Source organism: Mustela lutreola, chromosome 6, assembly GCF_030435805.1.
Source record: "Mustela lutreola isolate mMusLut2 chromosome 6, mMusLut2.pri, whole genome shotgun sequence".
In the NCBI taxonomy this organism is placed as follows: Eukaryota; Metazoa; Chordata; class Mammalia; order Carnivora; family Mustelidae; genus Mustela; species Mustela lutreola.
The window spans coordinates 75773734-75877563 of NC_081295.1; the positions used below are offsets into that span (position 1 = coordinate 75773734).

A 103830-nucleotide genomic window follows, 5' to 3' on the forward strand; every position below is an offset into this window, starting at 1 on the left:
TAAATAGACCTTGATTTATAGGAAAATTGATCACCAGGTAAGAAATCTGTAATCAGAAGAGTCGCTGGGGTCGCTGCCCCTCATGTAGGGAACATTGGCCTGGTTTCCTCCCCTCATTTCCTTTCTTTGGTTGAGTAACCTACCCTACTGGCCTTTAAATGAAGACAACCCATGCGAATCCGCCCAGTATCTCGGTGTGAAGCGATGATGTCTGTCCCTTTAATTCAAATGTCAGTTTCCATGTGAAGGCCTGTGAGTCTGGTGTGGCGAGAATATTCTAGGCGGCGTTTCTTTGGAAACTCTTTGCAGTATCCATGGATACCCAATCTGCCAGAAGCAAAGTGCATGATCTTTTCAGAAGCAACACACATGTACATAGAGCTACTCTGCATTGAAAAGAGCCATGCTGCTTAGTTTCAACATACCGTTGCATCATATCAGAACTTTGGAGTTTTTTTTTTCTCCTGGCATGAACATATATCCATAAAATAATCACAGATAAAATTTCAAATATTTATAACCAGATATTCTGGGGCTCTGAAGCTTTACTTGGGATGTTTTGCCTGCTGTAATTTTCATAAATTCAGAGTAGGAAGCCTCTACTGGGTCAGACTTAATACGGCTGGCCACTGGTCATCATTATCTCCATTTTCCATCGACCTACCAAGTTTATACTTAGTTCTAAATCTTCCTTACTGGGGCGATAGGTTTAAGAAGAGAAAATGTAATGGTGCTATCAATACCATTTAATAACACAATGAAGAGCAATAGAAAAAGATAGCTATTGAATTCACTAGCCAAATCGTTAAATTATCACTTAAAAAAAATTTTTTTTCCTCTTGGGAGATACATGCTACTTGCCTGGAATTGATCTGAATGACAAATCCTTAAATTAGGATATGGTACAGAAAATTATTATTGGGTTGAACTCAACAAAAAAGAATGTGTTACCTCCTTGCAGCGAGGAAGAGAGACTACTCCACTCAAAAGGAGAGTGTGGAAAGGCAGGGCCGCAGGGGAAGATGCAGGGGGCACAGTTCAGGCGGGGAAGATGACGGGTGGGACGGGGTGTTCTTTGTTAAAACAGTTCCTTGTTTCTCCCTCGTAGACTGGCATTTCACCAGCTGTTACATAAGTCTCAGTGCCCTTCTATTTGAAAAATGTCAATTCTAACAGAATGTCCAACCTGCTCCTCTCAAGTCGGGTGGTGATAATGCACTCTGTGATGAATGACTGATGAGGTTGTGCGGAAAAGCAGCCTCTGTACCCCACAGTTTTACTTAGGTTTGCCAGTCTTCATATTCTAAGTGAGACTGGGATGATTCCCACAGGGGATTTAGGATTATCTTATTTTTACTGCCTTGATACATATACGTCATGGTATGAACTAAAAAGTCAGACGTGTAGAATAAAGAATTTTACCATTCTTAGAGATTATCGAATAACCATAAGACGTCACCAAATATTAGTTTGAAATTGTATCCAACTACCAGGTTTGAAGTCATTTTTGTACATTTCGTGTGAAAATCCCTTCTTCACCCGCCTGCAGCGTCCTCTTCCCTGCACCTGCCCCCACTTGGATTCGATAATAAGCAAGAGGGGGTGTTGCAGTTCAAGTTCACAACCACCTTATGCACCATTCTGCAGTAAAGTGCAGCTGCCTTCCGGGCCCGACGGGTAACTCTGGAACAGGGAACACCGACTGAGCAGCAGCTTAGACTTCCCGTGTTTCCTCTTCGTGTTGGCCACCGTGAATGGCATGGTTTGTCAAGACGTTCTGTGATAAAGCATGCAGTTTGTTTTGTTCTCTGTGGCTCAAGAGCAACTTTGTAAGAAGATGTGTAATTCAGAGTAAGAGGCAGATTGCTTTGCTGCCATGACCTACCAGAGTCATAGTCCTCATGAGAAGGAAGTTGTCAGATAAAGTTGAAGCATAAATTTATGAGTATTTACCATCAAGCAACACTATTTAAAAAGTGGCAAATGGTTACATTACAGAAATGCTTACTTTTTTTTTTTTAAGCCCGTTTATTTTGTAATCACAATTCATATTGGAATTCTAGGTTATTGGGGTTGTGATATAATTTTGGGAGGTTGTGATAAAATTTTGTATACATGTTGTTGACCTGAAGTCCTTGTGATTTTTTGTAAATGGTTAAGCCCATGGTGTGCAAATACCTTTAGCACTTGTGGGAACACTTTAAATTACTGCATGTGAACTGAGCCCAGCGGGACACAATAGGAGAACCTGGGGAAAGTCAAGTCAGGAGGAGCTCACACAGGCAAAGTAAGGGAGAAACAAGCAGCTCTGGGGATTAGACAGTGAGGAACTGAAATGTCTATGCTAAGACCACCCACCTACTGACGACTGGAGTGATGGACTGCTTCACACACTGTATGACGAAAGAGTACTCATGTCACGGTCCCTTATCTCCCAGATTAGAGTGAATAATAATAATAATAAAACCCCTTTCAATTAATAGAGCTGACACAAATACAGTTTTTATAAAACTGATGCAATTCAAAGTTTTGAAGACTGGTTTAAAATGAGAGGCTAAAACGTATTTGAAGCTTTGAGACACGAACACGAATTATCTTGATTCTCTGTCCATTGTTAATACTATGTTTTCAGGTGAGACTTCTCTCAGCAGAAATTGGTTGGTGAATGAAGATACTTGTGTAGAGCAACGTAACTGCTTTTTCTAATCCAGTGCAGTCAAAAAGAACATGGCCAAGAAGCAAGTTTCTACAAGGTGACCATTTTAAACACACTAGGCAAAGCCAAACTAAGCACAGAGCTTGACAGCCACATGCAGCAGTGGGTGAGCAAATTACAAACCTGCTGGACAGGGTTTGGCTTCAAGCAACATGCTGGAAGGTTAAATTAGGGAGAATGCCAGTGATCCCACTGGCAAGACTTTGTTGTCCACTCTGGTTCAAGATTATAGCCCCATACCTGTCTCTGTTAAGATTACAAGCCTCAGAGATTATGTGGCTTTGAACTAGCTTGATTTTCTGTTAGATGTGCGGATTGTCCTGCTCCATTAATCTGAATAGAATTTTTCAGACTGGCTTTATTAAACCATGAATAAAAGCTAGCATATTATATTATATATGCTATATAATATACATATATCAAACTGCTATTTTAAGTTAATGGGTCAATTCTGTGTTCATTTAAAAATTGCATCTATAGGATGTGTGTCTGCTACCTAGTAACAAATGTATGGCGCCATTGAGAAGAAAAGAGAAGCGAATGTTGTGGAAGGTAAAAATTCCTGCAGAAATCTGATTGTATTAATATGAGACTTTTCTCCTTCATGGTGAGCAATTTGAAAAATGGAAGGGGAAGCAGAACTCGGTTTCTCCTATTTTCTGACCATCCCCTTTCAGATCTCCCTAACCCAAGTTTACTACTCTAGGTAGATAGAATTTTAGAATCGGTAGGGTCGCTGAGGTTGTAATTACTTAACACATTTTAATGTTCACCAAGTTAGCAGTAGACGTTGATTTAAAATAGCACTACAGAGGGGCAGGACCCCAGCTTGGATTCTGGCTCCCTGTTCAGCGAGGAATCTGCTTTTCCCTCTCCTTCTGCCCCTCCTCCTGCTCGTGCTCTCTCTCAAATAAAATCTTAAAATTATAAAATAAGATAGCATCTGCAGATTCATAGCTACCATCCTAAAGTCATTACCAGCCCTTAAGATATAAAGAAATTAAGAATTCAAAGTCTTGGGGCGCCTGGGTAGCTCAGTGGGTTGAGCCTCTACCTTCGGCTCAGGTCATGATCTCAGGGTCCTGGAATCGAGCCCCGCGTCGGGCTCTCTGCTCAGCGGGGAGCCTGCTTTCTCCTCTCTCTCTCTGCCTGCTTGTGATCTCTCTCTGTCAAATAAATAAATAAAATCTTAAAAAAAAAAAAGAATTCAAAGTCTTCATTAAAACAGATCATTTTAATTGCTTAAACAAACATACATAATTGATGCCAGTGAGGGCGATCACAAGCAGTTTGATGAAATTTGCAGTGAGCCCACCGGCTTGCTTTGGAAGGTCAGAAAAAACTCCATCCCACCCACCTGACCGAACTGGAAGGGTTCACTCTAAGCCTTCAAAGACATGCACAACATAAAAGAATCCAAGCGAAAACCAAAACCGATCATTAATAGCTACAAGATTGGAAAATATACGCCGAATCATTACACAAAGACAAGGGTAATAACCAATTGTTGTCCCCACCTGCTCGAGTGGGGACATTTTAAATTATGACAATCTACGGATACGGACTGTGATGGTCACGTGGTCTATCATTAACACAAATACAAAATGGAAATCATTTTATTAAACTCCGTGGAGGGGCCATTTGAAGAACATCAAGGCGCGGGCTTTTCCGGGCGGGATTTTGGTCGGCCCAGCCGCCTGCACGCTGGGTGGGGCCGGGGCTCCGCGGCGGCCGCAGGGGGCGGACCTAGCACTGCAGCTCCTCCTCCTCGGCCCGCCGGGGCCCGCCCCCCGAGCTCTGCGCGCTCGCGTGCGCTGTGGAGCTGAGCACCTCCTCGAAGCTGCCTCCGCCGTGGTTCGCCCCGCCTACTTTCGTCTGAAAGGGCAGAGGTGCAAACATAGTTAGTTCATCAGGTCTGCAATGTTTGTGTGAGACCGAGCACTCTTAAGTTCAGGGATAATTTTTTTCTTGAAAGGGAACGTAAAGGGGTGTAGAGAAGTTGGTTTCCTTTAGCAGAGTGTTAGCATGCCATTCATACTGGGATCTGGGATGAGACCCAAAACTTCAATGCGGTACAATTTTAGCGGTGCTCTCTTCATTCCTCCTAACATCTAAAAATCTCAGTTCCTTCAGAAGCATATCCGGATCTGTGCATTCGTCTACACATGACCCTGAGAACAGATGTAATCAAAACAGAACCGGATTTTAGATAAATTCTCTCAACTTAAAAAGTATGGGGGGGGGGCGCCTGGGTGGCTCCACCGGTTAAAGCCTCTGCCTTAGGCTCAGGTTGTGATCGCAGAATCCTGGGATCGAGCCCCCTATCGGGCTCTCTGCACAGCAGAGCCTGCTTCCTCCCCTCTCTTTGCCTGCCTCTCTCTCTATCCCACTTGTGATCTCTGTCAAATAAATAAATAAAATCTTAAAAAAAAAAAAAGTGTATAGGGCACCTGGGTGGCCTCAGTCGTTAAGGGTCTGCCTTTGGCTGATGTCATGATCCCAGGTTCCTGTGATCAAACCCCACATCTGGCTTACCGCTGGGAGGAAACCTGCTTCTCTCTCTCCCCCCACTCCCCTTGCTTGTGTTCCTCTCTCGCTCTGTCTCTGTCAAATGGATAAAATCTTTTTTAAAAAAGGGTATAAACATCTTTAAGTGACTCCAATTTAGGCTTCCTACTGGGACTTAGAAAGGCTATCTGGATCCCTGACAAATGGCTTTTGAAAAGACTGAGCAGCTCCACTGAATATGCTTTCTGGTCTCTGTTCTGAGAGGTAGACAGGACTCAAATCTTAAGCACTAGCTACTTCACATCTTTTTAGGCAGCTGCCCCTAAAAGATTATCCTGACTTGAAATGCAAAGTTATGATGCTTGAGGGGGCTCCCTTTATGTCAGCTTTTTATTGGTAATAAGAATAAAATCAGGAAGAAATCAATTTATAAGAAATATATTAAGAAACATTGTTAAAATGTTTTGGAAAATTCCTTATTCAAAAAGTCCTTCAACAGAATATCTAATGCAAGTCTTATTAACGTGACATTGGTTTTCCTTTAGCCATTACCAATATGGAAAAACATGTTGAGGAAAAGAAAGGTACAAAATAGAAAGTGCTGCTATTCTCAAAGTGCTGTCTACTCCTTGGTGCCACCAAAGTGATCACTCACAGAACTATTCATGCTAGGGGATATAACCACTTACTGCCTGGTCTGCCCTTTAAAAAACCTAACCAGGTTTTAAAAGCAGTTAAATCATTCCAAAACAAGCATATGCTTTTCTCCAATTGTCACTAAAACCCCTCTCTGCCTCTTTAAATTCAATTCCTAACTCGAATTTTCTACTCTGCTTGGGGTCAGGAAACTTATTCTGGAAAGTGACAGATAATACATATTTTAAGCTTAGGATTCACATAGTCTCTGTCACGAATACTCAAATCAACCATTGTGCAAAGCAACCAAAAATAACCCTTAAGTGAATGAGCATGGCTGTGTTTCCAGAAGACTGTATGTATGGACACTGAATTTCACGTAGTTTAATTTTAACATGTCACAAAATAGCATTCTTCCTTTGATTTTTTTTCAACCATTAAAAAATATAAAAACCGGGGTGCCTGGATGGCTCAGTTGGTTAAACCTCTGCCTTCGTCCCAAGTCATGGTCTCATGGTCCTGGGATCGAGCCCCACATCGGGGAGCCTGCTTCCTCCTCTCTCTCTGCCTGCTGCTCTGCCTACTTGTGATCACTCCTTCTCTGCCACATAAATAAAATCTTTAAAAAATATATATAAAAACCACTCTTAGTTTACAGGCCATTCAAGAATAGCCAGCTAGCTGGATTTGGCCCACCGGCCTTGATTTGCAGACCTCGGGCACTGAGCACTGACTGATTTCTCCTCTACTCTGTAATCCCAGCACTGGGAAGCAGGGGTTGTTTTTAACTATGTGACTTTTGACTATGTATATTTCTTTCTAGAGAGAAACAAGATCAATTCAATGTAATCTACTCTATTAAGAGATCCCATTCTCCTCTTTGTTGTACTTGCACTCTGTTTTGCAGCAGAAGTCACACACAGTTTTGAATCAAGTGAATACCAATCACTGATGTTTTCTTTCGGGCTTTGTTGTTTTCTCTTCTCCTAGTTCTTGATTTTTCTCAAATCAAAATAGAAAAATAAAAGAGGAAATCATTTTAAAATAAAGCAATTTGGCAAAAAAAGGGAGCACAATGAAGGGGTTTTCTAACCGAGAGGGTTGAGTGGAATAAAGGGGTTTTCTAATGACGTGAGTTGAATGACTATCCACAGCAATTACTGAGGTCAGGAGTTGCTTCAGGAAAGATGTGAACAATAAACCTTTTCTGGACCCTTCCCTTCATTATGGCTCTTCATTCAGGCATTTGTCACTTTATCTCCAAAACTATGATTGTTGGTTGCATAGAATTCTATTTGAATTATTGAGTTGGGCTGCCTAATCTCTCATAATAATATGGCTCGTTGAGAAGACACAAAAAAGTAATAAATATATCTTATCTTTTTCTTAAGATTTTAAGTCAGGCCCTGCAAAGAATTCTTCAAAAATAGGTGCACTAGAACTACGGTCTGCTTGACATGGTTCAGAGAATGGCTGGAAGGCTGACTGACCAGAACGGCTGGAAGGGATGTAGTTGTTCCTGATTCACTGGAACATGGTGAAGCACAACAAATTATGGTTTCATAGGAGCTGGTTCTTGCTATGCTTGTTTATTTTAGAGGCAACAGAAAGTGTGCTCATTGAGCGCAGAGGTGAAACCAGCTGAGAGTCCTCAGGTGAGAGAGTGATGCATTACGAGGACCAAGGCAAACAGGACTAAATTTTATATAATGGTGATGAAATGGAAAATTTTTCCTGGAAAACCAAGTTGTCTACAGAACTGGAAAACCAAGTTGTCTAAAGGAAGAACTATCAGTTGGGTATAAATCCCACAACGTGTGTGACAGACTGTGTGAGGAGATGGCAAGAATGAACTTCCCTTCCCAGCAGAACATTATTTCTAATAGAATACCAATATGAATGTGATTCCTTTTGAGCGATGTTTTTAAAAACTGGGCTTAAAACGTGTGATAGAACCGCAGCACAAGACCTGTGAGGCATTTCCTTACTGATTCATCCTGACTGACTTGTGAGTCAGCCGGAAACAGCCTGGGGCCCAAAATTGAAGAACGTTATAGAAATTTTGAAGAAAATTTAGAACAAAAAACTATGCGGCAAATAAACTATATAAAGAAGGGTTAAACATCTATTATTTAGCCTGGAGAAAGAAAAAGAATGAGGAATTTGCAGTGACTGAGTGAGTGGGAAGTTTTATACAAAGCACAATTATTAGCTATTTATTCTCCATTGCCTGGGTGGGCAGAAGAAGAGGAAGTAGGCATCGGCTGTGACATAGGAGGTGGGTGGGATGTGAGTCTTGTTAAACCGCGGGGATAATCATGCAGACACTGAATCCATGTTCAGGAAGTCTTGACACAGGCTAGGATCTGGTCGGCTGAGTTCGTTTTGTTCATGTCTGAAGGCGGAGGCGGGCTCTACACCTTCCGTCCCAGTGAAGAGAGAAAAGGGAGAAGCGCAGAGTGCTGGATCAAAGGCTAAAACGACACGTGAGCTGTGAGCTTACCAGCGCTTCCTAAAAGCAAAGCGAAATAGGTTGTTCTTTATTCTTCTTTTGCTTCTTCGTATCTCCTTTTTCTAAAGAAAACCTAAAAAGTACAACTTCCCCTATGTCGGAACTGGTCTAATAAGCAGCAAAATCTATCTTCCCTCCACTCTCTAAGGCTGAGAACTAAATGCTGAGAAATTAACTCCCAGGATTTTCTGAACCCTTTCTTTTGAAACTGGATACTCTAGCAAGAGAAATGTTCAAGGCGCTGCGCATCCCTCCTTATGAAAGGTTTTCCCTCTACGTGGGGGCAATTCAATGGCTCCTAAGGGTCCTCAGATACTCAATAAGCAATGATGTTGGTAAATGAAAGCAAGGCCTGGGAAATGCTGAGTCATCATCTCATTCTTGCACCTTAAACATCACATCCCAGGCCCGATAAAGCAGAAGTAGGAGACTGTATGAACGAACCGCCCCTAAGAGGAAAGACTCTCCAAGTCACAATCAGAGCACGCGGGAGCCCTAGCGAGGGATACCCGACATCCTCGCGGGCTCATGAATGCGCACGGGGGCGAGCCTTCAGCAGCAGCGGGGTGATCGGCACCTGCACACACCCGCTTTTGCTCTGCTTCAAGATCATCTGCGTTCTTCATTTTACCAGATAAGGAAATACGGAAACGGACTGTCTACAAAATAGCGCTAAGAATATCAAGACTCTGTAAGTCACCATTTAACTGCTCTCTTTAAAAAAAATAATCTTAGTCATTTCAAAGACTTTTCCTGCATTAGAAGTTCTGTGCATTTTGGGACTAGACTGATTTTATTTGTACTTTCTTTCTTTGTGGATGAACTCAACTACACTCAAACGACAAATCCAATATGAAGTTCTTTTTTTTTTAACACCTCCCATGACACAGGCATATTTTCATTTGAAAACCTGGGATTGAATGTGTTATTGCAAAAGAATGCTCGTTGTGACTCAGTTTGATTTTCCCTCCTTGATCACCATGCTGTGCTGCGCTCAGTCTGGGAATGGAGTAAATGGGTTGGGGTAGCTGACGGGAGGAGGGAAGCAGCGCAATGCAGGGGCCAAGTTCGTTTTTGCTAGTCCATGTGCAAACCAGAGGGTCTATGAGCTGTGGGCGACCCTCCACTTATCTTCTAAATTCAGAATTCACATACCCTCAATCCTAACCACAATCCTCTCTCACATACCAGTTTTGGAGAGGACAGCCCGAGAGAGTTCAAGCCTGCAAAGATGTGAACACACATCCCAGTTCATGTTCACAAGTCATCACCCCGGAATGGTTTACGGGAACAACTCTGTGAGGGTCCATCAACGTTCTCCAATACCAGTTTGACTGACGGATAGATTCAGATGTGAAGAAAAAGACAGACTCTGGGCAGACTGCCTTCCCGGCTGCCCCGAATGCTGGCGGTCCCACCTTCAGAATTAACCACCACAGTGACTAAGCTGTCCTGATTCACAGGACCCCATGACACAAAATTCACTTCATCTGTACCTTAAGGCTTGTGACAGTTGTCTCAACCCTCTCCTCAAATGATTTGAAAGTAGGAGAATTCCTAAAATAACAAAAAAAGAGAGGTCAGCTCCAAAGACCCAGCTGTCTTAGCAACCGAGCTGCCTGGCTTTCTGCTCTCAACTGTAAACATCATCTCTGCACCAGAGCCAGCTGTCGGTTCTCCACCTACGACAAGCATGCTTTTAAAGTATGTTTTCCTTTTTGCTAGGTCAGAGCCACAAACCATAACCTGACATGGAAATTTTCTAAGTAAAAGATTCCTATAATAAACAGGACAGCATTTGCTAATGACACCGCCGTAATAATTCCAAGGTGCCCTGGAAATCATTCCCAATGAGTCAAAGGAGTGATAGCTTAATTTGTCACTTGCTAGTTAACTGTTTCTATTGTAGCACTCCTTTTCCCAACCCATTTTTTGTTTTGTTTTTTGTTTGTTTGTTTTTGGTGAGCAATGGAAAGTCTGTCTGAAGAATGTCATGTTAGAATTTTCCCACTTGGAATTTTGAAGTTATTTATTTCAGAAATAACTCAAGGGGGAAACAAAAAAGGTTCATGAATTTTTCTCTTCCATGCCTTAAAAAGTAATCACTTGGAAAAAAAAAAAAAGTAATCATTTGGTCAATTTCCATGAAGTAGTGTTTCTGGGAGTCAATGCTTTCAATATTTTAAGTTGAAATATACCTATTACTTGTCTAACGCTTGGTCAAAATGGTGTTATGAGCATGTTATTCTTCCTCCTGGAGAGGATACACCTTTGCTCTCTTACCTACAAAATCTTTTCAGTCTATCGACAATTTATTGGTGACTCATTCATTATGTGAAACACTCTATATACATCATCTTGTTACCTTAAGAATGAGATGCTTCATTTTAGTACGTTTTGGTTTCCTGGACTGGATTTGGCCACATGACATGATTTCATGACATCATCACCATTAAAAAGAATATCCCCAGATCCAGCTAATGAAACAGGAGCCAAGAAGGAACTAAAACTGTATCTTAAATCTTGTATCAATGTCAGCTTTCAGCAACAATGATTGCCATCAATTTCAGGTCAAATAATTCAACTGAATGTTACTTATTTGATAAGCCACCTGTTATTCACTCTTGAGTGCAGGTGAAATGAAATAGGACGAATGGCCTAGAGGAATTTTGTTAAGGGAGAACTGTTCTAATAGATGGGTATTTGTATGGTGTGGAATGAAGCAGGCTCTAATACTATCAAGAGGAAACTAACGTCTGTAATATGTTTTGGACTGAATTTGGCTTTGTTAGAGACTACCTCCAGAGACTCTGACACTCCAGATGGTCAGAAAGGTATCTGCATCTCTGCTGTAGGGATTCACCGTGGTGAGTTCAGAGAGCCCATGGGTGACCCCACACCTTGTAAACAACTCAAGCAGAAGTCAAATTTCTATGAGTAATCCTCCTTCCTATTGCTGTTTCATAATGAAATATTAGTGAATTTTTACCGCAATGACTCAAGTTTATGTATTTATTGGCCCCTTACTTCCACTGCAGGTTTTATATAGGCAAGCCTGCTCACGTGCCTGCCTGTCATTGATTAGTGACACAAGCCCTGGCCAGACAGTTCAGCTGAAGGGTTCATGGGTATATGTTAGATGAGTAAGAAAAAAAAAATTTTTTTTTAAGTTAGTTTCAGGCAAGATTATGAGGACTACATTTGACCCATAAGCCACTAAATGGATTCACAAAGCAAAGCTGTGTTAATTTTTTGCAAGAACTTCTTTGGACACCCAGACTTAAAAGCTAACAGACAGTTGGTTAAACGTCTGCCTTTGGTTCAGGCTGTGATCCCATGTCCTGGGATCGAATCCCACATTAGGCTACTTGCTCAGTGGGGATCCTGCTTTTCCCTCTGCTTGTGTTCTCTCTCTCTCTGACAAAATAAATAAATAAATAGAATCTTTAAAAAACTAGTTAATAAAAAAAAGATGACATATAAAGAAGCTCAGAGCTGTAGGTTGCACTATTCAATCTGAGTGTTTTTATGCTAAGGGGTGCAAGTCATTCAAAGATGGACTAAGTAATCTTGAATCTGTGCTCCCTATTTAGCACCAAATTAGGGAAATCAAATACTGTGGCTAAAATTTCCAAAGTAACCATATAACCTCAGTGTGGAAGAAACATCCTCAGGATAATAAAACAGACATTCCTCTAATTCAGTTACACTAGACAGTGTACTGGAGAACAGGGAGAAACTGTTCACTCAGATTTAATCAGATCACTACAGCTACAAATGACCCTGGAAAGAATTTGGCTGTGGTGGTCTCAAACCATTTAGAGCAACCGAACCCCCTCTCTAACACATCACACCACAATACATACTATAAAGCAGGTAGAAGAGGCACAGTTTGGACTGAAGCAGGGAAGGGTCTTGGAAGGCTCATGGGCCCCCCTCCCCCACTCCATATCCCCCACAACGGAAGTCCAGGGCAAGAGCAATGGGAAGAGCAGTAAATCTGGTTTTAGCTTCTTATTTTAAACATGAAGATACTGATACCAGTAAGATGTCTTTCCCAAGGCTGCAAAGCTCATCCTTGGCAGAGCTGGTCTACAATCTGCATCTCCGGATCCCCCCCCACCGCCAGGCCCCTGCAATCTGACATTCATTCTTCCATACCTTGTTACTATTTGTGTGCTTTTATCTGATTGCCTCACTAAGCTACACAAACCGGAAGTGGGAAATGTCTTTCTCAGAAGTTTTCATCCAGCTAGTGATTTTAATAACATTTTCATTGCCTAACAGACACCTCACCTTAACATCTACCTTAAAAAATCGTGGTGGTATCCTTTCTACAGCTGTAGTCTGCTGTTCCCTTCAGTGTAACCCTTCTCCCGGGCTTGCATTTAATTCTGCTGAAATAAGGCACATATTTCTGCCTTTGGAGGTGTGGTGGGCTCCAGGCCCTAAGCTAAGAATGTGCGTCACACAGGTTACTTTGTGTCACACAACAGGTAAGAGAATGGAGATTGAGCTAGGTAAGTAACATGTCTCAGGTCACACAAATCAGGAGACACTGGACTTAAGAAGCTGAAGCCCATTACACCCTACTTCCACAGAACTGTCTAGCTTTTCTCCTGAAGGCTGTCGGGAAAGACAGTAAGGTCTTTGGGTCAGTAAGGTCAATGCATTTCCTTTCCTATTGGGGGGGGGGGGGAGCTCCGCAAAGTAACTATCAATAAAAAGTAATACTTCATACATACACATTCTGCATTGATATTATATAAAGTAATTTATACACACATTACCTCATAGCAGGCATACTTATGGAATGGCGAATGGAGTAGCTTCAGGGCAAAAGCAGATTAAAAGAAAAAAAAAAGAAAGAAAAAAAGAAGATAGCACAACATAAGTACATGAGAAACTCCCTATTCCCAGTTCTAAAACAGCAATTTCAACTGTCGGAAGTATTCCTTGCCCGCCCCACCAAGATGACATTTGTTTTCGCTGGGTAGGAATGGGCCAGCCCATCCAGCTTTCAAGATTATAAAGGAAGAGTACACTGTCCAAGTTGGGTGTTATTTTACTTCCTGTGGGTTCCCGGTAGGCCAGGAAATCTGAGGAGAATGTCTAGTTTTTCCAGGTGTGCCCAGCAGCCCGTGGACATCCTCCCCAGGTTCAACTCCCACTCCCTTCCCTTCTTTCTTCTTTCAGGGAGAGAGGAAGAGCTGTACCTAGGAAGGCACAAAGGCAGGTAAAAGCTAATCATTCTGTTGTAGAGAAACTCTCCAGAGGAATATAGGTAGTTCACTTAAGATATTCAAGGAAACACATAGCAGGCTACTGTAATCCACACAGTCCCACCGGCAGCAGGGACCTCCGCATCCATTCTAGGACATCTGTACATTTCTGAGAATTGTAAGAGTTCCAGCCTCCTCACTCTACTGATCCTATGGCTGGCTCATCTTCCCTCTGATGGATCAACTGTGACTCCTTTGTGAGTTCCACTCAGAAACCAGGCTGGGCTGAGGGAGGAAGCCCTACGTAAGGGTCCATGTCCTGCGACAGCGCTCCCCCATCACACCTTCCAACACCATCCCTGCGTCTCTCCTCCCAAGAAGCTAACAGGAAGGGATCACACGCCTCACCCTTCCCCAACAACATCACTGAGGTCACCAGTATTGGCAGTACTTTACTAGAACTCAGAAAGAAAAGGACAAAGAAATTCAGGGAGTACTTATGGTCTTACTTAGACACCACTCCGCTTTGAAAATATAGGCAAATATTTCCCCAGAAATTATATTTAAAAAGGAAATTACTAAAAGAAATCCATCAGCATTATCAATCTATTCATCCCTTTAAATACAGGCAGTATTCTTAAGAAAAAAATCCACCACCTCTCCCCAAAGTATATAGTAAGATTCCAGCTAAAGGAGGGTTTAACTGGAAATTGCACACTTTCGAATGTGTGTGGTGCTCTGGTAACCTTTTCCCTCTTCAACTTCAGAAGGTACAGAAAGTTGAAGGTGAACCATCCCCATAACCGTTACAAGACGTTCAGAAAAACACAACAATCTAGAGAAAATAATTTCCTGTTTCTCGATTGTACCTTTACAAGTCTCATAAAAGCATCTATCTCTCAACTTCTGCTTTTCCTTTTTTCGCCTTTCAGTTCTGAGGACCTCTGCCAACGCGGGAAGAACTGAGAATGTAGGAAGGTATTCCTAAGAGACTGCTCAGCAAGTGAAAGCTGGTATAAATGATTCAGAAGTGAGATAACGATATGCTTAAATAAATTCAAACACATTAGATGCCCTACGCTCTGTGACTCCCTGGGCACGAACACACTCAGGAAAAGAGACCCAGTGTTTTGGCTGAGAAACACCCACGGTGTGAAGAAAGCAGTGGGTTCTGGGAAGGAAGGGAGCCACAAGGGGCCGGTAGGGCCCTAGAGGCATTGCTTACCCGATCGAGTGAGACCTGCAGCCCGGGCAGCATAGGAGAGAGCAGGACCAGAGTTAGCATATCAGCACTGCAGTACCCTTGTGCCCCCTCTCAAGAACCCAGGAGCAAAGATGACATTGACTCCATTAATTACTCTCTAGGAGTATATTTTTAATGTGTCTTAACAATCACTGTACCAACCTGTTATAAGCCGCACTTCTAACTATTGTTCTCATGACTACAGAGAGAGGGTTGGACTCTAACAGAAGTTCCATGCTTCCTCCAAAGAGCCTCATCTCCTTGTTCACACGTGGTTTGAACAAATGATTGACTGAGAAGTTCCTAAAAGATGCTGGCATTCTTACAAAAACGATTCCAAGAGCTTTCATCACTTCAGAGTACTTTCATACATGTGTCCCCATTTTAACTTTGCAGGAAGCGTTTTAGTTAGGTAGCTGTGAACAATGTTATCTTACAGGTAGAGAAAGAGAGGGGGCAGTTCCCTGACGGGGTGATGGGGACGCAGTCAACGGCAATTGGGATAAAATGAGAATCTTAGCTTGAAAAATATGACTTGTTTTTATAAAACACATCAATTTAAATCCTCACAGAGTGCTTTTTATTAACATATTAAAAGGCCCAAGTTCTAAGTTTTTAAAATTTGTAAGTTTTAACTTGTAATAATTAAAAAAAAAAAAATGACTGGTACAAGTTCTAAGTTTTTAAAATCTGTAAGTTTTAACTTGTAATAATTAAAAAAAAAAATGACTGGTATCCGAACTTTGCTGGCAATCTTTTTTAACAAGTTCAGAAATTTTTTCCCAGAATGCACAAAGGAATTTTATAGTATAAATAACAGGAATACAGGATAATATGATATTTTATACTAAAAAAGGGGTTCAAAGTAAAATGTGATACAACTCTTAAATTTCTCTATTGTTTTATAAATTGGCAAATCAATTTAAATGAAAAATTAAAAACTTACTTTTTCTCAGTTAAGAATCTTTACTAATCAAAATTCAAGTAATTTTCAAATATGAGTTTCCCATATGTTACTTTTTCTAGCGTAATTGAAAACTAAAAATTTTTTGTAATACTCGTTGCTTTCATAGTGACTGATCCTCAGTTATATATGTTAGATGTTTTAGTTTGAGAAAAATACAGGTCTGAATTTTGCAAACTCTACAACATATTACAGGACCCTCATTGAGTCTCCAGTATTTTTAGCCACAGTTTATAATGAAAGTACGGTATCCTCTATATAGAGAAACAATTAATGGAAAGTTTGAAACTTCTGGAAAACATCATTCATTACCCTAAATAAAGCCACATTGAAACAGAAGAAAAAGAAGTTAACACAATTTTGATGTTACAACCAGTGCGTGTATGAACAGGAATGTGTTAACATATTGAGTTAATGAACGGTCTTCATTTTCGTCCTCTTAGCAAAATGAACAAAATCTTTGTGAAATACCACAGTGCCCTCGTGCTGATGTACACTCCCTCATTTCCACACGTGGGAGTCACCTTGTGAATGAGATGGTCACTTAGGATAAAAACTAGCATTTATTGAGTGCTTAATCAATGGCAAGCTCTCTTCTACAACTTTCATAATAACCTGATGATCATGTTACTCTTACCTGGTTTCGTAACTGAGAACACCTAGGTACAGGTGAGCTAAGTTACATGGGTCCTCCTCATTACCTGACCGCCTGACACCAAATCACTTAAGAGCTTGTTACAAATGCAGATTCCTTGATCCAGGACCCACTGAGGCATGATCTCCAAGAGGTGGAGTCTGGAATATGTATTTGTAAACAGGCTTCAGAGGTGTTTATAAAGCCTCCTGAATTTGGAGAAATAACACTCTAGTACAATGCTGTGGTTCTAGAGTTCCAGTGAAGGTTTCAACTAAGTACGTGGAGGACAAATTTTATAAATATGGCAAAATATATTTTCTTGGAGACAGCAGGTAAGAAGGGATTTTCTGTTCTGAGAAATTATTTAATTAGTTTAGATAAATGTTTTAATGCCATTGACATGACAGCAAATTTTATTTGTAATAAAATGAGGGTTAATTAATAATCCAGAAGGTTTACCTATTCATTACATGCAACCTCTGAAAAATTTCAGTTGCTTTTCTTATCACATTATCAACAACTATGAAGATAAAACAATGTATTCAGACTCATGCATATGGAGTTACTTAACTCTAGCTGTACAAATGCCAACTTGTTAAGGTAGTAGGGGCACAATCCAGTAGTGTATGAAACCAAAAATAACTTAAACAGAACGATATAAATATTTGCCTCTAGGTATCAAGTTTGTAGGGTAATTAAGAAATGGTTTCAGAATCCAATGAAAATTTATATGCAGTTTTTAAAAAAAAGACATTTGAAATGTATACATCAAAAGTTTTTAAAAAAAATGAAAGTAACAACTCTCTATGAGATAACTTACTAAAAATACTATAGAAAATAAAAATGGTCAAAACTGCACTAGTTCCTCTGGTGCCTATAGGGAGGACACTTGGTTCTCAGTTCAAAATCCTGATGTTCACCCTAATGGGATATAAAATGTAATATTGAAAATAACCCAAATGTGCAAGGACTATATACCATGGCCCCTTTTTGGAATAAAAGAATAAATAGGTATGTATTCAGCATAGAAAAAAAGCCTAGATGCATGAATACGAAAATGTAACCTGGAATGGTTTATCAGAGCCTAGTCCACTGAATGCATTTTTTAACTTACTGTTTAAATTTTAATGAAGAAAAATCAGTATGTGCTGCCTTCGTTTGAAATCCCCCCTTATTACCAGTAATTAAAGGAGTCCTGGATCTTCTATTTTTACTAGGTAATGTCCTCGTAGAAAGGGCATGTTCGGGACCAGGCTCACTAAGCAGACCAACAAGCAGAAAACTCCTCATTATAAAAACTGATCTCAGTCACCAATCATTATCAGCCACAAAACATGTTAATCCAATTTAAAAAGAATGTGTTAGGAAGAGGAGTCCATAGAGAAAGCTCCCCTTCCCTCAGAAGGCCCAGGGCTTAGCAGCATCCCCATGGTTCTGCCCCACACTACCTCATATCTCCAAACTTCTTGCTGATGGCCGTCCCCACGTTGCTGAAAGCTGCAGTTGCCTTCTGCCCTGCGTGACTCAGCGTTTCGTGTGTTTTCTTGTAGCTGGAAGTAAACAGAACCGTAGAAACACAGCTTATACGTGATGATCGCCCACAGAACATTCCCCATCCTTCTCCCTCCTTACTTTGAAAATTCCTTTTCTAAACAGCTTTATGAAGACAATGATCCACAGAAGTTAGTGGTTCTATTCATTGTCTGGGGATGAGGGATGGATGGCTGCCCATCGGTGGGAAAGTCAGACTGCTCAATCTGAATTCAGGGAAAATATCCATAGGCAAGTGTAACATGCCGATCAGTCGTGTAACCGCAAACAGACATGCTCTCAGACTACAGTTGTTCTTGAAGTGTGCGTTCAAACTCTTTGAAGAGACATTCTCCAGAAAACAGCCAATGAAGGTAACACAGAAACGAGATAGTGTGTATTTCAAGGAGAAGAATCAACTTTTATTGTTCAGGGGTCAAATTAACCAGAAAGGGGCAAAATATAACTAGTATTTCGCTTATTTTTCTAGCATTTATGCCTGGGAATAGGCTAGAAGGGCACATGATCTTAAGAAAACATAGTGACCTTTTTTCAAAGAGTTTTAGGAAGATAATTCAGCAATGGTCTGTTCATTGGCCAATGTTCCCACTAGACTGACTCCTTGAGGACTTGGAGTAAAAGCCAAAGTCCATACAACGGCCTCACGATGATTGTACACAAGCTTGTCCTCTTGGCCCCCCTGCTCCAGGCCCCAGACCTTCTCACCGGTCCATGGACCTACTAGGCCCCATCCTGCCTTAAAGCTTTTGATCTGGCTGCTCTGTCACATGATCCCATCATATCTGGCAGGAAAAAAAAGGAGGGGAGGGTTTTGTTGTCTTGTAAATGTCCCACTTTGAAAAATTAAAAAGAGCAAAGCGGGCAGCCTTAGTCAGATTGTGAAAGTCACCTTTTGCTGTGGATCAGGGCCAGAGACCCCTGGGGCCCTGGCCACGTGGGTGTCAGCAGCATAGAGCATACAGCTGGGTTCTGGGGGTTGGGGAAAGGGAAGCAAGGGAAGAAGGAGCACCAAGCCCCCACCTAGCACTGACTCTGTACAGCCTAAAAGGGGGCTCAAGGGCAAAGTAAAGAAAGACCCTGCAGCATCTATGACCTCTGTGTGAAGCTGGGACCGGAGACTAGCTAGGGAATTCCTGCTTCCGTTGCTCTTGCATTTCTAAAGGAATTTCTTGCAATTAGAGCAAATATTTAACTTCCGCTTGTACCTGTTCCTTGTAAACTGTTCCCTGTAGTTTATATACTGGAGAACGCTTTGCATTTTGAGATGAGGTGACTTTTGGACACGTGTGTATATATCGCATTCTGAATTTGACGGCTTAATTTCAAAATAGCCAGAGGGAAGCACATCTAGTCAGCAGTAAGTTAGGGTTCGGGTTAGCTAGCTACATTATGTTTTAAACACACTCGTCTAGAACAAAGTGTGGTGGGTATACACAGGCTTCCAACTACTTTAGTGAAGTATTAGTGACATTAAGTCCTCACCATGAAAAGTGCAACTCCATACTTAGGTGAAATTTCAAAGTTTAAAACCAACCATATGGAGAACTCAAAGGCCTGTTGAAGAGAGACTTTTAGGACTGTTCAATATTTTTTTTTTTTTAAGATTTTATTTATTTGTCAGAGAGAAAAAGCCTACAAACAGGGGGTGTGGTAGTCAGAGGGAGAAGCAAGCTCCCTGCTGAGCGAGGAGCCTGATTTGGGACTTGATCCCAGGACCCTGGGATCATGACCTCAGCCAAAGGCAGACGCTTAAACCAAAGGAGCCACCCAGGCATTCCAGAATTGTTAAAGTCTTTATTTCTAAGGATTACATAATGTTAAATCTGAAAGGCACTAGAATGCAATTTCTTCAGACTACAGATGACGGGACTGAGGCCCGGAAGAACTGTGTGACCTTTTAGAGACAGAGACAGGCCTAGGACTAGTGCACCTGCCTTCTGGCCGGATGTCTTCTCACCTTGGAGATGACAGACTTTGGAAGGTAGGTTAGGTCAGCTGTCTATAGCTCAAGTATTTGTGGAGAAAAGTAGTAATAGTGCATCTGAAGACTTCTAAGATGCACCTCTTTCCCCACATTTTTACACCTCTCCTCCCTAAACTAATGACCGCATTTCTTAAAAACAATCACTAGACATCCTACATACATTAGAGACCGATAATAGAGGGACAGAGATTGGGGGGGTGGGAGGCAATGAGACAGGGTGGTATGGGAAGAAGTGGCTTCCTGAACAAAGTAACCAGGGATCCCGTGAGAAATAGGCCAGTGGGCTCAGAGCACTTAAAAGCTCTAAGAAGCACTACTCACAGCACAGCGTAAGCCAAGGGTCCCCCTGGAGCTGTGTACCACACAGACCCTGTACGCTTACACTGCGTTCTAATTGGGCTCGATCCTAAAACTGAATGAAGTCATACACATCCCTACCAGAGGCGAGGCGCTCACATCTTGAAAAAAGACCCTCCTGGCAGGCCACTGAAAACCTTGAAGGATGTCATTCCATTTATATCTTACTCCCTTAATTGTGCCATGGAATTTGGCGCACAGTCCGGACTCCTAATGCTTAAAACAAGCTCTCAACCTTATCACATCAAATTACATTCAGTAATATTCAAATAATGAAAAACAACTTAAACACCAACCTTCTGGTTCACCTGACGACCTTGTAATTTAAATGGAAATGGTATTTAGCATTTTAGATGATGTCTCTTATTTTAAGCTAAATATAGAGTTACACCATTGCTGAGTCACATATGTGATGCAAAGAGAACGAATACATTCTCCTGAAACAAACGTCAGAATGTTACGGGATGCTCAGCTTGCTGTCCGTTGTGCATGGGGAGGCAGAAAGAGGGGAGCAGATGCTCCCAGCGATCTGTGTTATGTGCCTATCCTCTGTGTGCCTGTGATGCACTTTGCACATTGTGACGCTCTTTCCTAACACATTTTTTACTTTGTTCCAATTATGGTTTTTGAGTCTGCCTCCATGACCTGCGTGTACTTCCTGAGGGCAAGGGCTGCATCTCGTTCATCCACCCCGTGTCCCCTGAGGCCTGGATAAGCCGGAGCGAGGGCCACAGGAGGCCCGGGGAAGGAAAGAGAGTCCAGGCGGAATGCCAGACTTCAGCTCCAGAAGACAGTCAGGACTTGGCAGCGTGCGGCTCCTGGCTCTGGAGGAAGGCCACGGAAGCCTGCCGGGGAGGGAAGGGCAATTTGTCCTCGTGGGCTTCGGAGCGATTCCAGCCAACAGCAGCTATGTGGGAACCTGTGTCCCAACAAGGCTGGCATCTGGTCCAGGCCTGAACCTTTTTTAGGTAGAAGTGTAACCGTGCTAGCAAACAGTAGCTCACACTTACCGCGTATCTCTATGCGTTAACTCACTGAAGACTTCTGACTGGGAGATTTTTTTAAATTAAGGGTATAAGTAAACCTTCTACTTTTCACTGAAAGTCAATGGGAACACAGGCTTTACTTTTCAGAGATCATCTGGCTGGAACGGATAGTCCTTTTTTTTTTTTTTCAGCTTTACTGAGGTATGAATGGCAAAATTGTAAGATATTTAAAATGTACATCGTGATGATTTGATAGACACACACATTGCGAGAACTCCTCCCACCTAGTTAATACACATCCATCACCTCGCATGTTTTTATATCTATTTTGGTGAGAACATTTAAGACCTACTCCCTTTGCAAATTTCGATTACACAATGCAGGTACCAACCAGAGTCACCGTTACAGGTCAGAGCCTCAGACTTTTATTCATCTTATAAAGGGAAGTTTGCATTTGCCAAAATTTCCCTATGTCCCCCACTCCACTGCCCCTAGCAGTCACCCTTCTACTCTCTGCCTCTAAGAATTTGACTTCTTTTTAAATTTTTTTTAGATTCCACATATGAGTGATGCCACACAGTATCTGTCATTCTCTGACTTATTTCACTTAGCCTAATGCCCTTGAGATTTGTCCTTGTTGTCCAAAGGCAAGATTTCCTTCTTTGTCATGGCTGAATGATATTCCACGGCGTATATATATGCCACATCTTTTTCTTTTCTTTTTTTAAGATTTATTTATTTATTTTGAGAGAGAGAGAACACAAGCAGCGGTGAAGGCAGAGGGAAAAGGAGAAAGATTCTCAAGCAGACTCCCTGCTGAGCACAGTGCCCAGTGTGGGGCTCGATCTGATGATGCCTCTGAGTTCAGGGGCTGAGCCAAGACCAAGAGTTGGGCGCTTAACTGACTGAGCCACCACGCACCCCTACACCACATCTTCTTTAAGGAATGGATAACATTTACTGGCCAGAACAGGCTGGCCAGCACACTGACAAGGGGATCTTCAGCAGGGAGAGGTACAACTCTCTGCAAACCAAATAAAAGACATTCTATTATTCTACTGATTTTTCATGCAGTTCCCCTTGTCATGCCTTACGGATTTGAAAGTAGTATTCATAATCAAAAGGAGAAAGCATGTCTTCTAAAATGTTTTGACTTAAAGCATTTTTTTTTAACACTCCAATAGAAGAATTAAAAACCCAGAGTCCTTTTACAAGAAGATATTTTATAGCATAGATACATCTTCTGTTACGGGATTTTAAGAAGATTATCATTTTAACAGTTGCCCAGGCAGCATCTCACCAGAGATGCAGAAGTGTTTAGGCTTATTTTCTTCAGGAGGTTCCCTAAACATGTAACCAAAAAAGATTTACCACTTGAACCTGGAAGAGAAGAGTCTATCTCCTGCTTTGTGTGGTAAGATGAAAGGCAAAAGGTAAGCAGAATAAACAGCTGTCTGAGAGATTGACTGTGTGTGTCTTTTGAAATGAGGTCTTTAATCTTCACTGGCACTTCCCAACTCAACGGTATTACGACAGGCTTCTCATAAAAGAAGAGGTAACAATCATTACCGACTATAATGGTTTGGAAGTCTTAGAAGCACAAAATCAAAGAGTAAATAAATCATAAACTAAACTTCAATTTTCAAGGACTGCACATTTTTTTTTAAGGCTGCATCTTCCTGCTCTTTATAAGGATGAAGTTATTAATTGTTCCAAAGGGAGGGAATTGTCCCAAAACCTTCTCCCCTTGGCAGACCTACTGTCTGGTCTGCAGTAGAGCTCATAGGGGCTTACTAGTGGAGAAAGGGTTAGCAGAGGCTGCAGACTTATTAAAATGAAGCCTATCAGTTTGAATAGCCCACAAGAATGTCAGATTTCTGAATTCCTACTCCTTCTACCTACAGAAGAGGTTCAGTTTCTTCTCCTGTAGCCTCCCTACCTCTAATACTTCAAAGTCTCCCACCTCCCCGCTGCCTCTTTAAAGCCTAAAATGACAACACAAAAAAGCAGCAGAGAACAAACAATAACAAAAACCCTTAAGACTATAATAAAAAAGGGAGGTGATAGGAATTCTGGTGTGTGTTCTTAAAGTCTCTCAAATCAAAGCAAGACAGAACTATGACAGAAACAACAGCAACAACAAACCCCGAATACAGATGATCTTTTGACCTGCTACTGTACCGTTATCTTTCCATAAAGGAGATAATTTCAGTATGCTGTGTAATTATTTCTACTCATTCCATCCTATTCCTACTTGAATCCTACCACAGGCTAAAATATGCCAAGATCCTTCTTCATTAACATATCATAGATTTTCTTTTCAGTATAAATCAAACTAAATAGGTCATGATTGCTTAATCAGTATGCAAAGTATTGCCTCTGGGAATCACCTTCAATCCTCTGACAGCTAGAATTTTTTTAGTGCTTTGAAATTTAATTCGACCCAACCTAACCCTACCCAGCTCCTCATTTCCTCCCATCAACATTTTCATCCTATGCGGTATAGATCTTGTTCTAGAATGGGTATCATGGCACTAACAGCAGGGATTTAATTAATTCAAGGGTGAAAACAGATTCTGTAACCAAGCCCCCCCCCACCCATGTCATTAGGACCTTTCCCCCTCCCTCGGCAGCCAAGAAGAGAGGGTGGGAGAAAGGAGCGCTCCTGAAATTATGTTACTGATATACTTATGCCTCCTTCTTAAGAAAAGGATTGATTCTTCCTTACAAAGGGAGGCTCACATCATTCCTAAAAGAGTGAGGAGTCCATGATCATCCACACTGATTAAACAATCTCTGAGGAACTTTCGCGTAGTCCTGTAGCTTGCGATGAGATCAATATGCAGACGACTCCCCCTGTTTATTTCCATCCCTGCCCCGTCCCCTGAGTGGACCTCTCGACAGAGAGAAACTTGTGTGTCACCAAAACCAATTCTTGAGTCTCCCTGCTAGACTTGTTTTCTAGAACAGCAAACAGGCCTACGAAGTATGACACCATTCTGCCTGCTTTACGATTGGCTCACTGAATCCTCACTACCTATGACATAGGTACTAATATGATCTCATCTCACCGATGCTGGGGACCTAGAGTTCAATCCACGCAAATGGAGTCCATAGCCCACGGGCTTAGCCTGATGCAAGGAATGCCCGCTGCTGTAAACCGTCCCAGTGCTCAACAGGCTGCCGCCGTCAAAGACCAAACAGTCACATTTGATCCTTGCATTTCCCTCCTCTCCCACCCCCAAACCTTTGGGAACCCCCCCTGGCCTGGCCTCTAAATCCCGTCCCCTCTCTGTCCCTCACTATCCTCACCAAAGTGGACTACGACAGTCGTCTCAGAAATGATTTTCCAGTCTCCACTACTGCCTCTCTCCATTCTGTAGAACACAAAGAAACCAGAGTGATTTTTTTTTTTTTTTAAGGTGAATCGGAACAGATTACTTCCTGCTTCAAACCTTACAGTGGCCTCCAGAGCCCTTGGAATAAGAGTCCCAGTTCTCCCCTTGGTCTGGGAGGCCCCCGAGGACCTAACCTCTACCCCCATCTCTCCATTTCAAAACGGCTTCCGGCCTCGGGATCTTTGCAGCAACTTTTGCCTCAACCCCAAAGGTCTCTCTTACATCATCACAAGACGGGATCCTTCTGGTCATTCAGATGTCAGCTCAGAGTAACCTCCCAGGACAACACTAGGACAGGACTCCCCTGCCTGGGACTCTGTCACAGCGGCTTCTGCCCTGTCCTCTAGCCCGTCAGCCTCTGCTTTCTTATCACAGGACTTCTGACAGCTCCTCCCATCGTGGCTTTGTCACGGGTTTCGTGCTCTTTTCAACACTCTACGAAGCTAAGAACTTTGTTCATCTTGTTGAACCCCATATCCTGAGGGCTTAGATTAGCTCCTGGATAATAACAACACTTAAGACATGGTGGGCAAATGAAATGTCATGACCCTTTTAATGGCTTTCTAGTGCCAGTGGAGTAAGAGTAACTCTATTAACAGGAACCACAAGGCCCTGTGTAACCCCTGGCCACTTTTCCCTGCTGTCTCCGAAACATTAATGAACTGGACTGCTTTCCCCGGGGGGTGGCGGGGAGAGGGAGCCTTCTCTCCTTCTGGCCATCAGCAGGCTGCGCCTCCCTCAGGAGGCTCCCCCTGCCCCTCCAGGCCTGAAGAAGTTCCCACTCATCCGTCAGAGCTCTGCTGAAGCATCCATCTCCTGCCTTGAAAAGCCTTCCCTGAGGCCCTAGGCAAGGTTCAGTCTCCTGCTTCACACACAACACTATTTTCCTTCACGTCACTCCTCATATTTACTCTTTAACTACTTATTGGGAATATCTTATAAAATACACAAAAACAAAAACCAAACTCTGTTGTCCTGACTAGTCTTTCAGCTCTGTAACCCTAGGGAATAGAATCTATTCATTTAACTGAAAGACCCCTCCCCTAGAAAGACCCCTCCCTTAGTAGACAGATAGGATAACTAACCGCTTGTTTGCTTTTCTGTAAACCGCTGGCTTTTAGGTATAGACCAGGTTATTAATTAGGTTATTAATTGCTTATTAATCGCTCTTTTGCCCTTCTGTAACCGCTTGGCTTATAGAAATAATAGAGACGCCATGAAGGCATTCCTACTTTCCCCCTTCTTGTTCCCCTTTCCCGCCTCTCTCCTCCCGCGAGCGAGCGGGCCCTCAGAACCAATCAGCTTGTTCCCCCTTCCCGCCTCTCTTCGGCGCGCGCGGGTCCTTAGAGCCCATCAGCAAACTCCAAGTATGCCTTTTTCAAAGTTCAAACTGTCAACCAATCAGTTGCGCCCCACCCAAAACTTGTTTGTACCTTCCTATAAAAGACCCTGCTTCTCTCCGGTTGGGGTGCTCGGTTAGCCAGAGCTACCGACCACCCGCCGGTACCTGCGTGACAATAAACCTCTTGCTGTTTGCATCCAGTGGCAGTGTTGGATTCTTGGGTAAGGGGATCCGCGGGTCTTTCAAACAAAAGGCTTGCTACTAACTAGACTGCCTGACTACAGAACCAACTTGTTTTTCAAGCACGAGGAAACCGGAGACTATATATTTTCCCGAGTGGGAGGAGGCTACCCACCCTCCTTGAACTTGCTCCCTCTAATTCCGTGTCTCCCATGACTGTGAATCTCTCCCCACCCAGCCCCCTCAGACCAGGGCAAACCTGACATAGCCTCTGCCCAGACTTGGGCTGCTCCGTCCCTCCCTTCAGCAACAGGAGCGCCGGAGTCATCCTGCCCTCTGTTGGGTTAGCCCACTCCTGCAGTGTGCTTAGGGAGGCCAAGCAGCAAGATCCTGCCTGGGTCTTACACCCTCAAAGGAGGTTCAGATCAGCATGACAGGAGGCGCCCAGGACCAGGATGCTGGAGCTTGCTCCTCCTCACTCTGTCAGGGCCATTAAGTGGTTTAAGCCACCAAAGTGCAAAGACGGAAGCCCAAACTACTGACAGAGAAGCTCACTTAGTAGTGTTGCCATATATAATTTACATTGATAAACACCACCATGCGTTCTCTTAAGGTCTTCCATAATTGTCACCATTGGGTCGGGGAAGGTTAATTTGCCCCCGGAGATAACTCCATGAGCTCCCTGGCTCCATCCTGCCCTACTCTGGGCTGTGCTCTGATGCTGCTGGGATGAGCCCTTGGGGGACACCAGCATAGGAGCGGATAAGACTAAGAGGCTGTGGCAGGGGAAGAGAACATTCTTCTGAACATGGAACCTAGGGGAAGCAGAGTGGGGAGACGCCAAGTTCCTTTAGATGGAACTCTTCGTACAAAGGGCCCCTTCACTGGGTCTTAGGGCTTAGTTTTCTGCAGCCAGCAGGCAGAGCTGGCCACTGGCAAAACTGAAGTGCTTGCTGTCCACTGGTACTTGTTCCTACTGCCAGGCCTATCTAAGTTGGGAGAAAAGTACCTGCAAAGAGAAAAATTGATTTCCACTAAAATATCAGGAATGCAATTTTTATCATCCAGTGGATAATGCCAGGGAAGAAAATGCATAATACAAAGACAAAAACTGGGGGCTAATGTTAGGATCAGGGATAGGAACTTTCTCTATCGGCCCTTACCCCCCAACTGAAAGAAGAAGAAAAATTACATCATGAGGTGGGCACCTTCTTCCCTTTGATACAAGAACACCTGGCAAGCAAAAGATTTTAAATCATTAGAAAAGCACCACCGTAGTTGAGTAACTCATGTAATTTAAAGAGTAATCCAATGAAAGTATGATTGTTCAATATCCAAAGTTATTTTGTATCTTGCCTAATATCAGACAAAAAGATAATGGGGGAGCCTAAACCATTTCTGGTGGTGTGAGCAGGAAAAACTCACTTTTCCTGTGTGTCTCCTTTGCTGTTGGGCCGACCCCCACACTCACAACACATTGGACACTGGACACATAGTTTTTCCCTCACCAAGCAAATCTGGGACACCAGCTGGGTGTCCTAAAATTTAAGGCACTGCATACTGGGTGACAGTGTCAGCTCCCAAAGGGTCAATCCTACAACACCGCCGCCCTCACCCCCCTTCAGATACCAATGGCAAGTGCAGGTTATCGCCCGTGTGCTTCTGGCCAATGGGCCATAAATTGGAGGTGCCTATAACCTCCTCCTCAAGTTTGTTTAATTTGCCAGAGTGGTTTCAGAACTCCGGAAAATGGTTTCCTTACTAGATGACTGGTTTATATAAAAGGATATGACAAAGGGTACAGACAGGGCAAGGTGTATAGGGAGGGCTGTGGGGCTTCCATGCTCTCTCTTGGTGTGCCCCTCCCCCAGCATTGTCCTGTGTCCATCAACCCAGAAGCTCTCTGGAGACCATGTTTTGGGGATGTTAGGTACGACCCGTCATTAACTCCATTTCCAGCCCCCTCTTCTCTCTCTGGAGGAAAGGGCACGGTATTCCAAGTCCAAGCTACTAATCATGGCTTGGTCTTTCCTGTGACCGGCTCCCCCATCCCAGAGTCACTGAGAATTACCTCATTAGAACAAAGAATACTACCACTACTCTGGAAATTCCAAGAGATTTAGGGAGTCTGTGTCAGGATCCAGGGACAGAGAGCACACGAGCGCGTGCGTGCGTGCGTACACACACACACACACACACACACACACTTCTATGATCTCACATGGCCTTACCGCAGCTCTAAATACTCCCTAGAGTAGATGAAAAGCATACCCCCAAAGTATAAGCATTCCTTTTTAAATCAGTGGGCAACAAGTCTGTACTAAACCTGCCAACCATTTGGTATAGAAACTGAAAATCTGTAGTGAATGCTGAGTATTTGAGGAAAAAGCACCTGTCCGTTTAGAACTGTATGAGAAAACATAAAGAGAGAAATATCTACTTCAGGAATGTTTAGAAGTATCTAATCCAGAGAAAAAATACAAACCCATAAAAGTCATCTGGTGGACAGTTTAATTTCATGAAGTTACTTTTCAGAGTCTACACCAGACAGTGTATTTAATGATTATTCATATTTATTTTATTTCTAGAGAAAATATTTTTCCTAGCCACAAGTTCCAAATCAGTCTCATAGAAAAAACACAAAACCCAAAACAGAAGAAGTGAGAGACAGCAAGAAGTGATTTTTTAGAAATTCCGTGGCTAGACTTACGCAGTCGAGGTCTGCATGTCGTGCCAGCTTCTGCTGAAATTCTGCTTCAATTCGTTCATCAGGTTCATGCCGAGTTTTTGCTTTATCTCAACCAGATGCCTTTCTTTAGCCGATAAAACTTGCCGTAATGTTGTGATTTCGTCTTCGAGCTATAGGTAGGAGGGAAAGCGATGCGGAAAGATGTGAGGGCAATTGAAACACACACCTGCAAAGCGCTCGGTGCTCTAAAGCTGCCCGGCGCACCACTGTATTCCAGGCCCATGTTTACTTCTAGCCAACACATCCCACAGCGATGACGGTCTGATATTTTGAAGTAGAAGCAGATTTCTTTAGTTTTAATGATTATAAAAGCAATCATTGCTCCTTATAAAAAATTCAGACAGCAAAATATAAACAAAAATGATTACCTCTAATCCACTAGAAAATAGCCGCTACTTAACTTTTTGGCTTCTCATCTTCCAATTCCCCCCACCCCCCCCAAAAAACGACGGGCTTGAACTCACAGCCCTGAGATCAAGAGTGAGCTGAGATCAAGAGTTGGACACTTAATCAACTGAGCCACCCAGGTGCCCACCTCGCAAAATGTTTTCTTTTCTTCTTCTTTTTTTTTTTAACATTTAATTTGCTCCTAAGAGCAACTTCATGTGTCACTGGTCAGTACTGTGTGTTTATTTTTATTATTATTTTTTTGTTTGTTTATCTTATTTTTATTTTTTTTAACATCTTAATTTAATTTAATTTAATTTTTTCAGTGTTCCAAGATTCATTGTTTATGCACCACACCCGGTGCTCCATGCAACACGTGCCCTCCGTAATACCCACCACCGGGCTCACCCAGCCCCCCACCCCTGTGTGTGTATTTTTTGCCCATCACACATCACTGCATTGATGCGGACACTGACTGGGCAGACACTGGTTTTGCCAAGCTAGTGCCTCAGGAGGGGAGAACAAGGGGGGAGAGGATGTATGCAAGAATGTGATTCGTGGGTCTTTTTCTTTTTAACAATGTACTGACAAATAATTGATGTATAATAAACCACCCATATTTAAAGTGTATAGCCTGTAAGTTTTGACATATGTGTTACTCTGGTGAAGGCATCACTGCTACCGAGAAAGGGAACATGCCCATCACCTCCAAAAATCTTCTAGGTCTTCGTTGTCGTTCCTCTCTCTTCCTTCCCCCACCCCGCCTCCCGGGTAGCCGCTCGCTGGTCTTTCTTTCACTCCACAGCACATACTCATTTTGTGTGCCTTTGTTTACTCGGTCTCATTACTTGAGGTTTTGGGGACTTATCCATGTTGCTGCATTATCACAGGTTCTACTCGTTTTATTGAAGAGCAGTATTCCTTGTATGGACAGTTTGTTACCTATTCACCTGGTGAAGGACATTTGGGTTTGGCCAATGCAAATAAAGCTGCCATGACCACTCATGTACAAGGGTATAGCGAGGATATATTTCTTCTTTCCACTGAATAAGAAGAAAAGCAAATCTCATAAAACTGCTCTTGTTCACTATGTAAAACAGTATGGAGATCCCTCAAAAGATTAAAAATAGAACTACCATACCACCCAGCAATTTTCCTTCTGGGTATTTATTCAAAGAAAATGAAAACATTAACTCAAAAAGGTGCATACACCCCCGTGTTCACTGCAGCATTATTTACAATAGCCAAAATATGGAAACAAGCTAAGCGTCCACTGATGGAAGAATGGAGAAAGAAAATGTGACACACACACACACACACACACACGCGCACACACACACACACACACACAGAGAGAGAGAAATATTATTCAGCCATAAAAAAGATGGAAATGTTGCTATTTATGACATGGATGGAACTTGAGGGTATTATGCTAAGTGAAATGTTATCAGACAGAGAAAAACAAATACCATAAGATGTCATTTATATGTGGAATCTAAAAAACAAAGCAAACGAAAACAAGCTCATAGATACAGAGAAGAGATTGGTGATTGCCAGCGGGAGGGGTGCGGGGGGGGGGCGTGGATGAAATGGGTGAAGAAGGTGAAAATGTACAAACTTACAGTTATAAAATAGGCAAGTCACACACACAAAAACCCCCCCTGCAAATGTAATTTCTAACAAAGCAGCTCTTGTAAAATGCTCAGATTTTCGAGAGTGGTGCTATAACCTGTGAAAATCAATTTGAAACTCCATGAAATCTTTGATTCTGATTATCGTATTTTATTCTGTTGTCATGTTTTATATTGCCCTGGTAATATTGCTTAAATGTACAAAATGATCCTGACTTCCTTTGTGAAGCCAGAAGAGAACTATCAGTACTCCCTTAGCCTCCCACATGCACAGGGGTCATAAAAAGCCTGACATTTTCACCAGATTTCTTATTTTTACAAATGTGGCCGCCGTGTCTCATTTACAGTCAGAATATCTAGCTCTACTTCTGACCACAAACCACATTTACACTAACACCATCAGTCATGAGGAGCAGAAGTGCTCCTCAGGTTACTGGAGATACAGCTGCTAAAAATGCCTCTCAAGAAAGACAGGCACCTTGGCACAGATTAGACTTTTTACTAGTGCAAGGAAGATTTTACCCCAATGGTGGACAGATCGGAATAGTGTAAAGCTTCACGGACATAAATAATCACTTCTGTAAAATAGGCAAAATTCTAAGTTGGAAGCATCTTAAATACTATGGTGGGGAAAAAAAAAAAAACCCAATCTCTTGGAGTTTTTAATATCAGCAAATATCCTAGTAATCTCACATTAGTCATTTCTTATGTTTATGGGACAGTTTTCCAGTGTTCACAGGAATCTTTCTAACATGATTACCCATTCCACAAACATGTTCTAGTCAGTAGCACAGTCTTGAGGAGCAGGTCTTCAGTATGCAGACATATACTCACTGCTGCAAAAGGAGTCCACTTCAGGACCACCAAAGGGGGTCATGCTTTTGGTCTCCCCATTAAATGAGAACACATGGTTATTTTAAAATTAAACCCTCTATTCTTTCGCTATCCCGTCACATTCCACTTTTTCATATTTGTCAATGTGTCTCTTGCGTTTAATCTGTGGTCTACTATTTCTCAAGGTTGTATCTCTAGCTGTCTTTCCGTAGCAGCCTTTTATTCTGTAAAAAAGACATTTTCTGCTTTCTTTTGCATCAATAATATGTTCTGAGTGACTGAAATTATTGGGAATCTTGGGTTTTTTTATCCATTGGGTAAGACTGCGGTTTTCACTCTGTAATAAAAATAAGGGGACAATTTTTAACTGGCAGTAAGAACTTACAGATGTAGAGAAGAGGAAGGAGGCTCAAACATCTTGATATTCTCAACCTCCTATCTATGGGACCCTAGAAATGTATTCAATATTGGGGGGCAATAAGAGATTCATTAGTTATTTGAGGGAGGCAAGGGATTCGTAGTTTTCTTTTCTTTTTTTTTTTTTAAGATTTTATTTTATTTATTTGTCATAGAGAGAGAAATGAGAGCAAGCACAGGCAGACAGAGTGGCAGGCAGAGGCAGAGGGAGAAGCAGGCTCCCTGCCAAGCAAGGAGCCCGATGTGGGACTCAATCCCAGGACGCTGGGATCATGACCTGAGCCGAAGGCAGCTGCTTAACCAACTGAGCCACCCAGGCGTCCCGGGATTCATAGTTTTCTAATGAAATCCTTAATCCCCCAGAAGTGAAGAGAAACACTGAAGTGATCAATTTACCAAACACCAACCTAAAGAAAGAACAATGAAGTCCCACACCTAATATTCTAGACATGGAAGCACACATTAAAAAGTATTTGTAAGGGGGCGCCTGGGTGGCTCGGTGGGTTAAAGCCTCTGCCTTCTGCTCAGGTCATGATCCCAGCGTCCTGGGATCTGGGATCGAGCCCCACAAGGGGCTCTGGGATCGAGCCCCACATGGGGCTCTCTGCTTCCTCCTCTCTCTACCTGCCTCTCTGCCTGCTTGTGATCTCTGTCAAATTTAAAAAAAAAAAAAAAAGTATTTGTAAGGAACAGACTTTTAATGATAGAAACATGAACTTGGTTTACTCAGTTTGGTCTGTTCTCCAATTCTTTAATGAAATTCTCATCATTTCAATGAAACATTGAGCCTCACATTTCTTCAAGCTTTCAGTATATTTATCAGTGATCTAAATATATGCCAAAAAATCTATGAGCAAATTCAGAAATTGAAAAAAAAACACGTAATCTTCAATTATATTAGCTTGCAAGAATGAAAATGAGAACCCCGTCTCTTTCCACAGAACAGAGAGTTCTGCCTCACAGCAGAGCCTTTAATCACAAATATTTTAAATGATGCTCATGACGAGAATCCACCCCTCATTTGACTAATGAGATTTTTTTGGTCTGGTTACACCAGTGGTTTTCAATTTCAGTTCGCATAAGAGTTACTCACTGGGCATATTTAAGATGCAGATTTTAATGTCCTAAGACTCTGATATCTTCAACTTGGTAGGGCCAGGCTACATACATTATTTAACCCGTGCTCCCAGATACTCTGAGGCTGGTGGTATGAAAACCCGATACCGTGAGTACCTCTCTGAGCCACAGCAAATTCCTTCTGGGATGAGGTGGAGTGCAGGTAAGTCATTAACGGAAGTGTTTAAGATATCCTTTCTGCTTTAACTTTAATCATTTCTTTATTATAAACTAATAGTCTGGTTCTTTGGTTTTCTGACTCCCTAGACGATCTCTTGGACGACCCATATTCATGATTAAGATTAGATACTGAAACTTGATTACTTAAATATGAATTAACAGGTGCATATTGGTGAGGATGTAGCAAAACTGGAAGCCTTGTACATGGCTGGGTAGGAATGGTAGGAATGGAAAATGGCCCCTGTGGAAAAGAGTCTGGTAGTTTCTTAAAAAGTTAAACATAAAATTACCATATGACCAACAATTCCACTCCCAGGTATATTCCCCAAAGAATATGAACAAATACCTGCATACACATGTTCATAATAGCACCATTCACAATAGCCAGATGGGAAAACAGCTGACATAGCCATCAATGGATGAACAGATACACAACTGCACTAGTCACAAAAATGGAGTATTATTCAGCCATAAAAAAAGAATGGAGTATTGAGATATGCTACAACGTGGATGAACCTCAAAAACATCTGGCCCAGTGAAAGATGCCAGACACAAAAGGTCATCTCTTCTATGAAATATACAGGATAGTAAATCCATAGAGGCAGAATGCAGAAGGGGAAAAAGAAAGCAACTGCATAACGAATATGGGGTTTCTTTTTGGGGTACTAAAAATAGTTTGGAACTAGAGGTGGTAGTTACACAACATTGTAAGTATACTAAATGCTACTGAACTGTTCACTTTAAAATAGCTAATTTTATATCTCAATTAAAAATATAAAAAAACATAAATTAACCTGGAGTAGCTAATTAATTACCTTCAAAATGGAATTTGTGTTAGAAGATAGAAAATTTACTTTCCTATTTTATCTGCCACATTACATAAAATATCTAATTTATATCCAGGTGAAAATCTTTCATAAACTATTAAAGCATCATTATGATGCTTAGGAGTAAGAGAATTTGGTCTCTTGCATATACTACTTCAAGACCAGACTCCTCTCCTAGCTAATCATGCCTTTGGCTAAGACTCCTAGGAAGTAAGATCAAAATCCAGATACTACTTGAGAGAGTGCAATGGTTATTTTTATACGTCAACTTGGCTGGGCCATGGGATGCCCAGCCATTTGGTCAAATATCATGCTGCATGTACCCGGGAGGTATTTATTTATTTATTTATTGCATAGGATTAACAACTGAATTGGTAGACTGAGTAGAGCAGATTGCCTTCCCAAGGTGGTGGGCTTCATCAAATCAGTTGAAGGTCAAAATAGAACAAAAGGGCTGACCTTCCTTCAGTTAATAAGGACTCTTCTTGCCTGGCTGCTTCTGAGTTGGGACATTGTTGTTCTTCTTCGTTCAGACTTAAACTGTAACATCCGCTGTTCTTAGGCCTCAAGCCTGCTGGCCTTCAGACGAGAGCTATATCATCAGCTACCCCGGGTCTCCAGCTTACTGACCGTAGATCCTGTGATTGTCAGCGTCGATAATCACATCAGCCAATTCCTTGTAAAATTTCTTTTTATAGATACATACATATATATTACTGGTTCTGTGTCTCTGAAGGACTCTAATACAGAAGGGTATTATAATAAGATATTACTGATTATGAACACTTCAGTTGTTCACTACTGAGTCCAGAAAGAATAAAGAAGGCCTTGAAGGAAGTAACTAAGAAAGACCCAGAGCCTAAGGCACTTCTTTGTAAGTCTATAAGACACGTGGCATGAGGGTACTGTGTTCTTCCTGGGGAACCACACACAAAAGGAAGGAAGAAGAGCCCAAAGGGAGATGAAGGGAGCCTGAAAATTGGCTTTGCCTACTGGATCATGCTGCCTGTTGTTTTTCCTACTCCTATTAATGCCTATTTTTCTTGAGTCATTTTATCTAGAGGACACTGGCAGTATTTGATGGTTATATAATCATAAATTTATAGTACTAATGACAACATTTCATCCTTCTCAAAAGCCTAGGCACATTATGGAATACAAAGTGTAACATGCAGCTTAGGGACGTAAGAGTGGAATAGGATGGAAGCAGCACAGAAATAGTGAGCAAGTTTATTCAAAGACGGGGAAAGAGAGGGACTCCTGGGCAGCTCAGTGGGTTAAGCCTCTGCCTTCAGCTCAGGTCAGGATCTCAGGGTCCTGGAATAGAGCCCCGCATGGCGGCCCTCTGCTCAGCAGGGAGTTTGCTTCTCCCTCTGCCCCTCCCCCCGCTTGTGTTTTCTCCCTCTCTTTCTCTTTCTCTCAAACAAATAAAATCTTAAAAAAAAAAAAAAAAAAAGGAGAGAAAGAAAAGAAAAACCCCAAAGAACATGTATGTAAAATCTCAAAAAAGATGACAGGACCTAAAGGGAACAAATAACTGAAATAAAATAATATGTCTTTGTATACTGGTAAGGTTTGTAAGAAAGCATATTCAAACACTGTTATTTAAAAATGCAAATATTATAAAGCGTCTGCCTTCGGCTCTAGTCATGATCCCTGGATCCTGGGATCGAGCCCCACATCGGGCTCCCTGCTCAGCGGGTAGCCTGCTTCCCCTCTCCCACTCCCCCTGCTCGTGTTCCCTCTCTCCCTGTGTCTCTCTCTGTCAAATAAATGCAATCTTAAAAAAAAAATGCAAATATCTTGGGGCACCTGGCTGGCTCAGATGGCAGAACACGTGACTCTTGGGGTCATGGGTTCGAGCCCCATGTTAGGTGCGGAGGTTCCAAAAAAAAAAAACCTTAAGAAAAGTAAATATTTCTTTAAGCTATAAAATAATTCAAGATCATGACAAGTCTTAATTGCATACCTTCTATACAAAGACCACTGCACCAGTGTTGTGTTGGCCTCACAATGAAGAAACTTAAAAACACACATACTGCATGATCACAGTAATAAACGAAAGACTAAACTGTTCATATCAGGTTCCTCTTTTCAAGTGCAAACTTCATCTGAGATGTAGCCTTTTGGACACTATTGGCTTATGTTAGGTCTCCTGACACAAGGACAGATCTTCCATTGCCTGCACTCGGCAGCACACAACATGCTGGCTGTGTGGATGAGTGGAGTTATGAGTTTGTCCGAAGTGTAAGGGCATCTTCAGGGCCATATGAACAACAGCAGCTGGTGGGGGGCATCCGGCAGAGTCACAAAACTGTGGGAGAACCTAAGTCCCGCAGGGAGAGGAGCACACTGAAGAGGAACCTGGATGCCTGGCACATTCCAAGACCCCTTGTAAGCAAGGAAGACAGAGATGAGAAGTCCTCATCCACAAAGCTCTTCCTTTGTGTCATGGCCCCCAATGACCGTCTGACTCAAAGGCAACCTATTAGGCTGGCCTGCGAGGCATCCTGTTATCCAGGTGGTGAACGGATCTGATAGGACCTTCCCTCAGGCACAGAGAGGGGTGGCTTGTGACAGGGGCCCAGGAAGAACGTCTGTGGAGAGCTGAGGAAGCTCTAAAAGCTGTCTCTGGTCTTGGAAGGGCCACTTGGGGGATTGCTGAGATTGCTCTCCGTGTGTCCTTGTTGCAATAAGACCCCAGCATCTGAGTTGATTTGAATGCCTATGTGATCGGAAAGAACCTGGTTTGGGGTGGGCGTGTGAGCATGAGTGTGCATGCGTGTGTGTGGGAGCAAGTGTCGGCAGGTGCACACACACAGCCGCAGGCATTCACGGAAGGGCGAGCAAAGCAGATTTAAGAAAAGGTTGAGCATTAAGCAGAGGTGGCCTGAGGTGGATGAAGAAATGGAAATGTAAAGAGAAAAAACAGCAAGAGAAAAAACAAAACCATTTCCTTGCTTTTCACGTGGCCCGGGGCACGCAGCAGCACCCGTGTGCCTCTGGGAGTCACGATGCCTCTCTGGCAACGTGTGGTACTTCTTCATTCCTGGAGACTCCAGAAATAAGAGACAGGAAGCACTCCAGCACATCCAGAAGATGAGAACACGAATCCTGGTCACTTGAACAGGGTAACGGGGTCTGGCGTTATTTGCAGAAGGCAGGCTCACGAGTCTTAGTAATGAGATGTGTTGGAAGCTTAGTAATGTGGCAAGTGAGACAGAAATTTCTGGAAACACCACTGGGTTTTGTAGTACAGGGGCATCCACTTAGAACCAAGGCTCACTTTTTCTTGAACATTTAGAAAGTAAAGAACACACTCAAAAAACACACTGTTCTATGCGTGCATGTATACTCCAGCAGTCCTAGAACCCCCAAAACTCAAGGCACTCTCTAAAGGTGGTCAGCTACAGAGGTTTTGTCTGAACTTAGACTTGGACCATAACAGTGCAGGAATTAAATTTCAGCTCAGAATCAGCTGACACAGTCTGCAGAATATAACTTTTGGATACCACAATTGACATGAACAAGTTGGTCATGAACCAGAGTTCTGGGCTGTAAGGAAACACGGAGCTAGGACATTTTCTTCCCCGGCTGACTTTGGTCCGGCCTGCTGGCGTGTGTGGCCAACCAGAAGTCGGCTGGGTGGTTGGAGATCAGTGGCCGCAGATAGACTCCGCTCAAGAGCCAGGCTATTTGATTTGAGGCTGTGCTTGCTGAAATAATTTCTGTTGTGCCAGAAGAACAAACTGCTCTGTCCATTTTATAATGAAGTTATTTTTGGGTGTGTTTTGTGAAAGCACCTAAAAAGTCTTTAATATTATTATAAGCTGTCTGAAACAAATGCCGCAGCATTCGGGCTTGAGGCCTGGAGCGGACAGAGCAGGGTGAGGGCGAGGTGCCGCCCCAAGCCGTGTCCTCTGCCTGCGACTGAGCCCAGAGCCTTGCTTCTGGATTGACCAGGAGCTTCCTGCCCTGGGATCCAGGGACGTAGAATGGGGAGGAATATGGGTCTCATTCCTCTGGCCCTAACTGCTTCTTCTACTTGAAAAGCTCCCTTTCTCCAGCGCTTTCCTCTTACAATGTAACCGCTTGGTAGCAAAGTCTGAAAGGGCTGGCTTTAACAGAAGTTGTATTCCGGACCAGCCAGGCGTCATCCCTGCCTCCAAGTCTAGAGGCCTGCAGCGACTACACCAGTTTTAAGGCAACCAAAATTCACCATAGCTTTCCTCTTTGCCCCCAGAACTTTACTCCTCTGCAAACAAGTACACGACTTAACGCAGTCCAGTTGCTTCCGTGACCTCTCATTACAGAAAGAAATCACTTCGAAGTATTGCTTGAGCTAAGCTGCTGACCTAAAGCAGGAATTGCTCTTACAAAGGAGCCTGTACCTGTACCTATACCAAGGTCTTGGAGGAATTCATCAGGTCCGTAAGTGATTACTGTTCCCGTAATATTGTGAAATTAAAAAGAGTAAGAGGCGCATATTTATAGCTACTTGTTACTGTTGCTTCAGAAACATTAACTATGCCTTTTTCTACTATAACCAGTGGATAATGGACCACTAGCATTTACAAAAAACACCCTAGAAAAAAATGAATTCTGTTACAATATCATTTATTAAATTTTATTAAATGAAAGACAATAGGGGTGCCTGGGTAGCCCAGTCGGTTAAGCCTCCAACTCTTGATTTCATCTCAAGTCATGATCTCAGGGTCATGAGATCCAGCCCCACGTAAAACTCCGTGTCGGGTGTGGAACCTGCTTAAGATTCTCTGCTTCCCCCAATGCCCCGTCCTCCACCCTTGCTGGTGCTCTCTCAATAAATAAATAAATACATGAAAGACAACATAACTAAAACATGGGACTTATACAAAACTAACAATAACTCCTAAGATCCTGAGGCAGACAGAAGGACAATAAAATGGCGAAACATACCTGAACTAATTCTGCCTTTAACTCTTCTCTTTCCTCCTCAGACAGCATGCTAGAGAAGTCAGCACTTGCTACCGTGTCTTCATCTCGTCCTTGCAATGGTTCAGTCTCCAACAAACCTTTAGGCAAGATAGATAAAACATAATGCAATTAAAAAAAAAAAAGAATTTGGCCAACTTCTGTTTCCACAGTCTGGAGAATTAGATATCCTGACAGACCCTCCTGCTAAAACAACAACAACAAAAAAAAAAACAATTAAAAATTCCTGGGGCATCAGTCGGTTAGGCATCTGCCTTCGGCTTGGGTCATGATCTTGGGGTCCTGGGATCAAGCCTCATGTTGGGACTTCTTGCTCAGTGGGATGCCTGCTTCTCCCTCTGCCTCTGCCCTTCACCCCTGCCCTTGCTCGTGAGCACTCTCTCTCTCTCAAATAATTGAATGGGATCTTTAAAAAATATATAAATGAAATAAAAAACAACCAAAACTTCCAGAAAAAAAAAATCTCTCTAAATGTGTGATGAGCTGCTAAGATAGTAAAGAACACTAAGAAGCCAAAGATCTAAGTCAAAGTGGGAAGCCAGAGGTGTAAACAGAAGAAGTTTTCATTAGTTCCACATTGGCCACCAAGATGAATTCCGGCTTCGGTGTTCACGGTCTCCTGGGGTGCAGAGGACAGAGGACAAAGCCTAGGGCCACCCAAGGAGAGGGGATCTGCATCCCCACAGGGCTGCACCCTGAGAGGAAGGTGAACTGGAAACCAATGCCATCGCTGCCCACAAGGATCTGGGAGGCAAGCAGCCTTGACCCTCAGCACTGAGTGGGCAACAAAACACGCCTGCCTGAGGCTCCTCACCCTGGAGGGACTGTGTGTGAGCTGAATGCACACTACATGGGTGGTCCAAAAGAAGCTGTAGAGAAGACAGCACTGTAACTTTTTTAAACTTCCACTTGGCACGTGGAAATCGTGTGGAAAAGGAACTTGGACCAGCAGCAGCTGTGAGGGGACATCACAAGCTGATGCTGGTAGAGGGACACAGGGAAGCACCTGGCTTCCTGAGGACATCACTGGGCCACACAATGACCCCGAACAGTACCACTTCTAACTTGTTATGTGAGAAAAATGCCTTCTTGTAAGGCCACCACATAAATGGAAGCTTCCTTTAGGACACGAGCTATGACGGAGCTAGCGTTTATATACATCTGTGGGGGAAAGGAAGCCCTTTTAGTAAACTGTCCCAGAACAACTTGTTATCCGTGTAGAAAAAATAAAATTGGACACCTTCACATAATTCTCAGAGATTAAATTATAAGCATTTTAGAAGAGAGTAGGGTTTATGAAACTCTAGGTAGGAAGGGACTTCTTAAACAAGATGCAGAAAAGGCAAATCATGAAAAAAGGTGAATAAAAGGACAAATGTCTCTTCATCACACACACTAAATGGAAAGTTAAAAGATATCTCCCATATGTATAACTAGCAAAAGATGAGGTCCCAGAATAAAGAGAATTCTTACAAACTAGGCAAAAAAAAAAAAAAAAAAAAAAAAAAAAAGGAAAAAGGAAATAACCCACCAGAAACACAGCCCAAAAGACCCAAAACAGATTTGCTATAGGAAGAAATCACAAATGGCTACCCAAGAAAACATACTGAATGTCACTAATGTTCAGGGAAATACAAATTAAATCACTTCACAACCATTGGATTAGTAAAAAGTTCAAAGTCTGACATTACCAAATGTTGATGACTACATGGAGGACAGAAAACTCTCATACTCTCCCGGCAAGAATATAAAGAGAGACAAATAACTTGGAAAATAATCTAACATGATCGAGTAAGTTCATTTCTACACCGATGGATATACCTGAGACACTCATACATGAACGCCCAAGGCCATCAATAAGAACTTTCATGGTTCAAAAACTGTGGATCATGCCAAAGTCCATCAACAGGACAATACACAAGTGTACCACGATGCATTTATGCCCGCACGATTGACGACAGTAAAGTGAGTGAGCTGCGGCCACTCCACATGGAGGAAACTCCAGAAAAAGATACTGAGTGAAACGCACAAGTTGCAGAAGAAGAATAAAGTATAACCTCACCCGTACAAAGACCAAAAATATGCAAAACTAAATAAAACATTGTTTAGAAATAAAATTATAAAGAAAAGCAAGACAGTGATAAAAATAATTCAGGTCCAATGTTTTCTCTGAGGCAGAGTGGGTGTAGATGGGAACAGCGAACTTACAAAGGATCTCTACAGGGCTAATGGGAATGCTCCATTTCTGGGACACCGGATTTCCATGTAGGAGTGTTTTCTACACTTTAAGCTTATTTTGTCCATATTCTTTTGTCTAGATATTATTATTTGAGAAAGAAATTAAAAACCGACTTTATCTAAAGTCAAAAGGAAAGGTAAATAATTATCCTTCACTATCAGGACATTCTAGGTAAAGAAAATAAAAATATGAACCAATCTGCAAAGGTCTTCTCAAGCTGGCCCCACTCCTGAGTCCCTTGTACCCACATCCTTTTGTGTGAGTCAACAGTTGTGTCACTGATGATAAAGAGACACGCATCAGTGAAAGTGGCCTCTTGCCGATCCAAGTTCATCAGATTCTTGTCCCACCTACCTACTCCAGATGCCAGTTTCAAAGCTAAGTAATTTTCTTTTTCACGAGTAATACCTGTTCATTGTAGAAGAAAGAAAAATAAAAGTATCCCTTATTGATTAAAATGACTGTTGATCACACTACCCATTAATAACTCTCAGTTTGGTCCATTCTTTCTGATCAGTTCTTCTATGTATATGTATAAATTTTCTTGTTATATTTGTATGCACTTACTGTTGTGAACTTAATTTATTCCACAGAATATCATGAATATCCTTTATGTCTAAAAACACAGCCATATTCACATATTTTTGATGGTTACACGGTGTATTACCTCATGTATGATAGACAACTTACCCTGTTTACTGGGAAGCTACAGTGAACATCTAGTAAAATCATTAGGCAAAATCTGGATGACTTCTTATACACTGGATTACAGAATCAAAGGACATGAACATTTTGAACACTACTAATGATCCCTCAGAAAGACTGTGTCAGCTCTATGCAGACACCTGCAACCTGAGACTATCTGTAGACTCAGTACAATAATGTTAAGCAGGTTACTGAAAGGGAGGAAATACTGTCATTTATTTCTGCTAGTCAATATTTATGCTTACATGCAGCTGTTGTATTTTCAGTCAAAGTCCTAGAACAACTATGTACATTGAGAAATAACAAGGGAGGGAGGAGGAGGCACCTGGGTGGCATAGTTGGTTAAGTGACTGACTCTTGTCTCAGCTCAGGTTGTGATCTCCGGGTGGTGAGATTGAGCCCGACCTCCGGCTCCACACTCAGCAAAAAAAATGCTTCAATTCCAAACACGATTTAAGAGATGGGCGCAGAAGGTCGGCTGCCCCCTGCCCTACTGGTTAGGGAGCAAGAAGAGCCATGGTAGGTACCTCTAAATTCCCCTGGCTCCCTCACTCAGCCAGACCCAGGAATCGAACAAGTACTGCTTAAACTTAGCTAATGCGCAAATTCTCCATCTTCCCCTCTCTTGGCAGTGTGAGAGGACATGTACCGGGAACAGACCTTTCTTAGACCTTTCAAGACAACAGATATCTTTAGTATCTTCCTATATTCTAGAGAAAGCAGTAATGCAAAACCCATTTTAGTTGATAATAGGTTGAGATGTGAAGCTCTATTGAATTTAGGGAAATGCAAGGCCTCGTGTCCAGGAAATAAGTTGTTTCCAAGGAAAAGAACATAGACCTCATTAAGTGAGACCAGACCAGCATATTGATGAAATTTGGAGTACTCATTTTAAAAAATATTAACATGTTGGGACCCATGGGTGGTACAGTCAGTTAAGTGGCCTACTCTTGGTTTCCACTCAGGTCGTGATCTTGGGTCCGGAGATCGAGCCCTGCATTGAGTTCCGTGCTCAGCATGGAGTCTGCTTGGGACTCTCTCTCCCTCTCCCTATGCCCCCCCCCCAACCTGTTCTCTGTCTCTCTAAAAGAAATAAATAAATCTTTAAAAAATGTTAATGTGCTATATTTTCTTTTACTGGGGCACCTGGGCTGCTCAGTTGTTAAGCATCGGCCTTGGCCCAGGTCATGATCCCAGGGTCCTGGGAGCCCTGCATCAGGATGCCTGCTTGGTGGGAGGCCTGCTTCTCCCTCTCCCACTCCTCCTGCTTGTGTTCCCTCTCTGTGTCTCTGTCAAATAAATAATCAAAGTAAAATATTTATATTCTCTTTTGCCTCTCCAAGAATATAGTATTTTCCTAGCAAGGAAATCCTAATCAAGGCATCCACCTATCTGAAGTGAGGCAGAAGAGCAAGAGAAACACACAAAAAAGACTCACATTTAAACTGTTGGCATTTGAAACTAGATTTGCCAGAAAGACAAAAGTTTTGCAAAATAGGCAATTTTCTAAGAAGGGGATGTTCTTTATATTTTTATTTCCCTCTTCATATATCAGAAGCCAAGCCCAGGACATGCGGGCCAGGGAGTTCCTCTAATACACAGTGTATTAGGTTTTATTAAGGATGCATGTGTCTCTTGTTCTATCCCTGGGGGATGGTGGGAAGAGGGAGGGGAGGAGAGAGATGCTGTGAGATGTGTATGTTCAATCTTTCTTGCTGGGCTTTGGCCCAGAACGATGGAGATTCTGTTGGCCCCCTGCAAACCCATTCTTTCCTCTTCTCCACTCTGTTCTGCACCCTGGGAGACTGACCTACGGATGACATCAATATGATTCCCTTACCCTATAGTGACCAGTGGGGAGCCCCAGAGGGACATTGGAGAGCAGAAGACAGGGGTAGGCACTGCCACCCTCCCTGCCAGGCTGCTCTGCCCCTTTCAGCTTTTTCACTACCAAAGCCCACAGTCCTATTAGATCGTCCTCTTCTACAGCTCGCCCTTGTCAAGCTCCTAGAACCTGAGCCCCTCCTCCAGCCTATGGCTTGTAGGGCCTTCCTGCTGCTGTCCTTCTGAGGTACTTCAACGCCCCCTCCTGGCTTCCCTTAACTCTTCCTCTCTTTCCAACAGTCCCTTAACTGAACTCCCTTGAATGAGGCACCCCTTTTGAGCATGCCATTCATGGGCCTCTTTCTGGTCTCTGACTGGCACAGGAAGCCTGTCCCAATCTCCTTTTTGGGCTCTGGAAAAAATCTCTTTCAGGCCATCCCGCACGTAGCCACATCCCTGTAAAAGAACAGAGGCTGGGAGGCTGGGCCCCAGCCCCTGGTGTTTACTTTCCCGATTCACACTTCTGCAGTCAGTTAACCATGCATGGGGTCTAGAACACCCCACTCTGGGAAGCTGTCATCTTGATAAGGGGTTGGTTCCCCTGCAGCTGGGGCTGGAGTTGCTGGCCTTGGCTAGAGGTCTGGAGGGAGGAGGTGGAGAGAATCTGCCACCAACGAGAAGCAAACTGAGGCTGAATCAGCTTGTGAGAGCTACTGGGCCCAAACCCCATGGAGGAAGACAAGCTCCTGAATAATATCCACAGAAAATGTCAGCATCAGAGGACATCAGGGTCCCAGTTGATGGGACAGCAGAGAATACAAAACCCTACATGGATCCTTCCTGTTTCCACATACTGGCTACCTCCTTAGTCAGGACAAGGGAAAGAGGGGGCTGAAAAAGGAGAAATCTGAGCTAGAGGGCAATTTAACTGAGGAAACAAATATTATTTAAAGGGTTTTTTTAAATTATTCCATTGGAATGGACTAAACCTATTTTTCTTTTCTACCACCCAAAACTGAAGGGCTCCTACCCAGATCAGGTTAACAAAAAAAAAAAAAAAAAAAAAAAAAAAGGAGCTACACATATGTACACCAAGATAGAGTATGGGGGCACCTGGGTGGCTCAGCTGGTTAAGGGTCCAACTCTTGATTTTGATTTTGGTGCAGCTCATGACCTCAGGGTCATGAGATGCAGCCCCATGTCAGGCTCTGTGCTGAGCATGAAGCTTGGTTGAAATTCTGTCTCTCCCTCTGCCCCCCCCCCACCCCCTGTCCTGCTCAAGCTCACTCACCAAAGAAAAAAAGAACATAGTGTGAATACATTTTGTGATCCTGTGATAGGATCTAACCTAAAGACAGACATTTTTCTTTCATTTACACACAATAAAATATACAAATATTTTAATAAGGGTAAACAAATATCCACAGGTCTGACTGTCAAGCAGGAATTGTGCTTTTCCATTGGCCAGGCACAGAATTTGGAAGCAGGCAGGTCCCAAGGTAGCTGTCAAATGCTACCTCATGCCTGCTTTCACCACTCCTACAACTGGCCACAATGACTCATTCAGGTCCCACTTGTAGGGCTGAATGACACAACCCACTGAAGCAGACCCAGCAGAGAAGGGACTGTGGGCTGGTCCCAGCCTTCTTGAGGCAGACCCCCGCTTAAGATCCTGGGTTCAAGGTTTGACTCATTTGAAAATCTTCGCTTCTAAGGCAGACTAGTCTGACCCCAGGGCCTATGTCCTTCCCTGTCCTACAACTATGTGAAGTAAAGTAGACAAATGTTGGCAAGTACAAATCAAGAAAAGAGCTTTGAATTAAAATGCCTTCTTCAACCTTGAGGAGAGATCGCCCACTGGCATCAATATACTTTCTTTCTTTTTAAGATTTATTTATTCACTTGGGAAAGAAAGAGAGAGGAAGAAAGAGAGAGAGCAGGTGGAGAAGCAGAGGGAGAAGGAGAGAGAGTCCCAAGCAGATGCCAAGAGAACAGAGCCTATGGGGGTTCGAACTGTGCCACCCAGACGCCCCAGTATCGATATATTTTTAAAGCATCCTGTAGAGCTCTCCAGTGGAGTAGGTCATGGCTGCAAGCACGTGATTAAAACAGTACAGACGGCTAGGAGTTAAAATAATTACAAACCATAATTTCGAACGAATGACCCTATCCTGTGTAGTTGGCAAATATATAAAAGTTGCCGAATTTCTTTTAAATGGTAAGATAATTTTGCACGTATGTGTGTATGCACCCATACTAAGGAATGAAGGAGTAAATATGGCTGTGGAACCAAACAAAGGAAGAAAAGTGTGTATTTTCAAAAAGAATATAAAATTATTTCAGGACTTAATAAAAAGAAAGAATGCAATAAAATAAATGAAAATTCACTCTGGTTTAAATAATAAATCTAAGACTGTAGTGTTTATTACTTACTTATATTTTCATCATGATGTTTGGCGAAAATAACTCCAGGCATTCTTTTCACATAAAACTTCAAAATATCTCCATTTATTCTCTCTGGGAAAAACTATTGAGCTACTCTCACTGTTGGATTTATGGTTATCTTCAAGAGCACAAAAAACTAACATATTAATTCAAGGAGGGGTGGAAATTAAAGATATAAATAAAACAAGTTTATTTATTGGAATCCTTTCTGCACACTTATTAAACTCACCACCAAAATCTAAATATGATTTCTTATGCACCTCCATCTTTGAACGCCTTCCGTTCATTTACTAGCAACGTGGATCTAGCCTATTACTGAATCACATATCTCGTATATAAGGCTTTAAATGTGTTTTTTCCTGTTGCCCTGCAGTTTTGGCAGTGGCTTCAAATGCTAAGAAGAATAATGGGAGCTTTACACCCCCACATCATAAAACCAAGGCTTGAACCCTGGTGCATGACATGCCAATAGATTTTATAACTGGTTCTGCCAAGGGTGAGATCACCTTCCTGGCCCTTGAGTGGGGGTGAAGGATGGAGCAGGGAAGGCGTGGCATGTAGGAAATTTGCATACAAAGACAAGCCATGATTAAAGACAATACTTTTGTCTCCCAGAGATCACCACTATAAAATCTTCATGTACATCTTTTTTTTTTTTTAAGATTTTATTTATTTATTTGACAGACAGAGATCACAAGTAGGCAGAGAGGCAGGCAGAGAGAGAGGGGGAAGCAGGTTCACTGCTGAGCAGAGAGCCCAATGTGGGACTCGATCCCAGGACCCTGAGATCATGAATTGAGCTGAAGGCAGAGGCTTAACCCACTGAACCACCCAGGCACCCCTAAAATTTTCATGTACATCTTTGCAGATTTCTTCCTGTATCTATAGCACATTTCCCCCACATGTTAACATCTTTGAAACTGGGATGCCTCTTACAATCAATGGTGTCTTATCGTTAATTAGAAGCATTTTTTCCTGTAGTGATATAAAACAATAGGTATCTTAAAATCTTTGACATCTTAGATTTTAAGAATCTGACATATGAATATATACATATAAAATTGAATATATCTCATATATACATATAATTAGATATATCTATACAATTAAAAATGAGATCGGGGTGCCTAGCTGGCTCTTAGTTGGAAGAGCATACTGTTCTTCATCTTTGGGCCGTGAGTTTAAGTCCCATGTTGTGTGTAGAGATTATTTAAATAAATATGTATTTTTAAAAAATGAGATCACACTATTTTGCAACTTGATTTTTTCCCCAGACTTTTTAAAAAATTTTTATTTTTAAGTAATCCCTATATTCAATGTGGGGGCTCGAACCCACAACCCCAGGATCAAGGTCCACCAACTGAGCCAGGCAGGTGCCCCAGAAAACTTTCTCGTGTTTTTAAAATCCCAACTGAAACCCGACCATATCAAAGGTCCCCAACTGATCCTATGATGTGTCTGGAACTGGTTTGTCCAAACCCCTATCTGATCCACAGGAGCATACGCAAATACATGCTATGCTCCTTCAGCCTCTTTTCCTCTAGCTGACTATTTAATGGCTTGTGGAAGGGCCTAGACTTTGTCCTGGCAAATTCATCCCAATAGTTTGATTAATGATTCATCAGGTGATTGCAAGAATATAGTCTATTGGGAAGAGACCCCTTTGGGGAAAACTAATCTTAGGAAGAACCCAGCTCCACCCCTTTCAATTCTAACCATGATTGTCTGAAACCTGGTCTTTTCAGATGTAAGACAGGGATAATAATGTCTGCCCACAAGAGCTGGTTGTCAGGAGTTACAGTTTTGCAAAATACTAGCACAATGGCTGGTAAATAATAATCGGTTAACACTGGTTAGCCCTCAGTCCAGTCAGACTTGACTGAATTCTTCCTTGATCAGATTTAGAAAATTCAGTGCCGAGAGAGAGAGAGAGAGAGAGAGAGAGAGAGAGAGAGAGAGAAGAGAGAGAGAGAGAGAGAAAGAGAGAGAGAGAGAGAGAGAGAAAAGAAGCTACTACTCTGTCCTCAAGATGTGAGAAAATTTTCACCGCAGAGACTAGTCACTCACATAAGTACCTTAAGTAATACCAGTATAGCTAGTGTGCAAACACAAAGTGAATGTTTGGATTTTGAAGGCAGATCTGGTCCTTAAGGTTTGGCTTTTCCACAGCTTATCTGAAAACATCTTCATGCAGGCCCAGAGAAAAGCAAAGGAGTCTGGGCTAAACCAAAGAGCTAGAGACACTTCTGGGACTACAGTGAGTGTACTGTACAGGATAACCAAGTGTCTCCTGGAGTTGAGGGTCTAAGACTGGATTCCCAGAGTGTCCTGAGTAGTCTACCCTACAACTTCCGGCTTGCCTTTAGAAGTGTGTTCTTTTTTCCTGCCCTGAGAAATGAGAGGTGAGTGTTTTCTGCTCCAGTGTTTGGGGCCAGGCTCACCATGCCTGGGTCTTCACAGCTGGTGCCTCCTGATAGCACAGGCCAAGTCAGGACCACAGTTCCATGCTGTTCTGTAGCCATGGGTGGTGGTGGGCTTGCCAGAGATAAGCCTAAAGGAAAGTGTCTAAAACAAGTTGGGCTGTTTTCCAATTAATCTGACACAGGTAAAGTCCATATCACAGTTTACGTTTGTGTCTGGAAAATAAGAAAAGCTGGGTCAGAGATGAGGGACATATTCTGAGAGCCTGGAGGAAGTTCTCAACAGTGTCCTACAGCAGCTCTGTGGAGGTTTCTACTGGCTTTGGGCCACAGTCAAGGACCTGCCTGCTCCTTCATGCCCTCTGGATGTAAAAGCTTCCTGCACTACATGTTGCCATCTTTGGTCAGACTGAGGGGCCTGGAGTGAGGGGTTAGAGTGGACTCTGAAGACTACAAGGGCTCTGGCCCCACTCTCTCCCTTGGCAATGCTGTCAGCACTGGTCTCATCATCACACTGTACCACTCTTAGGCACTCACTATTGTCCCCTTTGTGTTGAGTTGATTCCACTCCATGTCTTATCTCCTGTATCAGAATGTAAGCTAGTGAATGACATAAAGCCAGTTTTGTTCACCTTTCCAGCCCTGCATTCCTAAGGGCGGACCACAGCTAAGAGCAGAGTGTACGAGCTATGCCTAGAGCTGCCCATGAGAGGATGTCTCTCAAAAAGCGACTTAGGATCAATCACCTGAATGTCACACTCACGTATGCAGAAGTCACTAGAGAAACTCAAATGACTGCAAGGGTGATACTCTCTCCTCTGTCAGTCCTTGTTGGGAACAATCAATTCTTCTCACAGGGCCAATTTATCCCATCTTCTCCTTCGGATTCTCTGAGAGACAGTAGTTTCTCTCCTTCTTCCCCATGCCCCACCCTTTTTCCTTCCTCAGAGATGACCATCTTAGATGTACCATACTGACCTCTGCTTGTCCCAGCTCAGTCCTAATAAACTATACATAGAATTGCTATCAGGCTGTTCCTGCTGTTCCCTGTGTCACCTCTTGGCCTTGAGAGAAGTTGGTGAAGAACATTGGACTGTCAACTGCAACCAGGCAGCAGACTCATCTTCTGTTCTCAAACATTTTTGGGGTCCCCCTCACAGAATCACGTCAAAATATGTCCCAATACTACACAAAGGGTGTGCCCTGACCTGGAAACCGTATTTAAAAGGGACTAAATGCTGCTGTCACAGTGAGAACCTTTTGTCAGCAGCTGGTCAATTACTCTCTTAAGGGAAGAAGGAGAATAAATGCTTTCTTTCTAACCACATGGTATATGGCAGGTGTGACACAGTTTATCTTGTCACATCCTCCCCAGAAACACATTAGGCAGATAGCACTGGGATAGAAGGTCTCAGATTTTATCCAACTCATAACCTAAAGACTTAGGTTGCTAGTCTCCTAGACGCTGGCAGAAGACCCAAGGCTCCTGATCAGAAGCTTATAGCACAGTAGGCAGCATGAACACATGAACATCACCTTCTGGTTTGTGCCACTTGCCATAAGTCCCATGGGGGTGACATGGAGGTGCCTGGATGGAAAATGCTCACACAGTGGGTTTGAATCACAGCTAAACGACATTGGGAATTTCTCAGGGAATTCAAATCTTATAATGGGCAGTTAGCAAACCTGCCCAATATTTGCCGTGGAGGGAGACACTATCTTTATTCCATGGGACAGTACCCAAACCTGTCTTCTGCTCTGGGGAGACACGATTTCTATTTTCTAAGGCTATCTGGTACAAATATTCTTGAAAAGATTGTCCAGAAAAAAAGGCAATCAGCATCTCTGTTTGCAAGACAGGCAGAATGCAAGATATATAGGGAGTCATCTTCTACAGGTGGTATTTTATCATTTTTCAAATTAAGAAATATTATTCAGAAAGTCAAATAGTTAACCCAATCTCACATGGTTGATGAGTGAGGGACTTACGATCTGAAGGTTAATCTATCAGGTTACAGAGTTCACACTTTCTCAACTTGACCATAACACCTCATGCACAAGTCAGACAGGAACTAAAATGTTTCTCTATCCCAACTCAGAAAAACTGCCATAAAACCTGCTCAGCAAGTCTGAGGTTTACTAAAGGCCAAGGTCTGTAACTTTAAAATATGCAGCCTTCCTACTACCAAGCACTGGGAAGAATCCAGGGTGGGCTTTCGTCTCTCCAAATCTCTCATACAGGCATTGCTCAACTAATGCTTCTTGAATCAATCCCTTGGAATAGAAAGTCAAACTATTAAGTCCTCTTGATGCTCTTTCCATATCTTTTCATTATGTGTCCTATTTGTCTAACCTTTTAAAAAACTCTCATTGTCATGACAGTGATTTAGGCTTTTATCACTACACACTTAAGAGTACTACAGTCTTAGCTAAATTTTATCACCTTGCTTGCACTCTTTCAACACAACCCAATCTACACAACACTCAAATTAATATTTTGAACACATTACTTTCATCTTGTCAAAATTCAGTTCAAAAAATATTCAATGGATGGAACTGCTTCCAGCCTAAATTTGAAAATTCTTACGCGAGCATCCAAAACCTCCTGCGGCTGGCTGAAAGTAAGGATGCTAGCTAGCCTGACTATGATTTTCCCAGGAAGGTCTTGTAACCAGCCAGGCTGCCATATGCCATGTCCCCGGTTATGTTCTATTCAGTCCTATGCTTTTGTGCCATTCTTTCACCCTCAAAAGCCTCTTCCCCCTTCATCTTCAGTTTCCCTTCTAAGAATCCTGCAAAGTTGCCAACGACACTAGGAGAATAAGTAACATGTTGTGTGCCTTAAACTGATCTAAAATTTTGACTTTTTTGCATTCTATATATGTCATTATATACATTCCTATATATAAATTACTACTAAATATTGTACAGAGTATAATCTATATTACAACTTGCATTATGAGTTGCTTGAAGACACATGATACTATATACTACCATAATTATAGTTAAACAATTTTGTGAAGAAAATCTTTCAGACTCTGTCCTCTAAAGTTTACTGTCCTTCTTAAAATATGAAGAACATATGAGTCACCACTATTAATAGCATTGTTTTCTAAAGCTTTGGTTTCATTTAATAATGTAGCTAAAAAAAGAAGTCTTATTTGTAATGCTCAGTTTGAGACTATACTAAACATAAAGAAAGATTTTATGCTTTTTTACTAAGTATTTTGTTTGAAGATGCTTCTGAGGTTGTAGTAGCTTAAATTAAATTCTTATACTTCATCCGTTCACTTTTTTTTTTTTTCAAATATGTTACTTAGGTAACAATCCACATAGTTAGATGCTGATTAAAATTGACTCTAATCCCCTAAACAAAAACCTGTGACTGGCCAAAACCTAACTTCTGCTAAAGATGGAAGTGATGTGACATTACAGATAGAGATCTACAAAGACATTTTCATCCATTTTTCATTCATCCATATATGCAAGGTGAATGTCTTCTGACTACAAGGGGAAAGATACCATTGATAAAAGATTTTCAGGTTCATTGTGTATTGATGAGGTCACCAAAATCCTAAAGATGGCATAAAGCTTAAGAACATGGCCCCAGAAGGCAAGCTATCTTCAAGAAACTCAAACAAATTAGGTTTGCATATAAACTTGAATTATTGCCTAAGGTCTGACAAGGACTTCTACTCATGTCAGAGAGCCTGAACTGGACCCATCTATCCAAGACTTTATGGGTCTTATGCGCCACTCATGCCTTTAGGTGTTCCTGAAGGCACTGAGAACTGTGGTAATTTGGGGCAATGGACAGAATTTCCTTGTCCTATGGCCACGGTGGCACTGTCCAGGGCCCTGGGAGTGGCTTGTTTCATGGCATCATTTTACTGGGCTAACTACAGAAAATGTCATTGCATTAGGACACACACAGCTTCAATTATTGTGTAAGATCAGCTGGTCATTTAGGCTGGAATTCCCAGTTTGGTTGTATAGCTGAGAGATGTCATATTCTAAACTGTCACCTGTGGGGTGTTAGGTCCAGAAATTTTATTTCACCAGTTCACATAGTGGTGGTCAGCCTCTTAGATGAGTTTCTACTAACAGATCTCCTGGGAGACTGACTTGCCAAGTAGACCAAATGTCTTATGGCAAATTCAGTGCTCTTTACTTACTAAGAACAAAACCTACTTCAGAAACAAAATGAACAGCAAAGGATTATTTAGTGGACATTGGGAAGAATAAAGACTTAGACGACTTCAAGTATTGTAGCATTTACACTATATTTTAGTTGTATGATTCACTGTCTTTCTTTTCTCTGGATTATGAAGTACTGTATGCACTGTTAATTCTAGATGCTCAATAAACATCTGTGGAATAATTTAACAAGCCATCATGACCTTCCATATGTACTACTCAAATGTCTACAAATTAAATCTAATACCCAGCCAGGGGAGCATCTCTCTTTTCGTAGTGCTGAAGTTAAAATGACCAAAACTTACAATCAATGTAATGGCCATTGACAGGAGTAGCAAATGACACATGACAGAGAATTAACAATCAGCACACATCAAGCTGTACTGGTACTATTGTTCCATTTTGTTACTGCATCTAGTCCCTTCAAGGAATACATTAAGCCAAAAGCTAGCCTTTGCTTTGTCAATGTTCTACTAGAGTTTAGACCTTTATATTCCCAGATAAAGCAAATTCTAAGGCCTTGGAAAGTCTACATCTCAGTCTACTTCCCTGTAAAAGCTACAATAAGTTAAGTGAGAAAGATTAAGATGAATTAGGCTCTTCAATACATGATGGGTGATGCCAGAATGTGTCTTGCGTTTGGTAATAGACACTGAGAGCAGAAACTTACCCAACATACTGGCAAGTTGAAAACTGATATATATCTGGGACTGTTTGTGCTAGAAAGATGTCTCTTCATGTCACCAAGATATAATTGTGTTATACTTTCCAATCTCCATGTTAACTTACACTGTTTAGAATATATCAGTAAAAGAAAACTTAATTAACGTGAATACTGTAGAAAAAATGTAAAAACTATTTTATAAGTAGATTAAGTAAACAAATATAGAAGATATCCGGATTTCTGAAATAAAAGCCAGAAATAAAGAAGCTTAAATTTCTTACAGAAGATGGGGTAGATGTGTTCCTCCAGGGGCTGCTTCTGAATTTCACTCCAAGTGGAGCCAACCTGAAGCACAATCAAAGAGCAGGCTGCTCAGACCTGACCTTTTATTCTTCACATGAGGTCACATGGCCTTATCTACACCAATGGCTTCTCCTAGTTATGAGCATTTCAGTAACCACACTCAAAACCATGGAGAAAAACACTAAGCCAATTTTCGATTAAAAGATGTAAACTACTTATCACAAATCTCAGCTCCTCTAATCATCTAATTTCAAGTATAAGATTAAGGAACCTGAGATATTCTTCCCATTTCAAACCTTTATTTGCTACTCTTTAAAGGCACAGTTTGACCCACAGAAAATAGAGGCACATTGGATAAATCTGGAACTCCAACCTAAACAATCCAAAAATAAAGTCACAGCAGCCACAAATCTGTGAATAAAAAACTAAACAAACAGTTGTGAAAAAACAAAACACACCTAAGTTTATGATGGATAGACTCTAGGAACTTCCTTCTTTGCATAAACACCTACGTAACATGAGGAAAAATAAAACTGCAGCAATGTGTATAGACAGACCAAAAATTGGCAGACCATCTTAACCTTTAAATCATCTTTTTCTCTGTATCCACACCCTCACTTCACCCTCTGTCACCCCATGTACACATATTCAAATCTATCCCTCAGGGAATGTGGAAAAGGGAAGCCAATCTGGACAGAAGATAAACCTCTGAATTTTACACCCAGCCTTAGATTTTTGCCTTGAGCAAGGGAGAAAGTCTCCCTTATTATTATTATAAGAAAACTCTAGGGTAATAAATTATTCTGAATGCAAACTCATCAACAGAAAGTAGCACTCCTGTGCAAAAAAAAAAGAAAGAAATGTCTTCTCTCCCCCCCCCCCCCTCACACCATCAGAAATAATCATTTACTTGGTGAGTTGTCCTAAGATACTCAAGATACAGTCAGCAGTCTGGGACCAGTTTCTCAACTCCTCCAGTCCCTGAGCGGGGCAAGACAGACACAAGGTGTACATGCAGACAGCTTTGCTAGACAAACTACAGTCTCATCCTCAGTCATTCCTTGATTGCCCACTGGTCTTCGTTAAGTGCTAGGTTATCTTTTAGGATGAGTTTGGGAAGAATAGTAAAACCATTACTTTGCAATGGAAGACATCTGCTGTGAACATGAAGCACAGCAAAATGTAACTTTCATTCCCAAAGCATATTTAAAGAAAGGGATGGTAAGAAAGTCCTCCTAAGATGGATCTTAGCTTTTTAGAGTTCTCTAGTCCTTACACAACATGAAGACTACTGTGAGGGTTAAGAGGCTGAGGTGGGGGTGTAGCTTGGACCCCTGTCAGTTGATACCTTGGCCATTCTCAGCACTCTGTTCATTTATTTTTATTCATCTGGGTTTTATTCATTATTTTTAATCAAGTATAGTTGACATGTAGTGTTATATTAGTTTCAGGTGTACAACCTAGTAATTCAACAATTATATACATTAAGTTATGCTTACCACTCTAAGTGTAGAATAGAAAACCCAGAAATGAACCCACAACTCTGTGGTCTATTCATCTTCAACAAAGCAGGAAAGAATATCCAGTGGAAAAATGACAGTCTCTTCAACAAATGGTGTTGGGAAAACTGGACAGCAACATGCAGAAGAATGAAATTGGACTATTCTCTTACACCACACACAAAAATAAATTCAAAATGAATGGAAGGGCTAAAAATGAGGCAGGAAACTATCAAAATCCTAGAGGAGAATGCAGGCAGCAACCTCTTTGACCTCAGCCACAGAAACCTCTTGCTAGACCCATCCCTGGAAGGAAGTCTGTACCTCTTAATCCCTTTCACCTATTTCACCGATCCCCTTCCCTCCCTTCGGGCAACCACCAGTGTGTTCTCTGTATTTATGATTCTGCTTCCATTTGTTCATTTGTTTTTTAGATTCCACTTAAGTGAAATCATATGATATTTGTCTTTCTCTATCTGATTTATTTCACTCAGCATAATACTTTCTAGGTCCATCCATGTCGTTGCAATTGGCAAAATCTTGTTCTTTTTTATGAATACACCCACACACACACACATACACACCTCGCATCCTCTTTACCCATTCAACTATTGGTAGATACTTGAGTGGTTTCCATATCTTGGCTATTGTAAATAATATTGCAATGACTATCTTTTCAAATTAGTGTTTTCATTTTCTTTGGGTAAATACCCAGCAGTGGAATTACTAGATCATATGGTATTTCTATTTTTAATTTTTTGAGGAAACTCCATACTGTTTTCACAGTGGCTGCACCAACTTACATTCCCACCAATAGAGCACAAGGGGTCCCTTTTCTCCACATTCTTGCCAATACTTGTTATTTCTTGTCTTTTTGATATTAGCTATTTGGACAGGTGTGAGGTCATATGTCAGTGTGGTTTTGATTTACATTTTCCTGATGATTAGTGATGTTGAGCATTTTTTTCATGTGTCTGTTTGCCATCTGTATGTCTGGAAAAATACCTCTTCAGGTCCTCTGCTCATTTTTTAATCAGATTTTTGGAGGGCTTATTTTTGTTACTGAGTTGTATAAGTGCTTTATAGATTTGAATATTAATCCCTTATCAGCTATATCATTTGCAAGTATCTTCTTCCATTCATCATGTTGCCTTTTTGTTTTGTTGATGGTTTCCTTTGTTGTGCAAATGTTTTTTTTTTTTTTTTTGGTGTAGTCCCAGTAGTTTATTTTTGCTTTCATTTCCCTTGCCTGAGGAGACATGTCTAGAAAAATGTTGGTAAGGCTGATGTCCAAAATATTATTGCTTATGTCTTCTTTAGGGAAATTTATGGTTTCGGGTCTCACATTTAGGTCTTTAATCCATTTTGTGCTTATATGTGTGTGTGTGTGTGTGTGTGTGTGTGTGTGTGTGTGTGTATGCTATAAGAAAGCAGTTTCATTCTTTTGCATGTGGCTGTCCAGCCTTCCCAGCATTTATTGAAGAGACTGTCCTTTCCCATTGTACATTCTTGTCAGAAGCCTGGCCATTTAAAAAGCACTGGCCAAATAAATAAATAAATAAATAAAAAGCACTGGCCAGAGTTCTGTGCATGCAGTTTCCCCTTTAAGCAATCAGTTCAGTAACCTCCACATTTCTCCGGGTTTGCTTATCAAATGTTTAATATTTCAAACAGGTGCTACTGACAATGCCCTGGAGGAAAATCTCTTTTTCTCCTGAAATCTGGGTAGAAAAATAAATGCTAAAGGAGATAGAAATATGCATTTCTGAATCACGAAATGTTCAGCAAAAATAAAATGTGCAAGAATTAGAAAAATTTAAGGCAAGTCACATACAAGAAAATGCAATGGCTAAATAAAATATGAAAAGACAACCTTATCAGAAATAAGGAGAATGCAAAATGAAATCGCAAAGGTGTGCCATTTTTCATCTGAGAGACTGGCAAAAATGCAAAAGTTGGAGAACAGCCTGTGTTGGCAAGGTTGCAGAGAAATAGGTCCTCTAATTCATCTTCAGCTTCTGGAATGTGCTGCTGATTGGAAGAGCCTTTGACCTTGCCTTCCCATTCTTGAGAAACAGTCTCACAGGGGGGAAAAAAGCAGACCTAATTAGATTGGTTTTAAAAACTTAACCGCAGCCTTCTTGGTAGTGGTAGAAAACTATAAAAATGTGGACACCTATCAGAAGGGGAAGAGCTGAAACAGGGACAGAAGACCCACATCACATACTATTTCTCAGTCATTAAAAATAATGAACTGGATTGACATGCAGTGACCAGAAGGAATGGTCACTGCATGTTGCTAAATGTGTAAAGCCAAATGGCTTCTGTTTTGTTTACGCATGCTACATTCCGGGAGAGCAATAAAAATTGCTGGGAAAGGCAGTCTCAAGCATGCAGTGTTCCGACCCCCACTTAGCCTGTCTAGGGTTTACCACTTTGTGGGCGATTATCTTTCCTAATCTTAGGCTCAGGAAGTGTCCTTTTGCTCTGCCTAAATTTGCACATCATTGGCCATGAGGCACACCCTGACTTTCAGTATTTCAGACTCAAGGGAGGGGTTGCTGGTCCTGGTGGAAATAAACAAGAGGGTTGCACATGGCCAACACCCTGAGTCAGTGGCAGTGGGTGCAGCGGGGTTGGGGGTGGGGGCGCTGCTGGCTGAGGGAGCGAGGCACGTTCTTGACATTGATCCAGCTCAGTCTCTTCTCTGTAAGTAAAGCGTTGTTCCATCCACTGCTTGGCTGTGTTGTTTTCCTTGCAACTCCAATACCCAGGCACAATGAAAAGAAGTGTTTGGAGTCTTTCCGGGATACTAGTACACAGTATTCCACTCCCCTGGGGTGAATAACCAGTACGCAGTACTGTGCTCTCATATAAATACCAACGTCCATATGTTTGCATAGGCACGAGAACTGTGAGAAAAGATACATACAGAATCGTTAATGCTGGTTACTGCAGAAGAGTGAGACTGGCTAGGGAAAAGGCGGTAACTGTGTTACAGACCTCTGGATTACTAGACTGATTACAGTGAGCATGCCCAATGGACACAATGTGTTTCTGCAAAATTCATTTGCTGAACTCATGATCTCCAAGGTGGTATTTGGAGTTGGGGCCTTTGGGAAGTGGTTAAATCATGAGGGTAGAACCTCATGAATGAGATTAATGCCTTTATTTAAAAAACAAAACAAAACAGAACAAAAAAACCCCACAGAGCTCCCCAGCCCCTTCTGCTAAGCAGGAGCACAGAGAAAAGAAGGCCATCTTCGAACCAAGAGGCCGGCTCTCATGAGACATGGAACCTGCCGCTGCCTTGATCTCAAGACTTCCCATTCCCAGCCTCCAGAACTTTGAGAAATAAATTGTTTAAGCCACCGGCTCTATGGTATTTTTGATATAGTACCCTGAATAGACTAAGATTGCATGTAACTGCTAAACTTCTTCAATATTTCTATTTTGTTAAATTTTAAACATAAGCAAAAATGGAAAGGATTACAAAAGTTGAAAATCTCAAGGACAGCCATAAGATACTATCTATTCAATCATGGTTAAAAAAAAAATAGTAGTTAAATACTCGTTGTTTATTTTAAAAATATCTGCAGAATGAGACTATAGGTTCAAGAGTCCCGTGATCACAAATACTGTCTCACAATTGTTATAGTTAGGGAGTCCTTCCTAACATCTAGCTCAAATTACCCTCACTACCATCCAAGCAAATGCCTCCTTTCCATTCAAGTCAACCAACATTTATTCATTACCTTTTTTTCCAGCTGAATTAGTAAACAAATTTACCATATCACTGTTGGATTATTCTGCTTTACCCATATTAACTGGGATATTCAGCAAACCACGTTGAAGACAAATACTGAAGATAAATAATGACACGGAGAAATATGTCGTATTTCCCCAAAACAAGGATTATTTATATACTTTCTAAGTCCATACAGGGAACACTATGTATCATAAGAAGTCATTTTCCAGAAAAACAATGATAGTATTACAAGCTCAAAATATCATATTAACTTAAAAAAAGATGTGAATATTTAGTTTCAAGTTTTGTATCAAATACTATATAAAATGCATATTTTTCTATGCCTAGAAAAAGACTACAAGGAGAAAAAGCCACAAAAAAATTTTAAATAAACGTAACCGGTAAGTGAATCAACCTATAGCTAATTTTTTTCATTTACTCCTAACAACTCCCTCGTATACTTCAAAATCTCTAAAGTAAACATGATAAGAAAAAAAGGGAGATCGGTCCAGATTGGGGGGGGGGGTGTTACACCTATCCCACTGACAATACCTGGTCTATCTACATCACAGTAGAGCCTCTGCCGGCTTATCACTTGGCACCCATGGAATATAACCCTCCTAGCAAAGCAGGGTATCAGCTAGAGCCCCTGAGCTCAGGGTTCTGCAACCTTTCCCATCAGTCTCCTCACCAGCCACACCAGTTCACCATCGCTCTCAAAGTACTGAGGGCTTTCTGCTCCCATTCCTCTACTCACACTACTCTCTGGCAAGTCATGGCTTTTCCTGTCATCTTCATGTATCCAACCCGGCTTCATGCTGAAAGCCCAGATCAAATAGTTTCTACATTGTGAAGCCTTTCTCTCAAGTAACTGCTTCCTCACGTTCTCTTAACCTGCTCTCACTGGTTCGAGCATGTACCATATTGAATTTAGTGCTGATAAGGACTCACCTATGAACTACCTCTTCAAGTGTAGAGACACTATTTTATCTTGTGGGAATCTCTAGCACTTAGCACTGCTGTAGCATATAACAGGTGCTCAAACCTATCTGATGAATAAGTAAATGTAACATTGAATAAAAATTAAGTACAATTTTACGTTCTATGAATCACAGAGGATTATTGGACCCTCCAGCCAAGTACAGATAAAAAAAAAAAAAAGAAGAAGAAGGATCAGTGAGTTCCTTTTGACCAAGAGTATCACAGTTCTGGAAGAGAAACTATAAATTGCAATTAAAATGGAAAGTAAAGGCCATTTTTACAAAATCAGTTCAAAAAGATAGATTTTTTAAAAAAATATTTTATTTATTTATTTGTTAGAGAGAGAGAGCGTGCGAGCATGGACAAAGTGGTAGGCAGAAGCAGAGGGAGAAGCAGGCTCTCTGCCGAGCAAGGAGCCCGATGTGGGACTCGATCCCAGGACACTGGGCTCATGACCTGAGCCGAAGGCAGCCGCTTAACCGACTGAGCCACCCAGGCATCCCCAAGCATTGTTTCTAATTCCTTCATGATATTTGACTCTCTTGCCCACCCGCCACTGAGGCGTCCCAAGATAGATTTTTATATAAACAAGAGTAGAAAGAATTAGATGAGTCTTTTTAACTCTCAATATTATCACCAAAGGACAACATAGGTACAAAATATGGACAAAGCATTAATTCATTTCATTTTAAACTGTTTTGGTACAAATGGGAGGCAAATGTACAATCTTCTAAATCACTGATGACGATTTTATTTCAGGTACCTAGTGGGTGATACAAACCAAGCAAACCAGATCTAACCAAAGATTTTAGAAGGTGGCTCAAGGGACCGTGTGCTTGGTGACCAGGTAGGCAGAGACAGACAGCCCTAAAGTTCCCGCCCTCTGTGTCTCTCAGTGCTCCCATCCCCACTGCAATCAGAAGTCACCAGAAGCTTCTTGACTACCTACCCTCACAGACACACAGCCTTTATTCACCCGAGATAAAAGGATTACCAAGGAACTTTAAAAATGAGGTCACGTTGAATGACCCATCTCACGCTGAGAAACTGTGTATACCTTCTGTCTCTCTTCTCTGAAAATATTTGATATTTTGAGTGCAAGTTTTTTCAAAGAAAATATGTCTTCAAATCTAGTATAGTTTTATACACATGCAATCCATTTTCGACATGTTTTTAACAGATGACTAACACTAGTACTATTTTTTAAAAAACAGAAGAGCAAACTCTCAAGAATTTATTAATGGAATTTATGGCATGCTAAACATAGAAGTGGGAAGGGGCCTGGGTCCTCTTTTAAAATCCTTCCCAGTTAGGAAACAAAACTGACAAACCAAAAGTCTAAAACTAAAATGGGTTGTAATAATAACCAGTGGCTTTGAAATGCATGTTCCTTTAGAAAGGTGGGATCTCAGAGGTTAACACAGACTAGCAGCTGTTACACTTGGCAATGACCGCGGGCTCTCCCGTGTTCCAGGTAGCCCGACAAGGCAGTTAGGTGGTAATCTCCCCACCAGGGAGGCTTCGCCTAACAACAGAACAACATAAACATACAACGAAAGTCGACCTTTAAAACTGGCCCTTGACTCCAAAGCATTCTTATAAATTAAATATTTTAAAATGTACATCAATATCTGATTTCTAATATCTTGTGACATAAGAACTCGATTCTAGCACATTTTACTTGTATACTTAAGGCAAGCTAAACTTGGTTTCTTCTTCCTTTAGAGTTGCATTTCAGTTGACATTAAGTCTCTACACACAGAATTTAACACTTTGGTTGTAGGTGTCATGCAGACATAATTATTTAGTCAATCATACAAATCTAGCAAAATAGTTTTAAGGCTGTATTATTGGTAAAGATTAAAATGAACAAAATCCGGCCTTAGATCTTTCGATCCATAGTTCAACAAATGAGTTGAGTGGTTAGAACTGCTTATTTAAATAAGAACACAAAACACAAACAAAAACTTTACTTTCTGGTTACAATTAAGAAGTGTTCTTTCATCAGAATGAGATTCAGTTTCACAGCAGGTCTAGATTCTACAGGCTCTTTGTTTCTAAATGCCAGAAGAGGTCAGTAATTGTTAGTAGGTTAACATGTTCTTTTCCCTAAGGATAAAGTCAACCTCCTCGTCCCTCGACAGGTTTCTCAACACTGACACTATTGGACATTTTGGGCCAGAGGGTTGTTTGCTGTGGGAGACTGTCCTGTGTGCTGTGGGATGTTTAGCAGTATATGAAGGGCCTCTGCCAGACAAATCCCAGTAGGACCCTTCCCCGCCAGCGATAATTAACTGTCTCCAGGGGCAACTAGGTAGCTCAGTCTGTTGGGTGTCTGACTTGAGCTCAGGTCATAATCCCAGGGACCTGGGATCCAGCCCCGCATCAAACTGGCAGGCTCTGCACTCAGCAGGAAGTCTGCTTGTCCTTCTCCTCTTCCTCTGCCCTTCCACCTGGCTTGTGGGTGCTTTCTCTCAAATAAATAAAGTCTTAAAAAACAAAACAATAACAAAACAACAATAAAACCATCTCTAGGCATTGTTCAATGTTCCCGGCAGGGCAAACCCATATTCAGATGAGAACTATTGAGGAAGCTCTGTTTGGGCACAAAGACAACATCCACAATTACAGCTGCTGGTAGGGAGTGGACACTTGTGTTCATCACATGTCAGGCGCCAGCCAGGGGTGTCATGTACATTAATTCATATGGTCAGGTATCACTATCCCTGATTTATACTTATACACTGAAGAACACTGATATTCAGAGACAAAGTGGTGAGCTGGGGTCCCCTGCTTTTTCTATATTCAGGTAACCTATCATCTTTTTTTTTTTTTTAAAGATTTTATTTATTTATTTGACAGAGAGATCACAAGTAGACAGAGAGGCAGACAGAGAGAGAAGGGAAGCAGGCTCCCCACTGAGCAGAGAGCCTGATGCGGGGCTCAATCCCAGGACGCTGAGATCATAACCTGAGCCGAAGGCAGAGGCTTAACCCACTGAGCCACCCGGGCACCCTAGGCAACCTATCATCTTTGTGTGTCCCTGGACTTCCCAACTTGGGAAGTCTGTCATCTGTTTGTAAACCCATTTCCCTTCTCCCATGCATGCAAGCAGGTGTGTGCAGGGAGAGCACTGGGGAAGCTGCTACAAGGGAGTGGGGATGGAATGTAAAGGAGGGGAACTTTGCAATATTTCCATCTCTAGTGAAAATTCACTTAACCCACTGCCACCGTTTTCAAACACTGTACAACATACCTACTGTCTAAGCAGACACAGAAGCCTCAAATTGCCTTAGATAGTTAAAAGCACCGGAAGAGCCTCCAAGAGGCTGAGTACATTGCCCCTGCTGTAATTGGGATCCAGTGGAAACTTACTGCTGATCTTCTGTCCCTAAAGGCAGACAGACCTTGGATTCCTTCTTTCAGGAAGCAAAACAGAGTTCAAGATCACACTCAGATGGGGCAGAGAGCCCGCATCTGGGCTTGAAGCCCTGCGTATAATCCTAGTTCCTGGTAGGGCATCGACAGTGTTGACCTTCCCAGATACCACCCCTTAGTTATTGAACTGGAGCCAGGAGCTCACTCAGAGGCCGCTGGGCTAACTGATCTCTTGGCCAACCGCACACTGACCTCCAGCTGCAGAAGCTCTGGCCAGCCTCGCCGGCAGTGAGCCTATGAGCCTTACTCTGCTCAGACGCTCCTCACCTTTCCCGTTTAGCTCCTTGTTTCCGGAGACACCAATGACTCGGTTTCCAGCCAAGGACACCCAAACACCTTTTTTAGACTCTCATGATTGGAGGGCACAGCTCTTCCCCTCTGATGTTTAGTGGGCTTCATGTCCCTTTGGATTATGCTATTTCAGTTCCTGCCATCCATCTGAATGCTTAGCGCTAGAATAAAGGAAAGGCCACACAGCAGGTGGTTATAACCTTCTGGGGGTACAGCTTAGTTCAGAGGAATCACTGAAAGGTACCCCTGCCTGTTTCTGATGTGTGGCCTAACTTTAACAAGTTATTAAATTACATGTTATTTTAGAAATACCAAGTATGCATACCTGATTAGAATTTATATTATATCCTACTTTGGGAAGGAAATAGACTTTTCTTAAAAAAGAAAAAATCCTTCCCACTATTCTGCCTTCTAAGACTTTGGCACCCGACACTCAAGAAACCCTTTACTTTCAGGTCAGGCAGGGAGAGACGGATGGGAGTGTCTCCTGATGTGGGGGACACACATTTCTCTAAAATTCTCCTTGGAAGAAAAAGAACTCAAAGGAGACATAACAATGAGATGCAGAAAAATAAGGGAAGTTTCATTTCTTGCATTTCTGAACTTGTGGACTTGATTCACACTGCTCTCTACTGAACTGGAGCCAGTGGTAAATGTGAGGTGTTTTAAAGTATTCAATTACAGATTATGAAGAAAAAGACCTACCAAGATGAAAAAGTAAAATGATTCAAGGATTTGGAAGGTCAGAGTGATAACACATAAACATAGATTTTATTCTGGAAAAGGGACATCTCTAGAGATTGTTCACATCAGGAGGCGTGTTAAAAATGAAAAGTACTTTTTTTTTTCTCAGCAAGCAATAAGAAAGATGAAATAAAATTTCAGAAAGCATGATTATGATTTTTTTTTTTTAGGAAATATTTTCAGGTTATAAATTAAATGTAGCTGCTCCTTGGGGTCTAGAAAAGGTTGAGAAAATCTTTTCTGGAGATTACCAGTGGAAGATCACCATAGGGATGTTCTGATTAAAAGGACTGAACCGGGGGCGTCTGGGTGGCTCAGTGGGTTAAGCCTCTTTCTGCCTTCGGCTCAGGTCTTGATCTCAGGGTCCTGGGATTGAGCCCCGCATCGGGCTCTCTGCTCAGCAGGGAGCCTGCTTCCCTTCCTCTCAGCCTGACTCTCTGCTTACTTGTGATCTCTGTCAAATAAATAAATAAAAATCTTAAAAAAAAAAAAAAAAGTACCAAACCAGCCAAATTATCTCTGAGAAACAGTTTTAAGGTTGTTGTTTTTATTTCCGTGCCTAGTGAGTTAGGAATATGGGGACAACTTTGATACGAAGGAAGCGGAATTCCAGTGCTGGACTCTGCCACCAAACTGTGTGTGGCTCTACGTGAGATTCTTACTCACTTTCACGTCTGTGTCTGATGTCTAAAATCAGAGGGACGGAACGGCATAAGTTTGTTTAGATACTCTGTGAGGAGGGAAAGGAAGAGTCTGAGAAGAAAGTCCGATATCAAAAACATAAATGTGAGGGGAAAAAAGAAAACTGTATATTCAGGGAAGTCTGTGGTACAGTTTTAATAGACTCTGATGAACACCAAAGCAGATATTATAGATAAAATCAGCATTGTTTTAAGGTATTCAATGACATGTTCTTTATATGAGCTAACAGAAAAATAGCCATGTAACATGTAGCACATTTCTTTCAAATAATCTGGTAATTGCGGGTCTTGCAAGGAAACTGAAGTCCAGAGTATAATTATTTACACTTCCTTTATTTGTAGGGCAACATCCCCAAACTTGTTTCAGCACTGAAACTATCATTAAGCTCTTACATCCCTGAAACCATAATTAAAACTTGGGAAGTGCCCCAGATGTTCCTGTGGCTCATGTGAGTTCATGTTTGATCTCCTGATTATCTCTCCATGACAGTCACAAGGATTAAGGATCTGAGATGAGGATTTAAAATAAAATGCAGAAAGTCTTAAAAACAACCACATCTTTGGAAGCTATGGAAAGTTTATCTTTCCTTGTTTTCCAGAACTTTTGATGATTCACACATTTAGAGCCAAGTTTAAAGGGCATCACTCCAGGCCAAATGAGTTGGAATCTTTGAGGTCAACCTTGAACATCTGTGCTTTTTTTTTTTTTTTTTTTAAGTCCCACAGGTGACACAGATGGGAAGCCAACGTTAAAGACCACAGATTTTTAAATAAAATAATATGACCTAAATGGCACCAACGGGAGTCTGGCACCATTCCACATCCTGGAAATACAATGATTATCAGAGCTGACCGGTCCTCTGCTCTCATGAAGCTTGAGACACATGATGGCAAATCAGCAACTTCCTAGTTATGGTAGAGCTTATAGTACACCAGGGGGGCAGTGACGGGGCACAGGGTTTCTGTCGCAATTCAAGATCAACAACAGCTCTCTTTAAATGGGTCAGTTGTGCTGACTCCAAGAAACAGCTGCCATGTAAAACTTGAAAAGAAAAGCGGTTTCCAAGGAGAGGTAATAGCCAGTTCAAAGCCCTAATCTTAAACCTCCTTGTTGCACCAAAGTATAAAAAAACGAAGGTATTGATTAGAGCAACTCAAGGTGACAATGCTGATTAATCTGCTGTTATCAGGGAATGCCCTGTAAGTGCCTTTTCCATAGAGCTAAAGTTTACTTAATGTTACACTATGTAAAAATTACTCATTTACTATGAAATCTTTCTTTCATTGAAGGGTAAAGCAAAAAAAGAAAAAAGAAAATGCATGACAAGCTTCTTACTCTCAAAGAACAGAGTAGATATCCTCAATGTACCCGGCTAACTATAAGTCAAGAAAGAATGTATTAAACACTTTGGCCAAGATCTAACTAAACAGGACACCATTAGCACAGATAAGAAGTGTTTTATTCCCATACCTAATCCTGAAGGTCTTCATGGAAATAATGTTATTTGAGTTTAGTCTTACAGGAGAAAAGGTTTTTTGTTTTTGTTTTTGTTTTTTTAAAAGATTTTATTTATTTATTTGACAGATGGAGATCACAAGTAGGCAGAGAGGCAGGCAGAGAGATGAGGAAGCAGGCTCCCTGCTGAGCAGAGAGCCCAATGTGGGGCTTGATCCCAGGACCCTGGGATCATGACCTGAGCGGAAGGCAGAGGCTTTAACCCACTGAGCCACCCAGGCACCCCGAGAAGAGGATTTTTGATGAGAGATGAGAGGGGAGTTCCTGTAGGGAAGGACCGTGGCAAGTGCTGAAACCGAGAAAGCTCGGGTATGGTAAAAGAATGAAGAGCTGCTTGACCAACTGGTAAGAAATATGCCCCAAAGGACATCTGGTCCACATCAAGGAGAGCCTTGACTTCCATGTAAAGCTGACTGCAAGGAATGGAGGAACGTAGAAGGTTTCTGAGCAGGAGAACGACATGATGAGAGATGCACTTAAGGAAAAAACCCATCCTTTCCTGGTGCTGGGATGTACTTAATGGATGATTTCAGGGACCAGGTTGTAAGGCTCTGTACCCTTTAACAAAAAGCCCCCAAATGCCAAGAATGTAGAGTTAGTACTTCTTCCAAATTGTAGAGTTAGTACTTCTTCCAAATTGTTCCCTGCCATCAACTGCCGTTTCTAATGGACTGTAAGCTAGAAGTTACTAAGGTACATGAAATAGTCACACTTAATATTAATCCTATAACTGAGTAAATAACCTGGAACTCCAAAGGTGGTTCCAGTCAGCTCTCACAGGCCAAAAAGCATGAAGTCTTGTATGAGCTTTTTTTCCCCACAGAACTGTCTGTCTGAATCATAATGATCTAAGAGAACTCATCTGCCAGTTGAATTGTCAGTGTTATCCTCAAGAAAAACAAAAGCCCTCCGGTCGTGCTCTCCTCGAAGGCCCCGCCACGGCTTCATCCCGCCCACTCCACAGCTCACTCTGCAGGGCTCCAGGAATTGCTGCTGCATAATGAATGTGAAATAGCTTTGCACCCTCACTAACACTGATGCTGGAACTCAGAGAGGAGGAAATACATACCTAGAGTCTAAATATATTTTTGATATGTATTTTCTCATATATGGATGTATTTTTCATGCATATGTTTTGTATATGTATGTTTCCACACATATGCATTTGACATACATGTTTCATGCTTTTATACATGGAGGTCTTTCATATACATGGGCGCTGTCTTCTGTTCTTTATACTCTGCAGCTACTCGGGCCACCTGAAGTCACACCATCGCAGAGAGAACGCTCCACGCAGGAAATCACAGAAGAAATGGTCTGGGGATTTGTCAGCCCCCCTTCAGTCCACTGGATCCCAGCAACTTTTCCTTCCGCGGGCGGGCTCTCAGCTACTTTCCCATCACGGTACTCCTGAGGGCAATACCACACCCCTCTAGGATAGTGACTCAGTGTGGCCATGAACTTCAATGGTGAGGACAGGCAGCACCGCCCCACCCCCCACCTCCTCCAGCACCGTCAGAATAAGGAAAAGGAGGGGAGGTGGGAGGGGGGAACATGGGAATGGGAAAGGGGAATATTAACACAAGCACCTGGAGAAAATTTCCCAAAGTCCTTCTGCCGTACACCCCAGGGGGCAGGCCTCCCCCCAATCCTCCCCCTCCCCAGGATGATTTAAGAAGATGGTCTCTGGAGTATGCTCAGCCTGAATCTAGTCTTAACAATGCCATCCTGGTTATCTTATTTAGGTTCCCGAAGCTTCACTGTCCTCCTCTGTAAAATAGAGAGAATCACAGAAACTATCTCTAACTTTTGGCTGAAGGATTAAATGAGATGAAAGGATGTAAACTGTTGGGTACCACGTCCAACACGTAAGGATGATGAATAGATGTTAGCAACAATTACTGTAAACAACCCACCAAGCAGAGTTGAACTGCTGTCAGTGCCCTTGTAATTAAATGTTGGCCACGGACGACAAGGATGCTAATGAACTCTTTCAAGAAGTCAGGAGGGACACATGTGACAGATGCAGTTCTCCCTGGAGTGGCCACACATGGGCCAGGCTGTGTCAGTAAGCATATGCGTGTGTCGCATGCACGGGGGGGGGGGGGGGGAGGCAAGCCCCATGGGGTCAGAGCAGATCCAGCCAGGGCAAAGAGCTTGGCTGCTGCTTGCAACCACGACCGATTCTTTTCTCTCTAGGTTCTTATTAAAGCTCAAAGAAGTGGACTCAGCTCTAGCTGACAAGTTAACGAAGGGGGTTAAAATCGATGCCTGTTTCCTTAGAAATGAAGATGGGCAGCAGGGAGACTCACGTCAGGTGCTTCTGCACAAAAACCAACCCCTTCTTTGTTTCCTATGAAGTGTGAGCGGCAGGTCTCCTACTGGCAGCAGGGTTTGTTCCATCAGAGGGACAAAGCCTGAAGGAGCCACACCACATTGGCATGTCTGTTTCTCCTTCCCTTAGTACGTTTTATTTTGAGTTAATAGTATGTACAAGTTGGGATCCTGCTGAGGTTATGGCCAGGTAAGGGAAAGCAGGATTTTCTTTTCTTTTCTTTTTTCCCCCTCAAAATTTTTATTGCTATGGATTAACCCAAGAGAACTTCATGCTGCTAGGATCAGCTGAGTTCTGAAACCCTTGGCACGAAGGGCAGATGTCAACTTGACCAGGTGACAGTCCCATGCCTAGAGCAAAACACCATGTCTGGTGTCCTGAGGGCTAGCGAAGTTCAGGAAAACAAAAATTTCCACTTGGAGGCGAAGCCATCCTCACCCACTCCTCCCCACATACACACTATTTTCCTACAACAAAGGCCCTGAGGGAACATGACCAGAGGAAAAGTTTTCTTCTCCAACAGCGTATTCCAGGAGTCATCAGGAAAGCTGGGGGCTACACAGTAGGCTTCGTTCACAATTTGCTTTCTAAATCTTTCATGACTCTTAATTCTGCCTTAGAGTAGCAAGTAATATTCACCATGATGAGCTTTGCTATAGTCTGATGAACAGATGGAGGGAGAAAAATCAGGTACCTGACATTTCCAGACTACGAAGAACTGAGATGCCCCACAGTTGTTCACTTCTTCCCTTGTTAGGAACTTTCTCTTCCCTCAGATGATGAGGAGACAGACTCGCTCAGAGCACATCTGGTCTTACAGTTAGAGTATCCGCGCCCTGTTTTTCTATTTTGACAAACCACATGTGACAACATCCAGCCAAATGGAAAACACTGCTGTTCTCGGGTACCTCCAACGTCGCACCAGTGATACCTGAAGGCAGTGAGGTTACTCCACACTGTTTCAGTTACAAGAAATAATACCACTCACCCTGCAGTGAACACATCATTATCCCTTCACCATTTTCTTTTGAAATGAAAGGAAAAGAATTACATCCATATGTTGACAGAACCCGGAAACAGACATCTGTTTTCTCACTTCTTCATTTAGAAAGGCGGTGTGGAGAAGCTGCCCCTTGTGCCCTCAGAAACACATAAACCAAGTGAGACACAAGTGTCAAAGGACAATTTGTTCTTCTGCAAAATCACCCACTAGGAATATGACTGTGAATAAAGAAATGGAGAAAATACAACTTGAACAAAATAACCAAACCCACACACACATACATCAGTACATGTCAAGAACATAACAAAATATCAAGGTCAGTGAGGAATATTCAATTTTTAAGAAAACATTAATTACAGTTTGGAAGACAACTGAATTTAAAATCATATCAAGATCCCACAAAACATCACAGAATGTACTACAAATCCCTAATCAATAAGTAGAATAGAGAGAGCCGTAATGGATGGTTCCATATGGTTCCCTTGGTACAACGAAAGAGAATATATTGACTACGTCATAAAACCCCTAAAGAATGGTGATGTACTGTTGATGGCTCTCCGTCTCACTGACTTCCTGTCATTAGTCTGTGGTAGGCACCCCCCCACGTGCCAGCTCCTTCAGTACTGTTTTCAGAGAAAATGCCCTAGTACCTATTCTGAAGATGGAGCACCAGCGGTAATCGTCTGCCACACTTGGAACTGCTCCCAAGTTTGGGGTCTTACTTTTTGACAGCCCTACAAGCCACGAGAAGCGTATTAATTCTTGCCATTTACAAAGTTACAGCTGGTAGAAAGAGTTCAAATTATGGCCAATACAGTTCACAGAAACTATTTCCAGTCTGGCACTTCCACTTACTTTGACATTAGCTGTCTCTGGCTATAGAAAGAAAGTGACTCATGTCTTCAGAGCAGACAGCTCTCTCTGTCCTTCCTGCCTATCCTAACCCCCACTACTTCTGAGCTGGTAGAGAGTTCTAGTGAAGGAAGGAAAATGGATGGGGAGTTTTAGAAGGATCTACAGTGTGACTATCTATAGCTCAGCATACTCCTTCTGTTATGTGTTTTGTCAACTGTAAATTATTGTGGCTATTGCTTTTACTTTATATTCTTCTTTCTGTGAGGCTTACTAAATAAAACCAAAAAAATGGCTCTATTTATCTTAAATACTCATGTAGAAAGGAAATAAAATCAAGTTCCTGCAATATCAGATGTGGACCTACTTCAGAGTGAAAAGGAAATAACAGTGACATTGGTGAAAGAAGTTATGGAAAAGTACCAAGAAGAGGGAGGTTGCCAGTCCTCATCTTGGCTCTTTCCTCGCGTAATGAGCTATCTTTTGACAGCACCCACAAAATCAAAGGCATCAATGGTAACCACTAGAGGAAAAAATAACTTAGAATGAAAAATCAAGTTAATGGCAGGATAAAATAGCCTTTCCTTCTTAATGAATATCTAATAATGTTTTCTATCACCTCTTAAATTAGGAAAGCCTAAAGGATGCCATAGGCAGAGTCTGTTTTCTGTCTTCTTTTTGAAATTCTTTGCTCCCAACCCAGGTAGATACAGCACAGACCAGGTTTCTTTGCAGTCAGAGTATGAGTCGGGTTTTACTTTAATATTTTCACTTTAAAATGCCTGCACAGAAGCCACCTCTGTGCTCTTGATCACATAAATCCTGTTTCTGGAACAGAGCACACACCTGATCTCTACTGGTCCTAAGAATTAACTTAGCAATTTGCCCAACTAGGGTAATTACTTTAAAGAACAGAATTATTTGGTCTTTAGTTTGGTATGAAATTCTTCTAACTCGAGCACAGAATTTTAAAGTCTAAGTGGCAAAGGTCATCCACGAATGCTTAGGACAGAGGTAAAATTAACTGAGATGACTTCTATTTATAATTAGATGACCAACCTTCTCATGACAGTTCCAACTGTTGGGGCCAAATTAGTTACCTAAGGCATCTATCACCAATAAGAAAAAGTCTATGCCCCCATTTTAAGCTAATTCTCTGAAAGTATCATGATGCTTTGCCTAAGATTTAAAACTACCTTATGAAATTTATCAGAATGTCTTCTGCATAAACTAGCCATACTGGCATATACAAAATAAAGCAAAGCTTGCCTAGGGATGGACCTGGACTGCACTGAGTTAACTGCCTTATCAGCCCAGTGGAAATATCCTGACCATGGAAGGCCATGCATGCAGTTTTGATAAGATTCCCTTGATGAGGTATTTTTTTTCAAACTGCAGGTCACTACACCATTTAGTGAGTCATTAAGTCAACTTAATGGGCTGTGACAGCCATTTTTTTTTTTTTTTTAGAGAAACAGAGTAGACTAGAAAAGAGTGAAAATTATTAGGCATGCATATAATAAGGGCAAGTAATATTTTATGAAATTTTGTTTCAGTTAATCATTTTATACACACACACACACTCACACATATACACATACAAGATATGCACACACACCCCAGCATAACAGAAGGTAATGTAAAATGTATTTGTTATTCTGTAACAAGGTTTGAAAAGTTTTAGAAAACACTACCAAGAAGGATATTTAATTCTACTGTTTAATACAAGAACCATATTTTCCCACTCTACTGATAAAATTCCCCTTTTCCATCAAGGTAAGGGGGAGAATAAATAGGATGAGTGAGTCCATTTTTAGCTGTACTCAGAACACAGCTGTGAAAGGAAAAATCAGCACTTATCACGGGGAAGACAGATCCACTGAAGGATAAAAATGTGCCTTTCCACTTGGATAACAAGTTGATGATGCAGATATCTTACCAGGGAGAGGCACTGTAAAGTTTCCACTGAAATCACTGGTTTTCTCAGCTATCCTAACTTGTTTCAGAACCTAACCAGCTGGGAAGGTTTTGGCAGAATGTACAACAGAATTAGGTAATTGGGAGATAGCTTATTTGATAGGTGATGCCTAAAAACTTGGCCACCTTCTCAACAGAAACTTCCCAAACAGGATCTCTTACTTATTTTTAAATATGAAATCTTAACTCTCTCCAACCCCCTTTGGAGAGAGCTAAAACCCTTTGCTCCACAATACCATAAAAAACTTGGTCTATGAGGAAGTATAAAAATAAAGGTGCACAGTTCCTGGATTTCAGATAACACCAGATTTTGTTTATTCTTTGGCAACATGCATATGTATGTATGTGTGTCCATGCACGTTTATAGAATTACACATACAGGTGCACTTTGCGGCCAACGGTTTCACAAAAATGGCACTGTGTTCATATAAACTTCTGTCTCTTGCTTTTTCTTTTAAGATTTTATTCAATTATGTGAGAAAGAGAGTGAGCAAGAGAGAAAGAACACAAGTGTGGAGGGGCAACGGGAGAGGGAGAAGCTGATTCCCAGCTGAGAGGGGAAGGCGGGGCTCAATCCCAGGACCCTGGGATCATGACCTGAGCTGAAGACAGACCCTAACTCACTAAGTCACCCAGGTGCCCCGCATCTTGCTTTTCTTACTTAATAATTCATAATGAATCTATGTGCCGAACAATACAGCTATCACTCACTCTTTTAAGCGATGGCTGAATATTTTATCATAAGCAAATACCACATGTATTCAAACATTGCACATTTAATGGACATTTATTTCAGGTATTTCTGGATGGGGAGGTGCCAAATATCATCAGTGCTGCAAGGGATATACTCGTCCATGAGTCATTCTGTAAGGTAGCTTTAATGCCAAAAATTCCAAGAGGAGAATTTAAATTTTAGTAGATGTTGCCTGATTGTTTTCTAAAAAGACTGGAACAATTCATGTTTCTACTAGCAACACTTGAAAGTATTCACTTTTTCCATCCTTCTCAACAATTTGAGTGACTTACTAAACTTTTAACTTTTGCCTGTCCAACATGTATAACACAGTATCATACTGTTACTTAAATCTTCATTTCCCTAGCATAATTAATTTAAGCACCTCTTTATATGTTGTTGGCCAAATGGGATTTGCTTTACAATAAAATGAATCCAAATTATTTTTTATCCTATTTTTCTACTGGCATATCAAATTATTAGATTTTTTCATTTTTTATTGGTATTAATTTATATGATGAAATTCTTCCCTCACCTACTGTTTGCCTATTGGGTTTGATAATATCTTTTGCCATCAAATATTTTTAAATTTTATATGGGATAAAATGTTTATTATTTTTCGGTTTTTTAATTATTTTTCTTTTTGACCTTCTGTGTTTCCTCTCTCGGTTAAAACCGTTTCTCTCCAGTTGTTACATTGTACAAAGTCACCTCATTTTTCTTTTAATACTTGTGTGTATTATTTTTCTAGTAAAAATTCTCAAATATATAAGTTTTGTAAAGCACAGAAAAAGCACCAAGCTTTTTTTTGTTTTGTTTTCTTTTTTGAGATAGTCGTAACAAGTGCTGTACCAGCATTTGTTATTAAATAAAGCATATTTCTCACTGAAACTGCATGCATTAAATTCTGGCATATTCTAAGATCCACTCTGGACTCCACTTTGTGGTACTAATCTATGGTGCCAATACCATGCTGCTTTGATAAGAGTGACTTTGTGGTATACAGTAACAGTCCATAATGCAACTCCCACTTCCACCCAGTCGTCTTTATCATACGCTTTGTCTAATCTCACACATTTAGCTTTCATAGGTACTCTAAGAGCATTTTATCTAACTCTGAAATATCTTTGTTGGGACTTTACATGAGTTTACATTAAATACAGTTATTAATTCATCTATTGAAGCTTTAAATTCTCCTTAGGTTGATTTTGATAATTTATATAGTGCTATACTTCCTCTGGTTCAGGGATCAGGAAACTATGGCTTGCAGGCCAAATCTGGCCCACTGCCTTTTTTTTTTTTTTAAAGATTTTATTTATTTGAGAAAGAAAGACAGTGCACACATGAGCATGAGCAGAGGGAGAGGCAGAGAGAGAGAGGGAGAGAATTTCAAGCACACTCCATGCTGAGCAAGGAGCCAGTCTCTGGGCTCCATCTGACCACTCCTGAGATCATGATCTGAGCGGAAACCAAGAGTTGTACGCTTAACCTACTGAGCTACCGAGGCACACTCCACTCTCTATTTTTGTAAATAATGTTTTATTGATTCACAGCCATACCCATTTGTTGTCATAATGTCTATGGCCCCTTTTGTGCTACAGTGATGGGACAGAGTAGCTGTGACAGAAACCTAAAATGCTTATTATTATGTCCCTTGATAGAAAATGATGGCAGATCCGTGTTTTAGGTTCAAAATTTAGCTTCCAAAAACTGATACGTGGCATTTGCCAACTCCTAAAAGTTCTTCAATATTTAAGTTCTGTTTCTTTTTTCATTTCTTTGTTCTCCTTTTTCTGGAAACAGGTTCTCAAAAGGTTAGTGTCTTTCCAAAAATTCACTTTTGGGTTTATTTAACCTTTATACTATTTTTGGTATTGTTGTTTTCAAGTTCATTAATTTCTGCTTTCAGGTTTTAAAATTCTCTTTTTGTGTTTTTTTCCCCCTCTAGCTTCTTAACTATAAACTTTCATTATTTGCAGTTACTGTGTCTCATAGATTTTAGTTACTTTGTGTCTCACAGATTTCAGAGGGTTCTCCTTCTCACTCTTTTCTAGGTAGTTTAGAACTTTGTTTTGATTTTATCTTTGACCCAAGTGTGTTTCTTAATTACCAATTTGTTAAAAACTGGCGCTATATTTAAGTATTTATTTCCACTTTTGTTGGATAATCATTAAAGAATGTGGTCTGTACATTTCTGCAAAGAAGACATCCAGATGGCCAACAGACACATGAAGAAATGCTCCACATCACTCCGCATCAGGGAAATACAAATCAAAACCACAAGGAGATACCACCTCACACCAGTCAGAATGGCTAAAATTAAGAAGTCAGGAAATGACAGATGCTGGAGAGGATGTGGAGAAAGGGGAACCCTCCTACACTGTTAGTGGGAATGCAAGCTGGTGCAACCACTCTGGAAAACAGCATGGAGGTTCCTCAAAAAGTTGAAAATAGAGCTACCCTATGACCCAGCAATTGCACTACTGGGTATTTACCCTAAAGATACAAATGTAATGATCTGAAGGGGCACGTGCACCTGAATGTTTATAGCAGCAATGTCTACAATAGCCAAACTATGGAAAGAACCTAGATGTCCATCGACAGATGAATGGATAAAGAAGAGGTGGTATATATATACAATGGAATACTATGCAGCCATCAAAAGAAATGAAATCTTGCCATTTGCGATGATCTGGATGGAACTAGAGGGTATCATGCTTAGCAAAATAAGTCAATTGGAGAAAGACAACTATCATATGATCTCCCTGATATGAGGAAGTGGAGATGTAACATCAGGGGTTTGGGGGGTAGGAAAAGAATAAATGAAAGAAGATGGGATCAGGAGGGAGACAAACCATAAGTGACTCTTAATCTCACAAAACAAACTGAGGGTTGCTGGGGGGAGGGGGGTGGGGTTATGGACATTGGGGAGGGTATGTGCTATGGTGAGTGCTGTAAAGTATGTAAACCTGGTGATTCACAGACCTGTACTCCTGGGGATAAAAATACATTGTATGATTATAAAAAAATAAAAAATAAATTTAAAAAAATGTGGTCTATAAAAGTTCTTAATTTTTTAAGCTATTCTTTGGGCCAAGTACTTCACTAATTTTTTTTTTTCTTCTTCACTAATTTTTCTAAGCGTTTTGTGGCACCAAAGGAGTTAGGGAAAGAACATAAAGTCCTATACTATATCCTGTTAAGTCATTTTAGTTGGATTGTTCGAGGTCTTTCTGTTTTTACCTTTAATCTACTACCTACTCATTAAAATACACCACTATAAAACAAAATAAGCAAACTGTTCTCTCTGCAATCATAGAGCTTTGATTATGTATTCTAGTTGCTCTGCCATGTGGGCATGGTTTGTGACTTTACAAATTGTGCCTCTTTTTACTTTATGGTGCTTTCTTTCCAATGTAATTATTATTCTTTATCTTTTTATTTTGTTTGTTCTTTGCCTTGTGTATTTTGCCTCATACTTATCCCTTTTTACCCTCAACCCTTAAAAAATACTGCTTACGTATATTTCTTGTGGCAACTCCCACTCACACTTTTATTGTTAACCCAACAGTCCCTCTCTTTACATAGGCACATTTAGACCTTTTATTTTTAAATTTTTTTAAATCTTTTTTAAAAAAGATTTTATTTATTTATTTGACAGAGAGAGAGAAGTCACAAGTAAGCAGAGAGGCAGGCGTGGGGTGGGGGAAGCAGGCTCCCCACTAAGCAGAGAGCCTGATGCAGGCCTTGATCCCAGGACCCTGAGATCATGACCTGAGCCAAAGGCAGAGGCTTAACCCACTGAGCCACCAAGGTGCCCTATTTTTTAATTTTTTAATGTAACAATGGTGCATTTGATTTTTTCTAATTTTATATTTACATTTTTCATATTATTATTATTATTTTATTATTTTGCTGGCTTGGTAGCATTTCTGTTCATTCCATTTTTTCTTTCCTTGTTAATTTAAAAATTCTACTACTCTTCTCAATTCTGCAAGTTGTTGCTTTCCTTTCACAGATACCTGTATTAAAATCATCTGAAAACAAAATGCCTAATATTAGGAATCAGATAAAGGCAAGTGTTTGCTATCTTACACAAACAAAATGACAACTATTTCTTCCTTCCAGACATACTATTCTTACATTTTTTCCTCCTTGTGCTTTGATTCCTTCTGTATGTGGATATGACTGCCTCGACTGCAAAATCCCAGAAGCTGATGATCTCAGAGCCATGTAACTTCGGTTTGGTCAGTCAGAAACTTTCTCAAGAGATTTGGGTGTTTTTTTGTTTGTTTGTTTGTTTTATCTGAGAGAAAGCATGTATGTGAGAGAACACAAGCAGGGGGAGCTGCAGAGAGAGAGGGAGAAGCCTGATGGCTGCCAATCCCTGGACCTTGGGATCATGACCCGAGCCAAAGGCAGACGCTTAACTGACTGAGCCACCTAGGTGCCCCTCTCAGGGGATTTGTGGAAACAGCTAGGTAGAGGCTGCTTTTCTGCCACTTCTGCTGTTCCTGCAGCCAAACACAGTCTGGAGTCATTGGCTTTCTGTGACTGAGATACCAGTCTCCCCACTAACTTCATGGAGTGACCCATCCACTTTACTGGTACAACAGGAGTAGGTGTAGCGGGGTTCTAGAGCCAACAGCAGGAGCAGCAGCTTGGTAACAGGGCACGACCCGATGTCTGAGGCTTCTTCATCCCAACTGCTTCTTACTGGTGGCTATGGCAACAGTGACACTGGCCCCAGTTCTGGGGAGTAGCTTTAAGAGTTGTTCCTGAAAGTTGAGAGTCTACTACCTTAGCTATACAAAGATTCTGTGGCCATTTACCATGGCTTTGTAGCAAATTCCTTCATGTTTAAAATAAATGAGTGGGTTCTGTCTTCTGCCATTGGAACTTGAGTGATACTTCTGGATCTTTCTCCCCACACAACTTCCAATTTTTGCTGAGATCTTAATAATTTAATACTTTTGGTTTTAGGCAAAGTTTCCTTTTCAATGTCTCTTCTTCTACGTCAAGAATCCTTATTTAGCACATGTGTTAAACATCACTATCATTATTCGTTTACACTGAACCAACATTTGAGTGTCAACCACATGGCCAGGGAATGGGCTTTGCAGAAAAAAAGACTGCTAGGACTTGATCCCTGTCTCACTGTTCTACAGTCACTGTCACAGATTTTATAAATGTTTTTCAGTTTTCCTCTCACACAATTCAGTGGTATTTTCCTCATGGTTTTTATTAAAAGGACTTCCTTGAAGGTCTTGCAAGTGGAATCATACAGAGATATCTCAACAGCATCGAGATGTGCTTCCCTCTTCAAGGCCCCCTTGAATAGAGAAGGCACGAGGCACTCTTTCCCTTTCACAAGTTTATATCCCATCATTTCGTACTACAAAAACCTGGGTCCAAGCTCACACCTCCAAGAGGTTATCCTGCACAGGGACCCAAACCTTCTGGATGCTCTAGCATTCTACATGTACCTTTAATGCTACTTTGCAAGTATTCTTTTCACTCCTATTTTTCATTCCTATTTTCTTTTCATTCCTATTTATTGTATAAATGCTAGATTATTTCGGAAGCCCCTCAAAAAAGGGGACTTGGAAAAAAAAAGGGGGGGCGTGGTCTTTCTGGCTGTCCTCATAGTTTTTACCACAGTGATTGGCATGAAGTACTCAAAAATAACATTCCTTGCATGCTTAATCCCCACCACATAAATGCGTGTATTCATACGTGGCATATAAACACAGGTGCACCCACACAGTGATTCTTGAATCCTTGGTACACAAGATGTTTAAATTCTCTCAGCCTCAGTTTCCTCACCTGTGAGGTGGAGACATGGTCACCTACTGTGGAGCTAGGTTCTGGAGAAGATTACATGGGATCCTATAGGACAATGCGTCCTTAGCCACCGTCCCTGGCTCCAAGGAGAGGAAACTGTAGGGATGATGACATCTGACAGCCAAGCCAGTGCTCCTCCCAACCCCGCTCTCTCAGCTACCCTCAGTCAAATTAATTTCATGCTCTGAGGTACTCCAAAAGCAAAGGCTACTTTAAGAAGCAGCCATACCAACACCTGGAATGTCATCACAGATCCAGATGGCAGGTTCCCTCCCCTTCTACCTTCAACCAACTCTCAAAAACCACCCCCTCAACAATCTTCTATTACAGAGGGAGCCACTTCTTTCCACTTCACCCTCTCAAACTGCACTCCTACAACACTTCGCTCACGACTTCAGCTCACGACTTCCAAAAAAGGCAGCTTGGATTTCAACGTGGCCAAAAGTGACACAGTACTGTGCATTTGATCGGGGCTTACAGACTTTCCCCACGTCTGTATAGGCTTTGATGTTTGCACATCTGCCTCAGAGAAGTCACAGTTGTTGTTTAAATTGGATTGTACAACGCCCAGCCAAGGAACACACATTCGCAAATATTGGCTAAAAAGAAAAGTCCCTGGCAGTGACTCAGCATCTCTGCCCGCCTACCTGCCTTGCGACGCTGGTCATTATGCTTAACTGGTTTCTAGAATGTCCAGCTGCAGAGGAGCACTGTAGTACCTCCCTAAACCCAGGCCTGTCCGATGTGGGAAACAAAGGCAAAAATTAAAATAAAATTTCCTTATTACTTACAGCCCACTGACAAGTCCTTAAGACAGGCAGAGTGACATTCCTCTAGGAACTCAGTTGTCTCGGTGGCAATACTTTGCAAGAGGCAACCTTAGCTTAACATTATCCCAACCCCCTAAAATCCTGTAAGTCTACTTTAACATAAAAAAATTCCTTTGGATGGGGCACCTGGGTAGCTCAGTGGATTAAGCCGCTGCCTTCAGCTCAGGTCATGATCTCAGTGTTCTGGGATTGAGCCCCACATCGGGCTCTCTGCTTAGCGGGGAGCCTGCTTTCCCTTCTCTCTCTGCCTGAATCTCTGCCTACTTGTGATCTTTCTCTCTCTGTCAAATAAATAAATAAAATCTTTTAAAAATTCCTTTGGAAACTTCCTTTATATCTACCCCATACCAAGATATAGGTTGGTAACCATTCCCCAAGCATATGACCCACTAATATTCATCTGAGGAGTCTCATGACTAAGCTTTTCTTAGACAGTAATAAATAACTTTTTCCTAACAATAGCTAGCAATTCTTTCTTGGCAGTTAGCTCTGAAACCCAACATCTTTCCTACATCAGTGTCCTAAAGGTAGCCTTGTCCATAAGAATTGCCCCGAGTGGGTGATCTAGCCAAGAGTCACCAGAAAAGGGGCAGTCCAAAGTCAACTTTCCAAATGACTCCAAAGTGCTCCCCGAATCTTCCTAATGTCCCAGGGACTCCTTAGACCCAGGAATCAGTAGCCTATCCAATACTGACTCACTCTAGGTCTCCCAGAGAATCTTGGCCTTTGTCAACTTGGGAGAAGAGGGAGTCTATTCTAGTTCATCATATCCCCAAAATCTATATATTGCATAGCTCACAGAAGATGTTCACCTAATGTTTGTCAGTAAATAAATATCATAAAATAATACATGCTTTTAACTAGGTCTGCCCTCAGTGCTAGCAGAAAATACCCAAATACTATAGCGATTCATAGTCTAAAACTTAAATCCCATGATGCTGATTAAATCTCAGTTTGGTTTCTTTCCCCTCTTTTTTTCTGTAGAAACTAGACAGCACGTACATAATAAAGTAAAATAGCTTGTTGGCCTCGACACAATCACCGAACTCCCCAGCTGTCTTAGTTCTCAGTTCAACCCTGTTGAACCCTTAGTTCTCTGTTGAATGTGTTATTTAGTTCTCTTGATTATTCCTAAATTTTCCTGAAGAGGGATCTGGATTCTGACCACTTTGTTTTCCTGAACTTTGGTCTTGGTATCATTATACATCTGCTTGTTATCATTAAGTCTGCTAATCATTTAGATTACACATTATCAGGTTTGCTAATTCATTACTACAGGGCATAAATTTAAAAATTATGACATAATATTCACTACTTGGTTCACTGCCATCAGATTCTTCACCTTTTTGGATCTTCTTTTTAAATATGTATGTTTTGGGGGCACTTGGGTGGGTCAGTTGGTGAAGCGTCTGCCTTTGACTCAAGTCATGATTCCAAGTCCTGGGATTGAGTCCCACACCAGGCTCCCTGACTAGTGTGGAGTCTGCGTCTCTCTCTCCATCTGTCCCCGACCCTGCTCGTGTTCTCTCTCTCTTTCTCTCTCAAATAAATAAAATCTTTAAAAAAATTTAAAAAGATACTTTTAAGTATCTTTATTATGGTGCCCACACCAAAGTGGGGCTTGAACTTATAACCCTAAGATCAAGAGCCTCCTCACACTCCACGGACTGAGCTAGCCAGATGCCCCTCACCTTTCTAGATCTTAAAAAGAAAAACCAACAGTAGACTTGAACCCAACTTCTAAGATTACTCTAAGCCCTCATTTACTCCTTTCCTGGTTCTAGCCTTCTAATTTGCACAAGAGCAACACCGGCCTCCTTCATACTACCAGAAAGTACCATGAATACTCACAATTAGATGTTCCAGAAAGCATTCAGCTAATATAAAGGGCTATGCTAACAGCGAGTCATTTGGCTGTGATTCTGTGGGCCCCCAGAGCAGAAGTTGGTAGGATTCTGTTTCTTTATTTAAAAGAACTCTGAACAAGTAAAACAAAACATTCTTGATGCCTGAATATATCATTAGAAGGACCAGGAAGGAGTTTCATGTAGATGCTAAACAGTCTCATTTTGTGTTTTCAGTTATAAGTGGAATTATCCAGAATGTGGTAATTAACACTCTCTTTTATGTTCTCTGATCAAGAAACAACTGAATGAATATATATACATATACATATATTGTTTGTTTCCTGAAAAATTATGTACCATATTTAATTTGAAAATTCTAATGTGTCCATAATTTCAGGACTTTCAAAGTTAAAGGAAGATTTTACTCAACTAAAAAAAGTTATAAACCATGCTTGGCACTAACTGTGTCCAATTAACCACAGCAGGTGGCAGGTAATGGTGGAAAAATACTCACTTGCAAATAAATCTGTCTTTGAAAGAGTAACAGTACAAGCCTGCTGTTCTTTTCCCCTTCCTTCCCTACTAAAGGAGTCAAACTGGCTTACAATATTATATATGAGGAACTAATAATTATATAAAAATAAAGTAGAGCGGTTGGACAGTGGTTATTTTACAAGACAGAGGTTAAATCGAGCCATCTGTTGATTCTCAAAGACTCTGAGTATACAGTCACCCACACGATAGAGCACAGACCGAGGAAAAGCAGTTCCAGGAGCTATGGGTTCAAGGTGAGGAAAAAGGTGGTATCAGGGTGGCACCAGAGCTGGATCCAGGGCTGGACTCAAGGGTGCTCACACTCCATGGAGAAGGCGGCTTTCCTCATTGAAAGGGCTTTCAAACACCACCCTCCCCCTCTTAACCAGACCGTCCGTAAGATGCTGCTCTCCAGAGCGACACAGCCCTGTTAAAACCATTACCAAATATTTCTTAGAACGCTTAGATAACGGTATCATGCGTGAGAGCAGAAAAGACTCTTCCAATAAGAGCTCACTTTTCAGCATTTCTGTCCATGAAAAGATCATGAGTATTCAGAGGGGGTAAATGGAAGAAACAGAAGGAAAAAAAAAAAAAAAGTAAGTCAGTACCCTAGAGTGAAAAGAAGGGAGTGGAAGATCATTCTGCTACCTTGAAACTTTATCCGATGAAAAAGCACTTGTGCCTTAAATAGATACCAGGGACAATGAAATTACCAGCACTGTAAAAAACAAGAGAGTAGTATAATTCTCATTATTGTAAATAACGAAACAGGAAGAAAGAAGAAATGCAAGGGGAAATGACAGGAATAGAAACAGAAACGGGAAAAGGACGATCTGCTTGTAAAATGCTTTGAACGAGTTTTCAAGGAAGTGTCCAACCACTAATATGAAGGAAAATTAGCATTCGTAAATTGTTGGTTAGTTGACCAAGGGCTTTGAGGCCTGTGGGGGTGGAGGGTGACCATAATTTCGATTCACACTGAGAAACTCTAGTCTCTGAGCAGCTGCCTACAATTGGGAGGCAGAGGGGGACAAGCATGTGTCCTTGGGCTGTGCTATCCTGCCTTGGACAGCAAGCAATGAGGATGGGCTTGGGGAGGTCCACAGTGCATGGTGATAAAGGAGAAAGAAAGAGAGCTGACTGACGCACAGTGTTTTGCCTCTGGAATTTCACTGTCTCCTGGAGAGCTCAAGTTCATCAGGAAAGTGACTGAGGACATTGTGTCCAACCTACAGGGACACAACCACAAGGGATGCCTGGAATTCAGTCAGACATGTCTGTAAAGATGGAGTGGCCTGAAGAATATGAAGGAATTCGGGGGTATATCAAAGGTCTCCACAGTTGTAAGAGCCAAAAAAATGCACAATTCAATCAAGTGATGTGGAGGCTGCAGGTTTCCCAAGAGAAGTCATGGAGTTACAGACACGGCAATTACGACTCCAACAATTATTCACCAGGGTCACCAACATCTCAACACAAATCGCTGGCCTTCGTACACACACTCTCAAGAGCACTCAGAAAGCCACCCGTCTGCTGGAAAGGAGGCTCAGTCAACCCTAGTGTGTTTGTGCAGAGAGTATCAATCCCAGAGAATTACTACCACCACTGTTCCACTTATCCTCATTTCACAGCCTCCCCTTCCCAAGTTATTCTTTTCCTTAGCACAACATCCAGCATGCTACATCTTTCATTAATTTCTGTAGTTTATTCTTTGCCTTTTCCCAGAAACGTGAACTACCTGAGAGCAGAAATTTTCATTTTTTTTGTTCATGTTTTCTTGGAGCCTAGAACAATGCCTTGTACACAGATAGTTTAAGTGATTACTGAATGAAGCAATGAATGGATTTAAAAACAATGAATAAAACCAAAATCAAAGAACTCTGTTTATGTAAATGGCATCTGAATATTTGGTATTTTATATCATGTTTGAAAGAATTTGGTCTACTGAGAGACTATTTGGCTTATAATTACAATTTTAATTGTTTGATTAGATAACTGATTTAATGTAACTTAAGTGGAAATTTGGCTAAGTTTATAAGTGATTTTGGAAATTTAAGAGAATTCTAGATTTACTATATTTAGGTATTTGATTTTTAGATTTAGAAGGTTTAAGTACTCAGGAAGGCTAGTCAATTACAAAGTTCCTTTAAAAGTCTTCATTGGGGTGCCTGGGTGGCTCAGTGGGTTAAAGCCTCTGCCTTCAGCTCAGGTCATGATCCCAGGGTCCTGGGATCAAGCCCCGCATCGGGCTCTCTGCTCAACAGGGAGCCTGCTTCCCCCACTCTCTCTCCCTACTTGTGATCTCTGTCTGTCAAATAAATAAGTAAAATCTTTTAAAAAATAAATAAATAAAAGTCTTTATTAACATTTGCTAATTTTACCAATAGAGTAAGATAGGCAAGCTGTACTCAGAAGTACGTTTTCTGAATCTGACTTTAATGAATAAATTTTAAATTTTAAACTTTTAATTCTAAATTTAAATTACATTTTTAGTTTTAAATTAAGTTTTTAATTTTTAAATTAAAAATAAACTTTCAAAAAGTCTTTTCAACAGGACAGAGGGACAAACCACCGTAGCTAGCTGCAGAAGGTGAAAGGCTGCATGTGCACAGAGAGAATTTCAGAAAACTCAAGCCCTTGTTCTGGTGTCCCCACTTATGAGAAACTAGTCTAGGTCAATCCCCTCATCTCTGGGAGTGCTTTCATCTACAACATGAGATTGCATGAAAGTCCCTGGAATCCTAAATGATGACCCTGTTCTAAAGGACATAATGCAGCACGGGTTGAGAAAAGGGGAGATAGCCTGCACAGGGAAAACCAGGAGCTCATCAGTGGAGAGGGATGTGACAAGTCAAAATGAGGGGGAACAGCATTTGAGGCGAGTGAAACCACGTGAGCAAACACTCTTGCATGGGAAAATGGAAAGTGGAGAGTCAGTGGATAATGTCCATGGGGAGCCAGCCAGCAAGTCAGGTCAAGAGAACATCACCACTCCACCAATGTGTTGAGGAATCTGTTTCACGGCTCAAAAAACTAATGTATTAGTAGCAACATTAACCGTATGTGCTAGGATGTCAGAAACAGTTTAATATCACATTCACAGTATTTACATAGGATCTAAACAAGTAATTAGTTATCAAAATTATTATATCCATTTGTATTAAGATTAGATTTTATGGGGCGCCTGGGTGGCTCAGTGGGTTAAAGTCTCTGCCTTCGGCTCAGGTCATGATCCCAGGGTTCTGGGATCGAGCCCAGCCTCGGGCTCTCTGCTCAGCAGTGAGCCTGCTTCCTCCTCTCTCTCTCTCTCTCTCTGCCTACCTCTCTGCCTACTTGTGATCTCTGTCTGTCAAATAAATAAATAAAATCTTTAAAAAAAAAAAAGATTAGATTTTACAAGAAGGATATGTTGACATGTTTTTAATTTACTCAGGAACTTCTTGGCACCTTACTTAAAAGGGAGCTATGCTACTTTAATTAGCCTAAGATGAATGATGACTCAAATATTCATCTTACAGAATCCATCTTCAGCTCTATGAAACGGAAAGAATATCCACATAACCTGATATTTCTGCAGATTTTCTCTGCCCTAAATTCTCGACAAAGCTAAAAATACCCTCCAGTGAAAGGTCAGTGAAATTTGGAGATGAATGGGCTCATATTCATCAATATTTCAAACCCTAGCAGGCTATCAGTGAGGTCTTGAGGGAAGTGGCAGATTCAGGGAAGGAAATAAGCATTTTTCAAGTTTCATTCAGTAACTACTTGCAGCCTGTAGAATGTTTTTAGGCAACACAAGAATACAGACGTATCTTCTCCTAAATCTTTATAATTATAACTTATATATGCATAAACAAATTTATAGATTTTAAATTTATTTATAATTTTATAAATAAATAAATTTACTTTATAAATCTGCTAAGCAATACACGCCACATGTACATTATAAAAGAAAATGTCACCGAATCATTGTAGCTTCTATTTTTTTTTTTTTAAGATTTTATTTATTTATTTGATAGACATCACAAGTAGTCAGGCAGAGAGGGAGGAGGAAGCAGGTTCCCCGCTGAGCAGAGAGCCCAATGTGGGGCTCGATCCTAGGACCCTGAGATCATGACCTGAGCCAAAGGCAGAGGCTTTAACCCACTGAGCCACCCAGGCGCCCTGTAGCTTCTATTTCTATAAGAGACTCTCAATTGTCCAGTTAAAATAACTTGAACAGGTGTTGCTGACCCAAGATTTTCAACTGCTTTGAAAATCAGCTTCTCAGGCAAACCACTCCCCGTGGGATTGGGCTGAAGCTCTCCTCCTCCTCCTCCTTCTTCCACCTTCTTGGAATCCCTACACTAGGACAGCCAGGAAAACATGGGCACGCAAGCATATGGTTCATCTGCACATCTCATACGGAGAGTCTCAGTATTTGCTCTGTATTTGTTCGAGGGGAGGTTGGGAGAAATGGAATACCGTTTACCGTTTTTTTGGTAAAATATACATCAGGTATCCAGTGACCTCTTCTTTTGTGCTGTCCCATAACAAAACTCTACTCCCACATTAAATGTGAATGAGCAACGCAGAATTTTCTAACGCTATCACAGGGGAAGCTAGGATGGCATTTATATGTTTCCTGGGCCAACATCATTAGAAGAACCTCTTGTTCTAAGTTTCCCCTCCTCAGTCCTCAGGCAACTCCTTCTCTCACATTCTTTATTTTTTTGTCCCTCTACGACTAAGTTTCGGTGTGCCCTTTCCACCCCATGTCCCTCTAGATCACCCTGACCCTCTCCAGATCCCGGTCACTCCCCTCTCCTTGAGAGGAGCAACCCAGTTCTATTCCCGCTTCTGCGTTTACAGTGACATAGCCCGACTCCTCAGTTTAATGATCATCTCCAGGATGTCAACATCAGGAATGACATTGAAAGACAGTGGAGCAGTACTGAGACCTCTTACTACCATCTCAGCTCTTCTTCAATTTGGGGAGCTTTTATGAGAAGTTATAATACAATTTTTTAAAATGTTAATTTTTTATAAAAAGTTGAAATGTTCACCCCCCCCATTACACCCTGCAGGGTCATACATGATGGTATTTACTCAACACCATTCATTCATCATTTCCCCATAAGTACTGACACAGTGCTATCCACGAAAGAGCCATTTTCTAGACACTGGTGATATGACCATAAAGACAACAGTCAAAGACCCTGACCAGAAGGACTTTAACGCTCACTGGGAGAAAAAGAAAATAATTATGCATAACGTTAAATGCCACAGGGCTACAGAGAAAAATAAGGCAGAATAAAGGAGATAGTAACAGGTCACATTTGTAAGTGTAATGTGTGTGTGTGTGTCTATGTATATACATCTATATATTAAAACTTTACATTTGTGCCTTTTTAAAAAATTAATATTTAAAATGGCAGGAGCAGAAATCTACAGTTGTCATTAGAAGCTTTTCAGAATACAGAGAAATCTCCAACAGGCTGCTAAGCAACAGACAGCAGAATTTTCAGTCCTGCCATCCAGAACACACACCTCTCTCCATGGTTTTGCATTCCTTTAGCACGGCTGTGCGCTAACAGCTAGCCTCCAAGCTACGAGAGACCAGAAACGAGATCTGCTAACTGAAGAGATTAGCGCTGCGGCATGTTCCCCAAAGGTTTATTAAATTATTATGAGAGAAGTCATGGGAACATCAACAAAAAATTTAACCTGTTCATCCTCAGAATGTGTCCAAACAATAAATGTTGCTTTGTAGGTCTGCTATGCACATCGTTAAGCTTTCATCCGAGTAAATAAAGAAGGACCAAAAGAGCAACCATTTAAAATATTTACCCCCGGGGCACCTGGATGGCTCAGTGGGTTAAGCCTCTGCCTTTGACTCAGGTCATGATCTTGTGGTCCTGGGATCAAGTCCCGCATCAGGCTCTCTGCTTAGCAGAGAGCCTGCTTCCCCACCTCTCTCTGCCCGCTTCTCTACCTACGTGTGATCTCTGTCTCTGTCAAATAAATAAAATCTTAAAAAAATAAATAAAAAATTAAAAAAATAAATAAAATATTTAACCACTTTCAGGGTGCTCTAGTAGGTACAACTTGTGCTTCAGAAAACAACTTTGCACATGGGCCAGATGTCCAAAATTCTATCAACTTATATTTCTAACTTCAACCTACTCATCTTGCCTTAGCTCCAGCAAGCTATTTTTTTTTTTTTTTTTTTTTTTTTTTTTTTTTTTTTTTTTTTTTTTTTTTATTTTTTATTTTTTATAAACATATATTTTTTATATACATATATTTTTATCCCCAGGTCTGTGAATCACCAGGTTTACACACTTCACAGCACTCACCAAATCACATACCCTCCCCAATGTCCATAATCCCACCCCCTTCTCCTCTTAATCTCAGCAAGCTATTTTTAACTTTGAGGTAGGTGGTGTACAAAACCCAAAGAATTTTTCAATAAAGGAATGCATTAAAGGTAGTAGCTTGACGTCTAACAGCTGTAACAAAAATAGGGCAGTAGGTTCACAGAGGAAGGACTTTGGTTCATTCACCTGCTTCCCTGTCCCCTCGCTCAGCACTCAGAGTGCGCGATGCATATTTCAGGAGGAATTAATAAATGAGTCTCACTTTGTTGTAACAGGACCCAAGTAGGGTCACAAGCACCTTGCATGCATTGTCTCAGTAGTCACAAAATCCACAGGGCAGCTGCCACTTTCACCACTTTGTAGATGAGCTAGTAAACGAAGATGACTAAGAAAGGATTGAAATGGGACATGAATCCAAATTTTTGTGACTACATCCATGCTCCCCACCCCCAGGCTAGAGTCCCTTTATAGGACACAACCTTTCTTTTCCTTTCATCTACTTTATTCCTCTTGGCTTCCACTCACAGGACCACAGTCTCTCCCCAACTGGAGGAAATAGTATATAGTAATCGAGTAAATGGGAAATACCAGCCTCTGGAGTAAAAATTTAGGACCTGCATTTGAAAATAAAAATACCTAACTGACTACAAACTTCCCATATTGAGACAGGAACAGCGCCTTAATACATGGCTACGTACCTCATCAATCCACAAGGAGAGTCTTGCCTCCAGTGCGCTAGAACAGTCTTATTAAAACATCATCAAGGGAGTACTGTCCTATCATGTCTGTTGTATTCTATTGGTTAGAAGCAAGTCACAGGTCCTGCCAGAAATCTAGGGGGAGGGATTATACAAGAGTGTGAACACCAGAAGTCCGAAATGCCTGGGGTCATCTGAGGGTTTGTCCATCACAAGCGCCAGTAGGGGGGCCCATGAGTTAACAACAGAACTGGAAACAAGGCGTGTGCATCAGAATCATCTGGATGGTATGCTAAAACACAGATGTCTTATGTCTTACCCCGAAGTTTCTAATTTAGCAGGTCTAGGGTGGGAATTTGCATTTCTAACAAGGCATTTCTTCCCAGGCAAGGCTGGTGGTGCTGGTCAAGGGATCACCCTTCAAGAACCTGTACCCTAGCCTGTCCAAGCCACTCCCAGTGCCGCCTCCCAAAGTGGCCAGCTGTCAGTCCCTCAGGATTAGGAATGTACATCCTGATAGCACGGTTGCCCAAGGAAGGCATGTGCAAGCCTGGTAACACACACAAGGTTTTTTGGGCAGACAGTTCCGGAGTCCCAGGTATCAAGAGGGTGGTCTAGAAAAGGAGGCATAGGTTCTAGGTGGGCCTATAGACATTCTCAACAGGGCTCAGACAAAGGCTTAAAGCAGGGCCCTCTAAATTAATGGCTCAGGACAGGGGTCAAGAATTGTGAAGGGTCAGATTTTACCCTACTTGCAAGCTAGCAAATTAGCCTGTCAGTTTGAAAGATCATGGTGAAAGACACAGACGCCTGGATCAAGGGGAAAAAAAGAGACAAGTATTCACAGCAATAGCAATGGCCATAGTACATCATTGCATCAGTTCCCTGAGCCCTAATTGCAGAAGGGTGACGTGAGGAGCGTCAGATGTTGCCTGTTTACACAGTGGGGTGTGTTTCAGGAACTTAACACTGAGATTTCGAGGCCCTGATTTCATAAGGTGGCTGCTAGCCCATCGGCCCTAGATCTGATCCAGAGGGAGACCTGATCTTTATTATCCCGGACAGTAAATCAATCTGCCCATAAGGGAGAGTTTCTACTTTCCAAGGCCACCTGCTATGCAAAACATTCCTGAAAAGATTGTGCAGAGAAAATTAGCTGTTAAGGCCTTTGCTCAGAGGATCAGTTGTGCAGAAACTTGAGAAACCGATGGAGGATGGTCTCCTGACCTACAGGGGTCCAGTTGCCAGGCCTCAGGGTAACATTGACTGGCAAGAAGATGAGGACACAAGCCAGCAAGGTATTCAAGGAAGAGTTTTTGAGGCAGAAGGATCAGTAAATTGAAAGGCGCTGAAGACCAAGTAAAGAGAATTAAGCAGGAGGGCATGGGGACACAGAGTCAGGCAAGTCACAGGGGAGAAAGTGGAATATAGATCACACAGCATCCTTCCTTTCGGCTGGTGTCAGGATTCTGCCCTTCATTGTGAGAAAAATGAGTTATTGCAGAGTTTTGAAAGGAGGAGTGGCACGGGACCAAATGTTTTGAGAAGATCACTTTGGTAACCATGTTGGAAATGGACTGAAGATAGGCAAGGGCCAAAACAGGGAGCCCAGCTAGGAAAGTCTTGCAGAAACCAGCTGAGATGATGGTAGCCTGGGCCAAGGCCCTATCAACTGAAGGGTGGGAAGTTGTTTGACTGGAGATGTATTTTGGAAGTGGCTCTGGCATGACAGACTAAAGATGGGCTATGAAAGGGAAAACCCACCCCAGGCAAAAACCTCTCAGGCTTTGGGCTTCTGCATTTGAAACGGGGTTGCCATTAACTGACAAAGGGGTAACTTTGGGAGAACTAGTGATATTTTGGAGGAAGGACACCAGAAGTTCAGTGGTAGTCATGTTAAGTCGAGATACTTATTAGACATTCATGCAGACATATCAAGTGGGTAGCATAAAGTTGAAGGGAATCTGAAATTCGGGAGCTCTTAGTGTTTGGATGGAATTTTAAAACCATGAGTCCTGAGCAACTCACAAGAGAGAGTGCAGACAGAAAGCAAAGAGGTTGAGACAGGGCTTGTGCTGGTAGGTCAACCAAGATGAGGCCTGAGAACTGATCACTGGATATTTATTTTAAGATTGAAAGCTAATTGGGGCACCTGGTGGCTCCGTCTGTTAAACAACGCTTGGTCTCAGCTCAGGTCACGATCTCAGGGTCCTGGGATTGAGTCCTGCCTCAGGCTCCAGTATTTTCCCCTCCATCGCCCCCTCTCCCTGCCCCGCTTCCTCCCCTGCTCACACTGGCACAGGCATATATGCCTGCTCTCATTCTCTTTCTCTCTCTCAAATAAATAAATAAATCTTAAAAAAAAAAAAAGATAAATCGTAAATAATTTTTTAAAAAAGAGGAAGAGCTCGTTCCCTTTTTCCTCAAATCAACTAGAACCCAAATTCAAAGCTATTATGGGACCTTCATGCCTCCGGCAATATAACAGGTCCCATTACATTCATCTAGAGTATTTATTTTCCCTCAGCCTTGGAAAAGAGCTGAGTAGAAACACAAAACTCTAAGAAGGACAGAGGCCAGCTCCACAGAGTTGGGCACAGGGCATCACTGGAGAACAGAGGGCATCAAACAGAACACTGGCACCAAGTTCATTCCTTTCCAGAGCTCAGATCTCCACAGGAAGGTAGTTGTTGTACCTGTGTATGTTGTAAATTCCTGGCTCCTCGCGAACAAGCGTATTTAACTATAAGTTCACAAAATGTGGGATGAAGCCAAACAGAAATGGGTTTATACACCGTTAAGGAGATGACAGGCCTAAATGAAGTCGCTGTTGCTAAACCCCACATCAGCAAATCAAGATGGAATACCTAAGCTAACTGCAGTCTCAGCCTCGTCTAGCAAGGTAACCTCTAAGGAGTAAGGCTTGAGTCAGAGCTCAGCGCTAGTGGGGTAATCTGACCGATGGACCTCTTCCGACCCCCACAGATGGGGAAGGTGACCTTGCCTGAAACAATCCACTCTTAGCTAGAAATTTCCTTTTTCTTTCCCAACCCCTTCTGTCTATAAAAGCCTTCCATTTTATACAGCTCCTCAGAGCCCCTCTCTGCTTGCTAGCTGGGATCCTGCCCAATTCATGTATTGTTGAAAACACGTCAATGAGATCTTCAAATTTACTCAGCTGAATTTTGTTTTCATAATAGCCTCCCTTAGCAAAGGTCTTCAAAAGTTATATCTGTATCTGATTGTAAGATTTGGGATAATGATGCGGAGAAGAAAAGCAGAAAGAAAAATAATTAACTTTTCTTACAACGTATACCCCATTGACAAGTACTTGAGAGGGCAAAGTGACCTTCCTACCCGAACTCAAGTGCCTCAATGTTAATGCCTTGCTAGAGGCAAAAGCCAACCTGAGCTTGACATTAGTCTGACCTCCAAGATCCTGGAAGTCTTTTTTTTTTTTTTTAAGATTTTATTTATTTATTTGACAGAGATCACAAGTAGGCAGAGAGGCAGGCACAGAGAGAGAGAGAGAGGGAGGCAGGCTCCCTACTGAGCAGAGACCCTCTGATGTGGGGCTCGATTCCAGGACCCTAGGATCACGACCTGAGCGGAAGGCAGAGGCTTTAACCCATTGAGCCACCCAGGCGCCCCCCCACCAGGAGTCTTCTTTAATGTCTGAAAATCCCTTTGGAAACTTCCTTTACCTCTATCCACCTCCCCTGCCCCCCCCCTCACCAAGATATAAGTTAGCAATCACCTTCCAAGCATATGGTCCACGACCTAAAGGGTCTCACGACCACAAGTTTACCAGAGAGTAATAAATGACCTTTAAAGGTCCTGGGAACCTTGCTTCCAAATCCCTTAGAGATCTACACTATCCATAATCTCTCCCAACTTGAAAGTATATAACCAGTCACTCCTTACAACTCTAGTGCAGCATTTTTTGTCCACAGTCATGCCCCGTGCTTTAATAAAAACACCTTTTTTGCAACAAAGACGTCCCAAGAATTCTTTCTGAACCATTAGCTCCTAGACCCCAACATTTCACATCAACAGCAGGATATAAAAGGGTAGTGTTAGATACCACAGATCAACTATTTGCTCAGAACTCTTTAATGAAGAAAGGAGCTACCCCATAACATAACTGTTGAGGAGAACAAAGGCAAGAGAAATGTAGTGGAAATTAAATTTCCTTACAACTTGAGACGAGCTGAGTGTGACTGACATTCCTCACAGAACCCATAGCTGCCTTAATGTTGATGTTTCACTAGGGACTAAAAGCAGCCTTACCTTGAGGTACCAGACCTCCAGGATCCTAGAACACTTCTTTAACATGGAGAAATCCTTTTAGAGACATACGTGATCTCTACCCACCCCGCAAAACTTTAAATTATATGAGTCACTCCTCACAGTCACAGTGCAGCTGCTTCTGCCCACGTCCTGTCCCTGTGCTAGAATAAAAGTACCTTTTGAACCTAAAACGTCTCAAGAATTCTTTCTTGACCATTGTGCTCAAGGACCCTGCATCAATAACCAGAAGAATTTACTTGGGGGTGGGGGGAGGCAGGCAATACTGTGCTGCCAATACTTCGCAAAAGCATCCCTGAATCTCCTTTCAGATGTGTTTTCCATCTGCTTATTGTTACCCAATCCACCTTGCTTTTTTTCCCCTATACAATACTTGCTTTTCAAACATATTAGATTGTTTATTGGTTAAATACAAGGCCTTCCTCTCTGGTGGGTGCCAATACAATTTCTGGCCAGAGGGGCCAGGCTCTTCTCCAAGGTGCCAAAGAGTATGTTGAGTGCTCCTGTGTGGCACTGCCAGAAAGTAACCACCCACCTTCTGGCTGCTGGGTACTCCCCCTAGCACGTTCTGCATGCAGATCTTTCAAACTAGCAAGATCACATTTCAAAAAATTTCTGAATGTGCGTTCTTATTTCCACACATTCTCGAAAGTGCTGCAGTGGAAAAAAATGCAAGGTCTAATCCTCACAATATGCTTCCTTCTTTCAAGGCCCGTGTCCTGGAGAGTGCGCTCTGGGGATCTGAGGAGCAAACGCCACATAAATGAACCCTACCTGGTACACAGAAGGCCCATGACAAAGAGGTATTTTCCTTGCCCACAGTGCGTTTCTCAGCCTGGGGAAATTGTGAGAAACCGAGGATCTTTTGAAAGAAACTTTGCAGGAAACATAGATATGTTGAAACTTCCAGGAGGGTCCTTGGGGTGTCAAAAATGGAATTATCAGGGGCCAAAGACTGCACTTTCTACCCGGTCTGCCCTAACTCTTAAGTAAGGGAGCCATCTTTCCATGATGCCTTCAGGTACAAAGGAATCCATCTTGGAAGCCAAAATGGTGGGAAAATATAGACAATTTTCTTTGTAGCTCTCATGATTGCTACTTTCAGTATGTGTGTGGTAGGGGGTGGAAATCATAGGAAAAAAATATCTGACAGCTCAAGACTCGGAAATCAAGAGATCTGAAGAGATCCTCTCCCACCACCCAAGCTTTTTCTTTTGAATGAATCCACTCTGCTTCTAAGATCCTTCACGAGGCGCTTGCTCGCGATTGACAAAAGAAAAGGCTAATTATAAGAAAAATGCGTTTTGCAATTTTCAAGGGTTTGGAGGATTCTATATTTTAGATACACATCAGGAAAATGTAATTCGTAGGGTACAAATAACCACAGGTAGATTTGGAGATGAGGCGTAACACACACATACATTTTCGGCGCGCGGTATATTATCTGGCCATAGCACAAATAGCTAAGTGCCAGATTGTTGTCTTTGGGGAAGGAAGCAATATGTTGGTGACGAAAGGGTATTCTTGAAGATTTGTGGTTGTATTTTGGGAATTTCATCTCCTCTGCATCAAAATGCAACACTTATAAACGACTCATGCTGTGAGAAACTATTTAAAATTTATCTTTCCTTGAGGACCCAAAGCTTTCTTGTAGACAACTCAAATTCATTTAAAAATGTTCTGCGGCCTTCCCTGGTGCATTAAGGATGATTCCTAATTTAATACATATATTTTAAATAAACCGCACTGCATTTCTTAAACTTCCAATGGGAGATAAAATGACGGGCTTGAACATCCACAGTTTGGGATCGCCCTCTCGGTGCTCCTCACTGCATCCTACCTCAGTGAACGGAAGAGACAGCTTCCAGGTGTTGGGGACAATTCAAGACCTGCAGTTGCAGTGAACATGTGCACAGATGGAGAGCAAGCTGGGGGGGGACAGCCGAGGCTGATACCTTCTTTTTTGGCCACTTTAGACCACAAAAATTTAACAAAGAAATTGCTACAGTTCCTTAAGGACAAACCCACTGCCTATTCATTTTTCCCACTAGGTACCTTGTTAAAGTAGGCATTATGCAAAACGGCTTGGGAGCCAGCTAAATAAATGAAACGTATTCGCGTTAACAAGTAATAATAATATTGGGGACACCGTAAAGATCTTTCCCTTTTTGGTGTTCCTTGAGAAACTAGTCCTTTCAGCCAGCATCCTACTTTCGGGAAACAAACGTGCAGATCCTAATGGCTCTCAATTATTCTACAGTCCTGAGATTACGGATATGAAGGAACACCAAGTGGAGTTAACATCTCTGAAGCATTCCATATCTGAAGTGTCTTTGCAGTTAATAATAAAATTCTATACTGGTTCTAAGCATCACATGGCTTGTGACTTACAGAATTCATCTTGAAAGCAGAACTAAAACAGTAGGTTGTTCATACAGGAGCACCCTACCACCCCACCCCACGGGGTCCCGGCCCCAGCTTGCCATATTATGGGGCTTATTCTTGCAGACCTCAGGAGTTCTGGCCATATTCTTTCACACCTAGACCCTGCTCATATGTAGGATAGACAGTGCAACTAAGTACTGCCCTTTAAAAAACCCCCTTGACCGTATGAATATAAAGCAAAATCTATGATTTGTAACTCTGCACATTGACTGCTTATGCATGCCAATTTAAGGAGATGGTACAGACCAGTAATTAAAATCCCAGCGTATGAAGTCACACTTCCGGATTTCATATCTGGGCTCCAACACGTCCAAGCTGTATGAGTTAGAGAACGTTGGGTAACTACTCTGTCATTCAGTGTCCTCATTTGTAAAACAGAAATAACATTACCTTCCTCGGGATTTCATTTTATTTATTAAACAACACAATTTTGTAGTGTATAACATGGTATCTGGCATTAAAACAAAAAACACCATTAAAATATTATTGTTATTGTCCCCCTCAGTGTGAGTTAGTTCTAATCAGCATTCTAGTATTCAAAAACTCCCCCTGGGATGGAGATGTGCGATCTCATCAGTTTTGTGCGCATACGCACGGGGATGGCTCTTCCCAGAGATCCTCCCTGGAAAGATGACTCATGTCAAATTCATCTTCACCTTCTGCTGGCATATGCCATCCCGCACATGACCTCGGGGCTGGTGTAGGGGTGAAGTGGTGAATTCTTCCTTCCACACTTAATTTTTCTGATCTTAATTTCCGTGTCTACAAAATGAGTCAAAAATAATAGTATCTGGGTGCCTGGGTGGCTCAGTCAGTTAAGCATCTGCCTTTGGCTCAGATCAAGATCCCAGGGTCCTGGGATCGAGCCCCACATCAAGCTCCCGGCTCAGTGGGGAGTCTGCTTCTGGCTCTCCCTCTGCCCCTTTTCCCTGTCCCCCCGCCAACCCTTGCCTCATGTGTGCACACACGTGAGTGTGCTCCCTTGTCTCTCTCTCCCTCACCCTCTTGCACACACTCTCTCTCTCTCAAATAAATAAATAAATAAAATGTTTAAAAAAAAAAAAGTAATGGTATCTATCCCATAGTATTACTATAAGAATTCAATAAGATAATGCATGCAAAGTTCTTGGCCACTAAAAGCAACAGCCAACATTTGTTTAGTATTTATCATGCGCTAGGAACTGTTTTAAAGCATTTCGCATGTATTAACTCATTAAATCCTTGACACAATCCTACAACATGGCTACTATTATTATTCTCACTTTAAGTATGGGAACACCAAGGCCCAGAGGGATCAAGTAAACTTGTCCCCCGTCATATTAATAGTGAGTGAGAAGAATGACAGAACTAAAATTCAGGCAGTTTGCTTGGATTCTGGAATCCTAACTATAACATCTGTTGCCTTTCAGTAGTAAGTGCTTGTTGGGTATTTGTTATTACTATAGTAATCAATAAATACATGTTGAAATATTTAGCAAATCAATATTTGCCAAGGCACTTATTTATTATTTACTGCATCTCACCAAGAATCAAATCTGTCACAGGCCACAAAAATGGACTCTCCTGCTTATAAGTTTTTTGAAGCAACTTCTCAGATTCTACCTACCCAAAGTATTAAGAAAACAAGAAGTATATTAGGGCAAAAATTCAAAATAGGTTCCAATATACTCTAATATCTACCATTTTTATGATTAGATTTTATAAGAACTTTAATTAAAATAACAGTAGAAGTTTGCTGCAAATGACTGACTAATTATGGATGCAATACTCCCTATATTAACACTTTTGGAGGGAAAATAAAACTACAGGAGGTAGCTTTGAAGGCAGTAAGAATACTCTTAATAAAAAATTTTTAAAAATCATAACTTAAAATATGTAACACCTACCTCCCATAGTTTGAGGTTTATGATTATAGCCCCTGAAATATCCAAAACAAGTATTTTCCTCGAGTAATATGATCCCTACACTATAAGAGACTTAGCCTGTTGCTATTTGGCATGGAGAAGAAGGATTATTTTATTGTTTTCTAACAAAATAACGTACTTTGTTTACAAAGCAAGACTTAGTCTTCCATGCAATATTAAGGAAAAAGGATATAATTGTATTCAGTTTTCTACGGCTTCATTCCTTGCCTCATTTTCTGTTTTGATACTTGTTTATTTTCATTCACCTGTTTCTAATTTAGATTATCTTGCTGTGTTTTTTTTACACATGTATAAACTGCTGTAAGTTCTTCCTGGAACATGATGGTATCAATAAATGTCCTGTGAACAAAGTATAATTATAATGGACGTTATACATGATATTTTCACTTTATGGAATTTGGAAACAGGTAAGATTTATCTGACATTTATAACTTAATGTCATTTACAGATCTCTGAGAATCCTCCTGAGTAGACTCTCTGAATATAAAAAATAATTACTGTAGTAGGCTGAATAATGACCCCCAATGTATCAGGTCCCCATCCTTGGAACCCGTAAATGTTTCTTTATATGGGAAAGGGGTCTTTGCAGATGTGATTATTTAAGGATCTTGGGAAATGGAGATTATCCTGGATTATTCAGATGAGCTCTAAATGAAATCGCAAGCATTCTTATAAAAGACAGAGAGAGATCTGACAGAGAATGCAATGTGACCTCCAAGGCAGTGATGTGGCCAACGAACGCCAGAGCCACCAGAAAGAAGCTGGAAGAGGCAAGGAATCAATTCTTAGAGCCTCTAGAGGAACAAAGCCGACCTGACAGTTCAGTTGTGGTCCAGTGATAGTGATTTTGGACTTCCAGGCTTCTGAACCGTGAGGATAAATTTCTGTTGTTTTAAGCCACTAAATTTGTAGTAATTTGCTACAGCAGTCATAGGAAACTAATAAAATTATTTTCTAAAATTATTTTTAGAGCAGGGGAAGGGCAAGGGGAGAGGGAGAGAGTCTTAAGCAGGCTCTGCACGGCCCTCCTCTGGCTCAGTCTCAGAACCCTGAGATCATGACCTGAGCCGAAATCAAGAGGCAGAGGCTAAAGTGACTAAGTCACCCAGGCACCCCCAAATTAATACAATTATTAACTTAAATAGATGCAAGTGTTAAGTGAGAAAATTTTCCTTTTAACATTAAAGACACTCGGAAAGACAAAAACAAAGTTATTTCCTAAAGTCATGAAATCTTGAAAGGTAGTTTAAAAAGATCAGGAATTTTTATTTCAAAGAATTGTCATATGTTTCACAAAAATGCTACATTCCTAACCAAAGCCTCTCTCTAATATATCATTTTTATTAATGCAAAATTCTCTAGTACCAGGAAAGCAACTGAGAATGCTGGCTTCCTATAGGCTTGTCATTCCACACTGTTCTCCAGCTCCTTCTCATTGGATCATTCTGTGCATAATCCCAACTCTATGTTTTCTGTTCTGTCGGCTTCCCAGAATATCTTTTTATTCTGCTGGAAGCAATCTATTTTATAAAGTCAAGGTACATATTTGCAGAATTTCACTTATGGAAATTTTTTTTTCACTTATGGAAAAATTTCTAAAAGACCTTGCTGCTGCATTTACCGAGCTATCCATACAAACCATGTTTAAGCACCTGCAGATCTCCTAGGAAGTACAAGGGAACATCCCAGCGGCACCGCCTACTTCATCTCACTCAATTTTGCTTGTTTCTAGATCAAGAGGCAACAAGATAAGCCATCCCCACTCGAGGTAATTCTAAAATAAACTGTGCCGATGATAGAAACTCACCCTTAGGAAACCAGATGAGTCTCTAAGAATCTAACAGGCAATTCATTTGACCAGAAACATGTGTCAAGGGGTAAGATTTTCCCATTCATCTAAACTATAAACATTTTATGAAATGTTTTCTTAAAGAACTTAATAGGTCTGCTGCTTAAATGACCCAAAAAAGTCTGAAAGTGAAGAACTCCAAGTACTGGGAAAATGAGGATTTAAGAGGCAAATTATCATCCATCTGGTTGTAAAAGTATAAAGTTAGAGTCACCTTCACACCCATCCTTACAGGCCCATTCCAAATTAGCTGATTTTTCATCCTAAGTAGTTCTTAAACCTGTTCATTTCTCTCCTCCCTGGCTGGCCATCACCCTAGTCCTGATCTCCAGAGGATAACTTCACTTGCCCTTTATCTTGGGCTCCTCACCCCTTCAGAGTCCACCCACTCATGAGAGGGAAGAAAGAGTGGCAAAGAGGGTAGGGGGGAGATAAATGGGGACTTCAGTTTTAGTTTTCCCTAAAAGTGGCAGGCCTTGAGTGGGGACAGGCAGTCACCGCACGGGCTCTGCTACTCACTGCCTACTTGATGTTAGAGGAATTCACATGCTCTGCTTCTCTCCTCTCCGGAGCACGGGAATGAGAACACGACATTATGGGCCTGTTTGAAGCAGTGAGTCAACAAGTGGAAAAGGCACAAACAGAAGCAGGGACATGGTAAACAATCGTCACTATTTTGATTATCACCTACTAGGCCAGACTTTCAGGCTCTCACCGGCACTATGTGGCCCTCTTTTATAACATTAACACAGCTGCGATTTTACACTTTATTTATTAGTAATTATCAAATTAATGTCTTTTACTTCCTCTACTATAAATGTCATGAAACAAAAATCAAGTCTGTGTTTGCTTCCCCTAGCACAGTACTTGGCAAAAGGAAAGCACTGGGATATTTGGCAAGTAAATCTTTCAAGTAAAGCAAACCAACGACACGCATGGCTCTGACCTGTAGTTTAGCTGTCTTAACAATTCAGATGAGTCTTTCTCCAATCTCAATGAATAACCAATTACTTGGGAACCTTTCAAATACACCCATGCCCAGGCCCCAATCATTCCATTTCGACTGCTCTGGGATCGGTATTTAACATTCTGCAAATAAATAATTCTTATCTGCAAGGCAGGCTGGAAAGCTCCCGTGTTGTTCCCACCTGCTTCAGGTCAGGAGAGAAGGCCTCCAGACCAACCACTGCCTTTGAATTTGACCAACAATCCCTTGGTTGAATTCTCCTTTCCTATGAGATAATGGGGAATAAAAAACACTGGAAGCAGCAGCTTTATGGGCAGGATCTTGGCTGATGGAACACACCAGGATGGTTCGTACTGTTCAGGCAACTGTAATCCTGGCAGCAAACCTGCTGGGCGACTCCAGCCAGGCCCAAGCACCCACCAAATCCCTTTCATTCGGGAAAGGGTCTGGAACCTCTTCTTACCTTTATTTTGCCCTTTTTTTTTTTTTTTTTTTTTTTTTTTGTTAAATTTCTATTTTAAAAGCCATCACAGTATTTCTTGCAGTGTGGAAGAAAGGTAGTGATGATTGTTTTAAAGGCTAAAGAGGGCTGAACTCCGCATCCCTCCCTCCTTGGTGGTGTTCCCAGTGTAGACTCCACGGTCATTGTCCTTCCTCACCAGACTCCAGCTAGACATCCGCCCACCTCTGCTTCTCTCTCCATGTACTCCCCTTTTCGCACAGTTTCATACGGATTCCCTACCCCTGGTCCCAGTATGACCCCAAGACCCGAGGCTGCCGTTGGTGACGCTGCCGCCGGGGCTCCTACAGCGGGCGACCCCAGAAGCGGGGATCGAGGCGGCCGGACTGAGGCCCGGGACCCTGCGCGCCCCGCCCGGCGAGGAGGCAGAGGTTGCTCCCCGACCCTGGGAAACGGGGGCACACGCGTCTATCGCTTGGAGATCCCGGGCGGGTAACGCTCTCCCTCCTGAGAAGGCAAGTCCGGGCTGGGCAAGCCCCTGGCGCAGCCGTGAGCACCGGGTCTCCGCGCAGCCCCCACCCCAGCGCGCGCCGCCCAGCTCGAACTCGGGACGGGACGCCAGCCCACGGCTCAGGCCAAGAGGAGTCGCGCTCCCTTCCTGTTCCCCCAGGGGCAAGGGGAACGCCTCGCGGATTCCAGACCCTGCACAACAGGTCCTTCGGGCACTCGCGAGGTTGGGAACGCGGGGGAGGGGGAGGAGGGGGCATTGGCTGGGAAAAGAAGTCGAGCACTCTGTGGGCGCATTTCCAGCGGAGAGACCTCTCCACTTAGCATCTCTGCTGGCCCCAGCCTCACAGCAAATCCCGAGTTTGGGGAGCAGTGATTTATCCCGCAGGCGCGGGCAGGAGCGGAGAGTGGCGGACGTGTGAGATGGCACCCATCCGCTCCGTCCGAGAGCAAAGTTACGTGGTGCCGGGAAACGCCTCTCTGAGCGCCAGGACGCGACCCTCAGGACGATGGGCGACCACTCACCTTGTGCCTGCGCCTCCATGGTGGCCGTCTTCGGACTCCGCGCCCAGGCGCTTCCAGAGAAGCAGGCGGCGGTGCCCGGGCTCGGAACGCAGCTGGCCCCGCCGCACGCGTTCGCCCTCCCCTGCGCACTTGTCGCGAGCGCTGCGTGGAAGGGGTGGGGGCCCGGGGGCCGCCTGCACTGCCGCTGTGGTTAGCGCCGCGGCGTCCAGTCCACCTGGCCGGGACCACGCGGGGAAGGAGCCCGCCGCCGGGCGCCACCTGCCGGCCGCTCCGCGCGCGGCACCGAGGGCGCCCACCCCTGGCCGCGGGCGCCTTTCTCAGGCCCTGCCAAGGCCTGACCCCGCTGTAGTGGGTCCTCGAGCCCAGGGGGCCAAGGGCAGATCCCCAGGGAGGGAGGAAGGAGGGTGCATTTGGATTTAGCACCAGAACCCTAGCTCCTGATGGAAATACGGAGTTTGGATCCTGTGACCCTCTGTACTCAATATTTTTGTTAAATGATCAATATAAAACCTTGTTTTATGTGGGTTTCTGTTTAAAGATAACGTATTTAGGTATTGCTGACTCATGAACTTTGAGCTCAGGGCCGTCATCATTAGAACTGACACCTGAGTGAAACCCGGTGAGCTTACTGAACTGACCAACATTTCACGTGAGCCATTTTAAATAGCAAAATCAGCCCCCTCCCCTGAAAAGCACAAAAATGGTGTATCTGTAGTGTATGAAAAGGGCACTTGTTTACTGAAACAAGAGAGAGCTTCGCCTT

The 103830-nt window shown here is 41.9% G+C and overlaps 1 protein-coding gene across 10 annotated transcripts; it reads right to left on the reverse strand.

The window, feature by feature from the left end:
• Nucleotides 1-3931: 3931 nt before the first annotated feature.
• On the reverse strand, nt 3932-103309 carry TPD52L1 (TPD52 like 1). 10 transcript variants are annotated; one of them, XM_059177654.1, is made up of 8 exons: nt 103068-103309; nt 39316-39431; nt 28947-29095; nt 17887-17988; nt 14820-14834; nt 13163-13201; nt 9869-9929; nt 3932-4591 (listed from the first exon to the last, which is right to left on the reverse strand). In XM_059177654.1, the coding sequence occupies exons 1-8, from the start codon at nt 103084-103086 to the stop codon at nt 4463-4465; spliced, it is 630 nt and encodes a 209-aa protein (XP_059033637.1). In that variant the 5' UTR covers nt 103087-103309; the 3' UTR covers nt 3932-4462. The 10 variants fall into 10 exon arrangements, with proteins under 10 accessions (XP_059033637.1, XP_059033642.1, XP_059033641.1 ...); XM_059177659.1 differs by lacking the exon at nt 103068-103309 and adding an exon at nt 90082-90103; XM_059177658.1 differs by lacking the exon at nt 103068-103309 and adding an exon at nt 63752-63772.
• Nucleotides 103310-103830: the final 521 nt, after the last annotated feature.

Excerpts from the sequence above, each read along its gene's own strand:
- TPD52L1 (XM_059177654.1), bottom strand. Across the intron at positions 29,096-39,315 it reads TAAAGGCAGAATTAGTTCAG|CTCGAAGACGAAATCACAAC; the intron begins GTATGTTTCGCC and ends TCCTACCTATAG. Across the intron at positions 4,592-9,868 it reads CAACTGTCACAAGCCTTAAG|ACGAAAGTAGGCGGGGCGAA; the intron begins GTACAGATGAAG and ends CTGCCCTTTCAG.